This window comes from Ceratotherium simum, chromosome 28, assembly GCF_057802395.1.
Source record: "Ceratotherium simum simum isolate JZ-2026a chromosome 28, ASM5780239v1, whole genome shotgun sequence".
NCBI lineage: Eukaryota > Metazoa > Chordata > Mammalia > Perissodactyla > Rhinocerotidae > Ceratotherium > Ceratotherium simum.
The window spans coordinates 30,601,656-30,745,834 of NC_141927.1; the positions used below are offsets into that span (position 1 = coordinate 30,601,656).

General features: G+C 40.2%; 3 protein-coding genes and 1 non-coding gene across 7 annotated transcripts; 2 read left to right on the top strand and 2 right to left on the bottom strand.

Annotated features, from left to right (window-relative positions):
- Nucleotides 1–18,165: 18,165 nt before the first annotated feature.
- Nucleotides 18,166–101,348, bottom strand: POFUT3 (protein O-fucosyltransferase 3). 4 transcript variants are annotated; one of them, XM_087418494.1, is made up of 5 exons: nt 101,260–101,348; nt 93,478–93,829; nt 90,093–90,387; nt 41,138–41,973; nt 18,166–18,893 (listed from the first exon to the last, which is right to left on the bottom strand). In XM_087418494.1, the coding sequence occupies exons 2-5, from the start codon at nt 93,556–93,558 to the stop codon at nt 18,669–18,671; spliced, it is 1,437 nt and encodes a 478-aa protein (XP_087274620.1). In that variant the 5' UTR covers nt 93,559–93,829; nt 101,260–101,348; the 3' UTR covers nt 18,166–18,668. The 4 variants fall into 4 exon arrangements, 3 of the variants coding, with proteins under 3 accessions (XP_087274620.1, XP_004428897.1, XP_087274621.1); XM_004428840.3 differs by lacking the exon at nt 101,260–101,348 and adding an exon at nt 100,965–101,234; XR_015548837.1 differs by lacking the exon at nt 101,260–101,348 and adding an exon at nt 33,864–33,953 and having other exon boundaries at nt 18,820–18,893; nt 93,478–93,705.
- A 9,804-nt stretch (nt 101,349–111,152) lies between these two features.
- Nucleotides 111,153–123,100, top strand: MAK16 (MAK16 homolog). Its single transcript, XM_004428842.3, has 10 exons — nt 111,153–111,250; nt 113,616–113,665; nt 113,756–113,865; nt 113,972–114,036; nt 114,225–114,376; nt 115,308–115,362; nt 118,289–118,363; nt 119,354–119,467; nt 120,240–120,305; nt 120,492–123,100. Exons 1-10 carry the CDS (start codon nt 111,236–111,238, stop codon nt 120,684–120,686), a joined length of 897 nt encoding a protein of 298 aa, XP_004428899.1. The 5' UTR covers nt 111,153–111,235; the 3' UTR covers nt 120,687–123,100.
- Nucleotides 121,182–129,808, bottom strand: TTI2 (TELO2 interacting protein 2). Its single transcript, XM_004428843.3, has 7 exons — nt 128,760–129,808; nt 127,440–127,626; nt 126,801–126,893; nt 125,236–125,423; nt 125,014–125,157; nt 122,265–122,427; nt 121,182–121,329 (listed from the first exon to the last, which is right to left on the bottom strand). Exons 1-7 carry the CDS (start codon nt 129,404–129,406, stop codon nt 121,225–121,227), a joined length of 1,527 nt encoding a protein of 508 aa, XP_004428900.1. The 5' UTR covers nt 129,407–129,808; the 3' UTR covers nt 121,182–121,224.
- Nucleotides 129,809–130,171: 363 nt separating this feature from the next.
- LOC147913350 (small nucleolar RNA U13) lies at nt 130,172–130,275 on the top strand. The gene has a single exon (XR_015548890.1). It is a non-coding gene; the product is annotated as a small nucleolar RNA U13 (small nucleolar RNA).
- The last annotated feature ends 13,904 nt before the right edge of the window (nt 130,276–144,179 follow it).

Below are 144,179 nucleotides of genomic sequence, written 5' to 3' on the forward strand. Positions count from 1 at the left end.
TTCCAAGGTCAGCAGGAAGAGTTTTCACAATTAATTAGAGGTGTCTGCCATGAGTATTACCAGCAAGAATGGCAATAAACAAGCTTAACATTTATCAGCCCTAAACTGAAATATGCTGCCTCACCAATCATAGAATACTGAAACCGAAACAGGTACTAGAAACTACCCAGTATACAACCCTTTTATTTTACTGATGAGGAAACCAAAGTAAAATAAGAGAGAGCCAGACCCCAAGTTTATTTTCTGACTTCTCCATTTTCCAAGTTCATCTTTGCTCTCGGAAGTTAATTGACTAGATATTCCAAGTCCCCGAGTTTTCTCTTTGTGTGGAAGAGACTTGTGCAGTTGTTTCTCGCAAACAGCTTCTTGATGCTGGAGCTGTCCTAGGAAAAATGGGAGATCATTCTAAAAGAAAATATCCAACTCCAAAATTTGGAGCAGAACCTCTTTCATATTCATCCTCTTGATAGGCAGGCTAAAGTTTTCAGAGTATATCTAGCCTTATTTTAAGAAGTACGTGTGTTCTTCACTCATGTTGTGGGAAGTGGTGAAGCAGAGAGACATACAAATGGGTGTCAGGACCTCTAAGTCCTTTTGTCTATGCAAATCATCACCCCATTGTGCTGAGAAATTACAGGAGTCTTTTCAGGCTTCCAGAAAGTTTCCATCTTCTCTGTTAAAATCAAATCATAAAATAAAATAAAATCTCTTGGCCCTGTTAAAATCAAATACATCACTAAAAATGAATAAATGGAGTCAAATTAAAATGTTCAGGTTTTGATACACTTACATTTTAAAAGAGGGAAAGAAGACAGCTGCTTAAATCATTTGCCCCTGAGAACAAGGTGTGCTAAGAGATTTGAACTCATTACTGGCTGCTTTGGTTCCATGTGCCTTGAGATCTACAGAACCTCTGTCTGAAGCCTCGCTGTAACTTCCCTGAGTAACCACATATCGATGGTTAATGAATATATAAGAAGGATTTGAGGATCAGGCTGGGGCGAGAAGGCCTGACACTTGATCTTTTGAGTGAAACTCATGATAGCAGCTCACAGTGTGCCTTCTGAAAGCTCTCCGCAACCCTTGCTGCTGCCAGCCTCCCACCTTATCGGCAGGCACCAAAAGCTTCAAATTACAGCAGCTAATTGGATGAAAGCAGAAATGCATCCTTCTAATGGAGTGAGAGATTAATGCCCTGATCTTTTTCCTTCACTTGCTGAGGCAAAACAAAAACACAGAGGAAGGTTGTGATGCAGAAAAACAAACTAGCTCTGCTTCAGAGCCACAAGAGTGGATGTTCCAGCTAAAATCTAAGGTGTTTTAGACATTCTGGACACACATCAAAAGGACAGAAAACAACCCAAGACAGCAGTTACCAAATTATCCCCGAGACAATCTGCAAATCCCTTGCTCAGTAAAAGCAGTACAATTTACCTTCATATATGGATAAGTTACTTTGTACCTAAAGATAATTTTATTTCTGGCCTGGTTTTATGACATTTTTATAACTGTGACATCCTAGGTGGTTCCCAGGAATACACAGAGCTGAATAATAAGAGGCATCAAAATAAAGACTTAATGATATCCCACTTTCACTTAATTTATTTAATTTTTAGTTTGTTACATAGTTTCCTAAATTCTTTTTTGTTGTTTGTTTGTTTATTGCCGTAACTTTGGTTTATAACATGGTTATAAATTTCAGGTGTACATCATTATACTTCTATTTCTGCATGGATTACATCGTGGGATATCATGTGTAATGTGTGCCTTATAATTGCAACTATGTGAAACATAGAAGAATATGAAAGGAAATAAATAGAAAAAAATTGAGATAAAAAAAAGATAACGTGAAATTGTCTAATGCAATTGGGACTCAGGATATAGCCAAAAGGACATATTTTTCATGAGCATTCTGACGCTCCAGTAGATTTCTTATGGACTAATACAGTTTGTATTAAAAACACATTTGCAGTTGATTCAGGAAAGAAGAATCTTCTGACATCAACCTATTTTATCTAAAGAAATGCAATTAAAAATGTATACAGAGTAATTTCATCTTTTTATTAAATTACCCTGAAGAAGATAGCAGTGTTACCATAGGGCAATTGAGATACTAAAATTCAAAGAAGCTTGAGAGTGAGATAAATTGAATTTAAATCATTTAAAAGATAGGTCTGAGATTAAGGTTCTGGGTGATTTTCTTTTGTAATTAATCACCATGTGTGGTATATTTTAATATGTTTTTATACTCCTTTTTTGAGGGATGAAATTTGTGAGTGCCTGAAGGAGGTGTCACTGTGATGGCAGAGGGACAGTAGGGAGTGAAAAGAGGAAAGATGATAGTAATGAGGCAATTACAGAGCTTGGTATTTATTACATTTTTAAATAATAGCCCACCACTCAGTGCAGGGGAAAGGAAAAGAGACAACTCTGTGAGAGGCACTCAAATTGCCTAATTGTGAGCTAAATTTCCTTTCCGGAGTACTTACCTTATTGTTTTGACAGTATTGTCTTACCTTCTGGATTGACAGATGCCCATCATCTTCTATCATCTGAGGGTTTGGGTCACACTGTCAGCCAACAAACCCATCTCTGTTAAGCACCAATTAAAGGTGGAGCCTTGGATCACACACCCAGGAATGACCAACGTGGAATAGACATAATATTCAGATGACATGAAAAACAGACCAATTCCATGACCAAAAAAAAATGCCGCCTGTTCATTTTATTTTGTCAGCTAAAGAACCTCTAAGTACATCCTTTGGAATAACGCTGTTTTCTTAAAAAGTACATTGCAGAATGATCATGAACTTTGATCTAAATCTGGACTCTGCCACTTATTTGCTGCATGAATTTGGATAAGTTACTTGACACTCTGTATGTGTTTTCCCACCTGCAAAAATCAGAATGATAATATTTTCACTTTACAAAGTTGTTTTGAGACTCAAATCACATTATAGCCATATGTAAAAATGTTTGGAACATAGTAGATATATTTTGAGCTATACAGAGAATGCAAAGAAAGACATGAACCTCTAGGACAAGATAATCTAGTAGGTGAGATACAACTTGGAATATCCTAAGGCATCATATCATGCCTATATAAGCATCATTTCATGCCTATATATCATACAAGATATAAACATAGAGAATACAGATAGCCCACATGAATAGCATAGTTACTCAGAGCAAGCAAAGGGTCACCATGAGGTGGGTTAGTCAGGGAAAACTTCTGAGAGATTTTAGCCGCTGAGTAGGAGTATGATCTTCCCATAAAATCTGAAAGTATAGTACACTGTTGGCATTTTGAAGGCATATATACTGCGAAGGACCTCTTGAATGCTTTACCCAACCTTCTGACACTTAGCAATACAACCTATCCTTCAACAAACATTCATCAAAAGCCAGCTGATTTCCAGGTGTTCTTTCTCCTGGTGCTGTCACTATGTGCAAGAAATAAGAGAACCCATCCAGGATCTTCCAGCCACTGAGAAAAACAAGCAGCCCTGCCTTGATCTCTGCAATCAGCGCTCTGATCTAACAGCTTCCTCTTTTGAGTGTGCTAGAGAAAAATGTGCACATCATTTGGTTGCATTTTCTCTGATTGTTTATTTACTTCTCTTTTATTGTGCCCTAAGTTCTCCAAATATTGCTTGTTCCTATATATCTACACGTCTACCACCAGCAATTAATTATACAGGCTTGGCTTTGATTTCTATTTTAAATATAATGCATTGCCTTAGAGGTATCAGCACAACAAAATATTATCCATGCTTGTTGCTGATTTTAAATGGAAAGTGTTTTAAATTCAAAGATTTTTGTAGATATTCAAATACATTTTTTTTGTTAAGGCAGAACTTGTTACTTAACATAAATTGTTAACTTTGGTAATAAAAGTATAGGCAGGATTCAAATTCATAAATGAGATGTATTCATTGATTGATTCTGCCAGGCACTGTGCTGGGCACTAGGGATATATAGAGAAAAAACACCATCTGACCTTCAAGAAACTCAGTCTGCAGGAGAGAAACATGTAAACAGAACAAAAAAATTACAGTAAGTCCTTTTATAGACGTTGCAGGATAGGTGTTTCCCATCTTGCTTTTTTCCTCCTGATGTCAGGAGCAAACTAGACTAGGATAAGAGAAAGTAACAGGAGACAGATGATATTTGAGCAAGATAATCCATAGAACATGCCTATGGGATTACTATGCTACATAGTACAGAAGTTTGGGGAGGTCTCTTTCCCTCCACCTGGAGTGGCATCCAGCAGAGGGCTTGACAGTGCTCAAGGTGACACACTTGCAGAGAAGAAGCAGCACCCTGAGTAGGGAACAAAAGACAATGAACATACTAAGTTCCAGATCAGTGAAAGAGACTGGAGAAGGACCTAACGAAGTGTAGCAGAAGAGTCACTTCCAAAGCATCAACTCCTCATTAAAACTCTTAAATGAGCTAGAATATAGAAGTTGAACCAAAAGTCGAAGACTGTTAAAGCTGTTCTTCCTTGTGCCCTGTAGGTGTGTGGATGAGCACACATGTGAGTAGGTACACATGAGCTTAACCTGTCAACTGTTAAGATCATTTAGGGGGATGACTTGCACTGCTCCCCCCTTACATGTTAGATTGCAATCTTGGTGGTTACAAAGGAGAAATACACAATGTGTAATGAAAGAAATTGGCCAGCCCTGCTGGTCTAGTGGGTAAGACCTGGCACTCTCACTGCCATGAGCTGGGTTGCTTCCCAGTCAGGGAACCACACCAGCCGTCTGTTGGGTGTCATACTGCGGCATCTGCATGTTGCTGTGATGCTGAAAGCTATGCCACCGGTATTGCAAATACCAGCAGGGTCACCCATGGTGGACAGGTTTCAGGAGCTTCCAGACTAAGACAGACTAGGAAGAAGGACCTGGCCACCCACTTCCAAAAAAAATTGGCCATGAGAACCCTATGAATAGCTGTGGAACATTGTGTGACATAGCACCAGAGGATGAGAGGATGGTGCAAAAAGACCGGCAGGGCTCCACTCTGCTGTACACAGGGTCGTCAGGAGTCAGAATTGACTGGATGGCACTAACAACAACAAATGAAAGAAAAGAGAGAGTAATAGCCCTTGAGAGTATTGGGGAAGGCTTCACTGAGGAAATACTTTGAGCTGAGTCTTGAAGGATAAATAGGGATTCACCAAGCTGACATTCCAGGCAGAGGAAATAAACCAGTGAACACAAAGATGTGGACGTATGACGAAAACATAGAGTGTTCAGGCAACATATAATTAGTTTGGTATGGCAGAGCACAGGGGCATTCTAATGGGGGAGAAGTAAGAGGTGAGCCTGGAAAGTCAGGTAAGGGTTATGTCAAAAAGAGTCTTTATCACAAAGGAGATGAGTGACAATTAAAGGATATTAAGTTAATGAGTGTTTGATTTACAAGACAAAGCTTTTATTGATAGAAAGGCCATGAAGTGAGCAGAATATAAAGTTGACATCGTGTAAACATGTTGGGAAACTGCTATGTGAAGGTCATCTGAACTGGGGGGTGGAAGGATGTGGGGCGTGACGTTGGAAGAGATCCACGGAGCTCCCGAAGTTGGCGAGACTAGATTGTGGTTGGTGAGGTCCTAAACCAAAACAGTGGCAGAAGGAAGGGACATATGTGAATATATTTAGGCAGTAGATTACTAAGTGGGATGGATTAATATGGAAAGAGAAGGCCAGGAAGGAATATAGTTGATTCTCAGATGTGCAATTTTGGTGATTAGACAGATTTATGAGGAAAGATCTTGATTTCCATTTCATTAACGTCAGGGGCCTGTGATGCATCTAAGTCAAATTTCCTAGTGGGAAGTTGAACACACATGTTTGATCACGATTAGAAGCAAGGCTTTAAGTAGAAAAAAATGGTAGATTAGTGATCGTCTAGGGCCAGGAATGGGGGAGTATTGGCTGCAAAGGGGAACTAGGGGATTTAGTTTGGTGATATAAATGTTCCATATCTTGATTGTGGTGGTGGATACACAGCTATTTATATTTGAAAGAGCTCACTGAACTTGAAATATGTGTGCCTAATTTTATGTAATTATAAACGCAATAAAGTTCATTTTAAAAAACATTTTAAGTCATAAGTATTAATGATAGTTGAAAATGTGAAGTGGACAAGATAGATGAGAAAGGTTATAGAGTGAGATAAGAAGAGGATCAAGGCTAGAACTAGCAAAATCATTAGCTAGTGTTTAGCCATGAAACACATCTGTATCATTTTAAAGCTCTTTGGGGGTTTATATGTATGTCGTCAAGTTTCATTTCATTTTACATATGAAGGAACTGGGGTTCATATTTAGATAAAATGTTTCACTCACGGTCATAAAGGTAGTTAATAGCAAAGGCAAAACTAGATACAAGCCAGGATTCCTGAGCTTGGGCTGGTTCTGTCTTGAACTGCTCCATCAGTGGGACTCAATTGTAAAAGGACACCCGATTCCACCAAGAGAAGTCCCTCTGGTGTTCCACTGGAGTCGACCCATATATATCTGTCTCTTAGTTACCGCTTTCTGTGTACAGAGCTCATCAAAGAGCCTCATGACCCTACGAGCTTGTAAAAAGCCTTAGAAGAAGACAAAACCACCTTATGAGGAAGGAGAGACGTGATCCCAAATGCCACCGCCTGAGACTTTGGAAGTAGAAAGGGATAAGGCTAGATCTAGATGTGCACCACTATGACTGGAAATGGAGGAGGCACTTTTCCATCACACAAATATATACCTACAAAGCAGGGTTTTTTATTTTTGCTTTCTTTTCCCGGATGATACATCTCTGTACACGGCACAGACACTTTTTGACAAATCAAATAAATGAACATGTTCACATACCAGTGAAGATCAAGAAAGAGGAAGTGTGGCAAAGGTACTGAATAATTTATCAAGCCAAGCACCACATTTCAATTTTTATCTTATTTTTTTAAAATGAACTCACATTAAGGGTACTTCTACTTATTATGAGAAAAGAGATGAAAAGTTGACTTCATTGGTGAGTATTGAACAGATGGAACCAGAAGCATCTAAGAGAGAGGAAACAGAGACAAACATGGTTGTCATGGTTTCTCTGAGATGCAGTAAACAAAGGGACCCAAATGGACAGTGAAATCCCTCACTGGGAAAAGCCATATGACGCTACTTTCTTTCTTAGTTAGATAATTGCCAAGCTCACTTTGAATGTCTGGAGTCAGTGGGAGATGAGAGAACAGCGATGTTGTCACTCACCACTGGCTAGTCTCACATTATCTTCACCCTGAGACCATTCTATTCTCCTATCTAACAGACTTCAAACAATTAACATCTACCTCAGATTAATCAATTATCTCAGTGGGCAGTGCCCTGAGGAAATATGTGACACATGGAAACATGAGGGAAGCTGCGCACAGCCTGAGACCAAATTCTCTCTTTAATTGGGAAGCAGTAAGCACGTGTGAGGAGAAGAACATTCTGAAAGATTTGTAAATTCTGGTGGACACATCCAGGTTCCCAGTCTCTAGAGTCACTTTCCGTTCATCTCTAAATTAATCTCAATCCAACTCCATTGTATTCTAGGTAATACGTGAATCGTACGGTAGCTTGCTATATTTGCATTGTCCAATGTTTCTCCATAATTTATTTGTGGGGGTGTTGGAAAAGGGAGGGAATGGGGGTAGGAAGAGATCTCTGCACAACAGCTTTTTTGAGAGTTAGGTTGAAGCCCAGTGCAACGAAAATTGTCCCTATATGATGTCATACAGGAAAATGTCGGAAACACTCAAATGTTTGGCTGAACTTGCATGTTTTGTCTGGAGGTTCTGATCAAGTTGACACAAGGTCTTTTCCAAGGTCATCCCAGAGGCAGCCAGCGCTGAGATCAGACTGTTTAAACCATGAGTTCTACAGCAGTCCCCCTCATGCTCCCGCCAAAACAGATTCTTTCTGTTCCACACAAGATTAGGGGTTGTTTTCTCTTTGTTTTCCATGCCCTTCATGAATGACTCTCCAGTTTGCTCAAGGATTATGCAACTTGAGCAGAGGTCCTGTGGAGAGGTGAGGAATGTGGCTGTGTTTATGAAACATTGCTTCTGGGGTGAGGGGTGGTAAGACAGTGGGCACTTGAGCCAGCTGCACACAGAGCGAGGCAGAGCGGCTTCACTTTGGCTTGGAAGCCATGTCCTCAGAAGCCAAGAAGTCACTGAACGATTTTTAGGTCGTTGAAATTGATCCCTCCCATGAGTCTGTCCCCAAAGCTCGCAACATCTTATTTCCTGTTTGGGGATTTCCTGAAACTGAAGCTGCGCCTTTGGCCTCTGTAAAGAAAGCCATAGGAAGACTGTAACTTGGGAACTATGACTGCGTGCACCAGCTTCAGCACACGATTTGGCCTCACCGACTTAACACTACATTTCCTTTACTTCCTTTACATCTCCTCAGAAAGTGCATTTTTCACTCTTTTTCTTCATTGCCCATACCCCTCTGTTCCTTGTCATTGTCATTCTCTCTACTTTTTGAAAATGTGAAAGTCTCTTACAATGAACTTTACTTGGGGGTGTTGCTGTCTCAAAAGATAGGACAGAATATGAATTTTGGAGAGCCATAATATCCTCTACAATTGCGAAAATGGAGGAAATTTTGGGTGAGCACCAAATTACAAAGAATCACAGACTTGATGAATGGTACCTTTATTTCTTAGATCTGGGACTTGCATGGGGGGCGCATAATAAGAAGGGCATAGGAAATGACATCGTATGCTATTTTCTTTGAACTTTAAAGCTGGTTTTCCATAACTGTGATCATGGTTTACTATACTGTCACTTCCAAGACGCTAACATTATTTTTCTGAGTTTTCGTTGTTCTCACAAATATATCATTACTTCACGGTCCTTTGTGAACTTTGCTCTGCCAGCTCTTATAATGGGGAAGTGGAAGTACTTGCGTATAAAGAATTACGTGAGGGCTCTGCAAACAAAGGTCAGATACCACCAAATCAGGCCTTCCCAAAGACAGGAGTATCTTTAAAGGCTAACACAGCTGGCCTGGGCTTTCCCAAGCGTTTAATACATTCAAACCAAATTATTTATAATTCCAACATCACATGAAAGTTTCTGAAGAAGAAATAGATTGACCTATAAGCACTGACACAGGCTCCCTCCCACTAATAAAGAATTTTATATTATTTTAAAGGCTGTAAGGGTAGAACTGGATTTTTCCATACCAGTGGGGAAAAGGGACATTTTATTTTTTCAGGGGTACTGCAAAGAATCGCAGCAACCTCCATCTCTCCCCATGGGAGAAAATGGAGTATGGTGGAAAAAACATGGACAACCAATCTTGGGTTTGAAATTTGGATCTGTCATCTATTAGTTATATGACATTGGAGAAGCTATGTCTATAATTGACATCTTGCTTCACTATCTTAGGTAATAAAATAAAATAAAATTTTTAAAAATATGAGCTTCTAATTTTCCTATCTCAAAAAGGTTTTAATCTCTCTTTCTAATTATTCTAAAAAATCTAAGAACTTTAGGGGCCTATTAGTCCAAGGAGTTGTTCTTAGTTATAACTGCCTTACAGAGAAAATTGGAAAAATTAATTTGTGCACCGGAAGGCCTCACTCTCTGCTACCATGTTGATTTTTCTCTTTATATATCTCTTTAGTTTTCTTTTTCTTCCCCCTCCTCTGCTTCCTTCTTCTCTTCATTCTCTCAATCTCAGACATTCATGATACACACAGTGACACACACACAGATACACACAAACCTTACTACATACACAAAACGACCCATCCTCTAGACCTGGGTGTCAAGCCTGAGTCACCACCCCAGACTCCCTTTTCTCATATACTGAGTCTCTTCTCAGGGGCCCCAGGTGTCTTCTCTGATAGGTGCCTCAATTAGGGTCTCTTCAGTGCATCAGAGATGTTCTAATAATGTTGAACCTCACAAGAGAAGGGGTCCATCAATCTAATCATAAGAAAGCAATCAGATAAATCCAGATTATGGAATATTCTATTAGACAAATGGTCTTGACTCTTCAAAAATGTCAGTGTTGCTGAGTATTTATCCAAAGAACTTCAAAACACCAATGCGTAAAGATACATGCACCCCTGTGTTCATTGCAGCGTTATTCACAATAGCCAAGACTTGGAAGCAACCTAAGTGCCCATCAAGGGATGAATGGATAAGGAAGATGTGGTATATACACAATGGAATACTACTCAGCCATAAGAAACGATGAAATCCAGCCATTTGTGACAACATGGATGGACATTTCGGGTATTATGCCAAGTGAAATAAGTCAGAGGGAGAAGGTCAAATACCATATGATCTCACTCATTAAGTAGTAGATAATAACAACAGCAAACAAACACATAGAGATTGGATTGGTGGTTACCAGAGGGGAAGGGGGGAGGGAGGAGGGCAAAAGGGATAATTCAGCACATGTGTGTGGTGATGGGTTGTAATTAGTATTCGGGTGGTGAACATGATGTAATCTATGCAGAAATAGAAGTATAACGATGTACACCTGAAATTTATACAATGTTATAAACCAATGTTACTGCAATAAACAAAAAATTTTTTAAAAAAGGAGAAAAATCATATGATCATTTTAATAGATAAAAAAAGCATCTGACAAAAAACAAACAAACAAAAAGTCAGTGTCACAAAAGACCAAAAACAAAGCAAAACAAAACAAGGTAAAACACGACAACTCTTCTAAATTAAAAGAGATTCAAGATACATAAGAAATAAATGCAATGTGTGATTCTCAATTGGATCTTAGATTGAAATGAAAAAAGAAACAGCTATAATTACTTATCATTGGTACAACTGGGAAACTGTGAATATGGACTGTGTATTAATATTATTGCATCAGTGTTTGATTTCTGGGGTATAATCATTGTGTTGTGGTTATTTAGAAGAATGCCCTTCATAGAAGATGAAGGGGTAAAGTCTGTAACTTACTTTCAAATGGCAAAAAAATTTTAAAAAAAAGAGGTAAAGTAAATGTGGCAAAATGTTATGAATTGGTGAATCTAACTGGAGAAAAGTCAAGTGTTAATTATGTTATTCTCACAACTTGTTTGCAGTTCTAAAACTTTTTCAAAATAAGATGTGTGGGAAAGGAGTTTCTATAGAGTGAGGAGGAAGGGTCCCTGGGTCTCAACGATTTTCAGGAGTGTCCATGGCACCTATTCTAGTCAAATTTTTACTTCTCCTATAATCGGTTTTTGACTTTTCCATGACTAAGGTGTTTGAAGATGCTACCCTTTCCAAGCACAAAAAAATTCCTCCCTTCCTCCAGGACAAGGGGAAGCCAACCTTCCATCACCATATGTAAAGGGATTGCACAGGAGGCCCTTGCTGGAGCACAGATCATCTCCACCCAGGACACTTGGAGAGCTCTACCACTAGAAAAACAAGCTACTGGCAAATCTTAAATAATGGCTTCTCTCAATTAAAAAAAAAAGTTTAAAATGTCAGCCCCAGCATGGTTAAATTGAGTTTTATTTTGTTTTGTATTATAAAAGTAGGGGATAAAAACTATCTACCTCAAATGGTTATTGCGACAACTAAGTGCCATTACGCATGACAGCATCCAGCACATTGACCACCCTTAATAAATATGAGTACCTTTTCCTTATCTGACCACCCCCTGTTCACAGACTGTTCCAGAACTCAGTGGTGTTGAAGTTCTCCCCTACATTCCCTATAGCTAGGGCAACCACACATCCCAGTTTATGTCTGTTGTCCTGGCTTAATTAAGAGCTCCCCCTTTCACCCTCAAAAGTGTCCCAGTTTCAATGATAAATTGTAAGGTCATCCTACCTATTGTCACAGTGTTTCCAGAAGACATATCCTGCTAAAAGTCACTGAGAGTTGTAGCATCTTTCTGAATAAAGGTTACCAAAATGTGTTCTCAATGGCATTCCTAGAGCTGCTGCAAAAATAAACAAACAAAGAGGGATGGGGCGTCACAGCAGACATGTTTCATTTTCATTGTTTCTGCTCCATCACCTCCAGGCTAACTTCACAGTGAAGTCGGGATTTTAGGCCATGACAACAGGAAGTAGAAGACATCTGTGATCACACTTCGCTACTTAAAGATCTCATCTAAGTGACCTGCGTTCTCTCAGACTAGCAGGCAATATTTTTTCCGTGGTGAAATGAGTCTTCTTATTAATGGTGTGTGAACTATATACACGATGACTGAGTGCAGCTTGTAAGATAAAACTTTTTCAGGCACTATGACTAAGTAAACATTGACTAACCCCGGCCCCTGTTCTTCAGGTGACAGATGTAGTTCAGCCAGAGCGGAACTGCCTGCCCAGTGGGCCCACTCACCATTGTTATTGCTATTCCCCAAGCCAGAGTTCTGATTCTTGCCGGAGATCACCCAATGTTGACAGAAGCAATGCTTCCTCTTCTGGGGAACAGCCATAAAACAATGGAGTAAAGAATGAAAAGGACAGAGAAAGGGTTTGCTTCTAGACTTGCCAACTCACTTCAAACGTGAACTCTCAGTACTTTTAACACATTTTGTCAATATAACACGTTTAATACACTCTATCAATATAACCCATTTATATCATATCTCATGTTTCAAATAGAGTGATAGGGATGCAGGAAGTAAATTCTATCTCACAGGGCCCTCACAAAATAAAGAAATAAAGACTTCCTGGAAGTGTTTCATATTTTGCTAAAGCATTTCCGTTTTCATTTCCCTACAAGAATAAGAACGTAAGCTCTACGGGGGCAGGGGTTTTGTCAGTTCCATTCACTGCCGTATCCCCCTGGGCCACAATAATTCCTAGCACATAGTAAGTGCTCAATAAAAATTTACTGAATTCATTTATAAACTCCAGGCAGCCTTACACTGAGTGACCCAAGTAATGATAATTTCCTTGATACACATTTTTAAAATATTTTTCTTGTTCTTTAATACATTTTTTTCTTATTTCCCAATGAAAAAACCAAAAGCTTCTTTTCCTTCATTGAAAGCTTTGACTACCTTTTATCTTACTCCAATTTTCAAGTAATCAATACTTTTAAAAATCTCCCACTGGAAGTTTCATTTTCATTTATGGAACTCTTCAACTAAAAAAAATTAATTAAAAAAAATTGTGATCTCTCTAGTATATAACACTTTTTCCTTCCTTAGAATTATAAAAACAAACTAATAAAAACACCCTTACACATCATCATCTCTGTTTTCATTCAATGTCAAAAGTAACATTTGTTAATATCACCAATCTCATCAGGAAAGTCTCTCAGTATCAGGAAGTTGTCAAGCTCAAAGTGGCAGAAATCAGTTTTCCAAAATTTTAATTTTCACTTGAAAGCTGAACTTTTACCATAGGCAACAAGCTCTATTAGTCCTCTTAAAGTGACAGGCAAACTTTGTTTTCATGAAGATGGTTGACAAAAACCCAAGACTGAATGTCACAGTTTGCCACGTTCTTCTGAGTAACCATGGTATTCCACGGGAGAGCCGCTAGCTCAGCTCGCAACTCAGACAACCATACAAGTGCTTTTCCTTGAGATTCTCCTTGTGGTCTGGTGTGCAGCAGCAGTGTTTTAGGTATACTCCCCATTTTGTCACAAAGAATTAGAAAGACATGCACTCAAAGGTCAAGGTTTAATAAAATTACTCATTTTTATTGCTTCACCAAAGACATTCTTAAGTAAAACTCATTTTTGTTTCCTCTGAGTGTGACTCATCAGATGAGTCTCCACAGTCATGTTTAATCTGTGTGTATGAGAAACAACTTATGGTAGGCTCCTGGGATAATGCCCCTGCCTTAAAACCATTAATATCACCCCCTACCTACACTGATGGCCTCTAAATTTCTTTAATTATCTTCTCAAACAGTTTTTTAAAAACTAAGGAGTTCATGATAGTAAAATTCCAAATATTCATAATGGCCTATTTGGGCTGGTTGTATAACCTCCTCTAGTGAACTAGGTTGGATGATGTGGTCATGGTTTGCATGGCAAATAAAATAGGGAATAAAGTTTTGACCTAATGCTCAAAATACCCTTGGAGGCATTAATCAATGTCCAGTTCCCATTCATTTCAGAAGCTTCAGAGACAAAAGCTGAACTGCTCATGTCACTGGATCCAGGGGGATACAAAGGAGCAAGGGTAGATATCAGGGAAGAAGCCCAGGAAGGTGAGAGGAGGCATCTGTTGATCACGACTGGTCATACCTTTTTAGGGATACAGCCACACCTCCGACTGACCACAGGCTTGGCTGTTAAGCCCAATGAGCTGAGAGGACAAAGATCATGGAGGGCCACTTCTGCCTCTGCCTCTTGCCTACCTCCTTAATAATTCCCACCACCAGTACCAATGCTGTCGCCAATTTAATGGGCTGGGCTCAGGAAATTGATGGGCCACATTTTATTAACCAGAGAGGTTACTATGACTTAAAAGCGAGCTCCCACATATTGCATCGCATATTCTTGCATCCATATGATGTGGAGAGCAAACAGGGCTTGCAGCCTAATAGGAGGCCTGATCAGGTTCCCCCTCTTTTCTTCCTTTTTTGATTTTCAGTTAATGAGTAAGTAGGGTCAGGACCTACAGACCTGCTCCATCTTTCTCTCCTCTCTCTTGGTATAAGCACACTGAACAGGCTGGTCCCAAGATTGAGAACTGGGAAATGAAAAGGCAGTAAAAGACCCTACTTAGGCTTCAAGTCTAAACCATACGTTCAAACCCAGCTTTGACCAGGTATCATTGACTCGGTTTACTTGGGTTTCCACAGCTACTCTCAAGAGGTTGTTTGATTCCCAATATGTTGTTGAGAGCTTTGTGTAAAACTGCATCAGAAATCCCATGGAGGGCAGAGATAGTCAGAGTACAATTTGAGCATCCCTCAGTCCCTGGTTTTCATATCCTCGTAATATCACAAAGTCCTACCCAGACCCTTCACATCTCTCTCTCTCTCATGTCTTATTCACATCTGCTACAGTGCCTAGCACAATGCCTATCTCATAACAATAAATCTGTATCAACTAACTAAATGAAGAACACTAGGGTACCATCCCTAGGACTACCATTACTCATTCTCTATTTCTGGACAAATCTCAGTCAAGGTCTTCACAAACAAAAAGGTGATGGCCACAGATAGCTGTAACAACTATAGCTAGCATTTACTGAGTTAATTATGAACATTAACTTATTTAATATCCAATCTCACAGGGAGATTGGCTATTATAATAATGGATATTATAATACCCATTTGACAGATAAGCAAACTGAGGCTTAGAAAGGCCAAATAACTTGACCAAAGTAACAAAAATGGTACATTGGAGTGTGGGGACTAAAACCAGGTCTTTCTTACTCTAGAGTCATAGCTCATGATTCTATATTCCCTCTGAGTTTTTCAAGCATTTTTCATTTCTGTAATCAGAAGAAAATAAAGATATATCTTTATATGAGGATCATGCAGAAAAGATAGTATCACTAATGATAACAGCAACAAAAACGAAAACAAAGGAAAGAAATTTCCTAAAGAAAGGTAAGAAAGTTCTTTATAAAATATTCAAGATTGCAAAGTTACTTGAAACATAAACTAACCACCATTATTCTTGGCCTGTGAACTTCTATATTGTATACTTTGAAGATTCCAAGAAAGACATATGTCACTTGTGCAGAGTTGTACCCATGTTGCTTTAGATAATCAACATCATTCACCAAAAATGAACTCCATACTGGATTCTCCTAATGAATTGTCATCTTTAGCAGGAATTATGTGCTAATAATGATTTTTTTAAATGCATAATATTACACTGGGTGTTTCAAGTTCAGGTCTGTACTGTGCTTGGATTCATACAGTGTTCTATAGACACTGACCTTGTTCTCCTACGTGTAATATACGATGTGTGACTCTGAAGGAATGATGCTCATTTTTGAATGTCTTTTATTTCTGAGAACACTGTATGCATTCAGTTTGTTACTGATAATGATAATGACCTCAACTGATATTCTAGTTACTAGAATCTAGTCCTTAATAGTGACAAATAAGCCAGTCAGCGTTCAGGTTCTGAAATATTATATTTGATACTTGATCAAAGGTCAAAGTTGCCTCCAGTTTCAGATGAAGAAGTGAAGACTAGTGACTAGCATTAGTCGTCATTTTCTTTAACATTTCGGAAAAAGTCTCTGTCCCCCTTGGCATATCACTTGGAAAATCAGTCTTTGAGAAGAATCCAAGCGGAACGTACTGAAGCACTAAACAGAATGTTGCATTGAATACAGTCCTTCACAGCCACGAGTCAGTCCTCACAACAGCCCTGTGAGGCAGGACATTTTCTTAATCACATTTCAACAATGAGACAGTGAGGTAAAGAGAATGGTATGATGGGATCAACACGGATAAAATGTGCTGAGATCCTGACATGGAACTCCAAAAGCACACCTTCCATTTTCCAGGTCAGAATCCTGCTACAGTGGGGACACGCCTCTCGCTCACTCACGGCAGCAGTTATCATACACAAGACGGCATCATCTTATTAATGAAAATCCTATTACAGAAGATGCATACGCTAAGCAAAAAAAAAATTAAAGTCTCAAATCTATGGGTTCTCAAAGAGTCCCAAAGAATCCCTAATTTATTTTGTTTGAAATGCACCTCATTTTCAATCCCTTGAATTCCCTCTCCTCCATCCTCTTCCCCCACAAAATTTTCATACCACATTAAATGAGCAATGATTTTATTTCACTACATTTGTTCAGAGCTACATACTTTAGAAAAGTTTAGGGAGAACTTCATCTACGGACTCATGATGAAGAATCGTGATGGAATAAAACTACATGAACTGCTGAGGTTTAAGACACACATGCAGCAGGTGAGCACTGGGTATGTGTTTAAGGCATTTATGGAAGAGAACTGAAACTATCTGATAATATCTCACCACAGGCACAAATCGTATCTTGGGCTTTCTTTTAAGAGTACAACAACCACAAAAAAACACACAAAAAACCTCATTTAATACACAATTTAAAATCTGGTCTTTAACAAGCAATCTCCCTTTCCAACCCTTTCCCTTTTGATACTATCAGATAAAATGGCAGAGAGATAAATTCCTTTCTATCTTCACACTACCCAATAAGTATGCTTCTTCCTGCAAAGAAGAGCGTGCTTCCTTTGAAAAACAGTGGTTCCGAAATGGTTTGTGACTGTCTTAGTAAAAACACCTACAAAATTAAACTTCTTAAATTTTGATAAACAATTAAAGAATGCTACACAGCAAAGAACTTCAAAGACAATTCCAGTCACTTCTTTTTCGATACAAAAACTAAGGCCCAGGGAGATTAAGAGATTTGCACAAAATCATATTTAGTCAATGGCAGAGCTGGGATTGAGAGAACCCAGTCATAAACACCTTCTCCCACCCAGCAATGTGACTCTTCTTACCTAAAAGAAGGTACTGGTTTATGTCCTCATTTCTCTGACACAGCCAGAGAGACAGCTGCTTAAGGAAGAGATTGCTCATGGTAGACACAGAAAGGCATGGCCTGTGATAAAGGGGAGTGGGTGCCATGAGAGCTCCCCCCAGTTTCCCCTTTGTGCCACATCAGGGACTCTTCCTGTCGTCTGGAGCTTACGTCTTTCCACAATAAGGAAAACCAAAGCCATGATATCGGGTGGCAACAGGCTTTAGTATCATCTAGAAACCTCCTCACTCTCCATGGAAAGAAAATGTGAGCCAGTGTTGTTTCTCCTTGTCTTTTGTGGCGCTCCAGTAGATGCTCCAGACAAGACAGCTGAACCTTCTCTGTGACAGGATCAGAAATGAAGGGAATGCTCACAAACCAGTGGGGCTTCCTATCACTTTCAACACAACTGGAGTTCCTGGGGGCATTCACTTCCACTCCCACAGTGATCAAAATGTACAGGCTGTCCAGGCTGAATCATACGATTATCATTCTGCTCAGCAGTCTAAGGGACAATTGGGAACATCTCGCTGATCAAAACACACAAGGAAGAGGCACGTCTTCACAAGACATTCCACTCTGGGGAGAATGAGGGGGAGGATTTCAGGGCAAGATGAAAATAAGAAAGGTTAGGGAGGTAGTTGAGAGTGTGGAGAAGAAGGTAGACACAGGCATATGCTCTTTTGACTTGAAGAGTAAATAGCAGATCAACTTCATACAGCTTTTATTACTCACTTACATCCTTGGAAACCAACAGATGGACTCTCTCATTGCCAAGTTCTAATGCATTTCATGTTCATGCTCAGCATCAGGACACTGGGCTTGCCAAATACGAATAAACTGCAGTCAGTGAGGTGAGTATCAAGAATGCACAGCTACACCCTCTGACTCCCTTCAGCGAGGAAGGTACTCACTCTACATCAGGTGAACTTCCACGAATGGCAGCAGGTACATGGGTCCAGACAAGTAAACTGAAGGTGACCAGTGTCCATATGAAATATTCACTTTTTTAGTATAAAAAAATATAGAGGTGACCCCTAAGGGCAATTCATATCTATTATTTGATAGGGCTCATTATGAGTACTGCAGCAATTAAATTCTTATCCTAAAGGATAGTCAACCAAGTAGCTATTGTATTCATATGTTAAGGCAACCTAAAAAATAAAACTCAAGATGGCTCTAGTCTGTACCATCCTGATACTTTTTGAAATTAGTCCTTGAATACTAGGGCCCAAAACTCTTGAGCTGAAAAGTTTTGATTCCTATCGACCAGCCACCTCAGTGCCTGGGCTTCTTTCTTGGATTGTTCAAAGCTTGGTATCCACATCCGTCGCAAAGAGCTCGAACGTGGAGCCGGAGGGGAGAAAGCAAACACTGTAGGCTCTGGGCAACTCAGGTGAGTAACTTCTGCCTTCCATCTTTTGGGTGGTAAGCCCTGCGTTGAGAGAAGGGAAAAAAAGAATTAAAAACATATGCAAAAGAAGCACACGTCCTGCGTTCCTGCCTCACAATAACAGAACCCAGCACACACTTTCACTGAAGAAAATATCTTCACTCCATAGAGTGTCAATAGTTACACTGTTGTATAGTTGGAGGAGAAAGAAAATATCTAACATTTATTGAGATTATTCTGTGCCCTAGACACTTTGCTAGCAGTTTACATAGATTGTCTCATTTAATTCTTAAGGCAAACATACTAAATAGATAGTACTACTCCATTTTACAGAGGTGGGAACTGAGGCTTCAAATAGTTACGTAAATTGTCCCAAACAGCACACCTAAGATCGAACATAGTTCTCTCCAGATTCTAAAGCTATGCCCTCCCTCTTGTTATTTGTTTGGTAGTTCATTTCTTTCTTTCTTTCCTCTTCCCTTACATCCTACTGCCATTACCCTCCTGCCTGTAGGCAAACATTTTAATGTGTTTAATACAGTTCTTTGTGTTTAAATGTCTTTTTAGAAAATATGTCAGCATTTTCTGGACATTTATTTTCAATTTACTTATATGTTGTTATATTATATATCTCATTCTGCTTGTTACTTTCTCACCAAGCCTTGTTTTTGCACGTATTCATGTCGCCACAAGTACATCTCATCCTTTCTTTTTAATGTATTCCCACTGCACTCAAGGGTGTGCCTACCAAAAAACAACAACACCTGACATACGCACAGGACCTCCCAGCTTTCACAACACTCTCACATGGACCCATCCTGCTATGAGCTTGGTCCACGCTCTATCTTGGTTTATTTCCACGGTCTTCTAACGAGTCTCCCTGATTCCACCCTTGATCCACTGCAGGGTACACTCGGCAGCTATTTGCATTGCAAGTTAAAGTCAGAGTCCTTACAATGGCTTATAAGACCCTTTCAGGATTTGGCCCTCCAATAATTTTCTAAGAGAGGGAGGAACGAAGATGGAAAGGAAAGAAATAAGAGAGAGCACAAGAGGGAGGAAGACAGACAGACAAACTCCAGAATGACAGACTGAACACACACATCTAATTTCCTTCCCTCCTGAAACACCATTAAAATGAGACTAAAAGAGGGCCAGCCCGGTGGCTTAGCGGTTAAGTGCGCGCGCTCCGCTGCTGGCAGCCCGGGTTCGGATCCCGGGCGCACACCGACGCACTGCTTCTCCGGCCATGCTGAGGCTGCGTCCCACATACAGCAACTAGAAGGATGTGCAGCTATGACATACAACTATGTACTGGGGCTTTGGGGGAAGAAAAAGGAGGAGAATTGGCAATAGATGTTAGCTCAGAGCTGGTCTTCCTCAGCAAAAAGAGGAGGATTAGCATGGATGTTAGCTCAGGCCTGATCTCCCTCACAAAAAAAAAAAAAAAAAATGAGACTAAAAGAACTGTTCTAAAAAGATACTAATCTATAAGAACTAGGAGAATGGAAGAAGGAAGAAGAGTAACAAAATTAGAGACTGGGAAGCAGAAGGAAAAGTAGTGCATCACTACATAGACTTTTTTAAAAACCGAATCATAAGGCAGCAGTCGGATGAGCTGGGAAGCAGTCTATTTCACACTGCAGAGCTCCTAAAGGCTCAGGAGGCCCCAGATACTCCTGGAAGTGGGAGAGAGGGCAATGAATTAAGAAGAATGAAGAGAAAGTCTGTCTACGAAGCAGTCAGATACTCAGATTCCTTCCTCTACTCCTCGTGACCAGGTGTCTTCCTCTCCCTTACCTGACAAAAGACTAGAGGTTTACTATCCACAGAAGCAAAACACAAGATCTTTGACCTGGAGAACAAGAGGCAAAGTTTAGGGCAGTGGTGTGGTATTGTAAACAGAAGGGTTCAGTGAGCATGTGAACATCAGATATTGAGACCTTCTTGCTCTCTTCCTATAATCCACTCCCACGATGCTGGTAGCCAGGCCTCACAATCCAGGCAAGAAAACGAAGGGTCCTTCTCTGGGGAATGTGATATGTCCAGGAGGACATAAGTCAGAACTCCCTAAGGAAACCACCTAGCCAGATCATCCTACACTGAATATGAACAGCCAATATGCCCCACTTATACTCAGAGCTGCCAATCAAACCACCCTAATATGAGTAGGTTACCAAGTTTACAAAACATCTGAGAAAAGTCACCAACATGAAAAACAGAGACAAGGGACAAAGAAAATTATAGAAAACTTCAAAAAAAAGAAAAGAGAGCTAAAAGAATATCAATGAAAAAAAGAATCAGATACCAGAAAAGGAAACATTAAGAGAACCAAAAAAATAAGATCTTAGAAATTAGATATACAACAGCTGAAATGAAACAATTAATAGGATTGAGAGACAAAGTTGAGACACATTCCTTAAACTAGGAGAAAAAAATAAAGAAACGGGAAAAGCATTTGAATACTGGATCTCCAGGATTGGTTCTTTAAAGTTAAAGAACCAGTCTCAGAGGACGAATGTGCAAATGTTGAGTTCCAGAAAAGAGAGAGGGAAAGAAAGAAATATCCAAGGAAATAATTTAAAAATTTTTCCCCAAATTGAAGGACCTAAGTTTCAGATAGACGGTGCCCACTGAGAGCTCAGCACGATATAAACAGTTTCTTGCCAAAGTACATTTTTATAAATTTCAGAACACAGGGAAGAAGGAAAAGGTTCCACAACCTCCCTGAGAGAAAAAGTGCAATTCTGAGGATCAGAAGTTAGGATGTATTGGATTTCTTGACAGTAACACTGGAAGTTAAAGAGCAATGGTGAGATTCACTGCTGAACGTTAACATTAGCGGGTAAAACTTTTAAGGAGAAAAGGGTACTTGCATAGCCTCAAAGTATCTCCCCCCAAATATTTATTAATTATTGTCATGGTTTTAACATATGTCCACAAATTATTTGATATTCCTCCCTCAAAGATGAAGCTTAATTCCCCTTGCTTTGAATGTGGGCTGGATGTAGTGACTCATGCAGAGGAAACTGAAAATTAGTAACCTCACAGTGGAAAAACCGACTGGATACCACCTTAACCAAGTGATCAAAGTTAACTTCAGAGTAACATGTCATGTAGATATGCATCCCCTGATATGATGAGATGAGAAGGGCCCTTTCACCTCTGTGGTATTACTCTCCAAAATCCACAACCCAAGTCTTGACATGAGAAAACATCAGACAAGCCCTATGGAAGGATATTCTATAAAAATACTGACCACACTCTTCAAAAGTATCCAAGTTATTAAAAATGAGGAAAGACTAAACAACTGTCACAGATGGAAGGATTCTGAGGACGCATGATGACTAACTACAACCTGGTGTCCTGGATTTGATCCTGGAACAGACAAAAGATATTTGTGGGAAAGCTAGTGAAATAGGACTGAGGTCTGTAGTTCAGTTAATAGTAGTGTACCAATATTAATTCTTAGTGCTGACAAATGTGCCATGGTGTTAGGTAAAATGTTAACATTAGGAGAAGCCAGGTGAACAGTATATGGGAACTCTGGACTATCTTTGTAGCTCTTCTGCCCACCTAAAATCACTTCAAAACTAAAAGTTTTTTTTAAAGGCAATGGAAAAATACCTTCAAAATGCTGAGAAAGACCATTTTATTAGTTTATACTCAGCTAAACTGTTGCGCAAATGTTGGAATAAAATAAAGACACTTCAGACTTTCCCCTATACACCCCTTCTCAGGAAGCTACATGAGGTCATGATCAATCAAAATAAGAGAGCAAACTAAGCAAAAGAGAGAAAAGCATACAAGAAATAGACGTGTCAACACAAGAGAAAAAGACAAGAAAAGAAATTTCCAAAATGCTGAGAAAGGGAGCTCTCAGGCTGATGGTCTGCACTGAGCGGGGAGGCAGCCAGTCGTGGAGGAGGTCAGAAGGCTCTGGGAAGATAAAATGAATTGGATGCCTGGTATATCTCAGGAAATTTAAACAACAAGGATTGAATTAGTGATAAGGACATAGAAAAATTTTCAAATAAGACAGTTATTAATTAGAGGGAAACAAAAAGCTGTACAGGCAAGGGAAACAAATCGTAGTACACTACACGGTTCATCTCTGAATAAGCTACACAGTCATAATCACATAAACACTGACTATCAAAAAAATTAGTGTATCAGCATGTCATTTAGAAATATTGAGTAAATATCAAAATAATTAGCTAAATATGGTAGTAAATGGTTGCTTATTAGGAGAGGAAAAAGAAGTGGAATAGTGTTGGGTTTTTTTAACTAACTTTGCAGAACTATCTGATTTTATATCCTATGTGCATGTACAGTAGTCCCCCCTTATCCTCAGGGGATACGTTCCAAGACCCCCAGTGGATGCCTGAAACTGCAGATAGTATGAAACCCTACAAATACTACATTTTTTCCTATACAGTACAGCGTGGATATGCTGGACAAAGGGATGATTCATGCCCCAGGCAGTATGGAGCAAAAGGGCACAAGATTTCATCACACTACTCAGAATACTGTGCAATTTAAAACTTACAAATTGTCTATTTCTCGAATTTTCCATTTAATATTTTCAGACCACGGTTGACCGTGGGTAACTAAAACTGTGGAAAGCAAAACTGTAGATAAGGAGGGATTACTGTATATCTTTTTCCAAAAAAAATTTTATTTATTTATTTATTTTTTGTGAGGAAGATCAGCCCTGAGCTAACATCCATGCTAATCCTCCTCTTTTTGCTGGGGAAGATAGTCTCTGAGCTAACATCTATTGCCAATCCTCCTTCTTTCCCCCCCCACCCCAAAGCCCCAGTAGATAGTTGTATGTCATAGTTGCACATCCTTCTAGTTGCTGTATGTGGGACGCGGCCTCAGCATGGCCGGAGAAGCGGTGCGTCCGTGTGTGCCCGGGATCCGAACCCAGGCCGCCAGTAGCAGAGCGTGCACACTTCACCGCTAAGCCACGGGGCCTGCCCCCCCAAAAATTTTTAATTTGAACATAGTAGCCTAATGTGTCTGGTTTGTAATGATTAGAATCTTCAACCCTCCCAAATTTACAAAGCAGAGCAAAAAAACAATTTGGAAATACAACAATTTGGGTGTCTACCTATGGTTGGATCAACATACTCTCTTTTCCTTAAAACTCCCAGAGGGAAAATATGAGAAGATACTAGGCGTGTAGCCTGAAGAGACAACTTGGAGTAAACACTAAGCTTCTCTTGAAGCACCTGAAAGGACTGTAAGTGGCAGAGTGAATTAATTTGTTTGGTAGAGTGTGAAGGATAGAGTTGCCCAAATCCTCCCTTCTCTTGGGAACTACTGATAGATGATCACACAGTTTGCCTTCCAAGAGCCTGGAACTACAGCAGGGATTCTTTATCAAGAGAACATTGAGCACAGAAAACCAGAACACAAATCCAAATAGCAAACCGTTAGGAAAAGCTACGACCTAAAATCTGGGAAGTCTAAATACCAATACAAAGTTCAAAGGACAGAGCTAGGCTCAAAATCGGGGTTACTTTAGCCAGAGTTCATGGTTGGGTGGAGACTATATTTGGAGCAACAGCAGAACAGAATCAAGTAAGGAGGGCCCAAAGTGATTACCACAAAACAACTCTGGAGAGGCCACTGCTCACCTTTATTGACTGATAGGTACAGACGCAAGGCTATATCCCACTGAAGTAAAGATTCAGAATCAGGCAGCTCAGAATGGACTATAGAAGAGAAGTTTGGGTTCAATATAATGAACAATAAAACTGTCAAAACTAACAAAAGATAAAAATGGGCTACCTTAAAAAGTAATGAAATCGCCAGCACTGGAAATGTTCCAACATAAATTAGTAGATGACTTGTTCATGATACTTGAATCACCAGTCAGCTGGTAGCTGTACCAACCACATAACCTTCAACGGCCTTCCCAACTCTGACCTTGCATAACTGTTTATATGGGAAAGACAGTAATAATGCTCTATTTCCCTGCCTGCCCACTCAGGAGTCTCTTCAACAGTGTAGGATTAAGTTCCATCTGAGGTGACATCACAGAGAAAAGAATCTTATGAAATGGACTCTTTTAACTCTAGTGTTCTTCCAGAAATGTTTCACAGTATGACCTGAAGGAAGTGCGTTTGATGAAAGAGTTATGACATTTTTAGAAGGAACTAACTTTCAGCATCCCAAATTGCATTTCCAGCTGAGGTCCTGGGCAGAAAAACGAGCTGTTTCTGAGGTACAATTAACAAATATTTTGTTTCCAAAGAGAATGTGGCCCCTATTCTAAGAATAAGGAGAAAATCAGACAATCTACAAATTCATAACTTTTCTTGAGCCCATCAGGGAACTGAGATCACACAGCAACCAAGTAAACTGAATTCCAAAGAGTGACAAGGCCCTCCAAGGAGAGATGGATACATGATCTGTTTCACCTTTGGCAGAACACAGGAGAAAGAAGTAGTCACCATACAAGTAGGTAACAAGAAATCAGTTAATATTTTAACAAATCCTTAAAGGTGAAGTATGGGCTACCATGTCAGTTTGGAATAACTGGGAGCCCCAGACACAAAAGAGTTCAAACTCACTGAAAGCTCTTTTCCATGGACCTCCATCAGATGCCCAGAAGGAAGACTGGGGGCAGGACAGGAGATTGAAAAGAGTCCCCTTCCCTGGCCCAGTGCAAGGAGGGTGATCAATTGCTGCTGGGGGACATTCAGAAAGCCCCCCTCACCTCCCCAGATCCTTCCCTCATAAACAGAAAAAGCCTTAAGCCACTGAGGAAGCAGTAGCAAACCTTCTGTCCCTGGATCCAAGGGAAAAATCTATTACTCCTGGGGGACGGGTAGAAGCAAAACTCATCTGTCTCATGGTTGGGGGACGCTGGAAACTAGCACCCTACAATGTAGTCTAGGATCCCACAATGGTACCAGAGGTTGCTTACCACTGGGGAGAGACACAAAACTCTTTCCCATCCAAACCAATCACAGATACAAGGCAGAGTTTGGCTGCCATGGAAAGGAGAGGCAGGTACAGAGAAAGCTTCACCCCCGAGGCCCAGGAATGCAAAGCTTGCCTAAGCCTGAGTCTGCCAAGACAACAAAGACAACGAAGACTCCACCTTGCCCTCACCAAGTAACACGCAACAGTAGTTTATTGCTGGAGGAGGAACAAGATCGTGGAGGGAGACCTACTCTCTGGCACAGCACTACAGGAACTGCCGAAAGCTGAGGGTGGAGGAGAAATATGAAGAAAAACTTTTTAGCCCCCAGGTCCCACTCTAAACACAGGTCATAGCAGTGCTTAGTTACTGGATAATTATTATTACTGGAATAATTTGAAGCTCTGGAGCACTGAAGATAACAGCAGCAACACAAACCTGAATTTAGCTCAACTCCTGACTAGACCAGCTCAACCCCACACACTAACAGCCTGATAGAAAAAGTGGCGTGCCCATTTCTGAGCCTAAACGTTACTTACCTCAGTTTCTGTACTTCTGTACATGATGTCTAGCAATCAATTAAAAATCATGAGAAACATTAAAAGAAAATAAAACCCACTGTCAAGAGACAAAGCAATCAATAGAACCAAACCCAGAGATGACTCAGATGTTGGAACCATCAGGCAGGGACTTTAAAATAACTACCATTAATATGTTAAAGAATACAGTGGAAAAGGTAGACAACATGCACGAACATAATGGAAATTTCAGCAGAGAAACGTAATATAAAACAGGAGTCAAATGGAAATGCTAGGATTCAGCAGCTGAAGGGATGTTGAATTAGGTGATCCCTGAGCTATTTACAACTCTGGCATTCTATGATTATCAGACCACCACTTCAAGAAGGTAAGAGAAGAAAAATCAAAATAAGGAAATGGATGGTTTACATGGAGAAAACATAAGGCAACTGACAATGTCCCACTGGAATTGTTCCCTCACACCTTCAATTTAAAATATAAAAAGGGATGAGAAATCACTACATGCACCTCTGGTCAGAAAGTAAATTCTATTAACCTAAAGAAAGATTGTCTGCTTTGTTCATTTTAAATACAAATAGGAAATCTCTAAATTGTCTTCTCTTTTAGAGTCATGGAATACTGAATCTTTCCTTCTTCCTAGAAATCCTCCTCATTTTCATACCTTATTTATAATTCTAACTTCAAAAGATCATCCAAATTACTTACAACATCATGTTTAATCATCAAGAAGAAAAATTTTGACCCAAGATATGTCTACTGGATAACTTTTAACAGGTAACATCTATGATAAAAGAAGTCTAGGTTTAATACTAGATATTAGATAAAAGCATGTTCAAAGAAAGAAAATGTAAAGCAGCTCTTTCTCTCCTGGCAAGTGTCCATTTGATGACTTAGGGTTATTACTCCTAGAGGTGATTTAGTACGATCACTAAAATGACAGTAAGGAGTTTTTTTTTATTAAGGCATAGATTCAAAGGACAAACAAAATAATGGTGACAACAGCAACAAAATTTTGGGAGTTGCAAAGTTAATAGTGGGTGGCAAATTACTTAGTTGACCTGAGAAAGCTGAGTTCTAAAGAGCAGTGGGAAAGCAGTAAATCAACTCAATCTATACTAAAGAGTCGCCAAGATATTCAGAAATCTGGTGGCATAAAGAATCTCTGGAAATGGGTGTAAAGATGGGGCTAAAAACAGAAGAGTTGCTTGTCATTTTGGTAAGACGCAATTAAAACCCCAGAGCATTACTCTGCACAAATAGAAAACTAATGTTCCCCTACCCCAGGAAAAGCTGAGGCATATTCTCTAAAGAAAGTTCAACAGTGGGTCTCTAGACTAGGGGACAGTAGGCACAGCTGAGGGTACGGGCACTGTACTCTAGCTGACACCTCTTATGTACCTGAACCTCTCAACCTCACCTGTCTCTTGTTGCAGCTGTGCAGGGCTTTAACCGACTGTGCACCTCACCTCCGCCCACGTGACTAGCACTTCGTTTCCTGGGATTTAACTGTTGGAGTCATGGTGGAACTCTTCTTAGCACCCACATCACAAACATGCAACCTGAAAGTGAGGGAGAGATAAGCCCAGTGGGGCAAACTTTTGATCAAAGGGAGGCTGGAGCCAGTGGATAAATTCTCTCCCATTCCTTACCCTAAAGGAATGGTCCTGAGATGCAGTACATGCTTCTCAGGGGTGGGGTCCTGAGGACTCACCAATCAGTAGCATCCTCATATTGGCTCTCACTCCTTCCCCGCTTCACTCGTCTGTTCCTCACTCCTCCTCTCTGGGATTGTACTCTTTAATAAGATCACAGCACAAATGCCTCTGCTTCCATTTCTGTTTTCGTGGATCCAAGTTGGTGCCACAAGTGGCCCTAGAAAGCATTACTCACTTGATGGCAATCTTTATCGTCCCACTGTTAGTAGTAAGTCGCCATTAAAATTAATAAGACTATCACCTGTTTATCACCAGCACTCAGCACATAAGCAAGAAAGGAGAGCTCCTGCTCAAAGAGGAAACAGCTTGGGGGCCAGCCCCGTGGCTTAGCAGTTAAATGCGCGCGCTTCGCTACTGGCGGCCTGGGTTCGGATCCCGGGCGCGCACTGACGCACCACTTGCCCAGCCACGCTGAGGCAGCGTCCCACATACAGCAACTAGAAGGATGTGCAACTATGACATACAGCTATCTACTGGGGCTTTGGGGGGGAAAAGGGGAAAAAAAGGAGGAGGACTGGCAATAGATATTAGCTCAGGGCCAGTCTTCCTCAGCAAAAAGAGGAGGATTGGCATGGATGTTAGCTCAGGGCTGATCTTCCTCACAAAAAAAATAATTAAAAAAAAAAAAAAAAAGGAGGAAACAGCTTATATGCCAAAAGGAAGACCTGGAGGACTTGGCTACGATGTAATGGCAAGAATTGGAGAAGCATGTGTAGGAGCGCATCTTGAGGGGTTGGACTACGGTGGGAGGAATATAAGGCTAAACAAGGACTTCATGGACCTGGAGGGACTCATGATATGCAATTCAATGTTCTGGCAAGAATATCTGAATCTGGTCCTAACAGTCTGGTGGATGGCTCCTTGAAACTTAGACGTGACAGTCTACTGTAAATGAGACAGAGCTGTCAGAGATTCTCTGGCATAATATTGAGGAAGGTCAGAAGGTTCAAGGGTTGGGAAAGTTAGAACAGTTTTACTATGTAAGACTGAGAACCGGCCACCTGAACATGTTCCCTGACAGGGCCAAGAGGACACTTCCTTCAGGATGTCAATACAGAAAACACTGGTGAGAGAAGAACTACCGATCAGGACTATCTTCTGTAGGCTGGGGCTGAGAGTAAGAGATGCTCCTGTGGAACTAGGGTCCTTAGAATAACAAGGATTCCCAAATGGGTAAAAACCACTTATAAACACTTAACCATAAAAGGCAAGGGGGAAGGAACTACCACAAAGGATAAAAATGCCAGACTGCTGTTGCCTCACCCCATGCAGATCATGGCATTTCTAAAGATGAAATAGATGGTCAGAGAAACTAGATAGTTGCTCAAATTGTATAATTGAGATGGAGAGGGAGAGGGAGAGTACACAAAGAGAAAACTGATGGCAGCTGCCACATGGAAATTTAAGTGCCTCACTCTGTTTCAAAAACTAAATCAGTTCATAAACCAAAGCCCATTGATTGAAAGTGCCATTGCCATGTAATTTTTCACTGGAGAAAGAAAACAGAATATTCAGATGTTCAAAGACTGTTGGATATAAGGTCTAGTTGACATTGTTACCAGAAGCTTAAAATTCTGTTATGGTTCTCCAGTTAGGGTGATAGCACATGACGGCCAGGTGATAAATGGAGTTTTTGCCTATGCGCAGTAGCTTCAACGGGTCTACAAATCCAACTTGTGTTTATTTCCTTGGTTCTCAAGTGAATATGTGGGATAGTTATACTTAGCAGCTTGGAGAAACCTCACATGGGTTTCCCTGATCTGTGGAATAAAAGACATTATGGTGGGGTTGGCCCGGTGGCATAGTGGTTAAGTTCACGTGCTCCATTCAGCAGCCCGGGATTTGCAGGTTCGGATCCCAGACGCGCACCTATGCACTGCTTATCAAGCCATGCTGTGGTGGCGTCCCATATAAAGTAGAGGAAGATGGGCACAGATGTTAGCCCAGGGCCAATCTTCCTCAGCAAAAAGAGGAGGATTGGCAACGGATGTTAGCTCAGGGCTAATCTTCCTCACAAAATAAAAAGACATAATGGTAAGAAAAATAAAGTTAAATCTCTTAAAACTGCCCCCTCAGCCAAGATAGTAAACCTTTTTTCTTGCTGAGGAAGAGTCACCCTGAGCTAATCTGTTGCCAGTCTTCCTCTATTTTGTACGTGAGCAGCCACAGCATGGCCACTGACGAGTGGTGTAGGTCCACACCCAGGAACTGAACCTGGGCCACGGAAGCAGAGCATGCTGAACTTAACCACTAGGCCACTGGGGCTGGCCCAGTAAATCTTTTTTTATATACTGATAATATGTTTGTTGAAAAATTAGGACAGAAAAATATGTGAAGAAAAGAGAAAGGAAAAAATATTAATAATCATTACCTCTAGAGTCTGGGAACCTAGGATATTTTATAGTTTATTCTTTATACATTTCAATACTTATCAAATTTACTAGAATAAATGTGTATTATTTCTATAAATGAGGGGAAAGCATAATATATGTGTATGTTATATGTATACATATACATTCCCAATTCCATTAACTATTCACACACAATCATTTAATTCTTTGGTGAAATTAAATCTATTAAACAAAGATAGCAGCTTGCTAATAGTAAACTCTACAATTTTATGCTTTCTTACATTAAAGATTTGTACTACTACACCTAAAATTTCCCTTTAAGTTTCTTGTTTTATAATTGAGGTATAACTGGCATACATTATATTAGTTTTAGGTGTACAACATAATGACTTGATATTTGTATATATTGTAAAATGATCACCACAATAAGTCTAGTTAACATCTGTCACCATACAGTTACAGAATTTTTTCTCTTGTGATGAGAACTTTTAAGATTTACTCTCATAGCAACTTTCAAATATTCAATACAGTATTATTAACCATAGTCACTATGCTGTACACTACATCCCATGACTCATTTATTTTATAACTGGAAGGTTGTGTCTCTAAACTCCCTTCACCCATTTCACCCACTCTCTACCCCCCCACCTCTGCAAACTACTGATCCATTCTCTGTATCTATGAGCTCAGTTTTTTGGTTGTTGTTGTTGTTTTTAGATTCCACATGTAAGTAAGATCATATGGTATTTGTCTTTCTCTGTCTTACTTATTTCACTTAGCATAATGTCCTCAAAGTCCATCCATGTTGTCGCAAATGGCAAGATTTCATTCATTTTTATGGCTGAATAATATTCCATTGTATATATATATATATATATATATATATATATATACACCACATTTTCTTTATCCATTCGTCTGTTGATGGACACTGGTCGTTTCCATATCTTAGCTATCATAAATAATGCTGCAATGAACATGGGGGTGGATCATATGGTAGTTCTATTCTTAATTTTTTGAGGAAACTCCATACTGTTTTCCATAGCGGCTGCATCAATTTACATTCCCACCAGCAGTGCACAAGGGTTCCCTTTTCTCCACATCCTCACCAATACTTGTTATTTCTTGTCTTTCTGACAATAGCCATTCTAACAGGTTTGAGGTGACATCTCATTGTGGTTTTGATTTGCATTTCCCTGATAATTAGAGATGCTGAGCATCTTTTCATGTACCTGTTGGCCATCTATATGTCTTCTTTGGAAAAATGTCTATTCAGCTCCTCTGCCCACTTTTTAATCAAATTGTTTGCTTTTCTGCTATTGAGTTGTATGAGTTCTTTAAATATTTTGGATATTAATCCCTTATTATATGATTTGCAAATATTTTCTCTCATTCAGTAGGCTGCCTTTTCAATTGGTTGACAGTTTCCTTTGCTGTGCAGAAGCTTTTTAGTTTGATGTAGTCCAACTTGCTTATTTTTGCTTTTGTTCCTTTGTTTTTGGTGTCAGATTCAAAAAATCATCACCAAGACTAATGTCAAGGAGCTTACTGCCTATGTTTTCTTCTAAGAGTTGTACGGTTTCAGGTCTTAGATTCAAGTCTTCAATCCATTTTGAGTTAATTTTTGTGTACAGTATAAAATAGTAGTCCAGTTTCATTCTTTTGCATGTGGCTTTCCAGTTTTCCCAACGCCATTTATTAAAAAGACTGTTGGTTCTCCATTGTATATTCTTGGCTCCTTTGTCATAAATTAATTGACCCTATATGTGTGTATTTTTTTCTGGGCTCTTTATTCTGTTCCAATGATTTATGTGTCTGTTTTTTTGCCAATGCCAATACTACACCGTTTTGACTACTATAGCTTTGTAATATAGTTTGAAATCAGGAAGAGTCATGCCTCCAGCTTTGTTCTTCTTTCTCAAGATTGCTTTGGCTATTCCGGGTGTTAAGGTAGTAAATCTGGAAGCAATACCATATCTTTGGAAAAACTGCCGAGATTCGTGCGCCCACCAGACTGAGCAATTGTCACCCTCATCATATCTCCCCCTCCCCATTTAATTCACCTTTTTTTGTGTGTGTGTGAGGAAGATCAGCCCTGAGCTAACATCCATGCCAATCCTCCTCTTTTTGCTGAGAAGACCGGCTCTGAGCTAACATCTATTGCCAATCCTCCTCCTTTTTTTCCCTTTTTATCCCCAAAGCCCCAGCAGATAGTTGTATGTCACAGTTGCACATCCTTCTAGTTGCTGTATGTGGGACGCCGCCTCAGCATGGCCGGAGAAGCACCGGGACAAGCATGGCCTCAGTGCGCACCCGGGATCTGAACCCGGGCCGCCAGTAGCGGAGCACGCGCACTTAACTGCTAAGCCACGGGGCCGGCCCCCTAATTCACCTTTGACCCTAGACAAAAACAAGATAAATCATGGCAGATGGTGGAGATTACCATGAACTTAACCTAACAGTAGACCTAACTGCAGCTGCCTTGCTAAATTTCTTATCTATAGAGGAGCAGATCAACACTGCTCCTATCAACATTTTATGTTAATGCCCACAACAAGCATCCACGGAGAAGAGGAGCACACAAGCACGCGGACAGCAATGACTTATTGTTGGATGTCAGCCAGCCTCTCTCCTTTCTCACTGCAATACTGGCTCCATGGGCCCATGAACAGAGAAGACATCATGGCAATGATAGAGGCTATGCATGGACCGAAAAGCTTTGGATCCCACTCATAAAGGCAGAATTCACTACTGCCACTGTTGAATACCTAACCTACCAGCAGCAATGATCAATACTGAGCCTTTTGATACGGCACCATTCCTTGAGGAGACCATCTAGCCACTTAGTGACAGGCTGAATACACTGAAACCCTTTAACCCTGGAAGGAGTAGCAATTTATCCTCACTAAAATTGACATTTACTCTAGATACCTGTTTGACTTCCTTATCCCCCATCTCTCTGCCAGCACTATCATCCAGTGGTTATAGAATGCCTTCTTTAGCAACATGATATCTTCTACAACACTGACTCAGACCTAGGGACCCAACGTATTAAGGGAAAGAGGTATCGAAATGGAAAAATGACACTATGACAATGGACAATGTTACAGGAGACACAGGATTTACTGGTTTTACAAGCACCCCATCACTCAGAAGAAGTTGGCCTAAAAGAACTGTGGAATAGCCTGTTAAAGGCTCAGCTCCAGTAGCAGTTCAGGGACAATACTCTACGGGTTTGTTAAATCAGTGGTCCAAATATGAGACTGTACTCCAAATATCTGGACTATATGGTTATGGAAACCAAGGAGTAGAAGTAGGATTGACTAATCTCACCATCATTCCCAGCGACCTATTTGCTTATTTTGTGCTTCTCATCCTTGCAACTTAGGCTTTCTTAGGTTCCTGGCTCCTAGTTAGCCAGGAGAGCGGGAATCTTTTCCACAAGGGCCATAGGAAGGTTCTCATCAAACCTGATTATATGCAACTTTCAATACTGCATGCTGGCAAACAGCTTTCTTCTTCCACTTCAGCAACCAGAATGCTTACAACCAAGCCAGCACCTTACAGGAAGGAGATTAGAAGAACAAAATGATAAATAGGCCATTCATCAAAAGGACACAATATAATATATGTAACGGATCTTGAAAATACTTGAAGCAAACATTGATAAAACCGAAAGAAAAAATAGACAAATCCACAATCATAGTTAGAGATTTCAATACTCCTCTCAGTGAATAACAGAAGTAAATAGAAAATCACAAAGGATATAGAAGACTTGAACAACACTATCAACCAATTTGTCCACACTGACATTTACAGAACACTCCGTCCAACAACTGCAGAATACACATTCCTACCAAGTGCACATAAAACTTTACCAAAATAGACCACATTCTGGGCCATAAAACGAGTCACAATGAACTTAAAATGATTCAAGTCATATAATGTATTTCTAATAACACAATGGAAAAAATCAGTATCAGAAAGGTATCTGGAAAATCTTCCAAGATGTGAAATCTGAAAAACTCATGGGTCAAACAAAAAATAACAATGGAAATTTTTAAATATTTTAAACTGAATTAATATTAACACAATAATCTAAATTTGTAGGATGTAGCTAAGGCGATGACTAGAGAAAAATTTATAGCATTCAACACGTATATTAGAAAAGTATAGAAGTTTAAAATCATTGACCCAAGTTTTCACCTTAAAAAATTTGAAAACAAACAAATTAAGCCCAAATTAAGAAGAATGAAAATAATAAAAAGCAGAAATCATTAAAATGTAGAACAGCAAAGTAAGAAAAAAAACAACGAAACCAAAAGCTTATTATTTGAATAGATCAATGACATGGATAAAACTCTATTCAGATTGATCTTGAAAAAAAAGAAAGAAGACAAAAATTAATATCAGATATGAGAGAGGTGACATACAGATACTACAGACATTAAAAGGATAAAGGAATATTAATAACAACAGTATGCCAATCAATTTGACAGCTTAGATAAAATGAAAAAATATTCCTTAGAAGACGTGATCTACCAAAGCTCACTCAAAAAGAAATGAATGACATGAATAGCTCTGTATCTATTAAAACAATTTAACTTATAGTAAAAAACCTTCCCACAGAGAAAAGTCTAGGTACTGATGGCTTACTGGTAAATTCAACACAATATTTAAGGAAGAAATAATACCAATTCTACACAAACTCTTCCAGAAAACATGAGGGGAGGGAGCATGAGGCCAGCATTACCACATATAAAAACTAGACAAAGACATCAGAAGAAAAATATAGAACAGTATACCTCATGAACATATATGCAAAAATTATTAAAAGTTTTAGCAATTCAAATCCAACAATAAATAAGAAGGATAATACATTATCACTAACTGAGGTTTAGCTGAGGAAAGTAGGGTCAGTTTAACCTTCAAAAAACATCACTATAACTCACCATTAAACAAACTAAAAAAGAAAAACCATATGATCATCTCAATAGATGAAGAAAATCATTTGGCAAACTTTCACATCCACTTTGCATAAAAATTCTTCTCAAACTAAGAATAGAAGGAAACTTCCTCAACCTGATAAAAGGCATCAACTAAAAACCTACAGCTAACATCATAAACAATGATGAAAGACTGACTTTGTTCTCCCTATGACTAGAACAAGGTGAAGACATATGGTCCCAACAATACTACACAAAATTGCAATGGAGGTCCTAGTCAGTGCAGTGAGGGGAAAAAGGGAACAAAAAAAAAAAAAAATAGATTGGGGTGGAGGGAGTAAAATTGTCTTTATTTGTAAATGACATGATCATTTATATAGAAAAATCCTAAGAAATCTACAAAACAGACACCAGAACTAATCAGTGAGTTTAACAAGGTTGCAGTATATGAGGTCGACATACAAAATCAATCTTATTTTTTTAAATCTATTATTTTTTTAAATCTATTGTTTTTAAAAATTTTAATTTTAGTTTACTAGCAGCTAACAATCAGAAAATAAAGTAAAAAAAATACTATTTACTATAGTATCAAAAAATATTAACTACTTAGGGATAAATTTAACCAAAAAGTTATAAAACCTGTACACAAGAAACTACAAAGCATTGTCTACAGAAGTTAAAGAAGACCTAAATAAATGGACAGATATATCATTCTTATATGTTAAATGTCTCAATATTATTACCAATTCTCCAATTTCATACATAGATTCAACACAATCCCAATGAAAATCTCATCAAGAATTTTCATATAAATTGACAAACTGAATCTAAAATGTATATGGAAAAGCAAAAGACCTAAAATAGTGAAAATAATTTTGAAAAAGAACAAAGTTGGAAGATTGACACTACCTCATTTCAAGACTTATTATGAAGCTACAGTACTCAAAAACAGACAAATTGATCAGTCCAGAAACTGACCCATACATATATAACCAATTGATTTTTGAAAAAGAAGCCAAGGTAATTCAATCAGAAAAGAATAATCTTTCCAACAAATGGTGCTGATACAATTGGATATCCAAATAAACAAACCTCAACTCTTACATCATTCTACATTACAAAAGTGAACTCCAAGTGGATTATAGACCTAAATGTAAAAGTTAAAACTACAAAACTTCTAGAATAAAATAGAAGCAAATCTTAGTGGCTTGGGTTAGACAAAGATTTTTAAACAGAACACAAAAAGCAGAAACTATAAAAGAAAGAAATTGATGAGCTTCATCAATTTAAGCAGAAACTATAAAAGAAAGAAATTGATGAGCTTCATCAATTTAAATCAAAAATTGATCTGACTTCATCAAAATTAAAAACTTTATACTTCAAACGATACTGTTAATAAAATGAAAAGACAAAGCTAGTCCTGGTGGCCTAGTGGTTAAGTTCAGCACGCTCTGCTTTGGTGGCCTGGGTTCAGTTCCCAGGTGTGGACCTACACCACTGGTCAGTGGCCATGCTGTGGTGGCAGCTCACATACAAAAAAAAAAAAAAAGAGGAAGATTGACCACAGATGTAAGCTCAGGGCGAATCTTTCTCAGCAAAAAGAAGAAGATTGGCAACAGATGTTAGCTCAGGGCAAATCTTTCTGAGAAAAAAAAAAAAAATGAAAAGACAACCCAGACTAGAAGAAAACATTTGTTCATTTTATAATTAACAAATGACTTGTATCCAAAATATATAAAGAATTCTTACAACTCAAGATTAACAAGACAACCCAAGTTTTTAAAAATGAGCGAAAGATAAGAATAAACATTTCACCAAAGAAAATGTTGATGACAAATAAGCCATTAAAAGATACTCAAAATCATTAGATACTAGAGAAATGTAAATTAAACCATAGTGAGATACCACTATACATCCACCAGAATGATAAAAATTAAAAGACTGACCACATCAAACTGCTCATGAATGGAACTCTCATACAATGCTGGTGGGAATGTAAGATAGAACAACTTTGGAAAACAGTTTGGTAGTTTCTCAAAATGTTAAACATACATCTACCATATGACCTAGCGATTCCATTCCTAGGTATTTACAAAAGAGAAATGAAAGCCTATGTCCATAGCAAAACTTGTACATGAACGTTTATAGGAGCTTTATTTGTAATAGCCATAAACTGGAAACAACTCAGATGTCCATCAACAGGTGGACAGATATGGAAATTTTGGTACGTCCAAACTTCAGCAATAAAGAGAAACGAACTATTGATACACACAACATTGTGGATAAATGTCAACATTATCACGCAGAGTGAAAGAAGACAGACACAAAAGAGTACATACCACATGATTCCATTTACATAAAATTCTAGAAAACTGCCTTAGTCTTTGTCAAAAGTGACAAAAAGCAGACAGGTGGTTGCCTGAGGAAGCTAGTGGAGAAGGGACAGACTACAAAGGTTCATAAGGAAACCTTTGGAGGATGATACAAATGTTTGTCATCTTGATTGTGGCCATGGTTTCACAGGTATATGTCATAACGAATCAAACTGTACACTTTAAACATGTGCAATTTATTGTATGTCAATTATACCTCAATAAAGCTAATTTTTTAGAAGCTTATCCCAGTTTCGCATAGTTATACTTCTGATGATTACATGTTGTCTCCCCGCTTTGAGGAGAGGATTATTTATCAATAAATGATCTTTGACTGACTAAAATTAACTCATGAGATGCCCTCTTCAATACTGAAAGACTTTCCCCTACATAAATAAAGCATACAACACAGAGAATAAGCCTACTCAGATTCACTTGGTGTGGTGGTCAGACTTAAGATGGCCCCCATGATCCATGCCTCCTGGTATTCATGCCCTTGTGTCATCCCCTCCCCTTGAGTGTGGGTGTGGTCGCTTGCTTCTAACCAATAGAACACAGCAAAGGTGAGAGGATGTATGTGATTACGTGTACTTGATTACATATGTAAGATTGTAGTACTGGTCTTGTTGGACTCTCTCACTCCCTTGCTGGCTTTGAGGAAGTAAGCAGACATATTAGGAAGGCTACACGACAAGGAACTGTGGGTGGCGTTTAAAAGCTGAGGATACCCTCCAGCCAGCAGGAAACTGAAGCCCTGAGTCCTACAACCTCAAGAAACTGAATCTGCCAACAAGCATGTGAGTTTAGAAGCAGACCTGCCCCCAGCTGAGTCTCCGGATAAGAACCCAGCCCTGACTGACACCTTGATTGCAGCCTTCCAGGGAACCCAGCTAAGCCATGACCTAACGCAAAGTAACTGTGAGATAACAAACTGTATGTTGTTTTAAGCCACCAAGTTTGTGATAATATTGTTTACACAGCAACAGATAATTCACTAGGTCTGTGTGTTTATGAGAGGGAAGGGTAGGAGAGGCAGAGTAGAGACAGCAGAAATGCATTTGATATTCTAATAGTATTTTCCATACCTAAATACAATGATTTAAAATATTATCAACTGGAAGATAAAAAAATAACCAGAGTTACAGGAAATCAAATTATTTCTTTCAGCTTTTCTTTGGCTGAAAGAGAAAAAGTTAAGAAACTTATATTTAAATAGCTTACATTAAGGCATGCCATATATAAGCTGTAACAAATCTTGTAAAATGAATGCAAATGAAACCAACTGGTCTAAAACCCTTTAATTTATTTCATGGTATGTTTTGTCCTGCTTTTCAATAATGAGCGCATTAGCATTTGAGAAATGTGACAAGTTCATTGAAATGCAAGCAATTTTAATGATTCTGATGGACTTCCCTGACCACCTCTCTGGGAGGAATAAGAGCACACGGGAGGAGAGCCTACTCTGTCCATCTTTCTTCACACTCCAAAGAGAAGGACATTCAATCCTACCGCCTTCAGGCGCTCTGAAATACCACAGCTAGCTGTTTCTGTTGGAAATGCAGGAATACAAGTATTCTCCTGTATCTTTTAAAAAGCTATTTACCAACGTCGTTATACCCTCTTCTCCAGGCCCCGCTAATCATCCCAGTAGGGCTCTGTGAGGTGCAGGAGCAGGTAGGGTTTGTGTAGTTCTTTCAGTTTTCTGGGAATATAATCTCCAAGCCTGGAAAGGATCGTGAAAGACAGGCCAGGCAAATCATCGCCCTCAGAAGTTCTGCTTTCTGCTTTGATATATTTTCAGAATAAATAATCGGTAAAGCATGGGCAATTAATGTGGTCTCTACTTTCTCATGTCTCTTTGCAGTAGTGTGTGTATTTTGGTTTTTTGCTGTAATGTGGCCCTTTAAATTAGGTCATAAAGGAAGTCATTGGAAAACAGGATGCATTCTCTGAGAATGAGGTAATATTTAGTGTTCCTGTTGTTGACCAAGACATTCAACTTAAAATAAATGATTTTATGAGTAAAAATTTGTTACATAAAACCAGATAAAAGAATTTAAATTTTAATAATAATTAAAATGAGGAAAATAATGTTTCAAATATTTTAAATTTGTCTCAACATATATATATTGAGCATACAAAAGTCTTATATAGTATACATACAACACATAAAAATAATTCCACAGACTGTTTAGGTTTATATTTGACCTGAAATTAATATGCTAGCCAAAATAAATATTTAAATATTTAACAAAAATTGTTTTCCTTTGGAGAATTTAGATAAAACTTTATGTGTATATGGGAGTCAAGCCAGGGAATGATAGCTGACAGCCAAGTAGTATGTGTGGGCCACCTCATTTTTTAAAAATTTCCAAGGTAGTTGAAACTAATCTTTCTTTTCCTTTCAATAAATTACCTTTTAACAAATTCAGTTATATATAAAATAGGACCATTCCTGGTATAAATAAATAAAGTAAGCAATTAAACAAACATTAAGAGCATCTAGAAATTTGAAGACATTACTAAGAACTTTATAATAATTAAAGGAAAAGAAGTCTTTTAAATATTATCCCCATCATTATTTGAATTTCCTCTCTATATTAATAAGCACGTGTGTATGCCAGAAAGAGAAAGAGCAAGAATCAGAGAGAGAGAGAGGGGTTAATTGATGGTGTATGTAAAATGAAAGTAAGTTTCAAAATAGCAGCCTGGGGCCGGACCCCGTGGTTTAGCGGTTAAGTGCGCGCGCTCCACTGCTGGCGGCCCGGGTTCGGATCCCGGGCATGCACCGACGCACCCCTTCTCTGGCCATGCTGAGGCCGTGTCCCACATACAGCAGCTAGAAGGATGTGCAACTATGACATACAACTATGTACTGGGGCTTTGGGGGGCGGGAAAAAAGGAGGAGGATTGGCAACAGACGTTAGCTCAGGGTCAGTCTTCCTCAGCAAAAAGAGGATTGGCATGGATGTTAGCTCAGGGCTGATCTTCCTCGAAAAAAAAACAAAAAAAAAATAGCAGCCTGTGGGGCTGAGTGTAAGGGGTCTGGCAGAAACCACAGCATTGATGGAGAGGTTAAGGGATTGACTATGTGGATGAGATTCAGAACTTTCCATTTTTTTTCTTTTTTGGCCTTCTTCCCTCCTCTGCAGTCTCCTTGTATTACTGCCCAGCATCTGCAGCATGGTGTCCTTCAGAAGAAACAATAAAGGAGAATTTAAGGCCATCAGGAAGAAGGACATGACTAGTAAACTTCATGACAGTCATCAAACGATAGCAAGGAAATATTCAACTTTCCTGCAGAGCCTGCCTTTCCGATAGGAAACAGGAGTAGCGATGAGGCAGCAGCAACAGAAGGATGCAGAATGGCAGAGACCATCAGGATAGCCATCCCAGCACCTCTTTGCCAAACCTTGATTCGCTTACCTTTTCCTGAAGCCTAATATTATCCCACACCTTGTTGCACACCATACACTCAAATGCATCAATGTAGTTGTCCTGGTTGATGTCTTGCACACCCCATTTCCGTTCCCTGAGAGCTGCGAGAAGTCGCTGATTAGAGATCTCACCCTTCAGCTTCCATTCTATGTAGGCCTCGTACAGTCTGTCATCATAATCCAGTTGTCTGATATAACTTGCCAGTTCTCTAGGGTGAGAAAACTCTGACACGAGAATAGCACTTCTATTACTTGGAAGCCAGTCCGTGATGCTGGGGGATCCGTAATACACAGGGACCACCCCCAGTTTCAGAGGTCTCCAGAACTTCTCAGTGATGTAGTCATCACAAACTGCATTCTCAAAGGCAAGGATAAACTTATACTGAGCAATGATCCTATAAAAGCCATCAGCATCCATAGAGGCTGGGTTTTTCAGCTGCCAAGGGAGATCTTTGTTTTGTAAACACTCACCATAGGAATCGACCTCAATGTAAGTCATCAGCTCTCGGATATAACTGTCTCTATCTGACGGTGGGTCACAGTCTGACTGTACATACACCAGCGGAGCAAGTCTTTTTCGAAGGTTGTTTTTGGACTGCAAAGGGACCAGGTATCGGAGTGACTTCAGGACTTCTATGCCCTCCAAGTATTGGGTAGTTAGTGGTAAGTGGGAATGCCGGCTGAACGTGGCAGTGTAGTTGAACAAGGTGATCACTGGCTTGTGAAACAGCTTATAATTGTTTTTCGGAGACTCTTCGTGAAAAAGTGCCCAGTCGTGATGGGCCTTCCGAGGCAGAGGTAAACTATCTATGTTAAAGTCAGTACCTAGGAGAAGAAAAGAAAATATTAGTATGTCCAAAAGAATTTTGGTGTTTAAGTTTGAATCCACCTGGCAAGATTAGAATACAGAGGAGTTTGAGGCTATAAATAAGAAGCACATTACCGTGTCTGCAAAGTGCATGGCAGTCAGTCATGAAGCCCTCACCCTAGAAACTTCTCAGGGAGAGGATCCCAAAAGAGAGGGACCCTCTTTCTCATTTTATGAAAAGGGAAATGGGAGTAGTGTCTAGCCTGGTTCTAAAAGGAGAATTTATTCCACTGCCTCCTGCAACTGGCTTTCCTTCCCAAAGATGTTGTCTAAGCAGGGGCAGAAAGAGACTGACAGATCTTAAAAAAGAAAAGAGCAAGAGAAAGGAAGCCAGAAAGGGAAAAGCAACCAGCTTGTCATATTGATTAACTGAAAAAAAGTGAGATCATATAAAAGTAGTCAGAACAAATATACAGGATAGATTGTTTTTAATCCAAAATGATCGATTTCAACAAAGTGCAGTGAATCAATCTTAGTCAAAATGGGAGACAAGAGGCTTTTAGGGACGAAAGAGATGATAACAGCACTATGTTACAGACCACTGCAGGATGGACATGAATTAACAAGCACATCAAGAAATAAAGAAGGCATAACAGGATTATAATTATGAGTGATTCTAGCTTCCACACGATTAATTGGGAAACTTCTGAAACACGATAATGTGTAGACAGAAGTGATGGATGTGGTAAGCAACTGTTTCCTGACTGTGTGTGTGGAGACCCAATCAGGAAGAAGTTACTTCTATAACTGAGAAAGAAGAATTAAGACAATATCACAATACATAATACAGAATTTCTAGAGTGTTCCTGACACTGATGATTTTTTGGCCCCTGATTTGAGTTTTTAAATGTAAGGAAGTGGCAAAAAGACAAAATCCATCTTCCAGCATCCACTTGGAAGAAAAGCATAAAATAAATGCTTCCAGCAGAATAAAACATATTCTCTAGTAGAATTCATAAAAATTATTTAATGCCAGTGCACACTCCCTCAAATAAATATATACTCTTTGGTGCCAACAGTACATCAATGAGAAATCAATTAATCAAGAAAGGCTTTTAAACAATTAAGGATCAAATAAGATTATATTGGAGGATATACATTGACCCCAGAGAAATTGCTGAAGAAAGTACTACTGTCTTGATAACAGGCTTTATTCTCGATGATCAGGAATGGAAGACTAACATCTAAAAATGGTTATATATTTGTTTACCTGGCATTTGCTATATTTTGACCTTCAGCATCAAAAACAGTACTCATCCATACACCTGAAATTTAATGGCATATAGAGTTGGATGGTCAGCAAAGGTTAATAGACAAACTGAGGACATGAAAGAGAAGAGAATTTGAGAAGAAAGGCAATTTATCACACTGAAGTGGTTGCTGCTCAAAAAGGTTCTGGCTGGTCAAGTGGGCAATGATGGGAGTTGGAACCCATAAACTTGAGTTAGAACATAAAGTTTCCATTCAAGGCATAACAGAGAATCAAGGCCATTTGCCTGGGAGAGTCAGAGGCAGGGACCAAGATGTAAGATTAGACACTGAAGAGGACGTGATTAAAACAAAAGTGGGTCTAGAAGTAACTGAGGGATCAGGCACAGGTGTCTTGAGTGAGTGACTCAAGTCGGCTGCTGTTATGTGGCACATGGGTGATTCTTAACCTGCCTCACCCTGGGTGTGCCACAGCAAAGATCCAAAATGCAGAGCAGGGAAGCATAAAGACACAAAGTCTGCGTCTAATGCTTCAGAAAATGGAGGGCCTAAGTTTCACCTCTGCTGCCTACATTAGTAAAGTGTAAGAGGAACTAAAAATGGCTATGTCTAGACCTTTGCTTGGCCAATATCTAGGTCCGCTTAGGTTGTGTTGGTAAAAGGAGTGGCATTGGAAACTGGTATCAGTTATACTGAGCCTTTCATTCATTATAACTAAGAGATGAGGCTTGCAGGATCATTATACCTTTAGCCAAGTTCCTACTGGAACCCTGATGTTGGAAGGAAGAGGAGAAGAGCAGAGGGTCCCTCGAATATGCAATCTGTAGTAGCAAAAAAAGCCTGCAGAATCTATGCAAGAAACATTTATTTATAGTCATGCTGTAAAAAGCAACACAGCTTTTTAAAAATGAAAGCATGGGGTTCTAATACATCCATCTGAATTCTGTTTAGTTTGTAGGAGTGGGGCTATCTTTAATAGTGGGGGAATGCCTCTTTAACAGAGAGGGAAGTTAAAGGGACCTAACTTTCCAGAAACATTTCTCATTATTTCCTACCTTAAAAAGTATTTCCTAGTTATTTCCCTAAGATGCACACACACAACACACAGACACACACACACAGACACACACACACACACAAGATCACATTAAAATAGGTTTTTAAATCAGATTCTTCCAAACTAAAATTCTCTGGGGAAAATTAAAAAATATATGTTATTTCATCCAGTGAGCTCCCCTCCTAAACCTAGAGCTTCTGACGGTAAACACTCAAGAATACTGAAATTAGAACCATACACACCCAAAATACTTTGAGGATAGCATGGCCTAGAATATGAGTGGCAATATTGAGCAATTTCCAAAATGTATTGGAGATGGCTCAGGAAACAACTGAGTTATTTAGTTCTCTCTGACTCTAGGGCAATGCTCACTATAACAAGAGTTAGAACTGGACTCTTTAAAGAAATGAAAATCAACTGAACTATGGTAAATTCATAAAAATGTGACTAACTTGCCTGTGATTGGGTCACTAGTTTTATATGGTCATCTTCACTGGCTGTTCCATTTAACAACTTCAGATTCAAACTTTTATTTCTCTGGGTTATTTTCTGCTTACTGAATACTGACAAATTTATTCGTTCCTTTAAATAACAGCTGACAAATAGATGTTGAGCACTAAAGAACACTAAAGGCAACTGCAACATGGAATAAAATTAATGCTGGCAAATGATGCCAGATTTCCAACTATAGGGACTGAATTTGAAACAGCAGACAAGCAGAAGAGCGACAACACTTTATGATATGTGTTATGTGCTCCTTTTCTTCTGCAGAGGCATATGCTTCTTTTATTATTCCCAGACAAATCGGTGAAAACAGAACGCAACACGTGTTATTAACTCCACCCTACTAACAAAGTGTGAGTCATTATCTGGAGCTGAAAACTCCTAGTGGGGACCAGAGTTTTCAGACTAGCTAATGGTAAAGGACCAGAAAGATCACTGGCCCCACCACAACCCTGATTCTTTTGAATAACTTATTCCTGGCACTTCCAAGTAGACCCACAAAAACATTACTCAGCTTAAACCCAGTCTGCTGGCGGAAGACAGGCACACCTTAATTCAGAAAAGATAAATGCTCCCACAAAACTGTCCTCCAAAGGTAACCTCTGTTTTTAAAAAGAACCTCTACCATAAAACTGTGCGTCCCATAAAATGTGGTCCCACAAATAATACCCCAATAGAGAGAACTAAAACTTTTGAGGAAAATAATTTAGGCCAAGAAGCTGCCTTATATATATTATCATCTAGCACGGGCTTAGTTCATGGCTATTTTTAACGCCATTCCACATGACTGTCTTCGACTTACCCACACAACTGCATCAGATCATTTATTTTTCTCTAAGGTTCTGGTGGTTAACTAAAAATGGGAAAGGATGGTGCTAGTAGCTGGGAAAGGTCCCCACTACCTCAGGCTAAATTCTAACCAAGGCACCACACATGCACCTCTGCAGATAGCCCAGCTCTAGCCAATTCAGAGGGACCGTGGCAGGCCACTTGACTCAAAATGCTCTCATACTAACTTCTAGACCCATATTATTCCATCTTCTCCCATCATCTCTCTTCATGAGTCCTTTTACCTGCTGCTTAATCAATTCTATATCATGAAGCCCTCTCTCGATTACACATGCTGTAGCCCTCTCTCAATCATCCATGTTCAATTAGGCATCTGTACGTTCTAACCCCAGGCATGGAAAGTTCCCAAGCCCCCTCATTGAGCCTGTGTTGTAGGCCAGTCAGTAACTTTGCATCACCCTCCTAAGAATGTAAAGCCTGAGGCAAGAGTATCCCACATACCATATGTCCAAACATTTAAGGCTATAAATCAATCTAACAAGCTGTTAAATGTTTTATCCTTCTACCTTAACATATATACATTCATGATTTTTTTTTTTTTTTTGGTGAGGAAGATTGGCCCTGAGCTAACATCTGTGCCCATCTTCCTCTACTTTGTATATGGGACGCCGCCACAGCATGGCTTGATGAGCAGTGCATCGGTCCGCACCCAGGATCTGAACTCGCGAACCCAGGCCAGCAGAGTGGAGCTCGCGAACTTAACCACTACACCACTGGGCCGGCCTCTTTATGATTTATTTTTTATTTTTTATTTTTTTATAATTTTATTTATTTATTTATTTTTCCCCCAAAGCCCCAGTAGATAGTTGTATGTCACAGCTGCACATCCTTCTAGCTGCTGTATGTGGGACGGGCCTCAGCATGGCGGGAGAAGTGGCGGGCCGGTGTGTGCCTGTGATCCGAACCCTGGCTGCCAGCAGCAGAGCGCACGCACCCAACCGCCAAGCCACGGGGCTGGCCCTCTTTATGATTTTTTAAAAAACGTGCAAAGCCACAGTTGACACCAAATGTGGATAACATGTAGTCAAAACTAACACCATGTCCTGCCACAAAGCACGATTCTCTTTGGGGCCTGGCGTGGGGTGAAAAGAGGAGAAGGGAGAGGCTTCTCCCTAGCTTGCTGACTCACCCTCACCTAATCCTTCCAACCTTCCCTTCCATTCACTCAGGGCCACCACAAGGGAAACACCCACTTTCTCTTCCTCTCGGGGGTCTCGGCCCTTCCAGCCCCCCCATCCAGGTGCCTCCTGAAGCACCTTGAGTGTGTTGTCTCTACGGTTTCTCCTCGGCTGAGAGAGTTCCCACCAGACAATCTCTGCCCCCACCTCTGCTGGCATCAGCCTCTGAAGCTTCTCAAAGGAACCTGCGGCTGGAAGGCCACATGCCCATTCAGAACTCTCAGATCCCCCAGAGCTCCAAGCTTGAATGCAGTGGGGCCTCGCCCCCTTTTCCTTCCACCCCTGGCTCTGTCCTACACTGCGAGGGACTCTGTGGACATGGACAGGGACACCTCAACCTGCAAGGGCAAGTTCTGTCCTGACAAAGACTTCCTCCCTGACTAAACCTGAAGCTGGCTCCTCTGGGCCCTCTTCTCACCATGCCTCAACCTTGGCCTGACGCCCGCCCTTGGCCTGCAGAGCCCAGTGTCAGCACAGAATCCCCCAGCCCCGATAGCTGATCAAGTTCCTCATCCTCACACTTGATGTCTAAGTCCCTGGCCTGCCTTTAGCAAGAATCCTGTTTAGCCAGTTGAGCAAGAATCCTCCTACCCTTATATCCTCTTAGTAATTCTCCACCCACCGACCCCCTTACTCTGCTTGTTGGCTATAAATGCCCAGCTGTCTTTGCTGCATTCAGAGTTGAGTTCAGTTCTATATTGAAGTCTCTCGCCTCTACTATAGTAGTTCGAGTAAAATCTATCTTGCTATTTTTAACAAGTGCTTGTGCAAAATTTTTCTTTTACACTCCACGCCTTTGTAGTCACCCCCTGGCCAAGCTTCAAGCCCAGGGGTGCATACTAGCAGGCCAGTTTGCCCTTGAGAGGACACGCTAGGGAAGTGGTTAGTGCAGGGTCTGGAAGTGGGCTCCACTGTGGCCTATGGGGCAGGGAATTCTGGGGTCCTGGTACTTGGAATGTGATGTCTAAGGGGGAGGCATGGGCCACAGGTGGCCACAGGTGGACCTGTGACCGTGGCATGTGGACTCCTCACACTGTATGAAGGGGCACAGCTGGAGGAAGGCCACAGCAGACCCCTGTTGGCCAAGTCTAAGGTTCCACTGTCCAAATTTAAGTTGCCACTCATCCTCCCCAAGCACAGTTACCTGGAGGTTGGAATTCATGATCTGAACTAAACAGAGGCCTGATGTACCTTCTGTGATTCCTTAAACCAAGGGCACAAATTCAGATTTAAAACCTCTGAACAACAACATCCAATATGGTTGGGCAGGAGGGATGATTACTTCTTTTTAGCACATTCCCCCAAAGTGACTCTTTTCCAATGATTCATTCTAAAAGATGCCAACATGACTGTTCTTCCATCCCCACTCGGGATTTAACTAAACCTAGTTACTGATAGATCCTAAATTTATACTCCATCTAGACTATTCCCCTGAGCTTCAACCAGATATCTAATAACATGCTCGAAATGTCCACTTGGGTAGCCCATAGACAAGCACAAATTACCATGCCCGGACTAAGCTTGTCACCTTCCCCCTAAACCCAATCCCTTTCATTTCTTCTTTTTCTCATTGATATCAACATCAAAGTTGGTTTGAACCTCTTAGAGTAAGCTAGGTGCTCCACCTTTGGGCATAACTCTTCCTTTGTTTTTTCTTTTTTTTAAACAGATCTCAGGTGCACAGAATTGGGGTAATCATAATCCTTGGTACATGACATACTCACTTCAATGAGCCAAGTGTAAACCTATAGAAATTCTTGTCACACACCTCTTAACTCCAACACACAACTCCAGAACATTTATAGGAGCTGCCACTCAAAGCACACTGCCCAGAGATCTGAGCAATCCTTAAAGCATATAGGCTGGAGGGCCGGCCCTGTGGCTTGGTGGTTAAGTGTGTGCGCTGCAATGCTGGTGGCCCGGGTTCGGATCCCGGGTGTGCATCGAGGCACCACTTCTCCGTCCATCCTGAGGCCGAGTCCCACATACAGCAACTAGAAGGATGTGCAGCTATGACATACAACTATCTACTGGGGCTTTGGGGGGAAAAAATAAAAATAAATAAAAAAATCTTTAAAAGCATATAGGCTGGACCAACACTATATGCAATGAGATAAAGTTGCTTTTCACATTCATTTTTTCTCTGCAATGACCTGAAATATACTGATTACAAATTCCTACGAAGAACAAAACATCATGGACATGGAAGATTTTGCCCTGTTTAATGTTTTAAACAATTTCCACCAAAATGGGTCCATGGGTCAATGCTTTATGTTGCCAATCCATCCATGAAAGCCGAGAATTTAAAGCAGTCTCTCTGGTGGAGATTAATTTCTTCCAGATACACCAATGTCCCCCCACAGACCACACGTTCTATTGGGATTTCAAACATCAGCCTTTGTTATTACAATGGTCTTTTGAGCAAGATTATAGTACTCTCAGCTAAACCTGGGTTCATAAAGAGCACAGAAAGAACCAAGCTACTTTTTCTAAAAGGAGGTTGCATTAGTCATTGGCTTGTTAGCTTCTCAGCTCCATTCCCACCTCTGTATGTTATGCTCTGTGTTGCACAGGGCTGAGACCCTGCAAACTTCATTTCTCAGGTTCCCTGGCCAGCTGGCTTGCAATTAGGTCCTGCCAGTGGGAGCACTGTAGGGAGACTGGAAGGTGGGAGGGAGAGAACGAACCACTTCTCCTGTAGTGGGGAGAGTAGCAGCATGGGGACTGTGACCACATGGGCTGCAGCGGAGACACCGGCAGTGCAGATTGTGGTGACAGCCACAGGGGCATGCTGGCTCATGGGTTCCTGCTCACCTCCAACAGCGTAGCTCAGAGACCAGCCGTCCTGCACTTTGGGTAAGGTTTCTCCCCCTGCATTTCTCCAGCCCAGGGGGTAGCAGTGGTTTCCAGTTACTCATTTTGCATAAACTTCCCCCTCCTTTTGCTCCACCAGCCCTTCAACCCCTTTGTAACCAATTCTCATAATAAATTCTCACTTATTGAAATACCTAGAACAATTTCTTTTTTCCTACCAGACTATGATTCATACAGAAGCCCATTTCAAAAGCCTGGGACTTCCACCTGACTGCAACTTATTATTCCAAGTTCTGTTGCAAGTTTTCTCTTGCTCCTTGATTTTTCTAAAAATACTACATTTCTTCACAATGCTATCCTCTTTTTACCACCATCCCAGGCTTCTATTTTCCCCTCAGAGAATCACCTTTCTGTTTCTTTCTTTCTTAGTCCACCTGGTGAGAACGCAGAAGCAGAAAAAATGCAAGCCTCCTATTTAAGAAGGGTAAGTACAAAATCAGAAAATGAGACTCCCCTTAAAAAAGGAACCATCAAACTACTTGAAACCAAAAGCACATTCCTCATCCAGGTACTGTGTTGTAAATTCCTTCTCTGAGCTGCTAATTAAAATATCCAGAATACTGATGACCCAGGTAGCCACAAAGAATGATGAGATAAAAGGTCTCCAGTAAAACTGTATTTTGACCACATTCTAAGTTGTATCACAAATTACAAATCCTCTCCGTTGTGTTTCTTGACATTTCACGTAAAAAGAGATAAAGACTTTCTTGTTGCTAAAAGATTTTACTACACAGCCTTTTACCCATCAGAAATGAAAACCTCCAAAGCCAAAAGACTTTAAAGCTTATGAAAGGATGGGCAAAACAATTGCAGGAGAGAGCGATAGTTCATCAATCACACCTATTGTTAATCACCTCAGCTGTAGCTAAACTCACAGTGACCTCACTGAGTGTGTTCTCATTTCCTGCCTTGGATTAAATCATGTTTCATAAAGCTCAAACAACTTCTAGTCTTCAAGATAACTGTTACAATGGCTACGTCCCTGCTACAGCTGTCTGCAATAAGCCTAATAGCAAATTAAAGTACTTGACAGTTTCTAAATCTAAACACAAAAGGAAATTCAGTTTCTTCCACAGTAATAACTAGAAAAGTGAGAAGTAGGTGCTGTGAAGAGCAAGAAGAAAGCAGAGCAGGAGAAACAGTTTACAGTGCAGCCTAAGGCACTGCCCTCCCCCAGGGGACAGGAGCTGATGTCACCAAGGGCTTGCTGGCAAAGCCACTTTAGAGAATGTTCTGCTGAACTCCAACATGAATCTTTCATGGCAAGGCTACATAACCCTGGATTAGAGTTTGTGATATCTCTCAAGGCACGCGAAGAATTTATTCCTCGTTATGAAAAGCCACGTTAGGGTGTGTCTACGTCTCACATTCTGATTCCTTCTATTGCAGCCAACATACCTGGAGACAGGAGGCACCACCACTAACTCAGAGAAGCATAGCCCTACTATTGGGAAAGCATTAAGCTGGGAACTCTGGGGCTTCAAAGATGAACAAAATGAGCCCCGAGGGATCTTATGATTATGAAAGTAAATGTTAAACCATTAGCTGAAATTCAAAGTAGAATAACACAAATGCAAACAGCCCTGGCAGGAGAAAGAAAGGAATGATCATTTCTGACTGGGCAAACAGTTTGAGGCTGATTTTCTGATAAGTCCATAAAAAAACAAGCAATTAAAAAAAAAAAAAAGACCCAATTATTAACTCAGGATAAACAAGAAAAGTAATCAGTGTACTATCTGGTTCATCTATGAATATCATTTACATAGTCATAATAATGTAAAGAGTGAATACTGATCTATGATACATGACAATATAAGTGGAGGATGGGGTACAGGAAGGTGAGTGTGTGTGTTGAGCAGGAAAGGGTAAAAGAGTAAATCTTCCAAGATAGGCAGTAAATAGATAATGCTGAATACTGAAAAATCATGAAATAGTAATATCATCATGTTGTTTAGAGATCTGTTGATACAACCCAAAGAGTCAGATAAAAGTCTTGCAAGTGGTAACCTCAGGAGACAAATATTTGCTGGTTAAACTTGGAGTATGTATAGCTTTGAGAAAAATAAAGTGAACAAAAGATTAAATAGGAAAAGTAAGTCTCCTTCCCCCATGCCCCAGACATCCAGGTCCCTCCCCTCTGTTAATAGTTTCTTGTATGTTCTGCATTTTTTAAAAAATGGATGGATAGATGGAAGGAACAAAGGAAAGATGGAAGGAAGGGTGAGAGGGAGGGAGGAAGGAAGGAAAGAAGGATAGATAGATATCACATTTCACTGAATCTAGGAAAAGTAAATCATAAGATGTACCATTATTTTTTGTGTCACAAAGAAAAGTATTTCCAATTAAACTATGATAGAATGCTTTCTTATACTTATAATTTTTATTTATACTTACTGAAAGAGCTCTTTCAGATTTGCTTACAGAGTTTTATCATTTATCACTCTTGTGAATACTTAGAAAAAATATAAGTTAAATTGGTTCAAGTATCTAAAATGTCTTCACATTCAGAGTCCAACTCTTCTGAATCCCTTTTGAATCTCTAATGTCTGTGTTTTTCTATACAATATTTTGCTCTGTGCCATTAAGACTGTTAGCAATACAGCATTGTTTAACAGTGCTCCACTATCATCTCTGAGATTTTCTTCCAAACTGCTGACACCCACACCCCAGTTTTGATGCCGATGCTTTCTTGGATTACCAGAAGGTGTCAAAGAAAGTTTTCAGACACTAGCTTGGCTCATATTCTTTCCTAAAATGGTCCTTAAATGGTCTGTTGATGGAAATATCATAGGACCGCAGTTGTCCCATCATGCCAGATGGAAGGACAACCCAGTTCATGCCCACATAGGCAATCACAACCACAACACTGCTGTTCCTGGCTGACAAGATTGAAGGGAGCCTATCAAGTGCAAAACACATGCTGATTTCAGAGATGTTAAAATTTGAAAAAGAAAAGTGCTTTTTAGAGCTAAGGAAATTTTTTAACATAAATGAAAACATACAATACACACTTTTGTGAACCTGGCATTATCCATGAAACTACCATGGAGATAGTTCCACATCAGCGCAGACAGAGCTGCCCTATTCTTTTCAATGATCACATAGTATTATTCCATTGAATATGTGCAATCACTCCAATATTCTCCCAATTTTTATACTTTGTGGGACAAAATCTAAACTTTGAAAAGTGGATCAAGAAACAGCTGTCTTCATAAGTTGACTGCATTGTATCCTAAGGCATTTGATATCGCTGACATTTTCAATAGCAACTAAAATTCAGCACACACTGTGCATGCATCTTCTACTGTTGGCTAGAGGAATATTTATAGCAGTCAATCCTGAATACAGCAATCAATCTCCAAGTTAATCATATCCTCTAAACCTATGATCAAGACACCAATCGAGTGCTTTTTCCAAAGCAAGTCTATCCACCAGGTAGATATGGAACTGCCAAATCATTATATTACACTTAGCCTTTGGGCCACATTTGACCTCCGTCGGAAGCTATAACCTGGAGAAATAAACTCTCCTACTCTCAAAGCCTCCAGTGTTTCACTCCATTTAATCATCTTAAAGTCTCTCTAACCAAGAGAGAAACTGTGCAGAAGAAAGCACTTCCTCCAAAGTTGATCATGTCTAGGATACCCCAGCTTGATTTTCCAATGTACATGCTGCATCACAGAAACAATAAAACAAAAACAACAAACTTGGACAGGGATTTTAGACCCACATTAACAATCCTTAGTAATATAATGCATAAATTGTATTTATAGGCCCAAGTTTAACACCATAAACAAGATCCATCTCTCCTATGGGAGTCGAAAAGAGTGAGACAGTAATCACGCAAAGAACATAAACACTTTCCTATAATTTTTATTTTATTTACAATTTTTCATTAAATTTCTAGTATAATACATGCTCAATACAAGAAATTTTATTACGCTAAAAAACATAAAAAAGGAGGAGAGGGTAGAGGGGAGGAGGAAGAAGTGGAGAAGAAACATCACCCATAGTCCCAAAGAAAAGCAATGTTTAACATCGAGGGTGTGTGAGTGTGTCAGTGTGTGAGTGTGTGTGTAAGATTCAAATAAGAACACACTTATTACAACTCTTTAGTAAAGTCACTATTGATGTCTTGAAAAGAAGACTTTATAGTAATATTAGTTGATGCTATATTGTTCATACTGAGAGTAAGATGAAATCTGTCCCGAAACAACCCATCCTCTAGAGACTATGGCTCAAAGAAAGAACAGAATGGGCCCCAAAATTGGAAATGAAAATCCCCTCAGATACTCTAATCTCAACAAGGGAAGCCTCCTAGGCAAGGCGCCCTTCCTCATGGCTCAATTTACCCCCGCCCTCCAAAGCTGCAGCACCTGTGAGCAGATGGCCAGCAAGTGAGCAGGTGCACAGGGGCAAATGCAGAAGACATGGAGTGAGGAAGTAAGGATGCTCGGAGAGGGGTATCATCATACCAAGTCTGGGGCTTGTTGGACATGCTCAGGTAAGTGAGGTTACAGAGCTTTCAGCTGCCACAGCCATCAGATGACCGTGTGGAGAAATGGCAGAGTACAAAGACATCTTCAGTGACATGAAGAACTGTTGAACAAAACAGGTCTGCCTACGCCAGACTTCTGGCTGATTTAATAAATAAATACCTTGACTGCTAAGCCACTTTTGGTCAGGTTTTTGATACTTACAGCTTAATGTATTTGAATGATGATGGCATTAGTCTGTGGCCTAGTGTTGGGGAAGTCTGCAGGTTGCTGCACGGAGAAGCGGTGTGGTAGATGAGACCTTTCCTGCTCTTTTTCTACAACAGGCTAAGCTGCTACTGCCGATGGGACTCTAGAAGTGAATATTTTTGCAGGAAGAGCTTTCCAAGATGCCCAACTCCTCAAGTTGGTTGTTCCCTATTCAGTTAGCCTGTGGCTTTTTGTATGGACCTGAACTATAGCATTTATCGTAGTTAACTGCAATTACGTGTGCACCTGTCTAGCTGCCCACCAGACACGGAGACCTTCGAGGATCCATGTCTTGTTAATTTTTGCCTGCAGAACCTAACATAGTGCTGGGGATGTAGTAGACACTCAAAGGTATTTGGAGAATAAATAAAGGCATTTTTAGCTCTTATTTTGCAGAAGTCAGGCCTTAGCTTATTTTGGCAATAAGAGGTAGAGAGAGAGCAAGAAGTAAGAGCAGAAACTGGATGCTCACACCAAGTATCCGTCAGGGGGACAGGGCTCAAAATGTGGAACCACTGGGAATTCTAAAAGTTTTAAAATTAAGTCAAAGCACTGAAAGCCCTTTGTACAAGTGTCATCTGCAAATTATATCATTCCCATCACAAACAAACAGGACTTTCAGTTCACATTTCTAGCTGTTTGATTTCATCCTTCCATCTCCACCCAATGAGGTCAATAGGTTTCTGTGAACATAAAAGGATATATTAAGTTAGGGAGAAAAAGGTGAAATTAATGGAGGAGAAAATCACTACATCATCTTAGGAAATTTCTCCTGCCTAATTTACTCTGACAAGTACAGCAGTTTTATTTTAATTACTTATGATAATTCTTCATGGTAGACTAGTAAGTAATACTACCACCTCATAGAAAATAATGAAGTCTTAGTAACACTTGGCACCAGTTATTAGTTCTTTGCAAAAAGAAAAAAAAAAAAGTTGACAGTCAGTGATTTGAGAAAGAATTAGTGAGTTATAAGAATAGAAAATGGGATATTAAGGAAATGCTAAAGAATTAGACCCTTAACCTGAGCTTTGGTATGAAAGATCTTTAGGTGGAGGTAATTTCTTGACTATTCCATGCTGAGCACATTTTCATTAGTCTTATTACACAGAAACATCTTAGCAGTCAGTCATGGAAAACATTAAAATTCACTCTAATTCTGAGCTCATGTGAAGTCCATAAAATTATAACTGGCAAATAAATCAATAAGCCAAGTATCTTAAGTTTTTCTGAGACGTTTTATACAAACCAAATATATAAGTAACCAATAAATTAGATTTTATTAAAAGCAGAGCAAATTCTCAACTTGCTGTTTGAGCCTGCAAAATTTAATTATCCATTTTTATTTCTGTTTCAAATTTTTTCAAAAGAATTCAAAGTTTGAGGGAAAATTGGTACAGCTTTTTCAAGGCCAATTTGGCAGTACGTACCAAAATTTTAATTTAATTTATCCATTGACACAACATCTCCACTCTCAGATATCTAAAGAAATAATAGCATGAGCAGAGACATACAAATATGTACATGGTAACATAACAAAAAAACAGTAACCTAAATAACCATTGATGGGAATGGTTAAATAAATTTAGGTACCTCCCTACTACTGAATCAACGTGGCTTTAAAAATAATGCAGTAAAGTGATATATTCTAACATGAAAAAAATCTTTAAAACATATGTTTAAATGGAAAAAACAATATTTATCTATGGTATGATTCAGTGTAAGACAAAAACAGACGAAAGTACAGGCTGTATTCAATTATACATAAAAATTCTGGAAGGACAGCCATTAATCTGACTAGGACAAGGATTGAGAAAGTTAAAACGAAATTTCATTTTTTGCTTGGTAGACTTCTTTATTGTTTAAACTGCCTTAGTGATACAGTCATGCGTTACCTGTGTAATTTTAAAAAATTAAAGAAAAAAATGAGATACCTCTCTGAAAAGAAGTGTAAAAAAGTCTCACAGACTTTGAACAATATGTAAAGGCTCAAAGATACACTCTAAACCGCCCTATCGTCCCCAGTGCTACTTAGGAAATACTGCTCTAGGAATCCTGCGTATTTATAAGAGTATCATATTTCAGAATTTATATGGAAAATTATGTGGCACAGTTAACTGCCAGGAATTTCATCTGCCCCAAAAGGAAAGCTGGCAGATTATAGCTTACTTGAACATCAACAGGTGAATGTGTTCTGCTAACATCCAGCTAATGAATTATTTCCAACATAAATGCGAGATTAGCACACATCCTCAGAAAAGCCATGTTAGAACGATGCCTTGTAATTCAGTTGAAAAATTGGTTGGAATTTTAAAATTAAACACATCAAAATAATCAAGCTGGAGTCCATCAAACCAAGCACCTTGAAATATAATTATTAATTTCATTTGTTAACCTTAGTGCTTTCACATATGTACTTCATAATCTTCATTACATTTAAAAGTATTAAATGTTGGCAATGTTAGAGCTCTTAAAATAGTATTCTGGAAAGCAGAACAGCAATAAAACATAATATGTCCTTAATAAAATAAGAAACCAAACTATAAAAAATGTTAAAAAAAAAAAAAAAACTCCTCAGTTGAAACCAGGTAAGTGGTAAGTGACACAAGCCCAGCCAACCCTCCAGCTGGAGATGGCTTTAGAAGGATTCTCCCCGAGGTAGGTCCCTTATAGCTGAGAGCTCAGAGCTTCTTCTCAGAAGAAACATAAAATGACCATTTTCCTGGCCCTTCCTCTATTGTTTAGAAGCTCATACACCTGGTGTCCTAATGCTCTTTACAGTACCTACTAGAGGGGGCTAAGGTGACCTACTCAGCTCCATTTGCCTGGGACTCATCCAGTTTCACCACTGAAAACCCCATATCCAAGGACCTCCCTGAGTCCTGGACAAGTTAAGACAGTCAGTCACCCCCCAGGCCACATTCCTATCAAAGGAAAAAATGTCCCGGCCCTCAATAGCCTCAGCACGGGCAAAAGATGCATGAATTATGTTCAGCCAAGTCTTTTTTCTTGTATGTAAGTCTACAATGTGGGCTAAAAATAAAAATTTCATCTCTTCTTGATTGGAAAATAGAGGAGGCTCCAAAATATGCTGTGTGACAGAAGCCAGACAAAACAGGGTACAGACTGTACAGTTCAATTTATTGACGTCTCTAAGCTAGCAAAACTAAACTATGGTGACAGAAATCAGATCAGTGGTTTCCTGGGGGCGCAGAGAGCAGGGAGTAAAGGGAGACTGACTTACAAGGGGCACAAGGGAACTTTCTGGAGTGGGTAAACACTCTATATCTTTATTAGTAAATTGGCACCAACTGCTGACTTAAAATAGTTACATGCTATTATATGTAAACGTCACCTTTCAAGAGTTGATTTTAAAAAGAAGATCTTCTATCACCCAAAAGATTCAGGACAGATTGGAGCAATATCTTTTGGGGATGCCATTGGAGGGATTTCTGAGTTAGAGGCTTGGGGCAGATCAAAGAGCTATCGTCACTTTCAACTCTACACTTATAGAATTCTAAGGGAGCAGCACATCACCCCACTCCCTATGTAAAATAAATTCAAAATTCACTCAGAATTTGTGCAGTCCTTCATCACAGGAAATTGTACAGATTCCTTCTCTGGAAATATCGAAAGAAAAGCATAGCTAATGTTCTCCCATCTTACGTTGTTTTGTTGTTGTTGTAACTATGAACTCATCATAGAAGACTAGAAGGCCAGAGGCTCGACAGACAGGGAGGCGGTGTAGATTTCAGTGCCTCTGAATAATGCAATAGAGCAGCCCAACATAAACAGCTTCTAGTACAGAGATAATCCCAGCTGTGGGAACCTAATCTAATAAAAACGTGTCAAGTGACTTTTGTTCAGAAAGCAGTCTCCGATCTGACCTTGATGCCTTATTTACTTACTTCAAGGAAATATCTGCGAGTTGGCTAGATAGTAGGGAATAGAATCATAGACTTCCAGGATGAAAGGATGCAGGGGACCAGAGGACCCAAACAAATGGCCTTCAGTGCATCACTAAGTGACCTTCCCCAGGGAAATAGTCCTTGACTATTGGGTTTTTAGAGTGTTATCTTGCCTTGATCCAAGGAAGCCACCACATTCAGTTCTCTGCCTCTTCTGCGATTCTAATGCTGCCCAGAGGATTGGTATGCACTGCAAATAGTTGGCATATGAAGCTGGAATGGATGAATCTGCTTTGTTGCTAAGCAGCCCTGAGATAGCTGTGATCCTGTAGCATCCACAGGAGGAGAGAGTCTGCCTACTGGTGATGACTGTGGGAGAAGAAAGCAGTCCGACATTTAAAAGGCCTGTAGGGAAGCTTCCATGAACTTGCACTGGAAATTTCTCAAGTGAAAAGCCAGAAGTCTCCCACTTGATACATATTTGGCAAGAGATAAGACTCACGAGCCTTTGGGTGTGTGTATGAGTGTACATTTCCATGTGCCAAATGTCTGCTGGTTCCTGTTAGCCAGTAACGCGGCTCTTTGCACTGTACCAATTGAGCCAAACATCTTCCCAGAATTATTTTCCGATTGGGAAATGGAAAGTTATTGGGTTGACTCTCCTATCAGATGGTATGTACTGAAGTCTAGTACATAGCTGAGATCCTGGCCCAGGGAAACATCAGAGCCAATTCTATCCCCTGCAGCCTGAGAGGTGAGCTGGCACACAGGGGCCCCATGCAGCGCTGTCTGCCCAAGCCAGAGCCTTCAGGCAAGCCACCCGTTCCTGATGACCACCTAACAGCCATTTCACTCAGGTGTCCTACCATGGCGTCAAGTCCCCTCTGTGTAATAATGAGCAGTGGAGAGCCACTGGGTGTTATGGTCCCATCCATTCAGATGCCAAGCCTGGAAAACAAATCCTCCCCCAGTAACTTGGAGCTAGTGCTCAGGAAAACTAATGGCACCAGAGAGATATCTTTGAGCTTGCAAGAAAGGAATTAGAGGATTAGAATTGGTGAATGACGTTATGAGAAAAATCGCACATTCACTGATCCAAGGTACATATGAAAATTAAGACAGAATAACACAAAATCAGGATGAAGGAGTGAGACAGGGAAATGCTGAAGTAGGTTTAATCTAAAGCACAGCTGGAACTAGGCCAAAATGAACCATGGAGTAATATTTTTATTTTCTATTAATCTGTTCCCTAGCAGATACGCTGAAGAGGATGTGCTGGGTCCAACTTTACTGAATGCCTCTACCTCAAAATGAAAAATCACATAGTACCATTAGTTAATAAGAAAGGGAATCTTAAAAATTTTTCATTTTGGATTTAAAAACACAATATGCCACACCAAGAGGGAGTAATCTGGAACACAATTTTAGGACCAGCTCTAAATAGAGCACACGTGAATTTCATTGGGCAGCATCAGAGAGCTCGGAAACTCAAAAACTCTTAATGCACTTGCCAAGGCATTCACCCTTCTCAGCTCAGAACAGGCATTTGACAATTCCTGAGTTCTCATGCACTGGTTGGGCATCAAGAGTTACATCCCCTCATGCACATCATACAGACCACACAACCCATTTTGACAGAATTAACATGAGATTGACTGATTAAATAACAATGCATTCTATTTAAAACCTATCTTTATTGAACATACATTTGCATCTTCTTTAGTCTAAAAAACTGGGACAGTGGGGCTGGCCCTGTGGCATAGTGGTTAAGTGTGTGCACTCCGCTGCTGGCGGCCTGGGTTCAGATCTTGGGAGCACACCGATGCACCACTTGTCAGGCCATGCTGTGGCGGCATCCCATATAAAGTAGAGGAAGATGGGCACGGATGTTAGCCCAGGGCCAATCTTCCTCAGCAAAAAAAAAAAAAAGAGGAGGATTGGCATTGGATGTTAGCTCAGAGCTGATCTTCCTCACACACACAAAAAAAAAACTGGGGGGGCCGCTCCTGTGGCATAGCAGTTAAGTGCGCATGCTCCACTGCTGGCGGCCTGGGTTCGGATCCCGGGAGCACGCCGATGCACCGCTTGTCAGGCCATGCTGTGGCGGCGTCCCATATAAAGTAGAGGAAGATGGGCATGGATGTTAGCCCAGGGCCAGTCTTCCTCAGCAAAAAAAGGAGGATTGGCATGGATGTTAGCTCAGGGCTGATTTTCCTCACAAAAAAAAAAAACTGGGACAGTAAAATTCTCAATGGTAGTAAAACTCATTACCTTTGAAATCAACATTACCAAGTTAATTTTTTTGAATAAGGCCTCAAAATGTCTTCAAAGACATTAAATACGGGGCCAAGGAAAACGAAAGTGAAGCACTGGGAACAAATAGCAAGCCAGTGTGGAAAAACCTAAAAAGGCCTCAAAAACTGACACTCAGCAAGGACCACACAACTGGAACTGCATTTGATCCAGTCAATTCACTCTTCAACTAAAGAGCCATGCGAGGCAAGACTGAAAATACTGGGCCTGTCATTCACAGGCTGCAGAGCACAGCATGGTGAGCTGCTGAGGCCTGGGCCGTTATTTTTGCTCCAGTCTGACTAGATCCACTGGCCTGAAGCTCGTCAAGCTAACCACTAGGAAGTATGAATGAAAACTTCTCACATGTCACTTGTCGTACCTCTGCTTTGCTGTCTTAGGAGACCCCGGGCACCGGGTATTGGTTAAGGAGTACATTAACAAGGGAATAGAAAAGCACAAAACAAAAAACTTCCTAGGTACATAAGACCATGATAGTTTTATTTTATTTATTAATTTGTTCAACCACTTATATTTATTTTTGGAAAAAAATGTGCTGGCACTCACATCTTGGAAAACTAGTAAATATCTCTCTTCCCCACCATCTCTGTCCTTCTCTAGTCACTCTGGCAAACGTATTAACTGCATCACATAAGTCTGGGAGAATTTAAGTGAACAATGTCACAATAATGCTGTATAAAGGCATTAGTACAGTCTGCCAGAATAGCCCATCAAAATAAAGCACGAACTAATACACATCATCAATATATATACCCTAAGTAGATCGCACCCTCTAAAATGAGCTAAATAGAATCACTTGATGTATTTAGTAAGTATCCTTCCTTCAAAGGGCATAAGCTCTGTAGTTATTAACCAAAATCTAACAAACTAATCTTCCTTAATTTAGCTATATTCTTCCTTCTTTTATTCCCAAACAATACATTACCTTATTTCCTTCTCGATTTAAAAAAAAATAAAACCCCAAAAGTTGACTTGGACACTGACAAAGATTCTCTCTTTGACTGAACTCTAATCAGGCTCCTCCAAGCTCTTTTTAAACTAGACCATGACTTTTGAGCTTCTGTGTTCGTCTCTGCATTGTCCAATTTGGGCAAGAATCCTAAGCCAGTTTAGCGAGAATCCTCCACCCTCCACATCTACCAGCCTTGATATCCAACTGTGTCCCTCAGCCTCCACTCCACCCCCCAGGTGATGTCTGATCCCCCTGGTCTGCCTTCAGCAAGAATCCTGTTAGGTCGGTTTAACCAGAACGCCCCTCACCCCTGATGTTTCCTCCTGGTAATTTCTATCCACTGATACCCGCCCTGCTCCTTGGCTATAAATTCCCACTTGCCCATGCTGTATGTGGAGTTGAGCCCAATCTCTGCCCCTTACTGCAAGACCTCAATGCCATGGTCCCTACACCTATCTCGAAACTCCTCCCTTGAATAAAGTCTTCCTCACCGTCTTCAGCAAGTGCCATAAATAATCTTTTCTTTAGCAACACCTAAACTCACAGACAGGGTGAGTACAGCATGAGCTCAGAGCCTGGCTCATTATGTTAAGCCTCTTTGACCTCCTAGCTCAACTTAGTTCATCTCTTCCCCATTCTCAAACCCCACTAAAATGACCATACAGAAAAAAAAAGGTACAAATCTACAAGGACAAAGAACTGGAGAAAAGGTTGAAACAGATGAGGGATTTAAAGGCATTTTTCAAAGATGTGGAGCTGGAGGACCCAGTGGAGGAAGGTGCTCTGGAGGAGGAGGAGGGAGCTGACTGAGCCCAGGACACTTGAAACGCAGGATGCAGTACCGGGAAGAGACAAGGACTGTGGGACACAGGGACGAGGGATGAAAAGGTTCGGATCAATGAAAAAATCTAACTATGGAGCAGCAGTATCCCAGGTCCCCTCCCTCTTACACGGAGCCTGTGACCAATGCACTCCCAGCCAGGAGACTGGAGGTCTATTCTCTTGATATTTTTGAAATGCGAGTGTCCACACTCGGTCACATTGGGCACAATAGAGGGCAGGGTGGCATCCAGAGTGATAAACGGGAGGATTAGAGGAAAATAGGGGAAGTAAAGCCCCAGGACCCAGCCCACCAGCTCCCAGAGTGCTGACAGCCAGGTCTATGTTACTCAAACACTTCCCTTCAGACACTGAGCAGCTCCAGAGAAATGACTCGCATTTACTGTACTAACATTTAGTAGTCCCCCAAGGGGAAAGCAGGTTCCATCAGCCTCCTGCAAAATCCTCAGGTCTCATAAGCATCTCCCCCTCAAAGTTTCCAATCAGTGTTTTAATGCTGGACTCTAAAATAACAAAGATCATCAGGCAATGTAAGATAAACCTCTAACACAAACTAGAGAGAATTAAACAAAAATGAAACCTAAAAAAAAAATGTAAAATGCAGGAAATAACTTTTTAAAGTATTATAATTTATTTAATCAAAAAGATGTTACATTGTTGCATCTACAAAACAAAAATTGTAAAAGAAAAAAATAAAATTAAAACCAAATTTTTAAGTGTAATAGAAGAGTTGGGAAATAAAGCAGAAATCTGGAAAGCAGAATAAAATGAGAAGTGATAGAAAAGAGAAAAAAATTTAAATGTAGAAAATTAACCTAGGAGGTCTGATATCTACTTACTAGTAGTTTCAAAAATAGTGATCAGAGAAGACGACATGATTAATAACACAAGATACGTTTTCAGAGCTGAATGACACAAGTCTCCAAATTAAAAGGTTATTAAGTGCCCGTCCCAATGAAAGAAAAAGACCCATACCAAGCCACGGCATGAATCAAGAATTTTCAGAAAACTGGTTATCTGCAAAGGAATGGGAAGCAAAATACTATCAGATACAAAGAGTAATAACCTGCTCTAAAGATGAACCCAATTCCAGATACCAGTATTCTCCAGTTAGCACAGACAGTACCTTTCCTTCAAAGACACAAAGCTGGATAGTCACTAACCAAAATCAGCAATCCACTGTCCCTAAATTAAACTGGCCTGTGCGACTGAGTGGTCACAAAGTTCACTTACAGAGGAAAAGGAATCAGAATGACATCAGACTTCTAGAAGACAATGGAGCAAACCCTTCAAAATCCTGAGGGAAGAAGAGGTTCAGCCTTGAATCCCAAACTTCTCTATACTCTTCTGAGGAAACAATTAGAAACTAGGCTGCAACCACTCAAGGGAGTAAATCAAGAAAGCAGAAAATAGACCTAGGAAGTAGGGAACGTATCATAAAGCAGCAAAAAAAAAAAATATCCCTCAGGATATTTGAAGCTCCAGGATGAGCATATTCAGCAGGATTAGCGAGCAACAAGTCTGGTTTAAAGCAGGAGGCAGGCTGTAGAACAAATGCTCTGAGGGGAGAAATAAAATTGATAACTATGGAGCAGTCACATCCCAGGTCCCCTCTCTCTTACATGCAACCTGTGAGCTACACTCCCAGCCAGGAGCCTGGAGGTCTCATATGTCAGACACTTATTTACATCTTATGTATGTACCTAAAATTTCTTTATTTTATACACATAAAAATTCTATATAAATATATAGGTATTTGATATATCTGATGGAATAGTGTTAAAATGAAATTAATGATAAGTAATAAAAACTAAGCAATGTTTAAAAGACAATTATTAGCTCTAGATAAAGAAAATATCAAAAAAGGAAATGGAATCACTGGCTCTATGTTAAGCACTGTTTCATAGTAATAAATATGTAAACAATGCTGGTGAGATGATATGACGTTTAGAAATTGTTTAAAATAATTAGGAGGGGGCAGAGGAATGTGGGATAATCAAACACAGATTGACAGCTGTTGATGGGTGAAGAGTGCCATGATGAAAACTTAAAATTATAACAATTATATAGTAAACAATGATTTCTAATGTAATAAAACTTGACTTTATTAGATAGATTCTGGGAGAGCACAAATATGTGTGTCTGGGGAAATTCATTAAAAATAAACCAATAACCACTTGCCTCAAGAAATACAAGTATGCATATCTTATTTGGAAATATGAACATAAACTTCAGAATAAACTACAGGAAAGAGGGGGGATGAGAACTGCTTTTTTTTAAATCAAAACAAAATTTTTTAATACTATTGGATTTTTTAAATTAAGTTTAAGTACTAATTTGATAAAAATTAACAAAATTCTTCATCCTCTTAAGATATTTTTTATGATGAGTATAATTCCAATGTCTTTTTCTATTTATTTATGTAGTGAAATGAAAAGAATTAAGGGTGATATTTAAACATTTAAAAAAAAGCCTAAGCCTAAATTGGAAATGGTAAGAATTCAGTAGACTGTTTCATGAGGTTTTACTGTACATACTGCCCTCTAGTGTCATCTCTCGGGAACGCATCTTATATTTTGTAAATTAGAATTAATCTTCAAACGTCACATTCTCTCTTCGTCCTGGATCTTCTATCCTCTTCACATAGTCAGTCTCCTATTTCTAGCACCCAGAATTCAGGCTTGGACTATTATTTCTATAGTACGGCTTCATTATGGATTCAAAAGGTTTTGATGGAAGGGTCTTGGAACTTGGCCATGATTATGGGGAAATGTGTTCTGAGTTCTAAACTGTTTATTCAGTCGAGGCAAAGAACACATTCGTTTGCCATTTTATCAATTCCTTGAGGGTACAGGCCTACGGGATCAAACATAGTGCTGGACCGAAGTTTGACACGTAGATGCTCAAAAAACATGAGGTGAGTCTGGCAAGTGTCTGATTTCAGAACTCATTTTGCTGTTTGTGGGCAATCTGAAGCGCTCTTTTAAGTGATGATGTGTCATAGAGGAAAGTGGCCATTGTTGTCATTAATAACTGCTTAAACCAGATTATTTAACAAATATGGACAAGGCAACACAGAGGATATAATCTAAATCATTCCTAGAGGAGAAAATGGAGAGATTAAATGGCGAAAGGTCCACCTTCCATCCCCTCCCGAAAGGAAAAAACAAAAACAAACACCCGCTTTTCACCACACTCCTTTCTTTACAACGAGAAGAATGCATTTTCTTCCTAAGCGCTATTTACTGTTTGATAAAATCACACATTTCTCTCTGCCAAAACTTTGACACACGTCCAGTTCCAAGATTGTCTCCTCTGCTATTAGATAACAGGGAGAGAGCCCCTGGCTTCCCCTGACTGCAGTGGTTTTCCGGTTCCAGAGTACCTCCTCCTCCACCCCAAGCCCGGAGGCCTCTGGTCCCACCCTTGCTTTGAGAATCAAGAAGAGATGCGCTTGCACTGGGGTGTTCAAATTACGCTAGAGTCAACACCTACAGGAGCGTGGACTGTGTTCTGTTGAGAAGTGCTCTCTTAAAGGGTTTCACAAGAATTTTCCTTCTCTGGTAGTTATATTCAAGGCCAGAAATCCTTTAAGTAGCTCTAAGGTCATTCTAATTTTGGCTCATGATGTGTGAGCGGCGACCCTATTTCCTGCATTAGTATTCACTTGATTAACACCGGGACCAAGAAAACCTCACAATTCGTTTGTATCCTTCAATATAAAATCAGGATGATAATTCTTGCAATTTTTGGCCCTGACAAATGTGCCATATAGAACTTGGACATTTCAAATTCTGAGTCTTCGTTGGCAATCAGAGATTATAAACTGTCAGTTAAATTTCAATGTTTTATATTTATGGTACACTTAATTTCCCAAGAGCCAACAAGTCCATAAACACGGATAATAGTTTCTAGCATAAATTTTGAATCTACCAGTATGGCACATAATTAAAAAGGGTATATTTCTCTTTAGGCACAGCAAGTAAAAAACAGCCATTACCAAGATCTTTAAGAAGTCACCAGAGCATCAGAGAAAGAACAAGTGTTTTTCAGCCAAGAGAGTTAGGTCTAAAAACTCAGTTTAGCCATGCGACTATGATTTGGAGCAAATTATTGTAATTCTCTGAGCCACAGCACCCTCATCTTTTTTTTTTTTTTTTTTAGCACCCTCATCTTTTAAATGAGGAAAATATTGACCTTACAGGACTATTTTGTGCCTGTAACACAGAGGGTACTTAGGAAATGTTAGTTTCCTTCCCTCCCCTTCTTCTTCCCAGGCTCCCACGGCCCCACTGTCAGTTCCAAACCCCATGCAAGGGACAGAACTACCAACACCTTCCACGCCTTAAGCTTGTAAAACAAAGCTGCAGCCAGCAAGAAGAAACTGGCTTCTCCCCCTCTTTTACTGCCCCTGTCTGCATCATCATAGCCTTCCGGGACACTGGGGCAGGATCCTCCCCAACCCGAGAGAGCCTCGCGAGAAACAACGTGCCAGGCCTCATACTGCTGCCCAGGCCCTGTCTGAGATGCCTTTCCAGCCTTCTCTATCTAACTCCAGCCACAAGTCTCACTGGCTCCATTTTTCTTCTGGACAATCCGTTCTTTTGCTTCTCAGTTTCCACTTTGACATTTCTCCCTCCCTCTCCCCGCTTCTGATTAAAGAGCCTGACAAACTGGATTTTCTAACCTAAAAGACAAACCAGGGGCCTCTCTTCTGGCAGCTCTCTGCTGCCCCCTCTTGTCACAAAACATAACAGGCGGCTCTCTGGCCACAAAAATCTCATTTCAGGTTTCAGGAATGCTTTATCGAGGGCCTACTGTGGCCAGGCACTGTGCCAGGTATTGGAGATATAATAGTGAGCAAAACCAGAAAATGCCCCTGCTCTCATGGAGCGTACAGTACAGTGGAAAAGGCAGGCATTAATCAACTAATATAAGTAAATGTTGTGCCAGAACTCAAACGTGTTATGAAATGCATTGAGAGCCCATAGTAGGGGATTTGACCTTGTCAGCAAGGTCAAGGAAGGTTTCCTGGAGGTAGTGACACAGGCTGAGATTGAAGGATGAGTGGAATAAACAGAATGAAGAGAGAGGAAGAACATTCCAGAGGCGAGATGGCATGTGTTACAAGGTCTGTGGTAGAAGGGAGCATGGTAACTATGAGGGACCACAGGAAAATCAGTGTAGCCAGAGGAAGGGGGAGAGTGGAAGGAGGGCCAGAGAAGAGGCTGAGTGGGTGCAGCTGGGTGAGCTAGAGGCCACCGTGGTGGTCCAGGTGAGAGGTATGGTAGTTTAGAGTAAAGACGTTAAGGTAGAGCCTGGGAGAGTAAAGAGATTTGAAAAAACATTTAGAAAGTATTGTCCGTACTTAGGAAATATAATCAACAGAATTTTCTGATGGATTGGATACCCAAGGAGGGTAAGGGGGAAGAAGACTCCAAGTATGACACCTAGTTTCCTGACCTGCATGAATGTATGGACACTGCAGCCATTATCAGAGTTTGGAGGTGAATTTATGATCCATAAATTGGATACCAAGCAGACAATAGGTTATTTGGATATGGAGCTCAGAAGAGAGGTTTGGAGTGGAGATATAAGTGTGTATATTATCTGGAAACGGGCTGTAGCCCAGGTCAAGGAGGAGACCGTCCAGGGAAGTAGGTCTCAACTACTGAGTAGGACTCCCAAGGAGATTTCTGGAATTTTCCAGGGGTGGGGAGACAGGGACAGGTGTCTTACAGTGATTTGGGATTGCCACTGCCATTCAATGGGAGAGGACCAGGGATGCTAGACACCTTGCAAGGCACAGCACAGTTCACAGAGAAGAACTGTCCCAAGTCCCACATGTCATGAAGGTTAAAAACCTGTTTTTAATTATCTGAGCCTGGAACCTAACTTCATCTTCCATACAAACACTAAGGCTTGTATTTCTTGCCTAGTTTCAATTTACATTGAATTTTCAGGAATGTAAGAACCATGTCAATTAAGGGAAAAGTGGACTGTTGTTTAGCATTTACCCAGAGCTACCAACTATTTTGGAAAATCGCCTCATTGTTCGTGGTAATTGAGTGCCAGTACCACATTCCTCTACCAGTCTACAATGTAGACTCTGCATAAAGAACACCCACACTCACAATCAATGATTCTGCACAAAAGCACAACATCTGGCTACTTCATTATGCCTTCCACATGGCCAAGCACTCATATATTGAAATAACCACTGAATATAAATTATTTTCCTTTAGATTACAGATAGGGCAGCATATGCTTTTTTGTTACATACTGTTATAAGAAGCAGGCATTTAGGCTGATGGGATTGTGAACCACCGGCCCAGGGAGAGAATCCAGAGTGAGAAACACCGGGCCTTGGATCAAGTCTTGACGGATTCCAATCTTTACTGACCAACTAGAGAAGGGTGGCCTTGCAACGGCAGACAAAGAAGGAGAAAAGCCAGAATGCTGGGCCAGCTGGAGAGGCAAAGAATAGAGGATGTTTCAGTAAGGAAGACTTTAATGACATCAAATGTTGCTGAGAAGTCAAACACGACGAGGACTAGAAAATGCCTTCATCTGATCAACGTGGAGGATTTGGCAACAGGGACGTCATCGATAATTTAGCAAGAGCTGTTTCAGTGGAGTGATGGGGCCAGAGCGGAGAGTCGAGACGTGAGTTAAGCAGAGGGGGGCAGTGAGAAGATGGAGATGGCAATGATATGCTTCTTGGAGAATAAGGCTGTAAAGGGAGAAGTGAGAAGGTGATAAGAGAGTGAGTGGGGGGTTGTTTTTTTGTCTAAGGGAAAGACTTATATACATACATTTCCTAATATGACCTTTGTCCCTCCAGTGGAAACTGATGACGGGCTCCCTCCACTCGGGGGAGCTTAGGTTGGTTACAGTTGGCAAGAGAGGAAGGGGAAGAAGGTGGGATCATGGGCTGCAGCTAGAGGTGGAGCCCGAGTTCACAATGGTCCCCCTCTCACCATATACAACATTTTAGAGAGCCCATAAAATTCACTTTACTGGATTTTATGAAATTAAGTTCAATCTGTAAATTCTGAGTTAATCCCTCACATTCTAGCTTCCCAGAAGCAGGTGAACAGGTGAGGGAGTAGCAGAGACCCCTGTCTCATCGGTTGTCTGAGACAGACACCATAGAGAAACTCACTGATTCATACGGCTGATCAATAATCTCAAGCCTATGGCTTAGTTAAGGTTAGTAAAATTTATGACTGTTATGCCTCAATTAAAAAGTTGTTTTTAAAAACACACCATCTATAAGTATTCCCCAATTTTAGACACAATGTGTCCCTGAAGGTCACTTCCTAAAGGGATTGCAGGTATAAGGTGAACTCCGACCACACGTGAAGCATTGCCTGTGTCTGCGGACAGCACGGAATGAGCAGGAAAATGTGAAGTAGGAAAAAATGAGAAACTGTGTCTATTTCACTTTGGTGTTAAATATTTTTTTAAAGTTTTGACCACTAGCTATGAGCTTACAGCGATCTTGTCTAAACAGCTTGAGAGACCTTGGGAAAGAAAGCAAAGCAAAGACACGAAGAAACTATAGGAAAAGGCAGTTAGTTGTTCAGTGACCAGGTTGCAAAATTTGCTCACATAGTGCAATTCAGATGTTGCAGAGGAGACGAAATGTATCTTCTTTTGTAACCAATCCAGTTTTTCTCATAAATCCCCATCCACTGGGTATAAAGGAAGAACAACAGATTTGATCCAATCTAATACAAAACCTTAAAACAGTCCTCCTAGGTACCATTCATTCTCTCTGGGTAAAAATGTGTGTCTATCAGACTTCTCAGATTCTGCCTCCACCTGTACATCTTCTGCATGACCACGTCTGCCAGTGCAAAAGCTGTCCTGGAATCTGCGTGGTGGCCTCTGACTTCTCTGACCTTGGAGTGGACATCTGCGTTTGTAGCCAGTCGGCACCTGGTGTAACCGTGATCTGGTCCTGAGGGGCCCTGTCAGGGCCCAGAGATGCCCTGTTGATGACTCAGCCCCCCTCACTGCTCACTGGGGATATACCTCTCTGAGGATAACCACATCGTTTATGGTACAACTGGGACACTTTTAAGAGTGACAGAGGACACTACCTGGAGAGGATGCCAGGCCTGCAGGTGAAAACAGGGTTGTCCTGGGTAAACTGGAGCGTACAATCACCCTGTACCTAAGTCTCTGCCACATACTCTACCTGACCTTGGCCAGGCGTTCACCTCCAGCCTTTGCTGTGGACTCTTTGCACCTTCTCATTAAGCAGCCGTCCAACATGAGAAGACAGATGCTTGGAGAGCAGACCAGAAGCCCCCTGCCTGACCATGCCAGACTGACCAATTAACTATGTTGGACCCCATATTTTGGCTCAAGACCTGCCTGTCTTTGGCTTCCTCCACTTATCAAGATATTTCTAAAGTCTCCTCTTCAAAATTTGACCCCAAGGCAGGACTGGGGTTGGCAAGGGCCTCTACATTCCTCCTCCTCTCTTTTGGTTCCTTCCCCACCAACACCTAGGACTAGAGGGTAGAGAGCAAGAAGCTTTCTCCCCTTCCTTCTATGATGGAGCAGTAAGGCTTGTGACCAAGCTGTCACAACTGGAAGGAGTATCTTCTTAACAGGAGAAATCAATGAGCTGAGTTCTCTAGTCTTAGTTCCTGTTACGTGAAAGCAGAAGCTAAAGAAATTTAGAAAATCCCCTAAAGAGTCCAACTTTAGAAGGCTGTTATTATCTTACAGGAAATATCTTATTATGAATGTCAAAGTTGAAAATGAATGTCAAACTTTTCTTCTGTAACAGTCCTATACTCCTCCCAAACAGACGGATGACTTGGATCAGCAAGGGAGATAGCAACCTACCCAAAAAGAAAGAAATCTTCTTTACCCAAAAACCATCTCTATTAGTTTAGTTTTTAAATCTATTATAATCCTATTATCATTGCTCTTGAACCTTATATTAGCTCATCTGAATATAAACACAAAAACAATCCTAAATGTGTATATAGCTATCATCAGATTAAACTACATGAGGCAAAAACTGATAGAAATGCAAGGAGAAATAGAACAATCCACTATTACAGCTGGAGACTTCAACATCCCTCTATTGGAAACGGACAGATCCAGAAGGCAGAAAATCAGTACGGACACAGTTGAACTCAACAACACCATCAATCAACCGGATGTAATTGACATCTATACACTACTTCACCCAGCAACAGTAGAATACCCATTCTTCTCAAGCTCACATGGAACATTCATCAAGATAGACCACATTCTGGCCATAAAACATACCTTAACAAGTTTAAAAGAATAGAAATTATACAATATCTTTTCTCAGACCACAATGGAATTAAACTAGAAATCAAGAACAGAAAGATAACTGGAAAATCCCAAAATATGCGGATATTAAACATCATACTTCTAAATAACCCATAAGTCAAAGAAGAAATCTTAAGAGAAATATAAACATTTTTGAACTCCATGAAAATGAAAACACTACTTACCAAAATGTGTTGGATACAGAGAAAGCAGTGCTTAAAGGTAAATTTATAGCATTGAATACATATATTAGAAAAGAAGAAAGATCTAAAATCAGTAACATAAGTCTCCACCTTAGGAAACTACAAAAGGAAGAGCAAATTAAATCAAAGTAAGCAGAGCAAAGAAATAATGAGAATTAGAGCAGAAATCAATGAACTTAAAACAGGAAATCAAGAGAAAAAAAGGATCAATGAAACTCAAAGCCAGTGCTTTGAAAAGATTAATAAAATCGATAAGCCTCTAGCCAGGCTAAGGAAAAAACAGAGAGGACACAATTACTAATATCAGAAATGAAAAAGGAGACATCACCACAGATCCCATGGACGTTAAAAGGATAATAAAGGAATACTATGGACATAAACATTATGTTAACTCTCAGGTTATATTAATAACTCTCTGTCATTATTTAGTCAGCATCTACCATGCCCCAGGCAATATGTTGTGCACTTTACATATCTTAAAACTTCACAAAAATCCTAAAGAAATTGGAACTATCCTCATATTACAAATGAGAAAAGAAGCTTTAAGAGATTCAGTAATGGTGCTAATGTTCAGATCTAACAAGTGGCAGAGACTAATTCAGCCCAGCTCTTACCGACTCTCGAACCCTGGGTCTTTCTATTACACCACAGAGTTTCTCAAGCAATTTGGGGTGCACAGTTTGGTTATGATGTGATTCACCCTACCCTCTTCCTGCCAAAAAATGCCACCATTATCTCTGCAAAGTACGGACATGTATAAAATTAGACCTGCCTTTGTTCATGAAGAAAGAAGTTCTTTCTATCAGTCTGAGTATTTAATAATAGTTTCACTAATATAAAACAACTTTCAGCTTCTTTCTTCCAAACAATACAGTGATATAAAATAGAACATGATGGGGTGTTACAAAGAAGATATATATAGATATATGTATGTATATAGATATCTACAAAGAAGATATATACTTTCTATAATTCATGACAAAAATATAGGAAGCAATGGAGGAGGAGGAGACAACGACAAAAATGCTGACCAGTAAATAACTCAGAGGAAGTATGAGTACAGGCAACAAGGAAAAACACTTGATCCTAACTAAAATGAAAAGAAATAATCAAGTTCATATTTAAGCCTAGCAAACCTTTCCCACATGCCAAAACTCACCACCTCCTACACCACCAACACCATTACCAGCCACCATTTCACATACTGACTGTGACTGGGAAAATCAACTACTTATATGAACATAGTGGTGTTCTGGTACAAAACGTCAATATCAAGATGGAGCATTGACTAATGAGGTCTGAGTTATAGGATAAGCAAAAGAGAAGTAACTTGGTTGCCCCGGAAAACAAAAAGGCTCATTTCATCTTTATGCTTTCAACTCCTCTCCATACATTGATGACACGACCAGGGAGTGTGTGGAAAACTGAATTTAGAGGCTGAAAGTGGGCAACTTAGGAAATTAGAGCGTGAGCATTCGCCTTCCCTTCAAACCATGGGACAACTTAACTAAGAAGCTTGCAAACTGCTTGATGTCATGTACAAAAATAAAAACTAGAGTTTCATTGCCTTGGGAATAAAGAGACTATGGGCCACTGTAGCCAATCGTCTATCAAAGACTTGAGTTTCTGTAACTAGGAGCTTCAAAGTCATCGATCATACAGGAACTTAAAGGGATTGTTTTAAAGGAATCTGGGAATGCATGCACTGCAGCATATAGTTAAGTCAAAAGACCATGAAGCCCCCTTCATCCTCAATTGTTTTACAGTTTTATGGCAACATGTGCAATTCCCCGAGGAGAATGTGCACTGTGGGTCTGTGCACTACTGGGTGGAGACAGCACAGAAGGATTTCTATCTCTTCCCTGCTGGATCCATGCTTTTGTTCAGCATCAGCAAAGTAATAAGAATCTTATTCTAAGTGGAGGCCCCTGGTTCTGACACTTTCAGACATCACCAGATGCTGTATTAGTCCCATAACTAAGGGCTCCTGAAAGACTAAATTGGTGCCTACGTGGCTAAAAGAACATCCTAATTGCATAATTCCTTTGAAAGAATCATCAAAATTCACATTTTTAATTACAAACAGCTTTCCAATTTCAAGATAAACATTCCTGGAAACTTTTGTCACAAGGCAGATGTCTTAAAGAGGATTTTTATTTTCCCAAAGGCATAATGTTATAATTGGATATTCTGTTACCAAAGACTATGCGTCCAATAAATCATAGGCAATACATAAGCAACGACAGGATATAAAACCAAAGATACACCTACAAATTTCCATGATGGAACTTAGAGATTTTATATTGTCATAAAACATTAGTGGTGGAAGCCACCTGAGATCATCTAAGAGCTGTCCCCAATAGCCCCCACTTCCCTGACAGACTGGCCACATCATTATTTCCTGGGAGGCTTCATAAAGAGCACAGATTCCCAGACCTCATTTCCAGAGATGTTGATTTAGTATGGGGTGGGAAACAAAATGCTGTATTTTTCTTTTCATTTTTCAAAGTGATTCAAAAAACTCTTAGGAGGGTGGGGGAAACGACCCACATAAATGCCACTGGATGTTTGTTCTCCTACATTTACCGATTAAATGCCAATGGGTTCATCAGTAAATGAATGAGTCTGAGGAATCTGTATTTACACTTTTAGACATGAAAGTTTTTGGCAGTGAATTACATGCCTATCTGTTGCACACTTAGGTTATAATCCCTGCTCCTCGCATGCAACTGAAAAATATAGTAACCAGTGATTTGGATATCAAATTTAGATGTCTACATTCAGGAAAGTAAAATATTCAAATGTCAATAACCTTAAGGATTAAATATTTATGTGCCTGTCGAAGCAAAATATTTAGTGATAAATAATTTACTGACTTTTTTTTCACCTGTCAGGAAGGAAATGAATAGCTGCATTTACATTTTTTATGCATCACAGTTGTGGTAAATTGATAACATGAGGTTGAACAAAGTGTCTGAGAGGCCAAGGAGTTATATGAATATGCACGATTAATTTTTCCTTTGGACACCTGCATATATGAAAGTAGATACCACTAGGAAATCAAGACATCAATTCTATCTTCAAATCACATCTCCAATCTACCCATTTTCTTTCTCTACTGCCTCCCACCCTAATCTAGGGCACCATCACTTCCACTTATTTAATAGAAACTGGGTCTTGCTTCCACTTTCACATTCCAATCCATTCTCCATGGAGAAGCCACACAGGTCTTTTCAAAACATAAATCAGAGAAGAAAAAAACAAAAATCAGATCATATCACCCCTGCTTAAACCCTTCTGATATTTTCCCATTGTGCTTAGGATATATCCGAACTTCTGAAGAAGCCCTTTAACACCTGGTCCCTGCCTCCCATTCAAATCTCATCTCATACTATCTTCCTTAGCACCCATGGTGTTCTTGCCACAGTGACCTTCTTTCTGAACCTCCAACACACCAAGTTCCTTCCCACTCTTATTTGCATCAGCTGTTCCCCATACCTAAAATTAATTCCCTCTATCTTCACAGGGCTGTCTCCTCCTCTCTTTCAAGTCTCAGCCTCAAATGTTATGTCCTCAGAGAGGCCTCCCTGATCACTCTGTCTAAAGCCAAAATGCTTATCCCTACCTGGTAGCATCCTGTTTACAGATTTCATAAGCACCATGAGGGCAGAGCCTGCTGTGTTTACCATGATAACCCCAGCACCCAGCAGAGGCTACACACAAAATAAATGTTTCTTAGATGCCAGTTGTATAAATGATGAAGAACAGACCCTGACATCAGCAAGATATTCTCAAATTCTCCCAAATCACAAATATTGTAGCATATGAGTTCCTGAGAAAATGGAGTTACATGGGCTATTTCACACAGATCCAAACCATACATTAGTCCAATGTTCTACTCGTTAATCTATTTAAATAGCTATCTTCTGCCTAATAACCATGGCTTCTTAAAACACTTCGCTTTGTCTTCATTTCCATTATTAGCACTATAGTTTACTTCCTTCAGAGAGGTTATTTTGTCACTAATAAAGTTTTTAACATTTCAAGAGATTTCCAGCAGACGCAACAAGTATCTAACACAAAGCCAGCTGAGAGACGGATGCTGGCTGTTCTTGTCCAGCAGGCACGTGACTCTCCCTACCACCCCTGTCTCTCAAGGGCCAGGAGACCCGAATCTTGGCCCTAGAACAATCTAGATGAGGGGGATCAAACTGTGAATTTAAATCCGTGAAAACAAAGGGTCTGCTGTACTTACTCTTCAATTTAAGCTGTTTTTGTTTTGTCTTGTTTTTTAAATTTTAAGAGCAAAGAGAACGCATCCTTTACAGTTGCATGGCTTTCCTTTGGGTGCCTGTGAGAGACGTGGTTGTCTGCTCTGATGAATGGAGCTGCCAGCTTGTCTCGGAGGATTTCTGGGTGTCAGAGAATCTGCCAAGCGCGGGACCGGTGCCAGCCGTCCCCCGGCCCAGACTGCTGAGACTGCAGCAATGGAATTTGCCCACTGCCTCCCGACCCCGCCAGAAGGAAAGGGCCTGACTCGGCACCAGTCACTTCTGTGCTTCCTTTCAGATTTTTAAGGTTAACCTGAGAAATGCTTTCACATCTTTAGCCTCTTTTGCTCCTCCTTCCCTCTTCACACTATCACATGCTATTGAAAACCAGAGAGGGTTGAAAAGGAGGGGAGATGCTGAGTCAGAAACAAGGCTAAGAGAATTCCTAGTCCTGACCAAATAACTCAAAAATAAACGTTATGAGGCTCACTAAAGCCTTTGTCCTTGTACCAAACTAAATCTGGCAAAACTCAGTTCACTTATTTTTCTAGCTGGAAAGACTGAAAATCAAGTAATGTTAATATAGTAATTCTTTCATGGAAGGAAATGAGTATCTTAGCTAGAAAAAGTATTAACGTCTGCATAATTAACACTCTTCCCAAAAGGTATCTTGATAAAGCAAAAAAAAAAGCTAGGAATGGGACAATTTATTAATAACTCTTCTTACTGTCTTTGTATTTTAAGAAATTTAAGTGGCAGAGAATTTTGGTTTGGTTCTCTATTACTAGCATTACCTGCAGAAACTTTCTAGAGATGGAAATGAATTTGACACAAGTTGAAAGAACAACCCACACTTTATTTTAAATGGATGATCAACAAAACTATCACAACTCCCATTAAAAGGACCAAAATTTTGGCCAAGGTTTTGGTTTTTTCACTTTCCAACCAAGGACCTTGACCCTTGAATGCTGGGCATTTACAGTCAGACTGAATGCCTCTGTTCTCATGACAGCCATTTCCTTGTGTTATTAACCTTGGATGCCAGATCTTATCCAGTTAAAGTGATAAGCAATCATGTCCGACTGATAAGATAAACGTTACAACACAACTGTCCCCCAGTGGCCACGCTGATGTTCTGCAGCCCAGTGCCCGGTGTGTGCCTGGAGGTAGGTGGCCAGAGTGAATTTTCTTCATCCTTTTATTAGATTTAAGAGTCAATTCATACTTTCTCGGTTCTTTTCTTTGTCAGACACGTCAATGAATACACCTAGGCTGGGAGTTAAAGATGGTGGATTAACTGGTCACTAAAATAATAGTCAAGAGATTTTTTTTTAGGGCATAAACCCAAAGAGACAGAGATAAAGAGCAATCATGGTGGAAGGCAGAGTGATGAGAGTCGCTGACTTAGACTCAAGATGGATAAATCTAAAGCCCGCAGTGGGGAAGGCCAATGAGCAAACTAATTTACCCACAAGCCCCCAAAATGCTCAAGAATTTGACAGCATCAGGTGCATCCAAAAGTAGAGGTGAAGATGGGACTAAATGGAGAGGATTGTTTACAACTCAGCTTAAGGGACAGTTAAAAGCCCAGATCCCTTTATTCTGTGCAACTGAGCAACTGTCCCTTCCCCACCCTGACAGAGTCCTGGAGGTTTTTACTCTTAGGAAGTCAAAAGAAAGGGTCTCTAGGCTGGCAGTACTGGGTCTAGTTGAGGGCAGGGGTATCATACTGAAAAAAGAATTAAGCGATAGTTTACAGACTGAGTATTAAGAAGCTCAGTCTTCTTCCCCACTCATCCCCCAGAAGGTTAGCGTCCCTGTTATACCCTGCAGGTAGAGAACTGAAAGAATCTTCTCTGGGAAATCTGACCAGCCCAAGAGAAAACCCCTAAAAATACTGCCATGGAGGGTAACCATATTACACAGCTGAGCTGTGAATTGTAATTATGTGAGTTACAACAATGTAAATGCTGAATAACCACCTAGCTGAAATCCTCATGTTCTTTCTTGGGAAGTCAGCAGATAATGCCTAAAATTACAAGTTACAAAATTACAAAATTACAAAATTAGGAAGTAACAATATAAGCATCTCATTAAGAAAACAGAGAGCTAAAACAGCTGAAAGTGATTGCTTCTAGGATCTGGAAAATGAGGGCCGATTCTGCTGTTTCTTTGAAATAAGCCTTGTACCGGAGTGTTTAATTCAACTATGTACACGAATAAATTTGATAAAATGTAATTTAAATAAAACAGAGTTTTAATCATAGGGTCTCCTGAACTCATTCAAGAAGAATTCTAGGCACAACCTGGATAAGCTGTATAACATCTCAAGACCCATTGAAAATAATAATACCAGCGTTCTAAGTTCCTCCCTGACTCTATGTGAGGATCAGGCCAGTTTCACTTATTTACTCATTCATTCAACAATGTTTACTGAAGCCTGCTGCGTGCCAGGCACTGTTCTAAGTAGTGGGACCACAGAAGAGAACAAAACAAAGTCCCTGCTCTTTCATACTTAGATTCCAACATGGGGAGACAATTGATAACTGGCCCAAAGATGAGTAAGAGAACTTCAGGGGGGTAATAAGACTATGAAAAGAAAATAAAGCCAGGCAAGGGTTTACACCATCAGAGAGTGGTGTGGGAGGGGAGCACCACTTTAGAAAGAAGATGAGGTCTCTCTCAGAGGAAAGAGGCCTATCTTAGAAAACATCACATAGGCAGAGATCTGACTGGTGTGAAGGAATAAGCTAGGGAAGCATATCCCAGGTGAAAGAGAAAGTGAAAGGTTCTGAGCCTGGAAAGGCTTTCCCTGTTTCAAGGACACAAGCAGCCCAGTGTAGAGACGAGTGAGCAAGGGTGAATGAGTCTCCTAGGCCACAGAAAGGACTTGGAATTTTAATGAGATGAGAAGTCACTGGGGGAGCCTGAGCAGAGCTTTGCAACTGGGCTTACCTTCTCTAAAGTATTATACAAACAATTGTTTGTTTAAATAAAAATGAAACATCTATTTAAATTAATTGATTACAGCAAAGCTATATATATATATATGTAGACAGATAGATATATACACATATACATATATATACCTATATTATATGTAATATATAATCTATCACCCAGTTATGAGCTTCTTTTTCATGTTCAACTTTTTTACTGCTCAAACAGTCCAATTAAGTCCCTTTGTTTGCCATCTCCCAAGTAAGTCTTAATCTGGCATGTTATTAACAATTACCTACTATCTGCCTTCAGTGCTCAGGGCCTGAGATAAAGTCAACCTCTCGAGAGAAAAACTAGTGAGAATCAACACGTAATAGATGAGATGAACAGAGATCTCTACCTCTGAGGATGGTTCACAGATATGTCACTCATGAAGTCCCAGGAGACACTCAATACAATCAAGATGACCAGGGATGGCCGTATAAGGAAATCCATGAAGGTTGTTAACGCATCAACTGTGACAGAATCACGTTAAACTGTGCTTGTTTGTTTCCTGTGCTTCTCCAGCACATGGCAAGGGGCCTGGCAAATGATGACTCTCTACAGAGACACCATATAACTGAATGTTGGGATGTGATTGATGGGACAAATATCAAGATTCAAAGTAATTGTGAGAGAGAAATCCACACTTGCCCCCACTCACAGAATTTACAGAGGGAGGGAAGGAGAACCTATTCTATGACTCTTGGTTCCTCAAGAAGGTCAAGAATATAGAAAGGGGCAAGAGAAGAGACTGTGAGGAGACTATTGAAGAGTTTCTATGGAGAGGGCTATTGCCGTGCTCTGAATTCCCCACTTCAAAGGGGCTACCTAGAGAACTCTGAACTCTGTTCTTGCAACTTAGAGACATAGAGGACCACTGCCTACCTCACTGCTGAGGAAGCTCAAGAGGACCGTGGGCCAGGGTCTGCCTCTCCCAACCCATCTCAGCAGGAAAATCTAGAGGGTGAGGGGACAGTGATGTGCCTGCAGGACAGGAGGGCTGCTGTGTTGTGATCTGCCTGCCATCCCAAAGCTGCTGGAGGCAAGAGGTGGGTGAGTGCTTCCCATAGATAGATGTGAGCAGGAGGTGGGTCTTGGGTCCTCCCAATAGAGCCCTAGGAGGGACAAAGAGACCTCAGCAGAACGAAGCTGGACACGTTCTGCAGGGTGCCAGGAGCTGGGAGCTGACCCACGTGACTACCCAGAGCTGAGATGCAGCTTCCTGGGAAGGGGAGCTGTAAGCCACAAGTCCAGCAGGGAAGCTCCAAATGCCAGGAAAATGTCCCAGAATGGAAAAAGTATACATTAGTCATCTGCCAGACCCACTCAAGGACACCAGCTCTATCCATCTGCCAGGTTCAGAAGACGTGAAGCCACACAGTCAAGGAAGAAACGCCCTGTCTCCTTAATTCTCCTCCCTCTCCTCACTGCAACTCTTGACAGGCTCCAAAAAGCAGCTGGTGAAGGAGGGAGAAGGGGACCAAGGAGAGCATGGAGAGCAGAAAGACCACAGGCCCCTTTCCCACTGCAGGCCTGCAGCACGAGAGAGGTCCAAGCCGGGGAATGCCAACAACGGTAGCACCAGGCACAGAGTTTGGCTTCTACATGGGACCGAACATTCCATTTACTAACTGAAAGTGTGTCTGCAACTTAAAGTGACCATAAAATTGTCCATTCTCTAAGACTAAGCACAAAAGCTGGAGACCTGTCAGAGTTGTCAGTTAGGGGATGGTGAAAATTAACCCCTTGAATAAGGATTTAAAGGGACAATAAGAAACATAAATAAAGAATACGTGCTTATCTCTTATCTCATTCCGTATATCGTGCTTTTCATCATACAGGCTGTGAACGAATGAATGAATGAACAAAGGAAATGTCTAAAGGGGAATGAGTAAACAAGAGAGTAAATGCTTGCATGAAATCTGGAAGATGGCGAGATGGTATCTTGACATGAGTACACCCATGTCTGGCTCTTCCATGGACCTACAGCCACCAGCACACAAAGAAATATAAAGCTGCTTTCTGTGTGGTGGGAACTGGCCCTTCTCCCACAGAGACAGTTGCAAACTGTAACATTACAAGGCTCTTTGGGCGTTGTAGCTCGGGACGGACTGGCCATCTGTGCCGGGCTGGGACAATAGCCAGGGGACACAATGCACAGACACAACTGCAGGGCTGGGACGATAGTCAGGGGCCTCAGTGCACGTACGCCACTGATAACCATTTGTGCATGGAAACACCAAATGCTTACTCTGCAAACTCTGCAGATGCTTACTCTAGAAATTACTGATGCTATATAAACTGCTGTAAACTGAGGCCTGGTGAGAGTCTCACCTGTAGAGGGGATGCCTTGCCCAGGACCTCTGACAATCGGACTCCCGCCTAGCCATGTCAATTGAAGGGACTCTCCCAAGCACAAGGGCGCGGATGCTGTGAGTAACCGATCTGATATTTCTCTCTCGGTCGACATAGTGTTTCTCTTTCCGGTTGATTTATGTCATTTCCCTTCGGTCAATCTGGTGTTTCCCTTTCCAATCGATCTGATGTTTTTCCCTCTTATTATTTGATCTATTCGAATCTGTTTCTATCTCCGTCAATCTGATGTTTCCCTTTCTGATCGATTTGTGTCATTTCCCTCTTGTTATTTGACCTATTTGGATCTGTTAGTGGACTATCGCCTTTACTCTCCTCTATATAATAAAATATACATTCATTCCATTCGTTTGGGTTGGAAAGTTTCTTTTTACGTCTTCGATCGAATCCACCGAACCTCTCAAAACAGATGGTCACAGGATTCACTGTTTATCTAGCATTTCTAAAGGAGAAAGACGCCGGATCTGGCGTGCGTGCTTATGGCCTCTGGTGTAGACGGTGTGGTAAAATATTAATAAACAGAGCACGAATTGTAGAATCAGGTATCCAGGCTTGGGTACATGCTCAGACACTTACCACCTATGTGACCTTGGGCAAGTCACTTACATCCTCTGAGCCTGTTTCCTCATCTCTAAAATGGTAGTAACACCTAGGGTAATACAGTGGGAGGTGATTTTAAAGAAGAAAACACATGGAGAGTGCCTCTCCGGTGCCTGGCACAGAGCAGGTACCAATAATGATAGTGATCCACTACTACTACTAGTCTGTTAGGGACAGAGGAAGTTAATCAGGCTATCTCCTCTACCCTTCAAGACCATCAAAATGTTTACTGTAATTCTAAGCTCACTAAGCCACCTTATGTTTCTCACTCCATTTTCTGGCTAACTTGATCTTTGGGAAGAGGTATCCTGAATAATGAACAGCAGTACTCCTGTTACAGCGAAGATAGTTCACTTGGTGTAAGCATGAATCTCCTATTTAGATCAACACCATTCAGTCATTAAAGTCTAACTAACGCTTGACGAACAGAAAAAAAGTGACTAGATGTGGAGAAATGAGGATTCCATCAAGGTACTGACCCTGAGAGGCCCTGTCCAAACGGCTGGGCTCCTACCCCTACATCCCTCTCTCTTCAATTATACATGACCACACTGAGACTAAGAAATCCCAAAGTGTCCCCTGAAACAAAGGAAGTGAAATCCCAAAGTGTCCCCTGAAACAAAGGAAGTGTCTACTGTGTTTGCTGTCAATTGTTCTAAATGTATTTCATTACAACTGAGAACTGGTAATCCACAGATGGTGTATAAAGAAACACTTTATCACTCAGGAGACCTTTTTAAAACCAGAACACCTTTTTCATTAACACGTCGGGCCACAGAGTTTACTATAAAGCTGATTTCTGTTGCTTTGCTCATGATAGTCCTGTGTCTGAGTCTCTCCAAACTCTCCTCTTGTATGCACAACTTCTTTTCTAAAAACCTTCCTTCTATCCTTTGAGAAATTTTCCTGAATGATACTACCCATTTCTGATTATTCCTTTACTCCACGTCTTCTCCAAGGTTGGAAATATAATTTGGACTGTATTATCGCACACTTTTCCACTAGGGGAAAGTCCTGGTTCCTACCACCCATATACGTGACCTAGGACAAGCCCTTTAATTCTGTGCTTTAGTTTCCTCCCTCTTCATTAAAACAGATATAACTCCTACCTTCGAGGCTATTTTTTTTTTATTTGAGGTCACAGTGGTTTATAACATTATATGAATTTCAGGTGTACATCATTATATTTCGACTTTCGTATAGACTGCATTGCGTAAGGCTGTTTTGAAAAGCAAATGAGATCACATTCAAGAAAGTGCTTTGAAAACCGTGGGTGGGGGAACAAGGAGCCTGCAGCTAAGGGTGGGGGTACTAGGACTCCCACCATTCTCTGAGGACCCAGTCCTAGAGAGCTGGATGGCAGTTCTCCTTTGAGGATGACCAAACCCATGTTCCTCCTCTTCATAACCTCCAGACTTCATCAAGGTGTGCTCATATCCATAGTCTTGAGGAAGGAAAATATTTCAGTAGCCTCCCTTTTTTTCTTTCTCTCCATGCACCTCTATTTATTAACATTTCTATTTAGAAACTCACCTAAAGCATAAGCCGTTCCCTACTCTAGCCTCATTTTCATCAAGGACACTCCAATCCTCCTCCATGAGAGACACCTTTCAAGAGAACTGTTTAAATATGCATTGTTGGGTTTTGAAATCACTAATCTACTAAGTAGACTGTGAAATGACAGTCTACTGAGTTCTGTAACTCTATGGACTTTTGGTTAAAAAAAATAATTTATTCACTTATGACTGCTGAGTCTTTGTTTCAGAGAACTGGTGATGTAGCTAAATCCTTGCATTTCTCAAATGGCTCAAACCAGACACAGTATTCACTGTATTTCACTGGTGAAAGTCTTTAACTATTACCTCCAGAGAGGTATTTATACTAAGTAAATGAATCATCTTTAGAAAGAAGACAAGGAAAGTAGGCTACAAAGGTAACAAACAAAATCAAAAATATTCTGCTTTTCAAAAGCTTTGAGGTCACATAATCCTTTGAGTTTCCATTTCCCTTAATTAGGTCAGCTTTTGAAACCTGAATCATTTTTCCTGCCATTTCTTTTTCAATCCTGCTGCACCAGAGTCCCATCCGCAGTTGTACATGACCTACTTAATTAGGATTTGGAACCCTCAGACAGAAAAGTGTGTTGTCTTCATTCTATTCTGCTCAACAGACCTTACTAATGAACTGAATTTCCAATTCAGTTTGTTAAAAACCATACACCTTAAGCAATCCCCAAATCCAAATATCCAGGTTTAACTACACTCATGAGTGTACGTTCAAATATGGTATAGGTGAGAGAGCACTGGGTCAGGCGTGAGGGCACCTTGGTTCTCTGCCCAACTCTGCTGCTAACCCCAGTGTAATCTTGGCACATCCCTAATCTTCCTGAGCCTCAGTCTTCTCACCTTTACAAAGAGGACGTTAGACTCTCAGGTCCTTCACGGCTCTAAGTCTCTATGGATATTTCCTGAGCTCCAAATATGTACAAGGCACTGTGCTAGATAAAGGGAGTGGGGGAGGTGCAAAGATGAATTGAGAACTTTATACTCTACTAGGGAAGAGAAGATCATACAGGATGAAACTAAATGCCACAGTTACCTTATTTATCTTTATTGCTCATCATTGGCATTGTGCCTGGTATATAGTAGATGCTCAATTAAATGACATAAAAGAGATATAAAATGCCTATGGACATTTACAGAAGAGAGGCTACATCTGATGGAGGGGAATCAGGAATGGTTCATGGGTGTTATATTTGAGTTGGTTTTTAAAAAGCCATTCAACTTGCAGTGGCTCCCTGACACCATCCTCTAATTTGATGCAAAATCTTAAACTAATGTTTAAGGTTCTCGACTAATGTTCAAGGCCCTGGTTCCAATATATCCTGCAATCTTTGTCTGTCTCTTATATAAAACTGTGCTATAGCCAACCAACGTCCTTGCTGTACCTCAGGTATTACCCATAATTTTCTACCTCCATGCCCCCATTCATGCTGTTCTTCATACTGAAATGTCCCCCAATCCCAACATAATCCAATTCCATTATCCTTCAAGGCCCACTTCAAATTTCTCCTATTTTATGAAGGAGGTCTTATAAAGCCTTTCTTGATCCCTCCAATCATATATGTGCTCTCTCCCTTCTTTGAAATCGCTCAAGATTTGTTGACATTTCTATTCTCTTTTGATGGTATATATGCCCTTTAGCCCTGCATTACAGTTGGGTAATACCTGTGTCTCAAGACAATAATCTTTGACATCAGAAACTATATTATTCATCCACATTGCCAAACAAATGGTAGGAGTTCAGTAGATTATTCTGACAGAACAAATATAAAAAGGACACTCTGGGACGTAGAAACTGAATGAACAATGGTGCTAAAAGTTAGAAACATCAGCAGGGTTAAGTTTAGAAGGCAGGTGGAGTCAGACTGCCAGAGCATTGAATGCCAGGATAATAACAATGGCATATATTTGGTTCTCAGTGACAGTCACTGATGGTTTTAGTAGCTGGAAAGTGATAAGATCTGAGATACGAAAATCAAACCAGAAGCATTCTGGTTGACACATCAGTCTCCTGGGAATTGGGTTCTGGAGGCAAGTCCATCCCTGAGAGAAGAATGGAGTCTTACTGTGCCCATAAAATTAAGTGTCTGATCTGTAGCTCTGTGAGTCCTGGAAAAGTCACTAAGCTGAACACTGCTTTGTAGGCTTGCCAGCAACCAGATATTTGAGGGCCCACCTAATAGAAGGAAACAGACCCACACCAAAGCAATCATTACTGAAGTTCCAAACTGGTGAGAAAGAGAAGGTTCTATATTTTTCCAGAGAAAGAAGAGGGGAACAAAAATCACATTACACAGAAAGGATGGGGAATCAAAATAGCTTTGAATTCCTCAGCAGTAACACTGGAAGCCAGAAGACAGTGGGAAAATGTCTTAAAAATTCAGAAAGAAGAGAATTTCCAACCTAGATAATTAGATATATAATTCTATGCTGAGCCAAACCATCAATGAAGGTAAGGGTAAAATGAACACACTTTCACACATACAAAGTCTTTAAAAAACTTACCTTCTGTGAACCTTTCTCAGAACACACTGAAATAAAGACATAAACCAAGAAAGAGGAAAACAATGCATAACAGAAACAGGAAACTCAACACGAGAGTGAGGCACAGGGAATGCCCAGAGGGATGGGGGGCCAGGACAGTGCCTGGGCAACAGGGAAAAAGAATAATCGTTCTAGTCTAGAGCAGGTCAGAAAACTCTGGGAGACATTTCTTTAAAAATACGCAATGTCCACACATCTATGGACAGCTAATTTTTGACAAAGGAGCCAAGAACATACAAAGGAGAAAGGAAAGACTCTTCAATAAATGGTGCTGGGAAAACTGGACAGCCACATGCAAAAGAATGGAAGTAGACCATTATTTTACACCATATACAAAAATTAACTCAAAATGGATTAAAGACTTGAATATAATACCTGAAACCATAAAACTTCTAGAAGAAAACATAGGCATCCACTCTTTGACATTGGTCTTAGCGGCATCTTTTTGAATACGTCTCTTTAGGCAAAGGAAATAAAAGAAAAAATAAACAAATGGGACTACATCAAACCGAAAAGCTTCTGCATGGCAAAAGAAACCATCAACAAAATGAAAAAACAACCTACCAATTGGGAGAGATATCTGCAAATCATATATCCGATAAGGGGTTAATCCAAAATATATAAAGAACTCGTATGACTCAACAACAAAAAAATCAAACAACCCGATTAAAAAATGGGCAGAGGATCTGAACATTTTCCAAAGAAAATATACTGATGGCCAAAAGGCACAAGAAAAGATGTTCAACATCACTAATTATTACAGAAATGCAAATCAAAACCACAATGATATCACCTCAAGCCCTCAAGTCAGAATGGTTATTATTAAAAAGAAAAGAAATAACAAGTGTTGGAGAGGATGTGAAGAAAAGAGAATCACCATACACTGCTGATGGGAATGTAAACTGGTGTAGCCACCATGGAAAAGAGTATAGAAATTCCTCAAAAATTAAAAATAGAATTACCATATGATCCAGCTATTCCATTTCTGGGTATTTATCCAAAGAATACGAAAACACTAATTCAAAAAGACATATGCACCCCTATGTTCATTGCAGCATTATTCACAGTAGCCAAGAGTTGGAAACAACCTAAGTGCCCATCAACAGATGAATGGATAAAGAACATGCGGTATGTATACAGCATGGAATACTACTCAGCCACAAAAAAGATGGAATCTTGCCATTTGTGACAACATGGTTGAACCTTGAGGGTATTACGTTAAGCAAAATAAGTCACACGGAGAAAGCCAAATACCATATAATTTCACTCATACGTGGAAGATAAAAAATAACAACAACAACAAACAAATACATAGATACAGAGAATAGATTGGTAGTTATCAGAGGGGAAGGGGGTGGCATGGGCAAAAGGGGTAGAATGTGTACGGTAATGATGGCAACTAGACTTTTGGTGGTGAGCATGATGTAGTCTATACAGAAGTCAAAATATAATGATGTACACCTGAAATTTATATCATGTTTCAAACCAATGTTACCTCAATAAAAAAATAAATAAAAAAGAATATCTGATGCTACTCCAGGGAAAACAGTTGTGCAGAAAAAGAAAAGTAATCTCAGTATACCACATGGCTCACTGTGACTACATGATGTAAACACTGGATATTGATCTATCTAAAATGACGATATAACCTTTGGGGAAGGCTATGGGGATGAGAAATTGAGCATGTGTGTGGGGCCATGGGTAAGCAAGGAGAGTTAAATACTCATCTTCCATAGTAAGAATCAATACATAATGTCTAAAACTGAAAAATCAACAAGTAACAATCTCAGCATGTTATCTGGAAATACAGGAGCTATACGTGCATGTATAACATGTTAAAAAGTTTTAAATGTTTAAAAGACTGTGACTGTGGTAGAATAACTTTGGGTATTGGTTTGGCAATGTCTAGTAAATGTAAATTCATACCAAATAATTCCACTACTAGATATGAAACGAAATCTCACACATGTACACGGATTGTTTATTGTAACATTGTTTGTCATAAGTAAGGTTTTTAAAATAACCTAAATGTCCAACGACAGGAAAATGGTTAAATGAAGTGTGATATAAAAATACAATGGAATACTATACAACAATGAAATGGATGACCTGAAGCTATAAGCACTGATAAACCTCAAAAACCATGTAAGATAAAAAGCAAGTTACAGATAGAAGGTTAACATACACTATTTACATAATTTTTAGAACATACAACATCATATATATTGTTTATGTTAATGTGTATGTACGCACACACACACACACACACACACACACACACACCCCAACTTCAGGATCACGATTCCCTCTGGGATAGGAGGGAGGGCAATGGGATGGGGTCAAGAAGGGACTCATAGAGGGTTTCAATTTTACTTGTAATATTTTATTTCTTAAGCTATGTAGTAGGTACATAAGTACCCATTATATTATCTACACTTTTGTGTGTACAAATAAAATATTTCTAGGGGCTTCTGTTAAAATTTGAGAAATTAAACTCATACATTTAATTTTGCTTCATCTCAAAACATACCAAGAGGACCACAATCCTTTATGCAAACTCTCAGAGCTTTATGTGTTTCAGAATTCTTTAGATTGTAGAAAGTTATCACGATACAATTCCATATATTACATCACACCTTCAGTGGGACCTATAATCAAGTTATGTTCAAAATAAGCATTTGACACTACTCAGGTAGTTGTTCTTCCCTCAGGACCAATTAGCCGCCAGCCTGGCCCTGTACAAACAGCCCTTACTCCTCAAACCTGTGCTGATTCCCTTTTAAGAGAAGAGGTGGAAAGCAAGTGGATGGGGACATCAGCAGGCCCTTGGGGAGGATTTGGACTCCGTTATATCTGGATTTTTAAGTACCTGGCATTTCCCTGTCTCCTTACCTATACTAGGGCACTATTGCCCATTGCTCTGTAGCCCTGACCAACTGTGGAGCATATATACCATCTGATTCCTGCTGAACACATTTTCTGCTTTATTTAAGTTTTTGTCAGGAAGAACACTGTGCTCTATATCCCAGGTCAGTCCTGCCTCTCCAAAGCCAGCCCCAGACTCACACACACACACACACACACACACACACACATACACACACACACACATTCATACCACTCTAGAGCAGATTTCCTTCCACTGACTTCCTAACTTAACTGATGAACCTTGCGTATATTCTGTCGAGTTTGCTTCTCTGTATTTCTAACTGCCGTTGGCATCTTGCTAACACCACCTCGCTGTGTTTGGTTGCCCTTCAAATCCAGCATGATGTGTAAACAGCCTCAGGAAGTAATGAATACCAACTTGCTCTTGAAAGTCAATGCTGAACAATCTTTCGATTTCTATTTCTGATTTATCTAACTAATGAAATAAAGAACATTGTGCTTAGCTTACGCCCAATTAAACATCCGTTATGGTAATCAAAATCTCCTGGCAATTATCACAGGTGACATTCTGAACTTACATCAGCACTATAATCAACACCCAATTCCCCGAATACCAAATTCACAAGCACAGAACCCAACTGTGAAAAGGTCAGAGGAGAGATCCCTTCTCCTCCATAAATACCAAGCGGCCCAGCCAACCACCTCTATGTTTGTCAAGCTTGTCTATTTATTGTATTTGCTAAATGTTCGGGCCTCCACAGAGCAACTGCAAAGGAAATCAGGCATGCCACAGTGTTTTCAAGGTGAGCTCCACCACCTCTTCCTTGGGGGGTGAGCAGGAACTCAGCTTTGGAGCGTGATGTCAGCGAACAAAGGGAGAAAGGAAAAGCCATACTCACCATAGAAGAGGAGTGCTTTGGTCATGCGATGATGGAGGAAGGACCGGTTGATGGTGAAGAAACAGGCATCTGCCCCGCACTGGCCTAGCCTTGCCGTTTCCCCAGTCAGTGGGGACCACCAGAGCATAATGGGGTAGCTGTCAGTTTCCAATTTTTTTTTCCTATTCAGGGTCAGTGCTTCTTTCTGAAGGAATGGATAGAGATGTGTAGGCTCTTCTTCCATTTCTGCATGTCCAGCTCGTAAATAGAAATTTTTAAATTTCTTCCTTTCAAATTTTCCCAGCTCAACCACTACCTGGAACGGAAGACAATTATTACCAGAGTCAGACTGCTTCATTTCCTTTTGCACATCTCTCATGCATCTTGATGATTTAGCCTCTTATTAGTTTTCTATTGCTGCTATAACAAATTACCACAAACTTTACAACTTGAAACAACACATATTTGTTATCATACAGTTCCAGAGGTCAGAAGTCTGAAATGGGTCTCACTGTGCTAAAATCAAGGTGTTGGCAGGGCTATGTTCCTTTCTGGAACCTTTGGGAGGGAATCCATCTTCTTGTTTTTCTATCTTTTAGAGCCACCCACAATTCTTGGCTCCTGGTCCCCTTCCTCCATCTTTAAAGCTGGCAACGCTGCATCCCTCTGACCCTTCTTCTGTTGTCACATTGCTCTCTGACCACAGCCAGGAAAGAGTCTTCACTTTTAAGGATTCATGTGATTACACTGAGCCCACACGGATAATTCAGAATAATCTCCCCATCTCAAAGTGTGTCACCTTATTACCATCTGCAAAGATCCTTTTGCCACATAAATTAACATACTCACAAGTTCCAGGAATTAGGACATGGACGTAGCCTCCAACATATCTACCAACAAGGATGCTTAATACTACTCAACACATAACAGATACATTTCTCCTCCATTCCACAGGCATATAACCAGAAGTGGTTTTATCTCTTAATGACATCTGTGCAAGTCAGGGTTATAATCTGGCTATTACTAGAGATTACACTCCAGGGAAAATGAGTTATAAATTACCAATTTGTTTATTTTTATTACAATTAAAGAAGTCGTAACATGGGTCTTATATTTCTAATAATACCCACTATGGCATGGAGATGGTGAAGTAGACCATGAATACTGGGCTCCCTCCCACATAAAACCACATCTTTTATTTATTTCAGGAGAGTCTGGGTCACTGGACAGCTAGGCCATCAGTGACAATAATCTGGAGGGAGGGTGGGCAGGGTGGAAACAGAGGGGCAGTTGTTCTCTGCAAGTGCTGCCTTTTCATCAAACTTTAAGGTTTGGTATTGACATGGCATTATAAAAATATGTTAGAGAAAGCACAATAAAAGTAGGGGCTGGTCTGTTTCATATATAACTGAAACTTGAGTAGTCAGACCATGCAACAAATAAAGCAGTTAAAAGAAGGCACGTTTTTCTGTATAACTCCTCCACCGTCCACAGAGGACACTACCTGTGTGGCCCTCAGGCCCCACTCTTGGCAGCCAAATATGGTGCCTTCTTTACGTGCTTGCTACCCCTGGTGTCAGAAAAGGGCCACTGCCCACTGACGCAGTACAAAGTCTGTAACTCCCCTGGGAGAGTCCGTAATTTTCACTGGATTATCTGAGGGATCCAAGGCCAAAAAAATATAAGAACCACCGAGTGGAAGCCAAGTAGTATTCCAAAAAGAGTAAAGATTTATATTAGTTTTAAAAAATCATGGATCACCTGTGACACCAAAGCCAGCATTAGAACAGTAAAACAGTCACTGAAAACTGAAGAAAAGTCTAACCCTTGCCAATAGCTTTCTCGGCATTTTTATGGTAACATAATAATGTGGCTATTCCCCAGTAGGTTGATGGAATGGAGTTGACTTGTAGCCACAAACCCTCTATCTTTTCACCCAACCTTTCCCTGCAAATGTACAGCCAACAACTTTAAAGAAAGGCTTTTAGAAAGCCATGGATATAACTTCACAGACAAATTTTTTTTTAAACAAAATTTTTTGTAAATTTCAAAACAAATTTCTGATCAATGTCTACTATGTGAGGTATAAGTTCATTTCCAAATAACAGAGATTGCTGTAAAGAGAGATTTTTTTCTCCCAAATAGCTTTTAAAAAAATATTGAGCCTCAGATAACACTAGATGGTGGGAAATATGGGGGATACAGCAACAAATATTAAACAAAACCTCGAGGATAAAATCAGTCAAATCCAAAATCTGGGAAATCCGAAAGGACAAATGATCCAGTTTCTTCAATAAATCCATGACATGGAATAAAAGGTGGGGCAGAAGAAACTCACAGTAAAAAAACCTAAAAAATCCACAAAAGTTGAGACACACCAACTAAATACAATTCCTCTGATCAGATGGCCCCAGAAGGGGGCAGAAGTACAGCGCCAGACTGTCTGCCAAAGTGCCTGTACAAGCTTTATCTCATTCAATCCTAATCAAGGAGAAGGAAGATCCTCTAGAATGAAAAAGCCCAGAAACCACCTTCCTTTCCATCAGCCCCACACCTGAACTACTCACACCCACAAATAATCTTTAGAAGTCCTTTGGATTTTGAAATGGACAGCTGATACGTGAATGGGTGCTAATTATATCATATCTATACTTTTACTATTACTGTGAAAGTTTTATTTCAATATGAAATCAGCAAATGAAGTTCAGAGTAACCAACTACAGTCATGCATCGCTTAATGATGGGGATATGAGAAATGCTTTGTTAGGCAATTTTGTCATTGTGCGAACATCGGAGTACACTTACACAAACCTAGATGGTATAGCCTACTATACACCTAGGCTATATGCTACTAATCTTATGGGACCACCATCATGTATGCAGTCCATCATTGACCGAAATGTCGTTCGATGCATGACTGTAACAAAATAAACGGGAGGGCTAAAGAAACGTTTCAGTTCATTCACCCTAATACAGTCCTTGGTCTGGTAGCATATAGCAAGAATGGCAAACTTATTAACGCAGATGTTTGTGTTCTGCAGAACAGACTATCTTGTTCTCAGAATATTCATTGCTTCTTCAAGAATGCCATCGTTCAGAAGTGATCATGAGCACTTTGAGGAACCATTCAATTTTGACCCAGTAAGACAGGGTCTTATTTTGACCCTCTAAAACCAGGACCCTACAAGAGTCACAAACCAATCCTGATTTGTTTCTACCTGACACATCCACTCAATAAACCTCAGTTTCTCTGTTAAAAAAAAAAAGTATTTTCCTTGCCTTAGACAGAAAACGCCTAATCCTGAGAGATTAAGCAAAAAGTAAAGTACTTGGAGAGAATGGGGTGGGGGCGGGGATGGTGGCAAAGCCTCAAGAATCAACACTACACAACCCTGATTCTTGGTACCTGAAGTGTGACAAGCAGAAAGCCGGTAGCTGTGATGCACAGGCAAGATGCCAAAAGCTTCCTCCTCTGAAACCGCACCATGCTGCCCCGCCCTGGCTGACTGACAGAGGGCTAGCCTGGCTACCAGGTGTTCTCGAGTCGGCCCACAGCCCAAGACAACTTCACGTGGAGGAACCATCTGGGTGCCAATTTCCTCTACCGCCGTTCCTGCTGAGACCTGGTCTCCATGAAGGACTGAGATCCGAGGCTCTGAGTGGGTCTGGCTTGGCATCAAGAAGGAACAGCACGCAGCCTTCTTAAGCCATCATCGGAGCAGCTGGAGATTCTTCAAACCAGAAGGCATCAACAAATTCTGTAACAAATGAATAATCTTTTAGCCATAGTGCAGAAGATTTAATAAATGTAGTCTCATTTGTACAGTGATGGATGGAAACTAGACTTTTGGTTGTGAAAATGATGTAGTGTATACAGAAGTCGAAATATAATGATATACACCTGAAATTTACATAATGTAAACCAGTTACCTCAATAAAAATAAAGAAAGAAATGTAGTCTTGCAGGGTTATCATGCAGAAAACCAAAACTTTAAAACTAAAAAGAACCTCTGAGATCATTTAGTCCTAATACCTCACTCATAGATGAGGAAACCAAAACCAGAGAGGTGAAGTGACTTACTCAAGGTCACACAGCCCAAGAGAGTGACAGATCTACAATCAGCCTAAAACTCTGTTTCCACTTAATTTTCTCTACCATCAGAGATTAAATTCTAGAAGTCATTTACATGTAGTCACACCCTTCTATCCAGGTTTGAAAGGAGTAGAGAAGTGGAGTAGAAATTACCAGGACCAACCACCCACTCCTATAAAAAATAGGGAAAAAATAAATAAAAGGTTCAGGCTTTGATCAAAAATGGATAATAATCAACTGGCCCCAATTCCTCCCGAGGAAAACAACTTCAGCCACGGCACCAAGAATTCTGATTATTCATTGATTTGTTTAGTCTTTTATGGCAAGTGTAATAAAGCACGGGTTGTGTGGGCAACAGGATTCTCTGGAAGTTTTGAAATTAGATCTTCGCCTATGTGAAATGAATGATCTTTTCAAAAAGTTTTAAAAATGAACTAAACAGTCCCACAGAATGCCTTTTATTCCCAGCGTTCTATGAAGTCAAATGTCTTGGGCAAATGACCCTGCAGAGTTCAGAACAGAGCAAGGGTCAACATTCCAGAGGAAGGGTAGTGTTGCCTCACAGTACTCCGAGGATCTGATTCTAAGTCAGAGCTACATCTCTCTAGGATACAGAATTAAAGATACAATTAGAAATATAAAAAAATGACGCAGAATTCTGGCTAAAAACCTAGGTCTTAAAGGTATGCTCTCCTCTCATGCATCTACCTTGATTTACTTTTAAGTCCAGGATATTTTTTTTCCCTCACAACAAAATGACTCTTGGTCTCAGAAATCACCAAAAGTGCATTTTTCTAGTCTCGTTCATGGAATTCCGACAATCCACAGTGCCTAAGAAAAGGGTCTCTAGAGTCAGTCAGCCAGGATTCGAATCTCACCTCCCCAGCTAGTTTAACCTAGCCTCTCCATAAATGAATTTCCAAAATGTGGATAATAATGGTCCCTAATCAGAGAGTTATGTGAGAATTATATAAGATTGGTAAAAACACTTATTTCCAAGTCCAGCACATAAATGTCCAATAACTATTTGCTATCTTATTTTTAAATATTATTATAATTTTTATTATAACTTTAAGTGGAAAATGAAGTTGAATTCACACAAAGTATGTTGCCTGCCCGACCAACTGTAACTTCCAAAGGAGAAATCTTTTGCCAAGAAAAGGAGATCACTAATATTTGTTGAGTGACCTATTATGAGCAAGGCCCTTCCTCAGCACTCAGCACGCACAAGCTCATTCATCCAACAACTCCATGAAGGAGTAATTACTGTCCTCATCTTGTAGGGAGAGAAAACTGAATTTGAACAAAGCAAAGTAACTTGCCCAAGACTATAACTTTGATAAGAACTATAACCAAAAACTAGTCAGATGCTGAAGTTCATGCATTCTTTTATATTTTTAACACTAAGATCAAAAAATTCCCACCAGATGATACTAATGCTCACAGATTATCTGTGTGAATCAGAAAAAAAAATTTTTTTCTTTTTTTGGTGAGGAAGATAGGCCCTGAGCTAACATCTGTGCCAATCTTCCTCTATTTTGTATGTGGGTCACCATACATGGTTTTATGAGCAGTAGGTAGGTCCATGCCTGGATCCACACCTGTGAACCCGGGGCCGCCAAAGCAGAGCACGCGCATTTAACCACTACGCCACTGGGCCGGCCCCCTGAATCAGAAAAAAACATGTGCAGAATAGCTCTCTGTCAGCTGTTATACCAGAGAAAAAAGTAACAAAAATCTACAAGAACCTGAAAAGCACCTTTCCTTCTACTCAGTAGATGCTAGTAACTCTATTAGCCACATAAAATGTGGAGCTAGCACTTCGCGTTCCAAACCCGACTCTGTCATGTATACATAACATAAATTTGGACAAGTTGCTAAATCTTTCTAAGCCTCAGTTTCTTCAAAGTAAACAATAAATGTTAACTATCGTTATTTCCTTCCCTTGCATAACAGAAAGATCATCAAATTTTCATTTTAGATGCAAAAGCAATTTATTATGGCTATAATTAATGGAACCCAGATTAGGTAATGAAATCATATTACCATTTTAAATGGGTATAAAGCTAAATCTTTTTCACAAGATTTTTAGATACATCACTCCACTCAATCTTATGGATAACCACCTTGTAAAGTAGGCAAGGTAGGTATTATTATTCTCAGTTCCCACAAATAAGGAAACTGAGCCTGAGTGAGTTTAAGTGATTTGCTCAAGATCACATTTCTTTAAAGGTTGAAACGCATCTAAAAATCAGGTCACCTGCCTCCGATCAGTGGAAAGGAAAGAGATGGGGAAAACAGTGATAGCTAAGAATACAAAAGAGTCAGGAATAAAGGAAAACAAAAGATGGAGAGAGGTGAGGTCACAGTTTGGGTTATTTTTATAGCTACCACATGGCTCAGGCTGTCCTAGGGCCTTTTAAGAGCCTTTAAGTCTTTACGTGGCTGTACGAACTGTGACAGAGAATTTGTTACCAATTCCCTTCCATCCAAAGAATCTCAATTTTGGTTCTTTTCCCAAAGCCAGAAGTAAAGTGGGATTTCAGGGGCCAAGCTGTGGTCAAATACCCACCACTAAAGAATAGAGCCAGCTAGCATAGAAGGTGTTATGATTTATAGCATGCAGCAATCAATCAGGCCTCGGGGCACGTCAATCTAATATACGGTATTAATTACCCAGGAGCTTGTCATCAAGTCAGCAGTCTCCTGACTGGTGGGACAGACGGGCTTGCAGAGAGCACCGTGAAGGCCAACAAGCTCCAATGCGATGGGCCTCCAAGAGGAAAGCTCCCTTCTGTTCCATCACTGCCCTTAGAGTGAATCCCCGAGTCCTCCATGAGGGTGCCCAGAACACTCCTTTCTGGGACGAGCAATGTGCGTGTGTTCAGACAACCATGGTAGATAACATCTGAAATGGACTTGCACTAAGCCCCGCCTCTTGACCCTAGAGCTGACTTCTGCACTGCCTGGGGCCGGCCACCTGCTGCCCAGAGAGAGGTCTGGAGTTGGGCAGGACTGCCTCATTCTCCTGCAAGTCTATTCCATCAAAAGCAGCAACACTTTCACCCTAAAATAATTTCAAATTTCTCTATTTTGAATTAAAACGGACAGAAGGGCGATAGAATATCTTAAAGAGAATTAGCAGCCTGAGGATGCCAGCTTCAAATGTCAGCCATGCAGGGCCAATCCAAGGCATAAGTTAAGGGTCTCAGAAAGGGGACTGAGATGATTTCTGCCCTGCGCCTCTGAGTGTAAAATGAGAAACCAACCCTAGGTGACACAAGGAGTTTTCCAGACCTGACAGCCTGTAAGTCTCTACCCGTTCCTCCCTCTCCCCACTGGCAGGGGAAAGAGGTGAGACAGAGGGCAGGGAGCTCTGGGAAGACTCCTTTGGTCCATCAGTCTCTCCTCTGGTAATTGGTGAGTCAACTGGGTTAATAAGCGACTATCTTAACTGAGCTTAAGGTTATACCAGGGAGAGTCTTTACAAGGAATGGGTCTAATTACCAAACTTAAATTATTCACATTAAAGTGTAGTTTCTCAAAAAGGTTTGACTCTCCCAAGATATATTTTCATTTCATAACGTATAAATCCTCAGAACATCCCTTAAATGGTGGCTGTCCTGGGAAAGACAGATGACATGGTCAGCTGATGGGAAGGTGTAATGGCCTTCTGGACAACTCTCCAGGCACTTTTCAACTCAACACCCTTCAACTCTACTTGTCCTCATCAACACTCCTCATCCATTCCTACTTGGTTCCTCCAAAAGCCTGACAACTGTTCTTCCTACCAGCCTGACCTCTTGCACTCTCCACTCAGCTGTAGAGCTGCTTCTGGAATGTGGATTGGATATCCTTCCTCTGATTAAAATCCATCAAGGGCTTCCCAAAGATTTCAAGATAAAGATCAAACTCCTTAGCTTAGAAAACAAGAGTCCCTGGACCCCACCCTACTTCTCCAGCTTCCACCACACATTCCCTCTGTTCTTGCTCTTCCTGGAATGTAGCTTCCTGGTCTGTGCTTTGGTCCATACCTACAACCTCCATGCCTCTTTCACTAACCCAGCCATTTTCCTTGACTTTCAAGGCTACCTGCTTTGAGAAGCCTTACTCCTCCCCAATGCCAAGTTGGGAGATCTAGATCCACATCATCGTGCTTGTTTCTATCACAGGAGTGGAAAGAATGCAGGAAGCTGGGCAATTTTAGGAAACTTTCTCAAAGGAAACTTTATTGGGTGCATATAAAACATCTGTTGAACATTAAAAAGTTGACCTATTTTGTTAATTCGCAGAAAACTTCCTTAGTACCTGCAACTGTCCCTCAGGCACCTGACGAACAATGGCATGATGGTTCCACAGTTTCCACTTTCACCCAATTTTCTTTATTAATATTTATTTGTGTTAATGTGCTCCTCATTCTTTTTTAATGGACTTTATATTTTGCTGAGTGTTTATTCTTATGTAAAGAGTGCTCTGGGTTGCAGATTTCTATCTGGGAAAGTCATCCTCTTGGACCAAGCACACATTTCAGGTGAGACAAATAGAGAATAATGAGAGAGAAAGGGACACTGGCAACCAAGGGAATCAAGATGGGTGATTAATGGGGGGATAGAAGTTGTAGCCCGAGCACCCTCACATTTCTGTTGCAGAACTGAAAGTGATGCCATTCTTAAATTCTAGACACATACTGAAGCACTCAAATTATGCAGTATTAATACAATCTCACTTAGTGGGTCTACTTAATGTAGAAACTAAATAAAAACATACCCAGATTGAAAAAAAAAACCACTGATATAAAGCCCCAAATACAAACATTCCAAAGGAACAGGTATTTTAAATGGAAGTGAGGACACAAGACTGAAGATTCTGTATCACACTAAGAACTGAGCCAGCTCCTCGGGAGCAGGACTCTTTCTCATCTTTTTCCTTGTAAGGTCTTCTTAGTAACTCTTCTTTCCCCAGGAAAGGCTTATTGGTTACTCTGTAATAATTTTCCTACCTGGCAGAAGATCTGAATTAAAGATCCTCATCTGCTTTGATAATTTATGTAATCATGAATGAGGAACTGGTTAAATAACACTGATGAAATGTGGCCAATACTTCACATGCCTAAAGACAAAGAGCTGGACCAGACCATCTTCTGAGGTTTCATCCCAAAATTAAGCTCTCTAATCCCATGGATAGCATCCAGGAGCAAAAACTCTCCAAAGAAGAAAGTTTAATCAAGTAAAGAGACAGGAATAGAGACAATCTGAGTCATCAAGAACTAAGATTTCTGGAAACATAAAACAAGAAATATTTCTATATAACAAGTTTAGGATTACTTTATCTTCATTCTCCTTTTTAGTAATTCAGCATTAACTTTTGAAAACTCAAATTTTATTCTCAAAGAAATAAATATCTGAAAAACATTGTAAATAAAATTAACTTAAATTTTTTAATTTTTAAAAACCCATGTTTGGGAACACTATAACAAATGTTACTATCTACTTGAGTTAGATATTGCATTTATGCTGAAATCAACTCTTTACAGTCCAAACTTAGAAAGCACTTAAATTTGGATTGGAAATGTCTGCATACTGAGCAATACTTACACATGTATGAATAACACTATTGTTCCTTTTCTTTATTTCCTAAATTTAACCCTAGTTTGAATTTTCTTTCAGAAATGTACTGTTTGTAAGATTAAACTACTAATTTTAAAATTGAAGAATAAAAGATGAGCCATAATAACAGTAAAAGTTGAGATTGTATATTTCACTGTTACACACTGCCACCTAGCAGGAAACCAGCAAACAAAGAGTTACTACAGCAATTTCAAAAATGGAGCAGAGTTGGATGATCCTCTGACGTTAGGACATTGCCTCTGGCTTGCAGGCAGGAGAAGAAAGTTCTAAAATTGAGGCTAGGGTGCTGTCCAGATTGGTGGCTCGGCAGCGTTACTGTGCAAACACCTGGCTGCTTATTCAGTGTAGCTAGCCAGGACCCACCTGAAAGACCTCTGTCTGAGAGACCATGGTGGACCAGGGAGAAACAACGCCCTCACTGTAGTGTGACTTCACTAACAAGCGCAAGATTGGTCACGAGCTCCTGGGGTGTCTCATCTTAAGAGAAGGAGAATACGAAAGAGGAATGAGGTCCTGAACACCAACTTGCCATATTCAAAATTGCACCCGGCCAGAGTGCATGCATTCCACAAATTAAATTAACAATCCAAGTCACGACATGCATAATACTACCCAACTATTCAGAGAAATGTGGCAGTGAGTAGGGGGCACGTGTTGGAGCTGTGGTATTATGAAAAACAGTCATTTTGCGTGGCATTTGCTACATATTAAAGAATCATTAAAACATGCCCAGAAAATGTCTTAAAATCACACCCAAGTTATTTCTATATCTTACACAAATGAGTTCCATTCTGAGGGCGCTAATCGGGCACAAAAATACCTAAGAAATGGCTTGCATATTGAGGACCAAAGCCTGCAGTTCTGGGGGCTCTCCCAGCGTATTTTCTCCATTAAATACACAATGTTCTCTACAGCTGAAAAGTCAGAATCGCTACTACTTCAGCACACAATTCTAGCAACAAGTGATTTTCGGTGAAGGCATAGAGAAGGAGGAAGACATTCAGAATTCACACACGAAGAGTTAGGTTCTCGGATTGGTGGGGCGGGGAAGACGGTGGCAGACGGGGGGGCACGTGAAAACCTCGGTTCCCAGGCGGCGGCGGCGGCGGCGGCGGGCACCCGCGCGCCTCCCCGGGCTCCCGCGGAGCCGCCTGCGCCCCACTCGCGTCCCACCTGCACTTTTTCAGCAGCCAGACAGGCTGAAATCTCAGGCAGCGTCTCTGGAAAGTGCTGCCCAAGGTTTCCCTAGACAGGCTTGGACTGTCGTCGAGCACACAACTCCGTCTTTCTCTTACACACACTCCCTTCTGGGCACAAAGAGGAGGTTTCCTCCGGCTCTGAGTCCGGCGGGCAGCGTCCCGGCTTCCACGGGCATCAGAAAAATGTTTCTTTTTGTTTCTCCGCATCAAGATCTTGCCCCCACCAAGCTATCACTCAAGCCAGGAAAGACCCAGGCCTTCCCACTCACCTCATCCCGGTGGAGGAGGCCGCCCCGCTGATCGCGGCCCGGCGGTTTTTCACTTTCAGTTTGCGCCCCGCCTGGGCTCAGGCGAAGACTCGGAAAGGAGACCTGGGACAGGCGGGATCACTCTCGGCGCGTCCAGGCCCGGCGATCCTGGATCCAGGTTTTCACTGATGCCCCGTTTAAAAGCGAGCGGGACCGTGGTTCGATGGAACACGGGCCAGCCTCTCACTCGCGAGCCCGAGGCGCGCAAACCCTGCAAGTTCCTGGGAGCTCCTGAGACCTGCTGCTGAAGCAAGTCAGAGCACACCTTCTGCTTGTGTAAGTCCACAGTCTGGCCTCACTTAAGGGGGTTACGTACTGAGAAATGCATCATTAGGCGAGTTCCTGATTGTGCGAACATCATAGAGTGTACTCACACAAACCTAAATGGTATAGCCCACTACACACCTAGGCTATATGGTACTAATCCTATGGGACCACCGTGGTATGTGCGGTCCATCTGACGTGGTCGCCACTCAGTCTCGCGTGCCCCTACTTAATCGCCTCTGGCTGGGAGTGAAGGAATTTATCTCAGGAGGTGATCAATGACTTGAATCTCCTGCCTATGTGTTCCTTGAGGGAAACTTTACCTTGGAATGCAACGACACATCTCATTCATCCGCCCTCATGCCCTAATCTTTGAGGCTAACCAGACCACCTAATACGTTCTCTTTTGACATTTCTATAGAATAGTAAAATAGCTAGAAATCATATATAATGGCCCCGGATGGACACTTCCATGCAGCAGCTCTTTACTGCCCATGCATCCTGTCCCCATGCTGAACACAAAATAAAGGTGCACGAACGAGGGGCTCACGTCTGAAAATTATTTTTCAACTCACGACTGAGTGGCCCCACGTCACATCGTTGACCGGAATGTCTCTATGCCACGCTTGTACTAAGACTGGAGCACATTCAAAATCCTTTGGGAAAACTGAGAACTTTTTAAGCAAAGCAGAGGCTGGGTGCCTTTAATCAGGTACCAGTGTTTGGTAGACTGAGCAGGAGATCATTTAGTTTTATTTTACTAGCAAAGAAAAACTGACTGACTTCCAGCTGAGTTCCAAATTCAGATAACCCAACTAAAATTATTTTGCCCTACTCTAGATAGGAGGCGATAAACCTGGGGAGGTAATTCAAGACCTTGGGAGGGCCAGGACTCCAGTGAGGCAGGAGCCTGAGAGCGATTGCTGCCCTGGGCCTGCCTCACTCAGGGCCTGGCCTTGACAGCTCCAGTGCCCAGCACCTCGAGTAACTTTTCGCTAAAAACCGGTTGATAATAATGGTATCAACTTCTAGAAAACACCAAACACAAAGGGAAAGATTGATAAATTGGATATCAATAAAAGTAAGAAATTCTGTTCTTCACAAGACTCTATTAAGAGAATGAAAACCATCTGCAGAGTAGAAGATATTTGCAATAGATTTATCTAACAAAGAATTCATATCCAGAATATAGCAAGAACTCCTACAAGGCAATAAGAAAGAAAAAATCCAATAAAAAGGGAGAGGAAAGGGACCAAACACTTATACAGCACTTCACCAAAGAGGAATCCGAATAGCCAAGAAGTATGTGAAAAGATATGCAGCTTCTTTTCTCATCAGGGAAATGCAAATTAACAAGATCGTGATATGATATACTACCACTCACCCACCAAAATGGCCACAGATTTTTAAACTGACAATAGAAAGCAAAGACAAAGCTGTGAGCACATGGAACTCTTATGCATTGTTGGTGGGAATGTAATTGTTACAGCCACGTTGGAAAACTGTCTATCAGTATCTATTAGAGCTAAATATGTGCATGTTTTATGACCCACAAATTCCACTCGTACAAAAGAAGACAGATCTAAAATCGGTAATCTAAGCTTCCACTGTAGGAAACTAGAGAAAGATGAAAAAATTAAATCCAAAGTAAGCAGAAGAGAAGAAATAATAAAAATTAGAGTAGAAATCAATGAAATTGAAAGCAGAGAATTAACAGAAAAACCAATGAAACCAAAAGCTGGTTCTTTGAAAAGATCAATAAAATTGATAAACCCTTAGCTAGGCTAACCAATAAAAAGCAAGAAGACACAAATTACTAATATAAGAAACAAAAGAGGGGCCATCACTACTGATCCGATAGACATTAAAAGGATAATAAAGGTCAAAAGAAGAAGATAACAAGCCACAGATTGGGAGAAAATATTGGCAAAAGATATATCTGATAAATATGTGTTATGGAAAACATAGAAAAAACTCTTAAAACTCAACAATAAGAAAGTAAACGGCCCAATTATAAAATGAGCAAAAGACCTGAACAGACAAAACCAAAGATATACAGATGGCAAATAAGCATGTGAAAAGATGCAAATTAAATCAACAATGAGACACCACTACACATCTATTAGAAAGGCCAAAATACAGAACAAGACAACACCAAACGCCCATGAGGATGTGGAGTGACAGAAGCTCTCATTCATTGCTGGTGGGAATGCAAAATGTACAAGACTTTGGAAGACGTTTTGACAATTTCTGGATTTCCCTCAGAGGGAATTGCTCGACGTGTAGCTATATATTCAGTGTGTCCATGGGAGGAGGGAAATTCAGGAGCCTCCTGTGTTGCCATCCTTGTGATATCCTGCATTAGCTTTTTTTTAAGCATTATGCCCATTCACTGGTGGTCTTGTGTCATCACCAGATGTTACCAATCCTAGATCTGTGATATTTAAATCAACATATTTTGGATAAAGACAAAAGTTAAGCAGGATTAAATAATTTGCATCATCTTTGTTGTTTGACAGTGATCTGAATTACATGTGTGAAGACAGAAGACAAAAGTAATGGTTTCCCTGACACTAGCATTTTATCAGAAGCTGGATGGCTACTTATCATGGACATTATAAAATGCATTAATATACAAGTATAGACGGGACCTGACAACTTCTAAAGTGTCTCCTAACTAACTCTAAAGAGTCTCCTATGACTCAATAAAGGGACTTAGTTAAAAACAAAGACCCAAACTATATAACAAGTGGTTGCTCTAATTACAGATTGATTACAGAAATGGTCCTAATTCTTCATCCCTCTCTGTATCCACTCCTTTTGCAATGTGACTTTGAAGCTCCCCATCAAAAAGTGGAGTTTCTTTCCCCATCCCTGGATCCAGGTTGGCTTTGTGACTTGCTTTGGCCACAGAATGTGGTAGAAGTGACAGGTTGCCAGTTCCGAGCCCAGGCCTCAATATCCCTTGCATGCTTCAATTCCTTTTATTGGAACCCTGCCCAGCTGCCAACAGAACAATCCCACGATGACCTTCTGGACAATGAGGGACAATGACTCACTCACTCCTGTTACCCCGTCAATAGCCAGCCAACTGTAAGACATCTGAGTGAGGCCATCCTACACCAGTCAGCCACAAGCCAATCCACCAGCTGACTGCAGGCACATGAGCAAGCCCAGGTCAGATCAGCAGAGTCTGGCCCACATCAGCAGAACTACTGATCTGACTTGTAGAAACAGGAACAATAATAAACGCTCGCTATTTTAAGCCACTGACTTTGAGAGAGGTGTGTTACACAGCAATAGCTAACTGATACAGAAATTGATATCTAAGAGTGGGCTGCTGCTGTAAAAAAAAAAAAAAAAGGCATTGGTCTTGGGACCAGGTGGTAGGCAAAGATTGAAAAAGCAATAAGAAAACTGTTATAGAAAACTGGAAAAATGATGACACATGTTATGTAGTAGCAAAATATTTGGTAAAAGTATCATCTATAGTAACTTGGAAGATACAAAACATACCTAATGAACTTGTATACCTGGATGAAATGACTTCCAGGCAGAATGCTAAAAGTGTCAGTTTGCATTTGTTAGCTGCATATTATAAGGTAATGCCAGAAAGAAAGAAGCTAAGCAGGGGAGGGGGGAAGGCCACTTTACAGGCAGAATTTAGGGGGAAAATAAAGGAATCAAAATTTAGCAGATTGGAAAATAAAACTGGTTCTCAACTCCAGTCTCCACAACCAGTAAAAGATCCTCAAGATGAGATCGGAAGATCTGTAGTTAAGACTCTAAAAGAGTTAAGATGGTACCTAGTAGATCTTTTCAGCCAAACAAAAGATCAGTGAAAATCACAAAGATGTCCTTCCACAGCAGCATGACACACCCAAACTAGCCCCAATTAAGGTTGGAGAGAGAAGTTTGTCTGAAAAAATTATGTGTATGGCTTTTGTCCAATGAAGATTCCACATAGCTCACAAAGTTTTTAAAATTGTACGTGGTGAAAGTGCTCCTAACTTGGACTAAAAGGGACTGAAATTGTTCTAATCGTAAAAAACACTTCTGAGCCCCCATGCTTCTGGGCAGGACACAGATTAAGAAAGGTACTCAACTATCGACATGAGCCATTTCTTCAGAAGTAGTCAAGGAGGAGGATGGAAAACAAAGGTGCCTTAGAGAGTCATGCCAAGAGCTTTGGAGAGCAAGAAACCGTTCTAGAAACATGGTTTCCTAGAAAGCAGAACTGGTCCCTGACCAGGGAACAGTCCCTGCCCCTGGAGTAGAGAGACTGGGCAACATCTGCCAGATGGGATTTCAGAACCACTGTGGGGCAGGGACTGCTATGTGCTTACTGCTAGGTACGAACATCTATAATTGAATGTCTAGTGAGCATACAAAAGTTAATATGACCAAAATTCAACTCGTGCCTCCTTTAAAATCTGCTCCTCATTCAGCTTTCTCTATCTTCATAAAGATACCACTCTTTACCCAGTAGTTCAAGCCAAAATCCTTGGCGTCATCCTTGATTCCTCTCTTTCTCTCACTTCTCTCATCTAATAGATGAGGGAATGCTGGCTCTATCTTCAAAGTACATCCTGAATTCCACCACCTCTCATGACTTCCAGTGTCACCACCGCAGCCCGACCCATGTCACCTTGACTACTGTAATACCCTCCCAGCAGCTCTCCCTGCCTCCACACTTGCCTCCACGTGACAGCCAGTGACCCTTTTAAATCATAAATCAGATCATGCCAATATTCCTTTCAAAAATATCCATTTAGAATCATGAGCTATAAGTTCTTGTATGCTCTAGCTTTTGGCTACCTCTTCAGCTTCATTTCTCACTTTTTAAGCTTTTAAACATAAACTAGCCTGTCATCATGCATGATTTGTAATTAAAAAATATGTATTTCTCATTTTAAGGATGTTTCTACATTCTGCATTTCCATTTGAAGTTCTCACACTTTAGGGGAAAAATTTGCTAAGAGTCATTTCTAAAATGTGGTAGCAAGTCAAGATTACTCACCAAAAAACTGTTAGAATAAACAAATTCAGTAAAGTTGCAGGATACAAAAATCAGTATACAAAAATCTGTTGCATTTCTATACACTTACAACGAACTATCAAAAAGAGAAATTAAGAAAACAATCACATTTATAATTGCATCAAAAAAATAAAATACCTAGGAATAAATTTAACCAAGGAGGTGAAAGACCTGTACACTGAAAACTATAAGACACTGATGAAAGAAACTGAAGAATATACAAACAAATGGAAAGATATTCCATGCTCATGGATTGGAGGAATTAATATTGCTAAAATGTCCATACTACCCAAAGCAATCTATAGAGTCAATGCAATCCCTACCAAAACTCCAATGGCATTTTTCACAGAAATAGAACAAATAATCCTAAAATTTGTATAGAACCACAAAAGACCCTGAATAGCCAAAAGCAATCTCGAGAAAGAAGAACAAAGCTGGAGGCATCGCACTTCCTGATTTCAACTATATTACAAAGTTATAGTACTCAAAACAGTATGGTATTGACATAAAAAACAGAAATACAGAAGAATGGAACTGAATAGAGAGCCCAGAAATAAACCCACATATATATGATCAATTAATTTATGACAAAAGAGCCAAGAATATACAATGGGGAAAAGACAGTCACTTCAATAAATGGTGTTGGGAAAACTGGACAGTCACATGCAAAAGAATGGGTCCTTAAGGTCTGCACTGAGTTCTTAATTTTCTTTTCCTTTGCGAGGAATATCAGCCCTGAGCTAACATTCAATGCCAATCCTCCTCTTTTTTTCTTTTCTTTCTTTCTTTCTTTTTTTTGCTGAAGAAGATGGGCCCTGGGCTAATATCCACACCCATCTTCCTCTACTCTAGATGGGATGCCACCACAGCATGGCTTGACAGCAGTGCGACAGTGTGTGCCTGGGATCCGAACCTGAGAACCGTGGGCCACTGAAGCGGAGCACGCGCACTTAACCGCTGCACCACCGGGCCAGCCCCACGTGCCAAAGAATGAAACTAGATCCCTATCTTACACCTTACACAAAAATTAACTCAAAATGGATTAAAGACTTGACTGTAAGACCTGAAACCATAAAACTGCTAGAAGAAAACATAGGCAGTAAGCTCCTTGACATCGGTCTTGGCAATGACTTATTTGGATCTGGCATCAAAAGCAAAGGCAACAAAAGCAAAAATAAACAAGTGGGACTACATCAAACTAAAAAGCTTCTGCATAGCAAAGGAAACCATCAGCAAAATGAAAAGGCAGCATACTGAATGGGAGAAAATATTTTCAAATCATATATCTGATAAGGGGTTAATATCCAAAATATGAACATATATAAATATATATAGTGAATTATATACTTTATATTAAATATTATATTATGTTATAATAATATAATTATATTATATTATAATATATTCTATATATAATTATATATAAAATATATAATTATATTATATATATAAAATATAAATAAAGAACTCATACAACTCACAGAAAAAAACAAACAATCCGATTAAAAAATGGGCAGATCTCAGACAGAGAAAGACAAACATCGCATGATTTCACGCATATGTGGAAGATAAACTTACACACGGACAGAGAGAACAGTTTGGTGGTAGCCAGGGGGAAGGGGTTTGGGAGGTGGGCCCAAGGGGTGAAGGGATGCATTTATATGGTGACTGACAATAACGTACAACTAAATGTTCACAATGTTATAAACAGTAAGACATCATCAACAACAACAAAAAAAGGCAGATCTGAAGACGTTTTTCCAAAGAAGACGTACAAGATGGCCAATACGTACATGAAAAGATGCTCAACATCGCTATCATCAGAGAAATGCAAATCAAAACCACAGGCGGGGCTGGCCCGGCGGCCTAGCAGTTAAGTTCGCGCGCTCCACTTCGGCAGCCCAGGGTTAGCTGGTGTGGGTCTACTCACTGCTCATCAAGCCATGCTGAGGCGGCGTCCCATATAGACGAGCTACAACCCTGCAACTGTGATACACAACTAGGTACTGGGGCATTGGAGAGAAAAAAGAAAAATAAAAAGAGGAAGACGGGCAACAGATCTTAGCGCAGGGCCCATCTTGCTCAAAAAAAAAATTTAGTATTATAATAATAAATGCTTGCTTTGTTGTAAAAAAAGAAACCCACATGAGATATCACTTCACACCTACTAGAATGACTATTATTAAAAAGACAAGAAATAATAAGTTTTGGCAAGAATGTGGAGAAAAGGGAACCCTCGTGCACACTATTGATGGGAATGTAAATTGATGCAACCACTGTGGAAAACAATATTGAGGTTCCTCAAAAAATTAAAAATAGAACTATCATATGACCCAGTAATTCCACTTCTGGGTATTTATCTGAAGAAAACAAAAACACAAACTCGAAAAAATATATGCACCCTCATGTTCATTGCAGCATTATTTGCAATAGCCAAGATACAAAAACAACCTAAGTGTCCCTCAGTGGATAAGGAAAATGTGGTATATCTATCTATCTCATCTATCTATCTATCTATCTATCTACACACAATAGAATATTATTCAGCCATATAAAAAGAATGAAATCTTGCCATTTGCGACAACATGAATGGACCTTGAGGGCATTATGCTAAGTGAAATAAGTCAGACAGAAAAAGACAAATATTGTATGATCTCACTTATATGTTGAACTTAAAAAAAAAAAAAACTAGCTAATAGATACACAGAACAGATTGGTGGTTGCCAGGGTTGGGAAGGATTAGGGGCATGAAATGGGTGGATGGGGGATAAAATCAGTGAAGGGGGGGTCAAAAGGTACAAACTTCCAGTTATAAAATAAATAAAGTCAGGGGGATGTAATGTACAGCATGGTGACTCAGTTAATAATACTGTGTCGCATATTTAACAGTTAGTAAGAGAATAGATAAAAGTTCTCATCAAAAGAAAAACAATTGTGGGGCCGGCCCGGTGGCGCAAGCGGTTAAGTGTGTGCGCTCCGCTGCGGTGGCCCTGGGTTCGCTGGTTCGGATCCCGGGCGCGCACCGACGCACTGCTTGGCAAGCCATGCTGTGGCGGCGTCCCATATAAAGTGGAGGAAGATGGGCACAGATGTTAGCCCAGGGCCGTCTTCCTCAGCAAAAAAAAGAGGAGGATTGGCAGATGTTAGCACAGGGCTGATCTCCTCACAAAAAAAAAAAAAAAAAAGAAAAACAATTGTAACTATGTATGGTGACAGATGTGAACTAGATTTATTGTGGTGATCCTTTTACAATATATACAAATATTGAATCGCTATGTTGTACTCCTAAAACTAATATGTCAATTATATCTCAATTAAAAAAAAGATTATTCACAGGACTCAACTGTTGGTAGTGAGCAGGGAAGCAGTGTTATACTAAATCAAACAAAAAATACACCACTTTGCCTCCTTAAAACAATTCGGGGAGTGTGGTGAGTATTGTCTAGCTTTTGATTTCTTCCCCATTGTTTTAAACTTGATTTTACTAACATAAAAGGGCATGTGTATGTATAATATGACTTTCGTCTAGGTCTCTAAACCAGTCTTGCATAGGGCAGTAGGCTAGTGAGAATAATCACTATTTTTTATGAAGCAATGTAAACTATGCGTTTGACATACCTCTAGCCCTCACATACCTGCATTTTTCAAATGGGAAGCAGTTTGATAAAGGTTAAGTGACTTGCCCCCCAAAAAAGGGCACTTTAAAAAAAGTCACTTAAAAAAAAAAGATATTTAGCAAACAGCAGTTGTTTTTTATAACCTGTTTGGCTCCAAAAACCAGTGCTAAATCAGTGCTTTCCAACAGGGTGGTTCTAATTCATAGTTTTCACCTGCATGCAGCGAAATTGCATTATTTATGACACTGAATTATTTTATAATGTGATATACAAATTAAGAGCCCATCCTTATTCTGAGATCGTGCCTTTCCTACTCTTTTAGTATTAAAAGACCTTTCTTTTGAAAAACGGTATGAGCTAGCATAGGTTTTTCCTTTTTCCCCCGTCAAAATGAAAAGCAGGAAAAAGTTGTTATTCTTTCAAAAAATTTTTTGAAATAGTGTCTGATTTATAAATTTCAAAAGTCAGGACCCAATGCTGCGCCAAACAAGAGTGCCTGGGGGGCGGGGAGTGAGTGAGGGAGCGGCAGGCGCGGCAGCGGGGTCTCAGGTCAGCGAGGGCCGCGTCTGAGCGCCACAGGCCGGGCGAGGGAGGACGAGCCGCGCCCGCGCCGAGCGCCCCGGGGGCAGAGACGGGGCCGGCGGGCGGGACACGCCGCCAACACTCAGCGGCCGTCACGAGCCGCGCGGTGGACACGGTTTCGCCCGGCGTCCTCGGCCTCCGCGCTCCAGGATCCGGCCGACTCCTGCGCGGGGCTGCACCGGGCCATTAGCCGGGTTTACAGTCCAGGGTGAGCCCGGCGACAAGCCGAAGGCGGCGTGAGCGCTCGGTGACACTCGGGACGTGCCACAAACGCGGAGGCGCGCGCGGAAGTCAGACCGCCAGGGGGCGCTGTGCAGGTCCGAGAAATCAGAACTCTCGCGATAGGTGAGGCTAGGCTTTCCGGAAGTGATTCGCCGGAAGAAGCGTGGCTGCTCTCCTGATCTGTCAAGGGTGTGCACGCTGAACCGCCGGCGACATGCAGTCAGATGATGTGAGTCTCCTCTTGCTCTGCCACCCGGGGTCTACGCAGGGTGCCTCGCCCGCTTTAGGCGACTCAGAAGCCGCATACGCAGCTGGCCATTTCCTCGTGTCGCTCCGGAAGCGAGGCTTCCAGAACCCCGGCTGCGGGGCTCTCACGTGTCTACCCGGGACCTCCAGCCCGCTGCCCCGGCGGGGCTGAGGAGCCAGACCACCCCCACCTCAGTCCGCAGGGTCGGCGTGTCCAGTCCTCGGTGCCTAGCTGTGAGGGACCTTCGTATGGGTCCTTGGGGACTCGGGCGGTGGAGGGGCGGGGGTCGGAACGGCGAAGTTTAGACGTCCAGTTAAGGATCCTTTTCCTCCATCTGCACGTTACTTTTCGGTCTGCTTTTTCTGTTAGGTTTTTCTTTACATTTGCTCTACTCTCTGCCCAGGTCATACTTTCGGAAGCATCTTAGATTCATTCATTTAGTTATTTGCTGGAGAAATACTGAAATGCTTACAGTGCGCACGGTGGTAATGACTGGAGATTTGGTGGTTAATAAGCCAGACAAACGACCTCTGCTTTCCTGGAGCACACTGGTGGGGGAGACAGATAGTAAACAAAGGAACAAATAAATGAAAACAATTGCACTTTGTAGTAATACTATGAAAGAAAGACCAGGGGTAATGACAGAGTAATGGGGAGACCATTTTAGATAGGGCTGATCAGGGAAGGTTTCTCGGAATAGAAGATATTCGAGCTGAGACCTAAAAGATGAGAATGAACCAGGCACTGAGGGGCTGAGGGAAAAGCAGTCAATCCAGGCAGCAGGAACAGTCAAGTACGAAGATCTGGAGGTAAGAGAGAAGGAATGTAATAGAGGACACCAATGTGACGTGTTAGAGGAATCAAGGGAAGACAGAAAGGTAATGAAGTTGGCTATGCTTGCCAGGGCAAGGTCATGTAGAGTCTTGTAGGAAGTGTTTTTAGGGCTTTTAATGGGAAATGACATCTGATTTATGTTTGTGACAAGTTCTGTAGTTGTGTGAAAGGCTTTTGAAGGAGAGAAAGACTGAAAGCAAGGAAACTGGCGTAGGATGAAAGTAGCTTCAGCTAAGGTAGTAATGATGGAGATGGAAAGAAGTGGATGATTTGAGATCTGTTTTATCAGCATAACCGACAAGACCTGGTGATGGATTAAGTGAGGATGAAAAAGGAGAAATCAAAGCATTTTGGATGTGAACAGATAGTCCAATGGTGGTTTCATTTATTGAGATGTGAAGACTAGGGAAAGAACAGGGTATTCTTTTGAGAGGTGTGGAATAGAGAGCTCCGTGTGGACACGTGTCTGAAGCCTTTTACACATCCGAGCTGGAGGTGTCAAGTAGGCAGCTGGATATATATACAAGTCTAGTGCTCAGGAGATGACAATTTGGGAGTCATCAACTTAGAGATGATATTTAAAGCCTCAAGCCAGAATGAGCAGGAGCTCTCCAGTTTCATTTCCTCTTACCTGCTTCCTACCACCCCGCCTTACCGCCCCAACAAACACATATCTTATAAAATTCCCCAAACACTGCTCCATTCTTTAACACTTCTGTGTGTTTTTCCCTTTAACTGCTTTAAAGCCTCTCCCAGTTCCTCAAAGCAGCTCAGCAAAGGCTCTCATACTCTTAGGCACCTCTGTTGTGGCCCTTAGAATGCTGCTTTGTGATGCCTTGCTTACATATTTTTCTCCTTAACTAGAGAGAGAAAACTCTTTAAGGACTACACCGTCCTTCAGCCAACAAATGCTTGAGTGCCTCCTGTGTGTCAGGACTCAGGGAAGTCAATGCCTTACATAAATTGAGTTACAATAAATGCTAAATGAATAGAGCATATTGGTGAGTGGAGGATAGCAGTAGGTGATTTTCCTTGTCTTCAGTGAGATAAAATTATGGTATGTATATCCAAAAATCTAGTAACTGTGTAGCCTTTAATGATGGATAATGAACATATTAAATAAAAAAGGAAAGTTAAAAAATATATATAACATGATCTCATTTTTGCTAAAAATTTACACAGCCATACTGGTGGAGTGTACACAGAAAAAATTTGAAAAATATTTACAAAATGCTAAATAAATTTTATCTCTGGGTAATGAGGTTCTGTTTATTGCTAATTTGTATTTACTTTTTCTATAAGAATCTATTATTTGTAAAAACAAGAAAAATATTTGTAAAAAAAAAGAAAACATGTCAAAAACTATTTTACAAAGAATGTCTTCCTCATCTCATTCCTCAAAGACTCCTTTCTTCAGTAAAGCAGAGCACTCCCCTAGAGCATTATTTTTTTGGATTAATATGCCATCTGTTGGGTCAGAACAATTGAAATGTGTTTTTCCTTTGTCTTGCAGGTTATCTGGGATACACTAGGAAACAAGCAATTTTGTTCCTTCAAAATAAGGTGAGTCTAGATTTGCATCTTGGACAAATTCCTTCAGTTGCCCTCTTGGTAATCCATCTTCTAAGTTTTGCTTTTTTCCTCCCATTCTAGAACCAAGACTCAGGGCTTTTGCAGAAATGAATACAGCCTGACTGGACTGTGTAATCGGTCATCCTGTCCCCTGGCAAACAGTCAGTATGCCACTATCAAAGAAGAGAAAGGTAACTCCCTGGGTTTAACTTCCATGAGAACTAGTCAACAGCTTTTAAAAGGATATTCTTCAGTCTCTCTGTAAATAATATTAAAGGTATTTACTTCATCCTGCAGGACAGTGCTACTTGTATATGAAGGTTATAGAACGAGCAGCTTTTCCTAGGCGTCTCTGGGAACGGGTAAGACCTGGGACATACAACTACATGTCCATACATTGGTTGTATTGATCAGGAGCACAGATGCCACATGCTCTTCTCTCCTAGATTAAACTTTTGAAGCCATCCTCATTAGGCCCCATAGGTGTCGTTAACGGTGAAGACCTAATCATTTACCCTTGCCCTTCAAGCTTCCTTTTTCTGTTTGATAGGTCCGGCTTCATAAAAACTATGAGAAAGCACTGGAGCAAATAGATGAAAATCTAATTTATTGGCCCCGTTTCATTCGACACAAATGTAAGCAGAGATTCACCAAGATCACCCAGTACCTAATTCGAATTCGAAAACTTACACTAAAGCGACAGTAAGTATTTAGACCATTCATTTATTTATTTTTAAATCTATCTTTCCATGGATCATATTATAAAGCTGAGACATTGTGAAACCTCTGTTAATGCTTTCTATTAAATTCAACTTTGGGTAATCTCTTATGATATGCTAAGAAGAAACTACTTCAGATTAAAGTTGTGCCCTTTGATTTCCCAGGATTTTTATTTATTTTTTTGCTGAGGAAGATTTGCCCTGAGCTAACAACTGTGCCAGTCTTCCTCTATTTTGTATGTGGGTTGCCACCATAGCATGGGTGACAAGTGGTGTAGGTCCGCGACCAGGATCCGAACCAGTGAGCCCAGGCCACCGACGCGGAGCGCGTGGAACTTGAACCACTCGGCCACGGGGCCAGCCATCTCCAGGATTTTTAAAACAGTTTAGTACAAGTTGATTTTCCCCTGTCTGAAAATCAGCTTCAGAAAATTTTGTTTATAACCCCTTGAAAGAATCTTAAAATTAGGGATTTGAAAATGACCTAAAAAATGTGAATAAACAAGAATGTAAGAACTTTACTCTAGATTCATTGAAAGCTAATTTTAAAAAGTGATAAGAAATCCACAGAATTAGCTGAATACCTTCGTAAGGAGTGTTAGGCTCTAATGTTTTTCCATTGTGACCTACAAAAAATTCCTTTTTCTTAGTTCACTGAAGCATTAATCTTAGCATAGTAAATGCCCTCCAAAGTCTCAGAATGCCTAAAGAAAACAAAAACAGCCACATTAAAATATATGTAAGAATGTCTGACTTCTTATAGCATTAAATTTCTAGAAAATTTTAAATATATTATCTTGCTGTATTGAGCTGAGCCCTACAAAATCAATTCCAATCCATTTTTTTGTCTCACTTTTTTAAAGGAATACATAGCACATGTACTTGGATTTTCTGATATGTTTTATTTCCTGTAGGAGGAAGCTTGTTCCTTTGAGTAAGAAGGTGGAGCGGAGGGAAAAAAGAAGAGAGGTAACTTATTCTGATATTTATAGCTTCTCTATTTTCATTGAGGGTAGGGCCATGTAGGCAGGGCTCACAAGAAAGAGTCAGTCACCATTGTCTTTGCACTGTTCTGGCCCTGGATAATGGTTCACTAATGGATAAGAGTTGCCTAAGATATCTGATTTTCCATATCTTAAGGTTGTGACTTTCAGGGCAGGTTAAAATATGGGTGCTTTGGGGATATATGTAATGGAGAACAGAAAGAATACCTTAAATAGAGATCCACAACTCCTTGTCTGAAATTCTTGAGGTCAAATGTTTCAGAATTGAGAATTTTAATATGTGGCCTATGTTATATATATTACCCTCAGCAGGGTCTGAGCATTCTGATCACACACACACCAGTAGTTCTGCAGTGAAATACAAGAATGTTCACACTAGATGGAATTTTTAAAAGCTGTTAAGTAGCCTCATGTTAGTTCAGGTCATATTTGGCCACTCAATTGAGTTTTTTGGATTTTGAAGTTGCTGGTAAGGAATTGATCAGGATCATTTGTTTCTTTGAAGTAAACTGGGCAGCGTTATTACTAAAGTAATGAACGGTGATGGTAATACTGTGCTCTCCATGGAAAATCTAGTCAGGAGACTCTAGCCTTTGTTGTAGAAAGCAGTCTGCCTCTCCACCTCAACTGGGGCCTCACTCAAGCTGAATTTTCTTATGCTTTTCAAGACCCAGGAATTAGCTTTTCCTGACAAGTTAAGATTTTCAGTCATTCTAGGGATTTGCTTTGTTTACCTCCCTTCCACTAACAGACATTTGCCTGATCATTTGTCATGTCCTATCAAGAAATAGTCTTAATAATCTTGATGCTTTTGTTCCCGTTAGTCACATAGATTTCTGTATCGTAAATCTATTATATCATTGGTCTCCAAACTTTTTTGATCACTCAAACATCAAAAAAGTTTTGGACATACACTCCCCAATATATTATTTATAAATGTTATTATACATGTATATATTATAAATAGTAGTTTGTGATGTCATGAAATGAAGATTTAGTTCTTAACTGAGTATAAATTTGTCTTTAAGGGCCCTCATAAGTGACAGATGTCTCAGAGATAAATAGAGAAGTGCACCGTTGAGTGTCTGCATTAAGTACTTGCTTTTCATTTTTCATTCACCACCACTAGTTATGTACAAGTTTTTATTCGAATATGGCTAGTGAGTTTTCATCTTCCTTGACTGTCAAACAGGTGTTCTTGCAAACCTTTCAGAAGAAAGTAAATTTTTCTATTTTTACCAAATAAGTTTGAAGTCCTCTGAAAAATGTAGATTTGAAAGATTTTTAAATAGGTTGGAAAATTCTGTTTCCAAATTTTTAAAGTGTGTGATTGCAGTTTTTATGAGACATGTTTTCAGCAATGTCACATATAGATGTAATCACTTCTTTTTAAAATGTTCTATCCATAGAACAAGTTCTTTTTTTCAAAAAACAATTTCTTTCAACCTCACTATTAAAATATTGCCTTTCTCTTAAAGGAACAGAGTAAGAGTATTTTTTAAAACTTCTGCTATATTACATACCACTGATATCCATTTGTCATCTTAGAAGAGGTTGGCAAATTTGGAACATTTCTCTTTTTGTGAAAAATGCATGGTTCTTTAAGTTCTACAACCCCTTTTAAGTACTAAACCATTAAATAACCAGCACACCTGTATAACTACTCCCTATCTTATTGCAAACTATTCAGTATCATCTCTAACTCCATATAATCAAGCAAACAAATAGCTATATGTTGTAATAATCTGAATAAAGGAGTGAGACCACCACTTTTGAACTCTGTGCAGTATTGCTCCCTCGGGATATCTTGTTCATTGTATCTGGCACATAAGTATTTGCTTTATGGACAGAGTCAAGGCACCAATGTCAGTATGCATAAAAAATATTAGTAGCAGTTAATTTTTTAAAAAAATAGTGAGTTTTTAATATTTTCTTCCTACATCTCAGTGGATCACCTTTGAGGTGTAAGCACCCACGTTAGAGAGTAGTATAGAACATCACAGGAGCCTTTTAACTGATCCACATGCCCCATCTCCCTGCATTGTGATTTATCCCACACACTGTTCCTCATTGTCACATAGCTTCAGTGTGTAACACTTTAAAATCCTCTATGATTTTCACTGTCAAATTACTGCACAATCTTAGGCTAGAAACATAGATTGAAGTTAGATTTTTTTTTTCCCGGATGAGGAAGATTGGCCCTCAGCTGGCATCTGCTGATGCCAGAGGAAGATGCCCATCTTCCTCTATTTTGTATGTGGGATGCTGCCACAGCGTGGCTTGATGAGTGGTGCGTAGGTCCGCACCCAGGATCCGAAACTGCAAACCCTGGGCCGCCAAAGCAGAGTGGTCAAACTTACCCACTACGCCACTGGGCCAGCCCCTGAAGTTATATTTTTCTGTTTTGGTTGTGGATGGTACAGGTTGATGCCATGTATCATTTCCTATGAGAGATCATTGAGGGAAGAGATCTCTTATCTTTTTATCTATCATGTGGAATCTAATGGGTTTTAGAAAATGTAAATAAGTAAAGGTCTTCATTCCCTTTTCTCAGCTTTTACTAAGTCTGCTTCAGGATTGCTACTTTTCTGAGACACTTAAATGTACGTAGACCTACCTGCTTTGTATATCGATCAAAGGCTTTGTTAGAATTTAATTTAGAATGCTATTTATAAAACCATAGGCATTTTTAAAATTTAACGGTTCACAAAGTTTGAGAGGGGGAAAAAGAAGAAATATATCTGGTTGGAGAGGCAGAAGCCCCAGTAATAGCAAGAGGAAAAAAGTGATTACATCTTCTCTCTTATAAAAACTTGTTGGCTTCTTCCACTTCTGCAGGCTGAAAAATGAGTCCTAATGAAGTAAATGGGTTTGCTGTTTTTTTCTGGTAGGAAAAGGCATTAATAGCTGCTCAGTTGGACAACGCCATTGAGAAGGAATTGCTGGAGAGACTGAAACAAGATACGGTGAGAAAGCTAGGAGCTTTAGGGTACAAATGTTACTTTTTAGGTGGTAATATCATACTAGGAAATGTGGAATAGTGGGAAATGTGTTGTATTTTTAAAGATGCTAGAAAGATCTTCACCTGGATTTTATTTCTGGAATAAGATAAATATCATAGCCCCTGGCTGCTTCATGTTAGTTCACTGGCACAAGCACCTGCCTTGCTTTTGCTGCCCTGATACTCCACTCAGGAGGAGAGACCTTGTCCTTTCTGCCCTCACTCACAACTCCTGTCCCCAAAAGCAACAATTCCAGATGTCTTTATAAAAGCCATACGGTTTTGATCCTATTATCTTAGTCTTTTAAGTTTTTTTTTTTTTGTGAGGAGATCAGCCCTGTGCTAAGAACTGCCAAGCCTCCTTTTTTTTTTTTGCTGAGGAAGACTGGCCCTGGGCTAACATCTGTGCCCATCTTCCTCCACTTTCTATGGGATGCCACCACAGCATGGCTTGCTAGGCAGTGCTTCGGTGCACGCCCAGGATCCGAACTGGTGAATCCCGGGCCACCACAGTGGAGCGCGCGCACTTAACCACTTGCGCCACCGGGCCGGCCCCTTAAGTTTCTTTAAAATAAATTTTATTCTCTTCTTAAGAATGTGTCACTTACAGAGAAAACATAAATAAAATTTACATTTTCCTTATTATTTCCTCTTTGTCCGCAAAACTACATTTGTTCCAATGCATGGGTTTTATACACTGCTAAATTTTAAGCAGATATGGTTCCATCCTTTATAGGAGTTATCTGTTTGGTATTAACCAGTGATTATTTAAATGTCAAAAATGGGCTTTTTTAAGACACTGCCAGCTCTAGGCTTGAAAACAATATAGAAATATTACTTATCAAATTAAGTATTCTCATTTAATCACTGAGGAAAAAGTAATAAACTCATCAGACAGTGGGCTTTATGTAAGATCCAAATGTAGTTAAAGCCAGTCTCTGTTCATGTTCTTCAGTATGGCGACATCTACAACTTCCCCATTCATGCCTTCGACAAGGCCCTGGAACAGCAAGAGGCAGAGAGTGACTCTTCAGATGCTGAGGAAAAAGATGATGAAGAAGAAGAAGAAGTAAGCCTTGTTTGTGTTTTTGTTTGTCAAGCAGTAATCGCTAAGACTAGATCTATTTTTATGTAATTGAGACACAGAATATCATTTTCTGTCCCCTAACCAAAAATAATTATTTTGGTCATTTTTTTCTATCATGAGATTAATTTTGGTTCAGTAGTGGCTGCTCTGTTCTCCACATTCAGCCAACAAACTATGCATTGACAATTTTAATCTTATTTACTGGCATTCTAAAATTTTTCCGGCAAGTTGACAAATGAAGACTCCTCATTCGCTGATGGAATATATCCTTAAGGAACCTACTGAAATTTACAAAGGGTTTAATCTTACTGTTAATATAGGAGCAGTACTTGAGTGATAGTATTTTTAGGGAAAGGGCAGATTTAGCAAGCAGGTGCTTAATCAACATGGTACACTCACATAGGTACATAGGTATAGTTTTCCTATTAGTAAACTATTTTTTGATATTTAAAATTATAGTTTTAGTTGAATGTACAAAGACTTGTTTGTAAATCCCTTCCTATATACTGATTTTAACCAATTAGAATGAAGATGTTTTACGTCTAATGATTTAAATCAGGTATGAGAATTGATATCCCTAAAATGTTTTTAATTCAAAAGTATTAAACTTGGAAATAAGTAGATTTTGATTGCCTCGATAAGTAGGCTCTGATTCTCTTTACGTTATTTATGTACTTATTTATCAAAGAAGAAAACCCGATGTCTAAGCTGAATTCATTAGGTGTTTTGAACCTAACAATATGTTTTGTTTTAGGAGGTGGGAAAAAGAGAGTTTGTGGAAGATGATGAGGTGGATGAGAGTGACATAAGTGATTTTGAGGTGAGATCTGGGTAAAAATTATCCTTTGGCCTTCAGCCAAAACCCCCCCAAAATAATGAGAGTTTCTGAACACACACACAGAGGCACATAAATTCTCTAATTTGTTCTAAATTGAGAGGATAATGGAGTTTGGGGAGTGAATCTAGTGTCTTCTCTCCTGCTTTATTTTTTCCCTCCCCATATTAGGATATGGATAAACTGGATGCCAGCAGTGATGAAGATCAGGACGATAAATCCTCCAGTGAGGAAGAAGAAAAGGCCCTTGATGCCCAACACAAAGGCAAAACACCTTTGAAAGGACCTTTGCGGAGAAAACGAGCATACGTAGAGATAGAGTATGAACAGGAGACAGAGCCTGTGGACAAAGCCAAAACTACATGATTTCCCTTCAGATATTTATGAACAGGACTGAACATTCTGAACTTCTTCCTTTCTTTATCTTAAACACATACACACCTCTAGATTTTGCTCTTTATGTTGTATTTAACACAGTATTTGTGTTTTTAATATTTATGCCACTTCTGTGGGCAAGAAATCTGGAAGGGTGTGGAGGAAAGCCTTAAATTGTGAACAGAGTATTTTTATAGCATTGGCATATGTATTGAAGTAACAGCTTGAGCCCAAGAAGCTTAACAGATGAGTTTATGGGTGTAAATATTTTAAAATTTTAAATGCTACCTGCCCCTCTTTCCCTGGTGTCCTTCCCACGTCCCCCCACCAAACTTTATTTAGAAATATCTAGACTTCAATTTTTTCTTGTTTTCCTTTCCCTACTTCTATGGGAGTAAAAGGAAAAAAAGACAAAGAAGATCTAAGTTATAGTGTTCAATGTAAAAATACCTTTTTTCCTTAAATAATTCCATTTATACAGTTGGACTAGAAAGAAAATCATTTCTTCTTTAGGAAAACAGCACAAATCTTAAGTTCCATCGCAGGGAGCGCCTTCAGAAACCTGCTGCACTTTTCTGATACAGTTCACCAGCTTACTGTCTTCACAGCTGTGGAGGATTCTGGCCAGGAGACCCTGAAACATGAAACCAAACAGGCTTTGATTTTTTTTTTGCTATTTTTTTTTCCTTTTACCTTGGTTCTTCTTTCTTGTACCATACTCAAAGAAGGAAAGAATGGATGACAGTAGGGGACAGCTCACAAAATAGGTGTAACTTTAAAAACTGTTGCCATGCCTGGAAATGTCCTGCTGGCTCATGAAGCAGCAGCTTAATAGGAGCCAAGGTGAATTAGATTAGATCCAGGGCTTGAAAACTGCGTGAGATTAAAGAGCCAAGATGAAATAATCTGAATAAATAAAACAACAAATTATACTATCTCTAAATATTTTTAGGATATAAATTTCTTTTCATGCTGCTTTATAACGTTCAATTGAATATTTCTCAGTGGGGTAAGAAATGAGGCAATAGTTTATTAAATATATATAAATACACACATAGCTCTTATATGCCATGGTTTTGAGAAGTTAACTTTCATGGAATATGAGACCACAGGAAGAGTTCCCATGTGGACAAATGAAAATATGGAAAAACATAGTTGCCCCTGAAAAACTGGAACCATTTCTGGTATCTGAATTAATCTACCTATATTATTACTCCTTGGTGGCTTATAGCCCATTATTTCATCTTTTTTTTTGATTCAGATGACTAGTACAGAATTTAAATTTTACGAACTCTTCATCATGATCCTTTTGCCCATTCTCTATCTCATCCCCAGAAACATCTGCTGAACTTCTTGTCTTTTGGTCTAAACAGTTCTGACTAGCTTTAAAGGAATAATAAGGTATTGATCAAACTCTTGAAGCCTAGAGGGCTCAGGGGTGGAGACCTGAACCTTCCATGTTCATTTACAGACTTGGTCAGGCACGTAAATACTAAATTATAATCAATCATAAGAATTACCTAAAGATAACGAGACCTAACTGGAACCAAGCTGCAGACTGTCCCTTACCTTCACCTGTCCTTGAGAGCAGTGGTCCAGGAGAATCAGGCAGTCCGTGGCCTCCTCTAACAAGGCACTCTTAACAGGCTCAGGTGTGAGGCTTCGATCCCTTGCTACATCACATATCAGTTTCAAGAGAGCCTTCAGTAAGACCACAAGTCTACAGGAAACTCTGGAATCAAAAAGGAAAACTATGTTTAAACTCGAAATCAGGATATTAAGACTGAAAGAGACTTCAAAGGCCATCTAGTATAAAAGTCTTCATTTCATAAATGAAGGAACTGAAGACCACAGAGCTGAAAGCAGAACTAGAGACCAGACTCCAGATTTCTTAACTTCAAGCCCTCTACTTTTTTCTAGAACAGACTGCCCATATACACAAACACTGGCCTCCCCAAGAATACCTTGCTTCCCTCCAGAAGCTTGGTCCTATTGTAAGGAAATAGTCTCCCCTGAAAAAGGAGAACTGGGACCTTCCCTTACCAGGGGTCTATATTTTCGGCCAGAGAACAGGAGATGGCCCATACTCCTTTAACTTCTATGCAGTCTTAGGCCTGGAAGTTAAAAATAGAGTGAGGGAAATAAGCTCGGCTTCTGGGACTTAAATGTAAATTTGAACTTTCTGTCATTTGAATTCCAGATCCTAGATTACCATCAGTTAAGCCCAGCCTATGCTACTTAGTCTTTCTAAAAGTTTTTATCAGGATGAAAAAGTTCTGGAAATGGATAGTGGTGATGGTTGCACAAAATTGTAAATGTACTTAATGCGACAGAACTGTACACTTTAAAACGGTAAATTTTATGTATTTTTTTAACCACAATAAAAAATAAATAAAAATCCTGAATGGACGCTGAAAAATAATTTAACTTGTAATGTGAAAATATGCACAGTAAACCACATTTCTGGACAGAAATGTCACAGAAATGTGACTGGGAAAAGCTGTCATCCTTTATCTTGATCTAAAAGATATTAAGCAGTTTCCTATAACGTGTGTGCCACTAAGCCCTCCACCTGTCCTCATTCAGCATCTAATCGGCTGTTTCCCACTCCCCAGCCCCCACTTCCTCCATACATGATATTCATTTTCTAACCTCCCTACATTTGTTCACTGATCTCTTCTACTTGGAATCTTTGTCTCTGCTCTTTAAAGGCCTGACAGTATTAATTTGAATCAATTTCTTTCACCCATCTATTCATTCTATTGCAGTCCATTCATTTTTCTAATATTTGTGTACTTAATACCAGGTACTGAGTAAGCTTTGGTATTCTCAGTATACTCAAGTGGTCTTCATCCTCCTGGAGCATATGGTTCAGTAGGGGAGAAAGACAGTAAGTCAATAAATGCAACCTAGTTACAAATGTGACTAAGGGAAAGAGTATCAGGTACATTATAAGGAAATGAGAGAATATGGTTCAGAACAGATAGACAAATCTTCCTCGACTCAGAATGGAGTTACGTCTTGATAAACCCATTGAATTGAAAATATCATTAAGTCGAAACTGCATTTAATACACCTATCCTACCAAACATAGCTTAGCCTAGCCTACCTTAAATGAGCTCAGGACACTTACATTAGCCTACAGTCGGACAAAATCATCTAACACAAAGCCTAGTTATAATAAAGTGTTGAATACCTCATGTAATTTATTGACTTCTGTATTGATAGTGAAAAACAATGGTTGGGTACAGAATGGTTGTAAGCGTATAGGTTGTTCACCCTCATGATCAAAGGACTGACTAGGAGCTGCACTCGCTGCCGCTGCCCAGCATCACGAGAGAGGGTTGTACTGCATATCGCTAGCCCAGGAAAAGATCAAAATTCAAAATTTGAAGTACAGTTTCTACTGAATGTGCATAGCTTTTGCACCATTGTAAAGTCAAAAAATCGTTAAGTCGAAACATAGTCAGGAACCATCTGTATATAATGTTGTTGTTGTACTGGACTCTAGCTGAATTCAACTTCGTTATTTCATGCAAGAAAGCCTCGTGCTGACTCAATAAGTTTGGGTTCCAGGTTATTGTTCCTGACACCTACTTCAAGCCAGAGTTGGAATGCTTTCTAAGCAATCATATCCTAAATCAGTATTCTGACCACTGCTCTGCAGATGTTCCATAATGTGCTATGAAGTACTCCATTCTCAGATTTAAGAAGCACTGGGGTGAACAAAGTGAAGCATGTCTATGGTAGCACTTTTAAATGGCCTTTAAAATGCTAATATGCATTATAAATGTAGAGGGATGTACACCTGAAGTAACTACGGGTATATCTCATCTTTTTAATGCCACTTTCTCAGTTCAAAATCCAATAGCTGGGCTGGCCCCGTGGCTTAACGGTTAAGTGCACGCGCTCCGCTGCTGGCGGCCTGGGTTCGGATCCCGGGCGCGCACTGAGGCACCGCTTCTCCGGCCATGCTGAGGCCATGTCCCACATACAGCAACTAGAAGGATGTGCAACTGTGACATACAACTATCTACTGTGGCTTTGGGGAAAAAAAAGGAGGAGGACTGACAATAGATGTTAGCTCAGAGCCAGTCTTTCTCAGCAAAAAGAGGATGATTAGCATGGATGTTAGCTCAGGGCTGATCTTCCTCACAAAAAGAAAAAAAAAAAATCCAATAGCTGTGTAAAAATGGAAGTTTTTCAAATATATGGCATGTCCTTAATTTGTACTGAAGGTACATCTGGGCAAGTTCTGAAGAGAAAATTGGCTTGAGTTTTGCCCGTCTTAGCACACCTGTCTGCTTGGGTGGTATACCTGGGCCATGTATACTGCATGAGAAGTTTTAGGGTTTCCAATATCTTCAATCTAGCCTCCTCCTCTGGTCCGTCATAAACCTCCAGATAACCAATGATGACTCGCTCCAGCCTCTTCAAGTGCCGGACAGTTAGGATCCCCAACCTAAAAACGAAAGAGAAAATGTAATGCCAAAGAGATGAAGTTGAGGACTACAGCCAGACCAGCAGCCCAGGAACTCGCCTCTTCACGAAGGCTGGCAGGTTCCTCGCATAGGTCCTGCGTAAGAGAAGGCGGTGCTCTGGCTCCATGTGGGTCAGGATCAGCTGCAGGACCTCATCGCAGTGTGTGGTGGGTCGGGCTGCATCTCCCTTCCAGTGCAGGGCTTTCTCCAGGACGGGGAATAAATCCAACAGACATAGCAGCACGGCCTAGGAGGGAGTAATGGAAAGGAACTGTAGTTCATCCATTTGTACTCACAACACACACTGATTTTCTAGCAACTTCGTTAACCTATCCTTGGGGTCCATGTCACAGAATTCTAAAAGATACTCATAATAATACATATTAAGTGTATATTACTTTATACTTTCAAACTTTTGTTACATTCTTTATCTCCATCTGACAATCTCAAATAAGTTAATACTTTCTCCTCAGAACTGTTTTTTGCTAATCTATAAAATGGGAAGAATAGGAAAGCTAAACCTGTAACTCAAATTTTAGGAGTCTTAAGTCTGTTGTCACTAAATTACTAAGTCTAAATGATATTCACATGTACTTACACTAAAAGCACTCCCAAATAGAATCTAAGACGGTCCTAATTTGTATCCAATTTGACCACCCTATCTGAAGTTTCAGTGTCTAGCCAATCTGTTTTAGCTCTCCTGGGATCTTTGGTTTTTCTCTTAGTTTTTTGGTTTTTTTTAAATCACCATCTCAAGAACCCTAACCTTTTTGGCTGTTAGTAACTGGATTTTCAAAACTCAATCTTTAAAAAAGAAAGGTGGCAGGGTGAGGTAGGGGGAGGAAAGGTAGGCATAAAATAAGAAACAAAGTTATTTCTATCTCTGATTTTATATAACTTGTTTCTCTGTCTTCAGAATGTTCTTTCCCCTCCCAAGAAACTCCTATTCATCCTTCATAAGCAAATATCACCTCCTTCCCAAATCCTCCTAAAACCACCCCAACACCACCAAACCTGGTTAGTTGCCTATTGCTGGACACCCACTGCACTTCACACAAACCTCTTTTAATAGATGTTATCACTCTATACTATATTTACATATATAGTATACATATTTACATAAATGTCTCTCCTAAGGGTTTCTTAAAGCCAGAAACCCTGTCTGATTCATTCACTCTTGGAACCTACAACAGCTACTGGCACACAGTAGGTACTCAGTGTCTACTGGATGAAAGAATAAATGACACTAAAGTATCCAACACATAAGGAGTTTCAAGTGTGTATGTTGACATAAATGCAGCACAGAAAGAAGGACACTTAAATTAATAAAAGTACAACTTTTTCAGACATAAAGCTGCCTCCAAGTGATATATAACTGACCCAGATGAGGACATAACACTGGCTTTTCTGTGGAGACTCAGGAATGTGGATGCCTGCTTAGTACTGAGATGTCTTCACTAGACACTTGCCACCTCCATAGTTTTAACTAGGCAAGGGCTTTTAGTTGTCATCCTCACTTTCCAAGAGAGGAAAATGTCTCTCAACTATTCTTATTCACATAATGCCACCTTCCACTCAAATTTGAGAACTCAGACTCACAGTTATGAACAAATGTGACAATTACCTGGATGAGGTGGTGCTCCGGTGTGTACAGGTGGTTGAAAAGGGCATGGTATAGGACCTGGGCCCTGTTATACTGAAGCAAATCAGCAGCCGGCTGCAATAGATAAAATACCCAATTAAAACAAAAGTTTCCCGAAGTTGGCAAAATGTTGATTAATTTGTGAAACTGAATTATGGGTACATAGGATTCATTACACCACTCTCTCTACTTCCATGTATATTTTAAAAGCTCCATAATACACAGTTTAAAAAAAAAAAGTTTCCTTGAGTAATAGCTTGCACATTTGGGTATAATCCCTTTCAGTTTCTGATTTTTTTGTTCCTTGAAAGTCAACTGTTAATTACTCAAGGTCTAGTTATTCAACTTGACAATGGTGCATGCCTTATGTGCGTGATCATGGCCCATGTTTCTCATATATATTACCTGTGAGATACAACCTCTACCAGGTCGGCAGAGGGCAAATATAAAGAAAAAAAACATAAATAAGTGAATTTAGTTACACAACAGCATTAACAGAAAGCCAGTTAATAAAAGATATAAACATAGGCAACAATAAAATAGTGAAATCATGAATGACAACGGCCATGAAGACTCAGTTTGTCCCATCAATACAGATGACAGAGAGCAGAGGCTGCTCACCACGTTAAGCACAATGTGATGGAGGCAGCGTACACCCAGGACTTTGTTCTCAGTTCGGTAGTCATCGGACATGAGCAATGATGGGGGAAGTATCCTCTCCAGATGCTGGTTCAGCCAGGGTCGAGTGACCTGCTGCAGAGTCCACGAGAAAACATGTTTGGTGGCAGGGTTATTTTTCCAGGATTCCCTAAGTGGAAATGTGAAACCACACTAAGTAAAGTGCCGTGGTGTTAACTCGCAAAGAGAATTAACCAGTTCAAGCTAAACAGAGAATTTTCTCGTCCTTGAAAAAAATACATCCCACATAAGATAACTCGATGTTATAACATATATTTTAGGATTTAAATCAAAATAATTAACAGAACTTACACTAAACGCATTTAACAATCACCAGGGCTCTAGGTCTAAAGCTCATCCAATGAGAAGTAGCCATTTCTAAGCATAGCTATGTAAAGGATCTGTGGTGATGGTGGTGGTTACTGTGAAGATGTGTTGAGGAAGGAGAGATGAGTAAAGAAACGTCTTCAATATTATTATTATTATAAGAGAGCAAATGAGTCAATATTTGAAGAGCAATTTATAGCTTAAAACGTGAGTTTACATACATTACTCAACTAATCTTCAAAATTAGTTGTGTAATAGGTAATATCTTTATATTACAAATAATGAAACTGAGGTTCAGAGAGGCTGTCCGACCTGGTCCTGCTCAGAAGCAATAACAAGAAGCACCAGACTGCCTCAAAACTAAGCCTTTAAACTCCAAGTTCCTGGTAAAATGACAGCTACACACGCATTTTCTCATCACTCCAGTGTTACAAATACTAACATACAAAGTAGCAAGTGGAAACTCACAGAAAATACTTTAGCTGATAGCAATCTAAAGGGCTGTTATTTTTCCATTCCAAACATTGCTTCCATATCTAATAACTATCCCTGTCTAATAACTAGCGCTGAGTTTCAAGATCCCTAAATTTAAATTCAAACCATAAGTTTAAATTCTCTCCAAATCCCCATCCCCACCTAATTTAAGAAAGTTAAGTCTAAATAAACGGGACAGAACTTCCAATTTCCAGGGCAATTGTCATGAAGACTGGAAATAGCACTAGAAAACGGAGCCTGAAGACTCGGGTTCTAATGTCGAGTTTGCCACTATCTAGTTATGTCATTTATAGCAAATCACAACCTTTCTGGGCCTTAAGAAATCAGCTATTACAACACCTTTACCTTACTGACAAAGAAACTAAGGTTCCTTTGAGCTCTCACATTCTAAAACATTAGACTGAAGCTCAAGCCGGTGGCCCTTTCCGCAGGAGAACTCACTTATTCAAATCGGGCTTGAGAAGCCCCAATATCACAGAGAATCTCCCCTTCTCATCTTCATTATCTCCGCGGAGGAATCCCGCCACAGAACCACACTCAGTAACGTGAAGCAGTAAGGCGAGCACCTCTCCAGCAACGTCCTGAGATCTTGGGCTGGTCCACGCTTGCTCCAAACTGTGCGTGACGGCAAAAATATAGATGGGTCCTGACAAGTGACGTAGGCTTGTCTTCCACGCAGGGCAAACCAAGGAATTCTTGGCAGCTTCAACTTTCCTCAATAGCTTAAGAAACAGTAACCCAACTGCTGCCGCCTTCTCGGCCACTTCAGAGTGACCATCACTTCTATCTCCCTGCTCCTTGGGCGGGGCTGCATACTTCTCCAGGGCTTTTGCCACCTGCCCCAGCATCTCGGGCATTCCGCGGAGTGATGTCCCAGTCCCCTCAAATAGTTTATCACCCTCTGTGGCATCTATCAGAGCACTGAGGTCCTGAAGAGCTGCATTTTTCGCCTTGCCCCGTCGGGACTCTTGGCCGGAAAGACGGTGCAAAATCTGAGACAAGGCCTGTTCGAGGTCGGAGGAAGGCCACTCTCCAGGCAAGGAAGAGCCCTCCTTTGATGGGGACTCCCGCGGGTTGTCATGCTCCATTTCTCGGTCCGCGGCGGTGATGGGCTGGTCTCTCCCAGAGGACGGGGATGGAGACGGGCGGGGATAAGCTAAGGAGGGAAGGAAAGATCAGCCGGAGGGTGGAATTCTCCCCAAGAGCAGAACTAAAACCAAATAAGACGGCGGGACGTCTTAGAGGAAGGCGGGCAAGCCTCACCAGCATAAGAGTGAAGTATGTGTAAAGCAAAACATGCGGGAGAGGGGCCTCTCTGGGAGTAACAGAATCTCAGACTCCAAGCAGCGAAGTGGAGAAATTACTCTTGCCGTTCTGAAGCCTCAAAAAAAAAAAAAAAAAAAAAAAAAAAACCAAAGAGTTTAAGAAATAAACCCCTAAGGCAAGAGACGAGCACAGACACCAGAACCTGCAGCCCTTCCCGCACAGTCTGCGCCTAACAGCTTCCGGATCTCGCTGACGTCGTTGCCGCAAAGCACACCGCTAGCTTCCGCCAATACTGCAACAACGCTTCGTCATTTCACGACCTACTGTCGTAAAGCAATAGAGATCCGGGGTCAAAAAAGGTGGAGCTAAGAAGATAAATTTGCATAGATTATCATCTCCCCGCTAATTTTGCTTCTGTTTTCACTTATTAAGGTAGCAAAAAAGAGAAATCACGGAATATTGGTGATATTTTTAAAAACGTACAGGATCTTATATGTCAAGACGGGATATATATGGACTACATCTGTCACCCTTTCTGCAAAGTCAGTGGACCATACTCAGGGCTCCTTGTCAGGCGAACGCGTTCGATCCTTTTGTAGTTCATAAGCATGATGATTGGGTGTTCACGCGTCTGTGTGAGATGTGCCTCCCACAAACATTGTTACGACGTCGGCACATCACCCGTCTGACGTGAACTTCGAGGATCCTTTTTCGTTTTCTGCTTTAAAAACTTGGTTGTTCGGGACTTTACTTTCTCTCGGGTAGTTTCTTATGTTTGGGTTTTTGACGTTTTGTTTTGAGCATCTTTTTAACTATTTTTTGGGGGCTAGCCTGTGGAAGTGTGGTGTCATAGGCATTTAAATATCTAATTTCAGTGTTAAGCGAGGAGTTAGAAACTGCTGTGTGATCCGCTCACCCGGCGGGGGCCTCCCAGGAGGAGGGCGGTGTTTTTGCGCTGGGGAGACCGGCTGGGTGCCGGGTGCTGCCCGGCAGCCGCGCGGGGCTGCGTCTGGGCGGCAGGCGGCGCCTGGAGACAGCCCTCGAGGGAGAGGGAGGACCGCTGCGACCTGCAGGATCCAGCGGGGCTCCAACGGCCAGATGTGCTCAGTTAGGCGTTGATCGAGGAGGGGAGCCTGGTGCTGCCCTTTTGCCCTCCCCTGTCTCATGCTGCGCCGGCATTGCTTGTCTCCTTCGCTGCAAGTTCCCTGAGGATGGAGGTGTGTCCAGTTGACCTTGGGTTCCCCGGGGGCCGGTCACCGTGCCTGGTCACCCTTGGGAGTTTGTCCGTGACTTTTAGATAGCTTCGAGTGTGTCACAGGAGCCCGGGGGAGCACACTTCATTTGTACCAAAGGGTGGGCAGGAGCGCAGAGAAATGGACGTCGGACGGGGGGAGGGCTCGGAGAGCCGGCTTCTCGGAGAGTGTGTGTGTGTGTGTGTCTGTGTGTGTCTGTGCGTGCGTGTGTGTAGGTTCTCCTCCCAGTGGTGGTTTATGGTGCAGGGAGACTTACAGTACTTTCGTCCCACCTTGCAGAGGACACTGCTGGCAAATTTCCTATCTTCGTATCCTATCTGCGATTCCTTCGTTGCCCCTTGCCTCCCTCGCTTGCTGTGTGACCTTGGGCAAAAATTCGGTAACCTCTCTGTGCCTTAATTTCTTTAACGGTAAAATATAGGTAGTAGTAGTTCCTGCTTCTTAGGATTGTTACGAGAAATAAAAGAGTTAAACATATGTAAACTACTTAGAGCAATCTGTTGGTCAGTGGGAGGTTCTATACAGGTGTTAGCTCTTATTGTTAAATCATAGTTCCTGTATTAACTTGCGGTTCCTCTTTTCAGAGGAATTTTGTGGTTAGTACCCCTCCTGTCTGCCTCTTTCATTTGGCCTTTCTTCCTTGACCAATTGGTGGCACTCATGATATTCTAAGCAATTTCAAACATTGATAAAAAACGTTTTCTCCCAAGGAGATTCTCCCATGTTAAGGGTCATGTGGGAGCAAGATGCCAACCCACAGATGGTTATTGTGTCCCTCCTGTGTGTGAGCCTGTCTTCCCTGTTCCATGTGCCCCTTGTGCTAAGTGGATCCCTTAGGAGGAAAGTACTTGCATTGTCTCCCCTTCTACCCTTGGAGTTTCCTGAGGCCAGAGGCCATGTCTTTATCCCCAGTGCCTGGCACAATTAAGTCATGCAATAAATGTTTGTTGAACCCACATGTCCGTCCACAGAGGACTGGCTGAATAAACCAGGGTACACCACACAATACAGTTCTGTGCAGCTGGACAAAGGAATGAAGACCATCTCTGTGGAGGCGGTAGAACTCCAGGATGTATTGTTAAGTGAAAAAAGCAAGGCCAAGACCATGTATATATGTGTTGCCTTTCTTCTAAGAAAGATGTGTGTGTTTGCTTACATTTTAAAGCAGCAGCAATGGAAGTATAAATTACCAACTAATAAAAATTGTTACACGTAGAAAAGAACAGGATGAGCTTCAGTCTAATGTTTTAGAATGTGAGAGATCAAAGGAACCTTAGTTTCTTTGTCAGTAAGACAAAGGTGTTGTAATAGCTGATTTCTTAAGGCCTAGAAAGGTTGTGATTTGCTATAAATGATGTAACTAGATAGTGGCAATGTCAATGAGCAATAAATAAAAAAATACATCCCACATAAGATAACTTGATGTTATAACATATATTTAGGATTTAAATCAAAATAATTAACAGAACTTACACTAAATGCATTTAACAGTCACCCAGGGCTCTAGGTCTAAAGCTCATCCAATGAGAAGTAGCCATCTCTAAGCATAGCTATGTAAAGGATCTGTGGTGATGGTGGTGGTTACTGTGAAGATGTGTTGAGGAAGGAGAGATGAGTAAAGAAATGTCTTCAATATTATTATTTTTATTATAAGAGAGCAAATGAATCAATATTTGAAGAGCAATTTATAGCTTAAAACATGAGTTTACATACATTACTCAACTAATCTTCAAAATTAGTTGTGTAATAGGTAATATCTTTATATTACAAATAATGAAACTGAGGTTCAGAGAGGCTGTCCGACCTGGTCCTGCTCAGAAGCAATAACAAATAAATAAATAAAAATAAAGGATGAAGGAAATGGGAATGGAAGCTAGACTTCTCCTCATATACTGTTCTGTAGTTTTGACTTTGGAATCATGGAACTGTTTTACATAATTTTTTTTTTTAAGAAAAGAACAAAGCATTTCCTCAAAGGAAAAAAAGCCATTGATCAAAGTGTATATTGAGTTACTGGCATAACTGCAAGGAACAATAAGAAAACTCATTATTATGACTTTATTTTTTTAAAAGCCGTTTTTTTTTTTTAATTTTTATTTATTTTATTTTTTTTCCCCCAAAGCCCCAGTAGATAGTTGTATGTCATAGTTGCACAGCCTTCTAGTTGCTGTATGTGGGACGCGGCCTCATCGTGGCTGGAGAAGCGGTGCGTCGGTGCCCGTCCAGGATCCGAACCCGGGCTACCAGCAGCAGAGAGCGAGCACTTAACCGCTAAGCCACGGGGCCGGGCCTATTATGACTTTAAAACTCATTATTTTGAGTGTATATCCTTAGTGTGACATATCCTAAGGACAAAAAGTAATGGCAAAGAAATCAAACTGCATTTAGTAGTAATATTCATTAGTAATAATACTGCTATTGTTATTTAGATGCTATTATATGTATTATGTATATTTTACATACATATGTGTCTATAAAATAGCAAATAAGTAATCTTAGTATTGTTAGAAACCAAGGTCTTCAATGAAAGATAAAAGAGATACAAGTATCCAGTCAATGAAGTTAGGTATAAATTCTTTTTTTTTTTTTTTAAAGGTAGATCCTTTATTTTTATTTATTTATTTATTTATTTATGAGGAAGATCAGCCCTGAGCTAACATCCGATGTTGATCCTCCTCTTTTTGCTGAGGAAGACTGGCCCTGGGCTAACATCTGTGCCCATCCTCTTCCACTTTATATGAGATGCTGCCTCAGCATGGCCTGACAAGCAGTGCGTCGGTGCGCGCCTGGGATCTGAACCCCGGGCCGCCAGCAGTGGAGTGCACACATTTAACCACTATGCCACCAGGCTGGCCCCATAGGTATAAATTCTACAAATGAAAATTTGAATTGGCAGTGGTAGTATGAATTCATGATTAATTTTTTTTTTTAATTTTTTGTTTATTGCAGTAACATTGGTTTATAACATTGTAAAAATTTCAGGTGTACATCATTGTATTTCTGTTTCTGCATAGATTACATCATGTTCACCACCAAAATACTAATTACAACCCATCACCACACACATGTACCAAATTATCCCTTTCACCCTACTCCCTCCCCCCCTGGTAACCACCAATCCAATCTCTGTCCCTATGTGTTTGTTTATTGTTGTTATTATCTACTACTTAATGAAGGAAATCATACGGTATTTGACCTTCTCCCTCTGACTTATTTCACTTTGCATTATACCCTCAATGTCCATCCACGTTGTCACAAATGGCTGGATTTCATCGTTTCTTATGGCTGAGTAGTATTCCATTGTGTATATATACCACAGCTTCTTTATCCATTCATCCCTTGATGGGCACTTAGGTTGCTTCCAAGTCTTGGCTATTGTGAATAACGCTGCAATGAACACAGGGGTGCATGTACCTTTGCAAATTGGTGTTTTCAAGTTCTTTGGATAAATACCCAACAGTGGAATAGCTGGATCATATGGTAGTTCTAGCCTTGCTTTTTTGAGGAATCTCCATACTGTTTTCCATAGTGGCTGCACCAGTTTGCACTCCCACCAGCAGTGTATGAGAGTTCCCTTCTCTCCACATCCTCTCCAACACATGTTGTTTCCTGTCTTGTTAATTATAGCCATTCTGACGGGCGTGAGGTGATATCTCATTGTAGTTTTGATTTGCATTTCTCTGATAGTGATTTTGAACATCTTTTCATGTGTCTGTTGGCCATCTGTATATCTTCTTTGGAGAAATGTCTGTTCAGGTCTTTTGCCCATTTTTTAATCGGGTTGGTAGTTTTTTTGTTGTTGAGATGCATGAGTTCTTTATATATTTTGGAGATTAAGCCCTTATCAGATGTATGGTTTGCAAATATCTTCTCCCAATTGTTAGGTTGTCTTTTCGTTTTGTTGATGGTTTCCTTTGCTGTGCAGAAGCTTTTTAGTTTGATATAGTCCCATTTGTTTATGTTTTCTATTGTTTCTCTTGCCCGGTCAGATGTGGTGTTTGAAAAGATGTTGCTAAGACCGATGTCGAAGAGCGTACTGCCTATGTTTTCTTCTAGAAGTTTCATAGTTTCAGGTCTTACATTCAAGTCTTTAATCCATTTGGAGTTAATTTTTGTGTATGGTGTAAGGTAAGGGTCTACTTTCATTTTTTTGCATGTGGCTATCCAGTTTTCCCAACACCATTTGTTGAAGAGACTTTCTTTTCCCCATTGTATGTTCTTGGCTCTTTTGTCAAAGATTAGCTGTCCATAGATGCGTGGGTTTATGCCTGGGCTTTCGATTCTATTCCATTGATCTGTGTGTCTGTTTTTGTGCCAGTACCATGCTGTTTTGGTTACTATAACTTTGTAGTATATTTTGAAATCAGGGAGTGTGATACCTCCAGCTTTGTTCTTTTTTCTCAGGATTCCTTTAGCTATTTGGGGTCTTTTGTTGTTCCATATAAATTTTAGGATTCTTTGTTCTATTTCTGTGAAAAATGTTGTTGGAACTTTGATAGGGATTGCATTGAATCTATAGATGGCTTTAGGAAGTATGGACATCTTAACTATGTTAATTCTTCCAATCCAAGAGCACGGAATATCTTTCCATTTCTTTGTGTCTTCTTCAATTTCTTTCAGAAATGTTTTATAGTTTTCGGTGTACAGATCTTTCACCTCTTTGGTTAAGTTTATTCCTGGGTATTTTATTCTTTTTGTTGCAATTGTAAATGGGATGGTATTCTTAATTTTCATGATTAATTTTTATCTTTCCCCAAAATACATATATCCTAGCTGTGTTGACTGAAAAGGCCAAGACGCAGTGACAATCCAATGTCAATGAGCAACCCTAGTGTCCAAATTCATAATCTAAATGCCACTGCCGGGCCGGCCCCATGGCTTAGCGGTTAAGTGCGCTCGCATCCCGGGTGTGCACCGACACACCGCTTCTCCGGCCCTGCTGAGGCCGCATCCCATGTACAGCAACTAGAAGGATGTGCAACTATGATACAGCTATCTACTGGGGCTTTGGAGAGAAAAAGGGAAAAAAAAAAAGGAGGAGGAGGATTGGCAATAGATGTTAGCTCAGAGCCAGTCTTCCTCAGCAAAAAGAGGAAGATTAGCATGGATGTTAGCTCAGGGCTGATATTCCTCAGCAAAAAAAAAAAAAAAAAAATCTCAAAAAATAAAAAATAAATGCCACTGCCAACTAAGAGGAACCAAAACTCCTTTAGGAAATGACTGATTCAGAACTGTGGCAGGGATTGTGCAAGATGAGCCTGTGGCATTTTATTATGTCAGAAAGCAAGATGGCTATCAAACACTACTGAGGTTATGTCAAAAGAACCCAAGAGCAAAGATGAAGGGGCACCCTTTGGCCAAAGATGAAACAATGTGGACTTGAAAAAGAATAATGACTAGTGGATTGAAACATGTCAAATATACACAAATTCATGAATTCATTGTAATACTAAAAAAAAAAAAAGAAATCCCTCCTCATTCACTCTTGGATCACGTAAGGAACCAACTCTTTATTTTGAAAATTGGTAAATAAGAGGAAAAATCAAGCATTTATTCTGTTATATATTTCAGGAGACCCAAATAGTTTGTACGGGTGACAAATACAACAGAACTGGTAGAATTAGAAAGTCGCTATTCACAACTTCTAATGAAGCACTGGGACTAGGCAACAATCATCCAGGGCTATTCAAATTATGGGGTGGAACGTTGATGGGAAATTTTATAATGGCTGGATCAAGCTAACAAAACCTGAACCCGCTGATTTGTCTTAACATCACTAAAAGTGCGACATGCAGATACTCTGTGTCCTCTGATGCAATGCAATAGGAAGTATACACCATCTATGAGATATTCTTGCACAAAAATCGACCCAAATCTAATCAGACTTCTAGATCTAACTACCAAATGGCAAGAAATACGGAGGACAAAGAAACAGATTAAAAGACGCCTAGACAGTATAATCGGCGAAGCTAAGGATGTGGGAAGTTCCGCACATTACCCGGTTTCTTCAATAAATAACTTGCATGAAAGAAATGGTGTGGAGGGAGAACTGATATGAAGTTTTTAATGACATCCCAATCAAATGCAACGTTGGATCTTGTTTTCAATAAACAACTTGTAAAAAGATATATTTAAGGCAATTGGGGAACTTTGAACATTGATCTATTATTAGGGTGTTCATATAATTTGTCATCTAGACAGGGCATGTTGAGATTTAAAGGAGACACTATTAATAGTGATGCTGGTACAAAGGTGTAAATTGCATCTGTTCCAGGCAAACTTGATTACCCTGGTATTACACAACTTTGTAAAATTATTGTTAATTTGATAATCTTATTATGTTTATTTTTTTTACGTTACTTTAGTTTTAGGTGTGCAACATAATGATTCAATATATCTACATATTGCGAAATGATCACCACAATAAGTCGAGTTAACATCCATCACCACAGACAGTTACAAATTTTTGTTCTTGTGATGAGAACTTTTAAGATCTACTCTCTTAGCAACTTTCAAATATACAATACAGTGTTATTAATTATAGTTGCCACACTGTACATTAGGACGTATTTATTTTATAACCAGAAGTTTATATTTTTTGACCACCCATTTTTTCACCCATTTCACCTACCGCCTGCCCCCAGCCTCTGGCAACCACCAATCTATCCTCTGTATCTATGAGCTCTTTTTTTTTTTTAATGTTTATATTTTTAAGCTATTTGTTAGAAAAACAACTCTCAAACTTTTTGGCCTCAAAACTCTTTACACTCTTAAAAATTATTGAGTCATACAAGGATAGCTAGAATCAAGAACACTGAAAGTAACGAATTTTGGCAAGGATATGGAGAAATTTGAACACTCATACATTGGTGGTTGAAATGTGAAATGATGCAGCTGCTGTGGAAAGCAGTTTGACAGTTTCTCAGAAAGTTAAACATAGAGTAACACAGAGTTAAACATATGATGCAGCAATTCTATTCCTAGGTATATAGCCAAGAGAACTAAAAACACAATCATACAAAAACTTGGACCCAAATGTTCATACGAGCATTTTTCATAGTGGCAAAAAGTGAAAGCAACCTAGAAGCCCGTCAACTAATGAATCGATAAACAAAATGTGGTCTATAGGTACAATGGAAAATTACTCAGCCATAAAAAGGAATGAGATTCTGATATATGCTACAGTACGAGTGAAACTTAAAGACATTATGCTAAATGAAATAAGCCAGACACAGAAGACTCCATTTATATGAAACGTCCAGAATAGACAAATCAGTGGAGAGAAGAGAATTGAGAGTGACTGCTAACAGATATGGGGTTTCTTTTTTGGGTGGTAAGCTTGTTTCGGAATTAGCTAGTGGTGATGGTTGCCCAACTTGTAAATATACTAAAACCTACTGAATTATATACTTTAAAATGGTGAATCCTATGGTATGTGAATTAAATCTCAATTAAAAAACTAATTTAAAAAAGGATTGAGGACCCCAAAGAACTTTTCCTTACATGGGATAGATGGATATTTAGATAGATATATTTTTTCTATATTAGAAATTAAAACTGACAAATTTTTAAATATCCACTTAATGCTTTTAAATATAGCAGCAATAAACCCATTACATGTTAACCAAGAACTTATTTTTATGAAAAATAAATATATTTTCCATGACAAAAAAAATTAAAGAAGAGTGGCATTGTTTTACATTTTTGTAAACAGATCTGTAAAACTTTGCAACTCTCATATCTGGTTTAGTAGGAGACAGCTGGATTCTCAGATCTGCTGGTGCATTCAGTCTGTGTTAGACAACTCCAGTGTACATTCACAAAAGAATGAGAATGAAAAGAATGATATATTAATATTGTTATAAAAATAGTTTTGACCTGGCAGACCTCCTGATAGGGTCTCGGAAACCCTCAGCGGTCTCCAGATCACACTTTGAGAACTGCTACAAGAAATTCACACAAATATTAACAATTGACATGATATCGGGGATTCACTTTAAAATACTCCATGGGAGGGGTGGGGGGAAGGAGTGCTCCAGGATGGATGAAAAAAGATTATGAACATGTTGACAATGTTAAATCTGGGTAGTGGATCATGGGCGTTCTTTATATTAGTCTCTCTATTTTAGTATAAGTCTAAAATTTTCCATAATAAAAATTTTTCTGCTCTTATTTTTAATCAATGCCAGTTTAACTGAGCAAAAGGCCTTGCAGTAGCTGGTAGGAGGGAAAACCAAGTTACGGACTGGATATATAAAGATGCCAAGATGAATTAGATACAGTTCCTACCTTCAAGGTTTTCATCTGTTGGGGGACAGAGCGTTAGGGAGTTGTGGGGAAGGAGGCTGGTGTCATTATCTCCAATCTGCAGATGAGGAAACCCAAGCTCCGAGAAGTTGAGTAACTTGCCCAAGATCTCACAGCAGAATGTGGTAAGGCTGTGGCTTAAAGCTAGGTGTATTTGACTCCCCAAGCCTGTGCTCTTCACAGCGCTGCCCTTCCTTTCCACATCTTCCAGGTATGCAATCCCGGAACATCATTCTCACTGTATACGTCGTGAATGGCCCCCCTCAACAGAGGCCCCAGCGGTGACTTAGGGGAGCCCACAGTCTTTAGGAGAAGAACTAATAATTATGTCAACTGCAGTGGTCTTCACCCTGCTCCTGTCCCCTCCTTCAATCCACACAATCTATATTCATGGAGTAGCCATCTTATCTGTGTCTGCCTTCTCCTGACCTTTCTCTTCCTCCAGTTTTTGGAAAGCAATCTGGCAACATCTCTTTCTTAAAAGAATAAATGAATTCAGTGACAACTGTTCTGCTGAGACTCTATCAAATACAAATAACCATGTGTAAAGATATGGGTTCAAGACCACAAGGATAAACAAGTAGGTTCATTGCATGACTATACGTAGGGCAAACCTGAAAACAAAGTGAAGGCTCGTCAATGGCCCATCCGCACTGGGGAATTCTCCAGCCGTTTATGAAAAGAATGAAGAGGAACTAAACCAGAGGATTAGGAGGGCTTTCCACAAGATATTGTTCAATGGTGAATCTAAGATGCAAGAGAGGCTATGATCTCCTGTTTAGAAGACAGTGCTTTAAAAAATGAATGTCTGTGTATGCAAATACATACATATGTGTAGGTCTAAGAATACTTGAATAAGGGGAAAATATGGGAGGATACATTCCAGGTTCTCAGATGACCTCGGGTGCTGATGTGGGGAAAAGGAAGAAGAGGAAGATGGAGGAGCTTAGCAAAACAAAAAAATGGAAAGAAAAAAAATTGACCACACCTTTTTACAAAGCAAACCTGATTATATTTATGTACTTATGTATGAATATGCTTATGTATAAAGGGATTAAATTTTAAAATATTTCCTTTAATGAGAAATGGAAGAATGCAAAGAATTCTAGAGATTTTGAGGCTAAACTTTTAGCAATACCTCTCAGCTTTCCAAAGACCATATTATTAACGATTTGGGGTGGAAATCTCTCCATAAGGAAAAACAAAAATGAGAGAAAATAAAAGAAAAAGTGTCTGCTCTCCTTCATTCTCCTAAGAGTAAAAACTACTGTGATTATAGCATGACAGTATTCCAGCTACGTCTTTCCGTTCATATGGTCTAAACGTGGTTAATAATAAGATTTTGAAACACACTTTAAGATAATTACTGCTTGCAGCAGAGCTATTTTTCTGATTACATGCCAAATGGAAAAATGGTAGTACAATATTTACAACCCTTGAATGCCTGTGGAAAATGAGGCAACCACTATATCCTTTTCCATATGAGGCTACAAATTTTTTAACACTGATCATGAAGGCTGGTTTGGGCTAAAGAGTATGCTAATTATTTTGAAGGTTCACATGTTCATAAAATTGGTAGAACAAGCACCAAATGTCTCTTAATGAAATTCTTTGAAAGAATGTAAAGAGAGCTGTAAACAAAAGAATCTCGTTAACATGGAATATCCATCAAAATAACAAGAGTCATAGCAATGTTGAAAATTTGACTAAACAAGTGAGCTTTCACTGTGATATAAGTCCACTTCTTCTCTAATATACCTTTCTCCCTCCTAAAATTCTAGGTTTGCTTAGCTTCCTTTTCATGTCTGTGCTGTCAGTGTAATGTTTCTGCCAGTATTTTTTATTAAGGTAGTGTACTATCTCAGAACATCTTACCCGGGGCCGGCCTGGTGGCGCAGGTAGTTAAGTGCGTGTGCTCTGCTGTGGCGGCCCAGGGTCCTCCGGCTCGGATCCGGGCGTGCACTGACGCACCGCTTGTCAAGCCATGCTGTGGCGGCGTCCCATATAAAGTGGAGCAAGATGGGTATGGATGTTAGCCCAGGGCCAGTCTTTCTCAGCAAAAAGAGGAGGATTGGCAGATGTTAGCTCAAGGCCGATCCTCCTCACAAAAAAAAAAAAAAGAAAGAAAAAAGAACATCTTACTCAAGAGCTGTGGATTCTGCTCACTTGTTTTTCCTTGAGGACCTCATTCAATGGCATGCCCTTTCTATACTCTGTACGCCATCATTCCCGTTAGTGCTCTGAAAGGCTCCCTTTATTCCACCGTTAAAATGGTCTTCCTGATGCTATGTTCCTCTGCAGCAACCACCCTATTTCTCTGCTTAGCAAAATGTCTTAAAACAAAAACCAAAACAACAAAGCCATACACATTGTCTCCAACTCCCCATCTATCGTTCACTTAGATTATTTTTTTTTATGGAAAGTTTACACCTAGTTGTATTTCTTAAGTTGTTAAAATTTTATAATAGCTCTCCTTTCTTTTTAAAAATGCCATTGAAGAAACAAGGCCATTTGTCCAGTAAAAGGACTGAAACTCTGGATTTGGCAGATTGCTGCTTCTTGATGTCATTTAATTTGCTCCTCTATCTCCCCCATTTCCTGTGAAGAGCTAGTTTGATCTAGAGGCAGGATTAAATTTAGGATCTGTCTTGAGGGTCAAGGCCATGTACTTCTGACTGTATCCCAGGAGGCACGTGAAGTCCCACTGTTACTGACGATGACAGACATCTATCTGATATAAAGTTCCCCACCAATCTGTCTCCTGGTGGCTTCAGCAGCCATAGATGATCATTGCTTAATTCCTTTAGTTCATTAAGGGTTACAAAATGGCAATTTTCTAATTCTGTTGTTTCTTGTCACATTTTTTACCTGGGACTCTGCTTTAAAAAGAACTTTCAGGGGCCAGCCCCGTGGCATAGTGGTTAAGTTGGAGTTCTCTGATTCGGAGGCCTGGGTTCCCAGATTTGGATCCTGGGCGCAGACCTACACACCATTTATCAGGCCATGCTGTGGCAGGCGTCCCATAGAAGGTAGAGGAAGATGGGCACAGATGTTAGCCCAGGGTCAATCTTCCTCAGCAAAAAGAGCAGGATTGGCAACAGATGTTAGCTCAGGGTTAATCTTCCTCACCAAAAAAAAAAAAAAAGAACTTTTCCTCAATGACTAGTCATTTGACCCTATACAAATACAGTCTGTGCAGGAAAAGCAGGATAAATGCTTGATTCTTCCCCTTTATTTACTAATTTTTAGAAAAATGAGTTTAGTGCCCTAGGAGCCTTTGAGGAATACCTGATATTTTGTCGTAGTTGTTCTTATTAGTTTCATATGATCTCAAGGAATTTTATAGATCTGATGAGCTTTATTCCACTGTCATTACTCTTTTCATACTCAAATTATCCTATCTTTTGCCAATGGTAGTCTTAAGAAAAAAATTTTTTAAGTACAGTTTATTTTTTAGAGCAGTTGTAGGTTCGCAGCAAAATTCAGCAGACAGTACAGAGATTTCCCGTATATCCCCTGCCCCCACACATGTGTAGCTCAGTGGGAGTCTTTTCATTTTGGATCCTGTTTCTTTTTGACATGAACCGTAGTCTTGGATTGCTTCCTTGCTTTCTAGAATGGCAAGATTGAATCAACCATTTCTCCAAAGAGCCCTGGTTCCTTCTTGGAGAAATGTTATTTAAAGGCTACAATCCAAACAGTGGGATGCCATTGCTCCTGAGTTTTATTGATTTTAGGCTTCCAGGCTCAGCAGACACATCTAAGAAATATGTGTTCCTTAGAAAGAAAAAATAAATCATGAATTCATATGGATATTTCCAATTCAAATGTAAGATTTCAGGCTTACACTTTTCAAATATGAGACATAGCTCTCTTCTCTTTCACTGAAAATGTTGTTTCCTAACATTAACATAATTACTTATTTGCTTTATCCTAAATATACACATAAAGGTATTAAAATACCAATAGTGTTATTACTAAATACTATAATATTATTGAATACAATTTAAGATTTCTTTGTTGTTCTTTTTTGTCTTTAGGATATACCTGGTAAATAATTATAATCAAATGCTATGTTTCAAGTCACTTGAAATAATTTTTTTTTTTTTTTTTGGTGAGGAAGATCGACCCTGAGCTAATATCTGTGCCCATCTTCCTCTGTTCTGTATATGGGATGCCACCACAGCATGGTTTGATGAGTGGTGCATAGGTCTGCGCCCGGGATTTGACCCTGTGAACCCTGGGTCACTGAAGTGGAGCACGTGAACTTAACCACTACACCACCGGGCCGGCCCCTAAATTTCTTCTTCCTTATGGCTATATGACCAACTTGATATACATTTAGATTCACTTATTTCTGTTTCTTTTCAGTTTTTTAGGAATGGCTTCTTTCTTTCTTCTCATTCGCTTTTCAACACACCCAACTCTGCCTCCACTTCACCAATACAGCAAAACTGCTCTTGTTCAGGCCACCAATAGCCTCCTCATTGCCAAATTCAGTGGACACTTTCATGTCCCTCTTAGTTGCTCCCTCTTATTTGATCTCTAAAGAACATCTGACTCTTGATCTTTCTCTCCTTAAAACCTTCTCTTCTCTTGCTTGTGGTGAGCCCACCCCTCCTGGTTCTCCTTCCTCCTCTCTGTCCCTCCTTCTCTTTTCCCAGGTCCTCTGCTTTCTCCTGGTCTTGAAAGATTATAGCTCCTCAGGAGTGGTCATGGATCCTGTTCTTATTGCCATCCTTCTCTCCAGAGGTGATCTCATCCTTCCCATGACCTTCAACACCATTGACATGCTCAACCCTGCTGTGGGTGTCCAGCTCATACCCAGTGCTGAGTTTCAGAATCATACATTCAAATTCATACCTACTATCTCCTTTTGTATGTCTCACAGGTAAATTTAATATTTCTGAGCTGAAATTCGAATCTTCCCCTCCAAAGCTTTTCTTTCTGTAATCTCATTCTTATTAAATCACCCTTCCAACCACCAAGTCATTTAGCCAGAAACCTAACTGTCATCCTTGCTATTACCTCCCTC

Coding starts and splice junctions, on each gene's coding strand:
- POFUT3 (XM_087418495.1), bottom strand. CDS start 93,558: ATGGTGCGGTTTCAGAGGAGGAAGCTTTTGGCATCTTGCCTGTGCATC. Junction 41,974..90,092: donor CAAAGCACTCCTCTTCTATG/GTGAGTATGGCT, acceptor TTCTTCTCCTAG/GTACTGACTTTAACATAGAT. Junction 40,903..41,137: donor ATATTAGGCTTCAGGAAAAG/GTAAGCGAATCA, acceptor TTTCTTCTGAAG/GACACCATGCTGCAGATGCT.
- MAK16 (XM_004428842.3), top strand. Junction 114,037..114,224: donor CTAGGCGTCTCTGGGAACGG/GTAAGACCTGGG, acceptor TCTGTTTGATAG/GTCCGGCTTCATAAAAACTA. Junction 120,306..120,491: donor GTGACATAAGTGATTTTGAG/GTGAGATCTGGG, acceptor TCCCCATATTAG/GATATGGATAAACTGGATGC.
- TTI2 (XM_004428843.3), bottom strand. CDS start 129,406: ATGGAGCATGACAACCCGCGGGAGTCCCCATCAAAGGAGGGCTCTTCC. Junction 127,627..128,759: donor CTCAAGCCCGATTTGAATAA/GTGAGTTCTCCT, acceptor ATTTCCACTTAG/GGAATCCTGGAAAAATAACC. Junction 122,428..125,013: donor ATGCAGTATACATGGCCCAG/GTATACCACCCA, acceptor TTTTGATTCCAG/AGTTTCCTGTAGACTTGTGG.